This window comes from Passer montanus, unplaced genomic scaffold, assembly GCF_014805655.1.
Source record: "Passer montanus isolate IOZ18808 unplaced genomic scaffold, ASM1480565v1 scaffold62, whole genome shotgun sequence".
Lineage (NCBI taxonomy): Eukaryota > Metazoa > Chordata > Aves > Passeriformes > Passeridae > Passer > Passer montanus.
Genome location: NW_024371260.1, coordinates 239,259 through 364,113, shown reverse-complemented (window position 1 = coordinate 364,113; position 124,855 = coordinate 239,259). Strand labels below are relative to the sequence as shown.

Here is a 124,855-nt window from a genome sequence, read left to right as displayed (position 1 = left end):
AGCACCGCGGCTCCGCGCCGCGCCGGGCCCGCGCCCCGGGCGAGCAGCGGCGTGCGGGGCGGGCTGAAGGGTGTGCAGGCCGGGCCCGGGGCTCTGAGGGTTGGCATGGAGGGTCTGGCTGTGAAACTCATCAAGCACTTGAGTAGGAGAATAAATGCAAACATGGCCCGAGAGAAAGGAGACGGTGTGCAGCTGGGTTATAAAACTCTGTGGAGCCCTGTGCAGGGGAAGAGTTGGACTCGGTGATCCTTGTGAGCCCCTTCCAACTCAGACTGTTCTGGGATTCTGTGACCAGTTAGACAAAAATAAAATATTGTCTCTGCCTTGAAAATGCCAGGGACAGAAGGAGATCCTTGAGCCAAGAGCATAAAAGGACAAACTTGAATGGGGAGAGCAAAAGAGAAATGCAAGTTCACTCCTTTGAGTGCTCAAGAAACACTGAAAGCTTAAGATATTTTTAAACTGGGACATGAAATGAATGGGGGAGCCAGAGGGGAAAACAGAAGCGAGATGGAGTTGTATATAGTATATATTATTTTCTTGAGGGGCTCTTCCGAGCTGGGTTCTGTGGTTGTGTGCATGGGTGTGATGTAGGTGTGTGGAGAGTGGGCTGCTCTGTCTCACACTGCTCATTACCTACAGTCACTGGTATTCCACTGGCGCTCAGCCCACCTCACATTGCTGCCCTCCTGGCCTCAGCACTGCCCCGGCAGTTCCTGAGTGTGAGCTGCCCTGGGAGTTGCTGCAGTCCTTCCAGCGCCCCAGGCCCGCTGCAGCAGCAGGAGGGGACAGGTCTGCCTGTGTGGGGGAGCAGAGCAGCCTGCCCGTGACACCCTGTGATGTGCAGTCCCTCAGACCTGTTCTGATCTGGCAAAATCTCCATCAGCCTCTCTGTTGAGCCCTTTATGCTGGACTAGGGAGGCTGAGTTTGAGGGGAAGGCTATTGAACTAAACTGAAATAGAAATAAGTTACATGAATCAGTGCTCTTGGCCAACCAGCACAGATGTGGGTTGTGAAAGGCCAAGTTACCAAACTCACAGGAGGCAGGGCAGCTTTGCATCACCCCGGTGTTTCTGTCAGCCCCAGTGTGAGGTGCAGCATTACAGTCCACCCCTCACACCTCAGGTGAGTGCTTCCAGGGTGAGGAAACCCAAAACAATCTGTGACTGGTCCATGAGGCACCTGGGCAGTGTAAAGGGCTGGCAGTTTCTGAGAAAGAAATCTGGCCAATTGGCAAATGTGGTTTCCTAAAAACATTCAGCTTCCTTTGAGTTTGGATATTACATTTTCCCACTGCACACTTAAAACCCCCTCCATTTATTTATGTTGCTTTACCTCAAAATAAAGTTCAGTGTTTGGAAATGGGAGAGTCTTGCTTCTTACCCTCATAAATGCAGGCAGAGAACTCTCTGGGTATTAAAGGTAAAGAGGAAGTATCAGGTTCTGCCCCACTGCGTGCAGCAGTGCTGGGTCCTCAGGCCAGAACGAGTTACTTGCACTCCTTCTGGTGTCTGTCCTGCATCAGACAGGGTGATGTGTGAGGAGCCTCTGGTCTGGCTGCTGGGCAGGGCACTGGACAGGGCACTGGTCAGGAGCCTCTGGACAGGGCACTGGTCAGCAATCCCTGGGCAGGGCACTGGTCAGCAATCCCTGGTGCAGCCCTGGACAGGGCACTGGTCAGCAATCCCTGGGCAGGGCACTGGTCAGCAGTCCCTGGGCAGGGCACTGGTCAGCAATCCCTGGTCCAGCCCTGAGCAGGGCACTGGTCAGCAGTCCCTGGTCCAGCCCTGGGCAGGGCACTGGTCAGCAGTCCCTGGGCAGGGCACTGGTCAGCAATCCCTGGTGCAGCCCTGGACAGGGCACTGGTCAGCAATCCCTGGGCAGGGCACTGGTCAGCAGTCCCTGAGCAGGGCACTGGTCAGCAGTCCCTGGGCAGGGCACTGGTCAGCAGTCCCTGGTCCAGCCCTGGGCAGGGCACTGGTCAGCAGTCCCTGGTCCAGCCCTGGGCAGGGCACTGGTCAGCAATCCCTGGACAGGGCACTGGTCAGCAGCTGGACCAGGCCCCGCAGTGCTGCTCCTGCTGCCCAGCCTGGCCGTGCCTGCTGGGGACAGGTGTCCCCACCTCTTAGAAGGTGTCCAGCCCATGGCAGGGGTTGGAATGAGATGACCCTTAAGGTGCCTTGAACCCAACCTGCTCTGTGATTCTGTAACTCTGTGTCCCGTCTCCTGTGGGTCTCACACTGGTGCCATTCCTCAGCCTGAACTCTGAGGAGTGTTCAGTGCTCGCAGATTCTGGGGGCTTGGGTGGAATTTGAGAGAGTCTTGCAGCTTTGCCTGGGAAAAGGGGATGTGACTGAAGGATGTATAGTACAGTGGGTGACTTTTCAAGGGGACAGTTTTGGAATTAAACAAACCAGTGAAAATATCTTTACAAGTCTCACAGAATGTCAACACCGCTCCTCTTACACAGCATTGCAGGTTTGACACTGTTACCAGAGCCTGTAGAAAGTTGTCCCCATTGCACTCTAAACGTTTAGAGAATTTGATAAAATATTTGCTTTCTGCCCCTGGTGATGTTTGCTTATTTATTGCCAAGCTTTCAGCATGAGACCATGAGTAGTGGCACTGCCTCACTTAACATGTTTATGTTTGGGCCCCATCATGTTTCCTATTACAAATCAAGTTAATTTAGATGCTGAAAAGGGAGTGTCAGATGTCTTATGGCTTATTATCTGTTTTTCTTAGTTTAATTTTCTCATTCTCATGAATTAATATATTGCCTCAAGCAGTGTGGGGAGAGGGGAGTACTGCAGCTCAAATGAAATCATTTACGTAGATAGAATTATGTTGTAAAGGCAATAAATATTTCTACCAGAGATTTTAAAATACTTTGTTTTGTTTAGAAATCGTGTTTCTTGGGCCTTTAGCAATGTCTTTACTAAAAATAAGCAAAAGAAAAGATCCTGTCTCTCTGTTACTGGGGTTTTTTTTTAATAATAAAAGAAAGAGAAAAGCAAGATGATGGTGTAGCCTGTGAACAGGATAACCAATTTCAGATTTGTCTTGGCTATCAGTGTTTCTTCAATGCTAAACACTTTGCTCTGGGAATTTCCTGAGGATATGAATTCAGTGGTGGGTCCTTCCTTCCTCCCTCCCACCCAGAGGTTATGGCAGGTGATCTCAGAGAATCCCTGCCCACCTGTGAGGTCTGGCTGGGTCTGGTGATCATCCTTGTCTGGATGCAGATGAGGTGCAGTATATTTGAGTTTCTGGCACCCTCTTGTGGTAAATACTTATTTTATCTATATTGTTTTAGTGTATGTTGCAAATGGAAAAAATAAATGTTGAGATACTTTGAAGGTGAGGCATAAAAGTGGGGAATAGAATTGGAGTACAAAATTTCATCTCTTAATTATGTGTGGGAAGCAAGGATGGCCCTGGTACTGCTGGCAGTTTGTGAGGTTTAGGTAAGTCATGGTTATTTAGAAATCTTTAGAAGAACGGTTCAGAAAACAAAGGATGCATTACTGGATCCTGGCAATGGGAGAAGTATTTAAAGATCTATGTTGGTGTGGCCTCTCCTCTCATGCCATCTCTCAGGAGCCGTGCCAGCTCTCGCTGCTGACTCCCTGAAATCAGTTCTGCAGATTCTGTTAACTCCCTTGCTCTAAAGGGGGAATTCATACATTTTGCTGTGGCTCTGGCCTTTCTGTCTTCAGGCCCAGAGCTGGTGCTGCCCGCACAGAGCAGCACAGAGCAGCACGGACCAGCACAGAGCAGCACAGAGCAGCACGGACCAGCACAGAGCAGCACAGAGCAGCACGGACCAGCACGGACCAGCACAGAGCAGCGTGCTGCCCGCACGAGTGCTGCTCACGCTGCCGGTGGTGCTGCTGCAGGTGCCCGTCGCGGGGCAATGTGACCTCACTGTCTCTCTGCTCCACAGGCTGGCTCCTGCCCTGCGACCGAGAGCGCCGCGTCCCGGGAGCCGCTGGTAAGTGCCTCAGGGGCACCACAGAATGCCCTGCTGGTAACACACGAGCTGTTCTCTTTGCCACGTCGTTTGCAGCCTTTGTTTGGCTTTTCCGAGGAGCTGGTGCTTTGTGAAGGGTGTAAACTGCCTCGGGTGGCCTTGCTGTTCTCACCTCTGAATTCTGGTCTGTGGCCACCGGCTCCAGTGTGTCACCTGGGCCGTGGCCTGTCCGAGGATGTGCTCTTGTTCAGAGCCTCTTTAGGAAAGAGTGAAGGATGCCCTTCAAGGGCATCCTGCCCTTCACAGGATGCCCTGTGCAAGAGATTCACAGTGCTGTGCTCTTTCCAAAACCCCTCTGCTGCTCAGAGACCTCATTCAAGCTGTCTTTGTATTCAGAGGCACTCAGAGTGAGCTTAGAAATGTTTGTCAGCTGGCAGTGCATGTAATCCAATGTTTTTACTCTAGAAGCATTTTGGAAAGGGCCCTGGGATTTTTTGTGTATGAGGGTAACTCAGAGAACCCTGTTTTGTTTGCTCTTTTATGGTGATGCAGAGTGGGAAGTGAGCCACTACTGGAGCTGCAGTATATGGATTTTACAACCTTGGGTTTTTTTTCCTTCCTTCCTCTTCAGCCATCTATAAATCAGCCAAAACTGTGGCAAAATTCAGCCAATTAGCCAATGGTTTAGTCCTAAATATAAAAATCTCCAAATTTCTTCTGCTGCTTTCATTTGTTGATCATAGCTATTTGCAGGGAGAAGACTCAAGTACTCACTGGCCACATCAAAGTATTTTTACCAAGTAACTGACCTAGACAACCCAGGAGATGATTTTTTAAAAAAGAGAGATGTGAGTAAAGACTGTGAGCCAAGAAAAGTCAGTAAAATGCATCTCATGAAAAGTTTGTGAGTTCTGTTGCAGTGGCAGTCTCTCTAATGACATTCTGCCATCCCTTAATTGCATGGGCATCTGTACATGAGATTACCTGAAGCTGTTGTTGGCACCATGTGCTTTGTGGTGGGTTTGGTGGTTTGCTTTTGGAGGAGTTGGTTATCCCTGCCTTAGAAGGGTCAGGGCAGGCAGAGATCATCACAGCCTGTGCTGGTCCACAGCTTGTTCTTTCTCAAGGCAGAGTCTAACATTACCTTAGATATGATTAATTTCTTGCTGTATATGTGACTGCAGAATTGCTCAGAGGAAGTGTATAGCAGTTGTGTATCTTTCTGTTTGGGTGGATATTCTTACTACATAAAATTATTTATACACTTAAAGAACTCCAACATAAACTTTATTCTCACGATGGTGAGTCTAGCATGTGAGCTAATTAGAGCCCTCTGGACAGTGGAGGTTTCCTTCTTATTTTTTCATTAACTTTTTAAAAATAATAAACTCTTACGGCCTTTGTCACATTTGTTTAGGAGTCAGGATTGCTTCCATCTGCTCCTCTGTAGACGCCTTATTAAATGAGCAGGTCTGTGAGCCAGATGACCTGACTTCAGCATCCTGCTGTGGCTTCCCTGTGGCCAGGATCGTGCAGGCTCCCTTCCACACAGGAGGAGATCCTGGCCCATAAACCAGGCTCAGGCACTGGTGCTGTGTCATAAAAGTGTTCAGGGAAACACCAGAGAGCCCTGCACAGATCCAGCAGCTGCTCCCTGGGGGGCTGTGTGCTGGGGGTCACCCTGGACTCCACCTTTGCTGGTGAGCAGTTGAAGAGTACAGAGGAGGGAGGAAAGAGTCTCGTGACCAAATTCTGCTCTGCCCCCTCTCACCCTTTTTCACTTTATTGGTGAGTGGAAGGATTCAGTGCTTCACAGGACTGACCTGTTTGGAACACACCAGCACACGAGAATGAGAAAGCAATAGAATTAAAACACCTTGCATTGTATCAGCAAATGGTTTTACAGTCTCAAGCTGGTTTTGTATTGGATTTGTGATTCTACTGGACACTATCCTGCAAGCTGCTGAATGCAGCATCTTGCCCTGTGCACAAGGACACTGTCTTCTCCCTACCCTGTACCCCTGCCTACAGCCTGCTGCTTTCCACAGCACCCCAGGAGAAGCCAGGGTTCCGAGTTGTTTGCACAAGGACTTCAGCATTCTCTGAGACCCTGTAGCAGACCCAGTCTGACACATCCCATTGTGTCCTGCGTTTGGGTCTTCCAGGGCACCTTGAATGGTTTATGGCCCTACTGAGGCCTTCAGAACGCAGCCCTACAAACTCATGTCCAATCCAAAGTGCTCTTTGAGCCTCCAGACTGGAGATAACAGACCCAGACTTGTGCCATCAGTCCCTTGAGTTATCCAGTGTCCTTGCAAAGAGCAGGCAGGGTGGAAAGCCGTCTCCACGGGAGGTCACTGTGCCAGGGCATGGCAGTGGCAGTGGCAGTGGCAGGGAGGGTGGGGACAGCCATAATTCCTGCACCGTGAGCACGCTCATTTCCCGGCTGTCGGTCGTGGCCCATTAAAATCTGCCGTGTAGCTCCTGCTGGCAAGTGTAACCTTGTGTTCAGGGAGTGTCAGCATCTCGCTCCGCTGCTGTTTACAGCCGCGTTTGTCAGCTTCTCCTTGAGCCCGGCTTATCAGTGAGCACTGCTGCATCCCTGCTGCTGCAGCAGCCACCCTGATAAGCCTCTGGACACTTGTGGAATTGGAATAGGTTTGTCTTTTTACAGCTGCTCAAAGCAAAGTCCTGACATGTGCAAAGGATGTAGGACAGACTTTCTGTGAGGTTAAACCAGGGGAAAATGCCCTTTACGTCGGGAATCTGTTTCCTTGGTGTAATATCTCTCAGAATGTATTTAAATCATCTGTTGAGCTTGTTCTGTTTCAGCACTAGCAGAGTCTTGTAGCTTTTTAACCATCCTGTGCTGCTTTTGAGGTGTTTTCAAGAGCTTGAATGTTTTTGCTGTTGGCCCTTGCTTTCTGCCCAATCTGCTGCAGCCTCTGAAGGTTGTGCCTGGAAGAGCCTCCAAAGGAGCCTGGGCTGTAGGGAGAACCTGAGGAAGGAGAGTTGTCAGTGGGGCCTTTCAACATGCTGTTTGTTTGTTTGGGGTTTTTCCTATCACAAAACACGTTCATTCCCTAGCTGCTGCTTGGTATCTGGAAGAAGTACCAGTTGTAAATATGAAAGTACTAGTTGTAAATGTAAAACACTCGCTTGGTTGCTCACTAAGTTACAAAATCCCTGGGTCAGGATTCTTTTGCAGATTATTTGATTTTTTTCTTCTTTTCTTTTTAGCATGTTTTGTTTCTTTCTGTTTCTTGCTGCAGATAAGAGCAGTTAACACTGAAATGTGGACATTTTATTCCTTTTTTTACAGGCTGTCGAAAGGTACAAGTTAACAAGAATTAGTGCTGCCTCTATAGCAATTAGTGTAGAGTTTGTTGGAATGTGCTGGAGCCCTCTTGGCTTTTCCCCACCCTTTGTTCAATTGATTTTTCAAATATTTAAGGGTCAGGGTAATGGCCAGAGCACTTTTAACTCCCCTTTTTGTGCAAACATCACAGGGTACACTGCAGTGAGTGACAGGCAGTAGAATTATTAAATCCTTTCTGGTTTGTTGTCTCATTTTACACCTTATCTGTTCTGTTAAGCTTCCTTTCAAGTAGAGTGCAAGTACAGAAAATTTCATTTAGGTTTCTGAGAAAGGAGCTTTGCAATTGAGATTTTACTTTTAGCTCTAACTGTTGTCACTGGGAGTTGGTGGAGACTGATTCTAACAAATACTGTTGTCTTTACCATTTGAACAAAACCATGAGTGGGAATGAGGAGAGGCTACAGATTTGTGTAATAAGATTTGAGGGAGCTTGTTGGGGTTCATGTTAATTAAGAATACTCCCCATCACATTTCTGTTTTCCATTTTCCCACCCTTTGTTGTTTAAGACAAGATTTATACCTGTTTACTGTACAAATTTTCTGTCTGCCACAATGGGTTTGTTCCTGGTGGTGGCGTACACTGAATGATTCTCTAATGGTAAATCCATCCAGAGGGGATTTCCAGGCAGCCAGAGTCAGTAGGTAACTAACTTCCAGCCCCCGGGGAAACATGAGTCAGGGTGATTTACCACTGCCAGCAGCAGAGGGACAGAGCCCTCAGCTCCAGGCCCTTCCTCCTCGTGTGGGATGATGCTGCTGATGGTTTGGGGAGGCCCTGCAGCTGCTGCTGTGCCATCCCAGCGCTGGCCAGTAATTCCACCAGGCTGGGGAGGGCAGTTCCTGTGCAGATTTTGGGTTTATTGGGCCACGAGCAGGGAGTCAGGGCTGTGTGACTGCCACGCACAATAACCTTTGGTTTGCTGCAAAGAGAGCTCTGTGGTTTACTAAGCACAGCTCTCTTGTGTTTGACCTTCTGATAAGTTCAAGATTATTGGGTTTTGTCTGTTTTTCTCTCTTTCTTCTGGGTGTTCATTGACTTCCTCTGTGGCTCATGCAAAGTGCACTTGCTTAATCTGTCGATTCCTTTTACTCTGTTGATTTAGACAAATATATTAATGTGTTCCAAGCACAGAGATGCAGTTTGACTCACTGAGCATAGTTAAAGAAACACTGTCATACCAGGTTAAACTGCCCATTTGAGGTCAGTGGAAAAGTTTAAATGACATTCAGAGTGGTGGATGAGGCAGCACACCCAGGACAGGGACAGTCTTTCTCTGTCAGGGGCATGAGTTAGGAGCTCATAATCTTTTTTGTGCACTTGTGCAGAAAGGCTCTGAAAGCAATTTCTACTTGCTTTTCAGACAAACCAACATCTCTGGTCAGAAGACTTTTAAAATGGTTTTAAAATAGCTGCAATATACTAAGTTGTTCTTTATGATCACACAAAGAAAATAAAGTTCAGGGAGTTAGGTTAGAGTCTTCTATAATGTTAGGTGTGATTTGACTTCCAGAGATGGCAGGTCTCTCACTGAAGGTAAAATGGAAATTATGGTGCTTTGAGACACTGGAAAAACACACTGGCACACAGTTAGGAAATACTTAACTCTTGGTATTTTCCCCTTGAAAAAACTAAATTTTTATGTTCATGTGATGTTTTCAGGGTCTGAATGTGCTGCACCTACAAACAGTGTTTTACAGCTCGAGTCCTGCTTTGCTCAGCTGGCAGGAGGATTGGGAGCTGTGAGCCCCCCAGCTGTTGGCATGGGGGCACAGCAGAGAGGTTCCTGCCCTGGGAATGGCTGTGGATCATCCTGCAGGCAGCGTTCCTGCTCCAGATGTGGGAGCTTTGCTATGTGCAGAGCAGCTTGTAGAGGGCAGCAACTGCCCGCAGTTCTGTGTGCTTGAGGAGAGGAGGGACCAGCTGAAGAACTTCTCCAGAGTGACTGACTGCGTTCTTAGCTTCTTGAAATAACTTTATGCAGGAACTTGTTCTTTGGAGTGCCTCTTGACTCCACGGTATTAAATTCCTACTCTGAAAAATGTTGCTAGAGATTGTTGATTCCTCTCCTGCCTCTAACAGCACCGGAGAGTCGGAGTCCTTTTGGCCAGGCACTGCCTGTGCCATTGTTACTGCAACCAGAGCCAGTCTGGAGACAGCCTGGGGTCCATGTAAGGTTAGAGCTGCCTGTGTGGGGTAACTTCCCTCATTTCTTGCTTTCCTCCTTCCTTCTTGGTCTTCATCTCCTACTTTTACCTGGGAGATCATGCAATTTGAAAACATTTGCCATGTCTGTGGCATCTTTGTTGTGCCTCAGATTTGTTCATCACATTAAAAGAGGTAGCAGGGGCACAGAAGACAGAATATTCAAGAACCTGAAAGACCTTTCTCTACAGCACACAGGAGTACATTCTTCAGATTCTTCTGATGCCAGCACCTTCAGAACCAAGATTTGCCAAACTAGGAAGTTGAGAGTTGGTACAAATCTTGGATTTGGAGTCCCTGACCATCATACTTTAAAAGGAATTTTCACTGCTTTTCGTATTTCTTGTATTTCTCCATATGTCACTTACATAGCAAATCTTTCCAAACAGTCTAACAATATTTGGGTTTTTTCTTTTTGTGTTTGTTTTGTGTGCGCATTTACATAGCATCTCTCTCTGTTACATTGTACAAACTGTGTCCTCTTCCCAGCTGTCACTCTGTAACACACTTCCACAAGTGTCAGTCAGAAAAATAACAAAGAACGTACGCCTGGCTTTTTAGTAAAATGATTGTACAGCTGGAGAGAAGCAAGAGAGGGCACTCACAATAAGTGCCACTTCTTTACATGCTTCATCTTCTGGTTAGAGCAGAATTCTCCTCTGCTGTCGGTGTTGTGGTGTTTTGTCAGGCATCTGAATGGCCTGAGTGATGGTATTCCTTGGGATACAGCTCAGCAGTAGAGGACAGTTGCTGGAATGGAGATTCCAGCAATACATTGAGCATTCCCTGTGTCTTCCAGCTTGCTTCTGTTTGTTTTGTGTTAGATCCTAAGTGTTTCCTTTCCTCCTTAAGCATCTGCACCCTTCAGATGTTTGCAGACAGTTATCACATCATTTCTCCTTCCCCCCACCCCCATCCTGGTCTCTTAGCCAAGCTCTACATATTTAGCTCATTTAATCTTTCCTCATAAGTCAAGCCCATAATTGACAGCTCTGACACAGGGAGTCGCATTGGTTGCACATGCTGCCAACAGGATATAAATACTTTCTGTGCAGTGATTGAGAATTACAGAGAGGACTGAGATGAGCCTGCCCCTGGCCCCCCAACACTGCATTTCTGCAAACCCCTTTCCTGACTCAGGTTGCCACAATTCCGTAAAGATGGACTTAGTTTCCAGTCTAATGGTCAGCTGCCAAACACCCAGTAGGTCTCGAAGCAGTGGAGTCAGGTCCCTTGGGAAATGCGGGACTGGTGCCCCTGGGATTCCAGCTGAAATTCTTGGGGGTGGTGCTGACTTCCCCCAGGCTTGTGGTGCCTCGGGCTGCTGAAGGCCATTCCCCTGGGAAGGCAGAGCTGAGCTCCCTGAGGGGAATGGCTCCTTCCCTGCCGAGGGGAAGCTCAGGTGGCACCAGTCCTGCAGGCAGGGCTGGGGATGGGGTTGGGGGTCCTGCTTGGCCTTGCAGGAGCTGGAACCCAGGAGGGTTCCACTGCAGGAGGAGAAGGCTGCATGCCCATGCATGGGCACACACATCTGCTTCCAGCTAAATGTACTTGCAGGTGCTTTATGTGACCTGTCTCCTCAGGTTTGCTGCTTTCTCCTGAAGGTGATGGGTGAGCCCAGGAAAGTTGTGGAACTGGTAGATGAACTGCCTGGCTTCTGATGTGTGCTGTGTGAGGCTTCGTATGCCCAGCTTCCCCAGTGGCTGCCTCACAAACCTTGCATGTATTATTGCCAAGCATGCAGCATAAAGAGAACATTTATGAAAGGGAATATCAGAGGAAACATTATAGCAGGGACCTTATAGCCTTTCCATTATTATCGTTTAAATCTTGACGTGGTCTTTATTTGCAGTGACACTGGGACCAGTAAAAAGTGTTTTTTTCTCTTCCCTTCCCCTCCCCTTTCTCCCTCCTTTTCATTCTTTTCTTCCACATCCTGTTCTGAAGCTGTGGTGCAGAGATACAAATCGTTAAACATGCGAGTCCTCGGAGAGCCAGGTTTCAGTTTGTGTGGAATCAGCCCCTTTTGACTCAGAAGTTGGAAACCAGATGACTCACAGTGATGCATGTTTGTTGTTTTTAATAACTGTCGTTTTGCAAAATATGGTCAAAGCTTCAAATCATGACTTCTGGAGTAGGGGTGGTGTGTTTATTTTTAATTTGGGAGGCTATAAGCTGGAATGAGTTTGTTGCTGCTGCCTTCTCTTCACATCTGAAGTAGAATTAAAGCATTGAAAATGTGAAAGATTTTAGACACAATTTTTTCCTGTTACCTGAAAAAAAATTATTTTCTTAATGAATTACTTGAAAAGGCTCCAGGTGCCAAACATCTGGTGGGATTGTAGGCCCCTGGTTTATGTTTATATTTTTTAATATATACCCAAAGGGACAGGTTTCTTAAAAAGGAAGCAGTCAGATGTTTTGAATTTGTGGAGTTTTAAAAAAATAAATGCAATTCCTGCTTTATCATTTCTATTTCTAACCAAATTCTCATCTATCTCCTTTCATTTAAAGTAAGGTAGCAAGTATAGTATTTTAGTGCCAAAATTCTTTATTGGTGAAATCTTGTAGCAGTATGGAAAATATGAAAATAGCTACATATTTAATTTTCTAGAGATTTATTACTGCTTGTACAGCAGTTTGTAAACTCTTAGCTTAGTATTAAGTGCTTTATGACTTTTTTTTGTGTTTTACTTCTTAATTTGCCCAAAGAAGTATTGTAACTTATGGAAGTTCTGCAGGTTCGTTTTGCAGTCAGTTAATTTGAAGTGTGGATTTACCAGTAGAGGGGTACCAGGATAAAGATTTGACTCTAAGTGTAAAGTGGCCTTGTGACAGACTTTGTCATGGCCATGGGTTTTCCTCCAGTTCGGTTCTCAGATCCGGGTGCTGTAACCATGTCTGTCATGATTTATATGACGCTCTGTTGCAATTGCTGTTGCACAATGAAGGGCTGTGCTCCAGTCCAAGGCAGGCAGACTCTCAGCCTACCTCAGCCTGTTGCTTCTTGTTAGAGAGTGAGAAAGCAGCTACTGATTTAAAACAGAGCTTTGGGTCTGCTTTTGGGCTGAGCTGGGATATCTCTCTAGTGGTTAGAGTGCTACAAAAAGCACATTGCCTTTACTCTGAGGAACACACATCTGTGTGCTGGCTACTGCTGCCCAGCTGTGGTCTGATTCCTTATTCCTGTCAGGAAAGAAATAGCTTCTGGTCTCTATTGTTCTAAGGTAAATGTACTTGCTAGTGAAAGAGAGTGAAGCAGTGGCTGTGGAGGCTTGAGCTGCCCTCTCACTGCGAGCTGTGCCAGCAGCAGAGCAGGATTCCCACCGTGGCACGGGGAGATGCCCCTGGATCCCAGGAGGCCCCAGGAGAGTTCAGCTCTCACCCCTCGGTGCCTGACTTCCCTCTGAAGCTGCCAAGAAGGATGCCAATTTTTCCATTTAGCTGACTATTGTATAGACCTTAAAAGGGAAGGTTTTAATGCAGTTGGCTGTGATATGGACTGTTCAAGGGAAGTTATTTATTTTAACTGGCTGCTGTATGGATTATTACGAGGGCATTCTTTCAGCTGCAGCTGTATATTGACTGGTGGATGTGCTGGGCTCTATTGGTAGTAGCTGTCATATTGACTGTTACAGAAAAGATCTGTATTTAAGCCATAACACTGCACTGGGATCTCCCAGGCAGGATATTAATGCTAATTCATCTGCTCACCCCCTGCTGTGAGTGTTATTTGTTTAAATCTGTAGAATCCCACAGCGCATTTATATCCTCGCTAGAGTGAGCTCCGCTCCCTGTAATTATTTAACATTATATGCTGATATAAATTGTAACAGTTAAAGAATGGTAATGAGTAGCAAAAAAACACAAACTTAACCTTAGAAATGGCAGAGTCAGCTCTTAAAACAACAGCCAGCAACTTTCACTGTTCCCTGTCTTTTCCCAAGTCCATATGCACAATATTGTGCATACATTATGTGTGTGCGTGTGTGTTCATGCTCGCACTGGCAGCGGTGCCAGGCAGGGCTGTAATTATGCAGAATGTACTGTGAAACTTATGCACACTCTTAATTACATACAGTGCCTACGTACAGCAAGTTTTATCTCTCTGCAGCTCAGCTCCTTGATGAGCTGCTCTGATAGGTGATTGGAGTCGGGGCCACCACGTCGACAGAGGGAATGGAGCCCCTGGATTCTCCTCCCAGGGAATTGTGTCCCAGGGTTAAGCTGAAAGCCATCGGGTGTCACTGTTGCTCTGTGCAGGCTCAGCTGGCAGTGGATTTGTGTGGCAGTAAAAACTGGACTTTGGAAGTAGTATTTTTGGCTATAAACATCCAAGGCATTTACACATAATTTATAGATGAAGTGCATGTCCATACACACCATTTAAGTGTGGGTGGAGTGAGCGGAGGTGGCTCTGTTGTGTGTTAGCTGACTTTTTTCTTTGCAGTTTCTGTTGCCTGCTATAGCATTCGTGTCCCAAAATGCCACACAGGATGGGCAGCCACTGCTGAATAGCTCTGCATTCTGCTCTGGAAGTGACTGTGGTTCAGCAGTGATGGCCTGATTTCTGTATGTAATTTGCCTGTGAACATTAACCTGTGAGCAAATTTTTGGATTTATGATGTGACAACTGTGGTGTAGAAACAGAAAAATTATATTCGCTTTAGATTTCTTAAGAGCTTGGGAACTACAGGGATTAAAAGGTACTGTAGACATTTTTAAGCTGTAGTATGTGTGTCAAAACTCATTGAAAAATCAGGTTTGCATTCAAACAGTTCATCAACAACATAAAAAAAATTCACCAACTTAAAATGGAGATGACAGGGAAAAGTCATGTAAATAGCAAAGAAAATGTGTTTTAAAAAGACTTTATAGTCCGTGTCCCTTCTGATTTCAGGTAGCGAGTAGGAGCTGGAGTAAGAGGAGCTGAGCTTGTGCTTGATTTGCAGAGCAGCGTGATGGTCGGTTGGGCTGCGTTGGCAGCATGGACCTGTGCCAGACTTCACCACAATTCATACTGTGTCAGTTTAATAAATGCACTACTTAAATTATGAAATTACAAAAGAAAAAAGAGAATGCACTTATTCAGACTCTTAATACATTAAAAATAAGGCATTAAAACACTGCCTTTTTTTTTTCCCTTCCAGAATCAATAATGAACAGGAAGGGTTGTAGACATTAACAGTCATGGACATTCAAGCTCTTATACATAAATTATCTTAGAAAAATGCACATACGACTTGAATAATGTAAATACATTAATGCATTTAATAATTTAAACATTAAAGCGCATTCAGGAATTCGTGGCAGAAGCTGTTCTGAGATAAGGAACGGTCCTGGAAGTTGTGTGTCCCGAGATCGATGGCTGGCTTCTCCTTGAGAAAACTCTCTGGGGACGTCAGGCTGTGCAGCTGCAGTGACCGCCTGTCCCGAGAAATCCCAGGGCACTGCCAGCTCTGCTGCTTTCCACCTGCTCTTCTCTCCCCACCACGTGCACGAGCCCGTCTGCACAGGACATCTCCGGGTCCCCAAAAGGCCAGGGTGCACTTTGACATTTTGGTTTCTTCTGTGGAAAAAACCCAGAAACAGCTGTAGGTGAAACGGCTTCAGAGAATGAAAGTTGGTAAGACTGTCAGTTGGAGAGAGTGAGGCTTGGGGAAGTAGTGCACTCCAGGAATGCTTGGCTCTTTCTTGAAGCCCTGAAAATCAGAAGGTTGGCTCCAGAGTAATAAAAAAAGTAAAAAGTGATAAATAAAGGGATTTATTCCGTTCCTGCTCCTCTGCTCTGTGGCTTGAACCACCTTCAGCACTGCAGAAGCACCTGACAGGAACACCAAGGTCCCCTCATACAATGCATTTTCCTGAAGATTTTAAGCTCTGTTGTTTTTGCTGATGTACTTAAATTTGGAAGGCGCTGTATCCACCCCTCATGCCACTTTTCCTGGGTTCATAGCCTTGCTTTTCTTGCCTCTCCTGCGGGCAGGTGCTTTGGAGGTCATTTTCACCCTACAGCCCCACCATGGAGTGGTATAAGGTATCGTGTTCAGGCCTAGATACTGATGGGGCTAATGATGGATCTAATAAAAAAGAGCTTAGTCTGATCCCAAAGGGAGAAGAGTTGGGTTGGTTAATTAAAGGAGCCTGGCACAGAGCACCTAGTAATTATAGGTGCAAGAAGTCTGAATTTGAAGAGGATGGTGCAGCTGGAGAGGGAGGCACCCAGAGCTCTTCAGGCTGTGGGCAAGAATGCAGCAAAACCAGATCTGGAAGTCAGACCCGGGCAGAATTCCTTAGTGAATTCTTATTTATTCCATTTTTTAATGAGGACCTGAATGTCTCGTTATGTATTTATGTTTTTGCATGCACATGTGTATGTACAATTCTAGTTACACCCTATGGCTGGGAGGGTGGTTTTATTAAAGACCAGAAGATTGAGAGACAGATGTTTTAAGAGACACAGGCCTTGCCCTATAGTAGTTTGGGATAATTAATGCTGACTGCTGCATTGGTTGTATTATCAATGCTGCTGGGTTGTTATCTCCAGCATCATCCCAGGAGCCTGTATCACTGTGGGGCAGAGGGGCTGGTGCCACCAGGACCTGCTGGGAAATTGCTCCTGAGCTCTTGTGTAGGTGTAGGGTGGGGAGCAGTGCTGTGTCATCACACTGTCATCACCACTGCTGTGTCTCTTTATAGTTAAGTTCCTTAAAGCAGAATTTCTCAAACTTAGGTTAGAACTCCAAAGGGATGCAAAGGCTTCAAAGGAAGTCACAAAGTCACTCTCCAGTAAACAACTTTCTACTTGTAATTACTGTTTGGGACTCTGTTCCTCCTAGTTTGAAGAGCTAGCATTTACTTCAGTAACTCTTATTTTCCTGAAGGAACTTGATGCCATCTCAGCTGAGGAATGTGGGATGAGCCACCACAATAAATGAGTGAAAAAGGGAGTCAAGCTTGCATAAATTTTGAGAAGCAGTGCTTTAGCAAATTTTATTTTCTGGGGTTAAGTTCTGGAACTGGATCTATTAAGGAATGGATCTATTAACTTTACCTGATGAAACAATTATTTTGTCTCCAGTGGATTTCTCAATAGACCCCGTCTGGGGAAGGTAGGACTGTCTTTGCAAAATGTATCATTAGTTTTAGTGCTGAGACTAAATAATCAGTCAAGGAAGCTGCAGGTTTTCTTCTGTCCTTTCAGCTGGTGTGCTGTACAGTGATGGGTGGATTGGACTAGAAAATGAAATGTTAGTTCTAGGGATTTTAGATCAAAAGGTGAGAAGCACCAGTTTTTCCAACTATAGGATAAGATGGTGCACAGAAGAAAACTGTTCTGAGAATTTGACTTGTGTGCTCCTTGGCTGTGCTAAGTGTAAAATACACAAATGTTAACCGAAGACACCTTTTCTGAACTGTTGAAATGAGGAATGCTCATGGCCATTTTGCCCAGTTCCGGTGAGTTTGTCGCTCTGGTCACCTGTACAAAGGCAGACCCGGATACCTGGAGCAGGCAGTGCCCTGTGAAAGGGAATAAACCTCAGCCTCCCACACCTGCGAGGGCGCAGCGTCGCTGGTGGTAGGAAGGGGTGTGTCTCTTGGATGTGGGAAGCTCCTGCAGGGGATTTTTCATAATCCTGCTGAGGAAAGGACTCGAGTGATGGGATGCTCTGGATGTGGCCTGCAGGGAAAGCAGAGGAGTGGGTGGGGATCTCCCTGGGCTCTCATGGCTTAACAGCCATGTTTAGCTGGATTTAGGAGGTATAAGCATTTATGGTAAATTCTACTGCTCTATCACAGCCTGCTTTCTGCTTTACTAGCTTGGTCTCCATGGGGTATTCCATACATTATCCCATTTCACAGCCTGAACTTTTCCCCCTACTTAGAGGATTACGTGGGGCAGAGATGTAAGAAGAAAGGGAATCTTGACACTACTCCACCTTTTTATCTCTGTAACTCCATGTATATCTATCTGTCTGCTCTCACAGGGGCCAGGCCTTCTGCCTTCCAAAACCCTGCCTGGAAATTGCTGATTCAAGCAGGTAGCAATTTTAGGGCTCCTTACGAAATAAATGCCTCCTGTGTGCTCCCCTGGCACTGGGATTTCCTCTCTGATTTATCCTGCTCAGGTCTGCTAATGTCCCTTGACTAAACGGGCCGTGGTGTGATGGTGTGAAGGTCATTTTCTATATGCAATATACATTTCTGCAGTCATGGTGGGAGGGTAGGACATCTGAAGCAGCATATCCTGCTGGGAAAAGGAGGAAGAAAAGGATAGTCTGGCTCTTCTTTTCACAGCGTCTTGTGGTGGGATGAAGGTTTTGACAGCCTAATTCAGCATTTAGAGAAAGAACCAAGCAGAAAGATTCCCCCTCACCCACTCCTTGCAGCCCAGCTGTGACAAACTGACAGATAATTAACAAATCAAGACCTCCTATTAGCCTTGTCCCTGATGCATTAAAGCAGCTCCTATGTTGCATGTGTCCTTTGGCTAATGCCTCTGCTTTCTGGCTGCAGAGTGAGGTGGGTACATCCCTCCAGAAAGGCAAAGGGGCCTCCAAGATGCCATGCACAGATATTTCCAGGAGCAGAAGTTGTCTCTAAAAGGCAGCAGTGGGCAGCAGGTGGGAGAGCAGTCCCATGACTGCATGGCAGTCACTCTGGTGGTGCAGTGTGTCTGTGGAGTGTCTTTTGGGAACACAGGGCTGAAAGGGATGTATGGAATTATTATTGAATCCCCCTTGTTTTTACAGAAAATGACATGAGTTGAAGCAGCAATTGACAGGGCAGGTTTTTTCACTGGGACTGACCAAGCCTGTAAATATGATGTGCCAGGAAATGTGGTTTGTGGTAGAAACAGACCTAATGTTAAGATCTTAATATTACATTGTGAGCAGTGAACTGGTGCCTGTTCCTCTGTCCTCAAGTTGCTAGAACTGTGGCTAAGCCCCAAACAAGCAGCTTCTCTTCACTTCAGCTCCTCTTTTGGAGAAGAATGGTGAGGCGTGTCAATGTCCCTCTAGTTCAAGACATTAAATAGACACAAGCCATTGGTTCAGCTTAACACATGTTAAAGGAGAGAGAGATACCTAATTGCATCAAAGCCACTCTTAAGTTCATGTATGTGGAGCCCATCAAGCTGAAAGCATCCAGACAGCATCTGCTGTTATCAAATCACTCTTGAGTCGAGCTAATTAAAATAGAGCTTCATTTTTCTGAACCATTGTTTGGCAGGAATTTGAAACAGGTCTAACCCAATTTCTGTGTGTTTATGAGCCTTTATTATATCAAAAGTACTTTTCTGTAAATGTACAGGGCAGTGTTAAATGAATTGATCCGCACTGTATCACTGTAGATGCACTATGGGCTTCCTAATGATTTCTCTTTTAGCTTTTTCCAGATACACCCCAGAAAAGCTTGCTTTGTCCCTTATCGTGTCATCTTCCTTCTCTCTTTTCCTTTCTATCTCACTCTCAAGAAGGTAAATGTCCTTGTATTTCTTTCTTTCATATCCTCCTCCTCTACTCTATTGGGATTTTTGTATTATTAAAACATTTACACATTTGCTGCCACATGCAAATGCAGAATAATAAACCAGGACTCTTTATACTCCAGACAAGAGCAGGAGGTCTCTCACCACTGATTTTCACCCTGTTCTCATCCCTGTTGGTTAGGGGATGGAGAGGAGGGGAATCTAAATATTGCTGTGTTGGATCTATTTGATACAGGCTTTTTTTTCTTTAATTTTTTATGTTAAACATTTTATAAACATTTATATTTCACCATTCAAATTCTGGATATCATATTCCTCTTTGTAATTTGCTACAAGCACAAAAGTTAAAGAGATGTAGAAATTTCTCCCTAAAGACAAGTTGCACTCTGTGGCATATGAAAGCTAATTAATGAATATTCTCTGCAGAAAGGCAATACCACAAATATGGCCAGTCTGTTCAGAGCATTTGAGTTGGAGTGGCAGCCCAGGGAAACAGTAAAGTCAGGAAATAACTATTTTTCTGGTACCCAGTACAGCTCAAGTTGTTCATAAGATATTCTTGATTCTCACATTTATATCTGAGCAGTGGATTCATAGTACAAAGAAAGAAAGTTAAGGATTAGCATTAAGTAAAAATCCGGACAGTGATCTGTCATGAAATATCCCTGCAAAGGTGGTAAAGACTTCGGACTTTTAAGAATAGATGGAAAAATACAAAATAAAACCTATTTTTATGTATAAACTTCAAGGAAGTTTGCTCCTTTTAACGCAGTTAATTCACCTTGGAATGGAATTTTAGTGCATTTTATTTTGCATTTAATGCAGTTACTTCTGGATGTGTATATTCAGCTCCTCTGTACAGCCCAAGAGCAGTGCACAGAAATGTGTACTGGGGGCAAGTGCAACGTTCTGCCATAAGCTAGCCTGTGGGGAAGGTTCTATTAGATGTTCCCAAAATTGTGAAATATTATTGTGTCCAGTTCTGTGCTTTTAGAGAGCTCGTTACTCAGAAGTTTGCTCTTCTGTTCATTGACAGTGACTCTCTGCTGATTCCTCTTTTAATAAATTGAAGTGACTTTAATGCTGGCAGAAAGCAGCAGTCTCAGTATTCAGAGGGCACAGCAGGGATGTTGTGCTGTGTGCTTTTTCTGTAAGTCTTGTAATCAGACCTAATCTGAGGGCCCTGCTGCTGGGGGCTTGCCTGATCTATTTATTCCACTCCCATCTCCTTTTCTGAGCCCATCAAGGTGTGCAGTGGGTCCTTTTCTTTCCAGCAGCCATCTCATCAGTGTGGCCCCCTTCCCAGCCAAGGGACAGGGCCATGGCCCGGAGGGAAGAGTTTCTGGTAAAGCACAACTGTATGGGTAAATTCAGATAGCCTTACATGCAGAAATAATTCAGACAACAGCAACAAAGATCTGCTCTCATCATGGCGAGTACAGCATGAATGTCTCAGATCAAAGAACATCCTTGTAGGCTTTCCAGCATTTCCTGGATGTGCAGTTGTTGCTGTAGTTTCTACTGCAGGAAGAAGTTTGCTGTTCTAGCAAGAAATACTCTTTGTGTTTTACAACACCAACAACAAAGTCAAGCATTTGGTCTTAGGATCCAAAAGCCCAGGAAATGCATCTCTGGGGTTCCTCGTCAATTTGGGACCTAATGAAATATAGAAAATACTCAATAAAAGCACCCTTATTGCTTTAAATGTTTAAATGTGGAGTTTTTAGCCATCAGGTTAATGTTTTTGTATCTTTTTTTGATTCGATTGTGAGCACTTTTCCAGGTATCTCTGCCACTTGAGCACTAATTGGATTTCCACAGATAAACGGTGCTAGCTGCAGCCCTTACATCACAGTGTTTTTACTTCATCATCATTTTATTTGTTTTTACTGTAAAGGTTAATAAATCTTGCTGTGTTTAGAGTATGAAACAAGGCAGGCAGGCAGGCAAAGAACTGCACCGTGAAGGGGTGAAGTTTTATATGCTGCTTTCTCAAGTCAGGGTGGGAGGAGGAGCAGCTGCCCTTTGTGGTGGTTCTAATGGGCTGCTGGGTGTGTTAGTCACCCAGGGAGTGATCCATAATCCTTAAGATAAAAAGCGTTGATCTCTCCACTAGTTCTCAGACAGAGCTCTAAGGCATTTGAATTGGGTTACCATTGATTTAAGGTGGGGAGAAGACTGTAGTGTGGGTCTGCTTAAAAAGGGATATATGGGATTTATTTAGCTTATTTAATTTTTAAAAGAATATTGGAAGCCTTTCAGTGCAAGTGTGCCAAGTTCCCTATGGATTCTCAAGGAAGTTAATATATATAGTACTTGCCAGTATTTTAGGGAAGAACTTACTGAATGGCAGATTTTAGTCAAAATTTAGGTTGTAAATAAATTTCGATGAGAATTTATCAAGGTCCCAGATGTTTGCTGTCTCATTCATGTGTTCAGGAAAGCGTGTATTTTTTTAGCTTTCTCATGGTTTCCTGGGAAGGTGAGCTTGACTTCCTACCACAGCAGAGGCTTTCCAGCCACCAAGGCAGTGCAGAAGCCCTTTCTGGCCCTAGAGGGATTGAAACTAGTGCATTTCAAACACTAAATTTTGGACTTTGTGGCTTGATAGAAATCGATTGACCGGCCTGCACTTGAGCCAAAGCAGCATTAAAGACTGAACATACTTTTTTTCTGCTACGAAGATCTAGAAATGCTTTGTGGCTCCTTTGGATCAGGTGCAGACTCCTGTGAAAGCTGCATTACAGCCTCGGGTTTCCAGTCGTTCCAGTCTGTAGCAGCAGTGGCCATTCTTCCCTTGGTGTTAATTCCCTGCTGTGGACCCAGATTTCAGAGAGATTGTTGATGCTTTCTGCAGCATTTGTCAAGGAAATGGCTGCTTTCTTTTTTTTTTTTTTTCCTGAAGTGAGTAATTGTTTATTAATTTTTCAGCACATAAAGAGCATAATTATAATAGTCCCTGACATGTGCTGGCTGTGCCAAGGTTTAAGAAAAATAAAACCCAGTAGAAGTGCTGTTTTGAACTGTCTCTGATTTTTCAGGCCTTCCTGCTTTGGACTCAAATTTCTGTGTAGGAATTTGGGACAAGCACACAGGCATCAGTTTAATTCTCTGTAGAATTAATTCTCTTGGATGTTTTAACTCAGTTTAGGATGGTGGGATCTTGCTCAGGTGTTTTGAGAAGGAAGAGTAGGTGATCAGTACGGTGGAGTTTTTGGTACACACAGTTTTTTGGTACACACAGTGCTGTATAGGTAGAGCAGCATCCTGGATTTGTCCTGACACTTCTATGCTTTGTTTCTTTAAGCAGTGAATGTAACATCCATGAACAATGCTAGATTGACCCCAGGGGAAAATGAAGTGGGCCCATTGTTTGCAGAATATTTATGGTCTGGACAGCTACCATGGAAATGTTCCTGATGTTTGCCATTTCACTGTGTTTCACCCCTGTTGTAGAGGAAGCAACCTAAGAGTCGACAGGGAAGCTCAGCTGCTTTTGGGGCTGGTCATGCAAGTTGCTAGATTTGCAGGAGGAACTGTGTGATGTGAGCTCTGTTCTGCTGAGAACTGGACAAAGAGAAGGGACGCAGCTGCTTTTGAATCTATAAAATTATTCCACTTGCAGTCCCCACAGACGGGGCAGCTCTGGCCAATCAGGCTTCTTGCCCCTTTCTTCGTTTTTCCCTTAATGGGGCAATTAACAGCAGGAACAAAGTGCATGGTCTGCTCAGTCTTTATTATTATTTGTGTTGTAATAAATGTTAAGGAGGCCAGTGGCAGACCAGCACCAGGCACTGTGCAAATGCAGAGGAAAAAGACCATTCTTGTCCCAAAGAGCTCCAAGTAAAAAAATAAATTTACAAAAAAAAGGACTTTCAGTATTTGAAGTCCTTCTCCTTTTGCTGTTTCTTCCCAACTGCTGTGGTTTGCATGATTTATTGTGCACCTGTCACAACTTCCAGCTTTTTTAATGTTTTCAACATGAAACCTTTTGTGTGTTAGATTCTGATGATCCAGATAGTTTCCTCCGGTATCTCCTGTATTTATTTTGTCATTCAGATCTTCCTTGTCCTAACGTCATCACAGCCCCCTGACTTCAGCCCAAATTGTTTGGGGCTTTATTGCTGAAGGGAAACATTAATTCTCTATTCTACATTTCCTATGATTTAAAAATTCTGTGAGATGGGGTTCTTGAAATAGGAGGTTTGAGGAATAGTAACTTGCTGTTTTTTCTTGTCATGTGAGTCTTTTCAGTCTAAAACATCTTTATAGCTTCTTCTACAGATGGGTTCTACTTTTGATCCTCTTGGACTAAATCTAAGCCGTTGTATTACTGGATTTGTCCAGTCTCTTGACTGTGGAATTAGAAGGATCTGAGTAAGTGTGAGCAGTGCTCCTGTTCTGGTGCATCTCTGCTTGATTCAGCCTTCTGGAGTCTCCCATTCAATAGTGATTTTAAGTGCTGGGGCACAGTTGTTAGGTGTGACACAGACTTCTATCCTCACATCATTCTCCAGCTCCCTGTCATGTGAATGAACGTCTTGCAGTCCTTGTCTGCCCTGCAGTTAAAAGAATGAAAACGTAATAAATTACAGCTTCATTGGTTTTTACATTCTACACATGTGAAGGGAACAGGCTGAACGGGGTTTCTTTTGAAAGCTGCTGTATTTGAGCTCTGCAGTAATGGCAGGAGGGATAGAGAGAGGAGTGAGGAAGGTGAGAGTTGGAGGTGCTGCTCCCCTGGAGCCTGGATCACACATTTTATCAGTTGTGCAGCCAAGGACTGGTCCCAGTTCTGCTGTAGTGACATCCTGGACACTCGGTTGCTGCATTCCTTTGGAGAGACTGAGCTCAAGCAGCAATGCTTTTCCAGCACAGCCTCAGTGGGCTCGTGCAAGAGGGAGAAGCAAGTTGTGGGAATGGGGTACTGTCGTGGAGAGCGATAACAATTGTCTTTGCTGAGCTCTGACCGCCTGTCTGGCGTCGCTCCTGGCCCCTGGGGTCGCTCGGGTGACCTTGTCACGGCTCTCTGGTGGCAGCAGCTCTGTCACCTGTGCCGTGACGCAGCCGCACGAGGGTCCCTGGCCCAGCCTCGGGACCCCTGGCACTGGCGCTGCTGCTGCAAGCACAGCCCCAAACGCTCCTGCCAGCCGGCTGCAGGATGCCCCCGCTGCTCATCCCGCTGCAATTCCTTCTTTGGTGCTGCCGAGCGCAGCCAGCCTGCTGCAGCCTAGGCACCCGGACAAAAAGGCATTGCTAAAGTTGATTTTTCCCTCCGAAAGCGAGGTGATTTCTCTTCAATAAAAAAGTTAAAATGTTTGAACTGTAGAAAAAAGGTTCATGCTGCTCACTGGTTAAATTTATTATGGCTGCATTATCAGTTTAATACATTTAGTTTGCTCTTCTGCTCATATTTCTTATAAGATGTTTTTCCAGCATTTATCACTTCCCTGTAACAGTTTTTATTGTGTTAAGCCTGATGTTATGAAGTCTCATTTGGAGGTGTATTTCTGACATAAAAAAATACCTATCTAGCACATTTTCTCTGCAAATTAAAATAGTTATTGTATGTTTCTTTTAATGTACGTGTAAAAGTTTCTGGTTATTTTTAGATTTATGCATGTAAGTTTAGCTTGAGTATTATTCCTCTTAAAAAGACAGGAATTTTGTCAAGATGTCCACTGTGTTCTCAATCGAATTATAAAAACCTGAAGATGATAGATATTTCACTTTGAAAGGTGACTACTACACAGATGAAGTCGCTACTTTTCATAAGGGTTTTTACTCCATATATCAATGTGTTTTAAGAGAGACTTGGGTCAATAATACCATGCTTCAGAATTCCCTAAATACATATTTACACAATAGACCTTAAAATATATTAGTCTATCATGTCAGCTCCTGTACACTTCTATCCGGGATGTTTTATGTCCTTAACATATGATACAATAAAACTTTATTTTATATAGCATTTCTCATACAAATTGTATCCTAAAAGGCGTTGTGTGGGGTTAAACGAGACTTCCACAAGGTTAAAATTAAAGGCCAAGCTGAAGGGTGCAGGAGAAGGAAGGGGTTCGCATGGGATAGCTGTGTTTAATTGAACAAAGGGAACCTGAGCGGGGAACACACGGAGCTGAGCGCGTGTGAGCGCGGCTGGAGCTGCAGAGCAGGATCCCTGCGAGCGCCGAGGTTATGTGAGGAAAGGCTTATTCCGTGTGAATGAAGGAGGTGGAAAGGTCACGCCTTCAGGAGCAGCTGGAGGAAGTGTGGAGTAGCTCCTGGAACAAAGCAGTTGGAAGCAGGGGCTGTGTGGAGTCCCTCCTTTGTGGTGGGAGTAGCAGAGGTGAGGCAGAGCGCGCTGCCGGGGAGGAAGGCAGCGCCGTGCCAGCTGAGCTGCGGGCTGGGCTGGGTGGCAGCGGGGTGGCACAGCACCGGGGCTCTCAGCTGCTCCAGCGCCGCTGCTCCAGCCTGGCCCCGGCGCTCCGCAGGCACAACACACTGACAGCTCACATGCCTTTTTTAACGGCTTTTATAATTTTTTAAATTTTTTTTTTTGGTCACCCTGTTCATGTAAATTAAGTAAGGCTTTTTTGTATGTGATAATTATAGATAAATGTATTTAAAGTAGATCTGGATTTTGTAGTCCTCAGGAAAAAGAGGAAGAGCAATTTTTCCCCCCGTCCCTGTCATGTGTTCGTTTTAATGAGCAATTTTAAAAAATTGAAAATAAAAGAGGAAAATGAATAGGTGTTGAACCAGCCTGTGATATGTAAATGCCAACTAGTAATTACCTAAAACCTCAATTTTCTTTCTGTTTCATCTTGCAAAACATTTCATTTCCACTGAGTGAAAACACTTAATTTGGGGCTCTGACGGCGGCGGCGGCTGCGCCGCCAGGGGGCGCGCGGGGTCCGCGCGGCCGGAGCCGTGAGGGAGCCCCGGAGCCGTGAGGGAGCCCCGGAGCCGTGAGGGAGCCCCGGGGCCGCGGGCCCTCGCCCGCACGGGGTCGGCTTGGAAAGACCTCCGGGACCACGCAGTGCAGCCTGTCACCCAGCACTGCCCTGTCAGCTGCGCCAGCGCGCTGAGAGCCGCGTCCGGGCTTTCCCTCACCGCCTCTCTGGGCAGCCCCTTCCGATGTCGAGTCACCCTGTGAATAAATTGTTCTGGTGTCCAACCTGAATCTCTCCAGGTGCAGTTTAAGACTATGTTTTGTCATGTCGCTTGTTTTCTGGGAGAAGAGCCCAAATCCCACCTGGCTACAACCTGCTGACTGAGAGTTGTAGAGAGCAGAAAGGTTTTCCCTGAATCTCGTGAACCTCGTTTTGTCCAGGCTGAGCGAGTGGCCAGTTTCCTCACCCTTCATGGGTGCTCTGAGTTAGGTGTCACACATAGTCCAGGTTCCGAGCACCTGGGATTTCCCCTTTCTTTTTCCTTTTTTTTTCCCCTCTCCCCTTTTCCCTTGGTTTGGCTATTTTTTCTTTCCTTTTTACTTTTTTTTGGTTGGTGTTTTTTTTTTCTTTCTTTTTTTTTTGTGTGTGTGTGTTTGTTTTTTTGGTGTTTTAGGGGGGTGTTTTTTTTTTTGTTTGTTTTGGTTTTTTTTTTTTTTTTGGCTGCTATTCTGTATTCTCTTAGTTCCAGGTTCTTCATCTCAGATATGGCTCAAAGTGTGTTTCTTCCTCGCCTTTGTTCCCATGAATCTTCCTTTTCTGCCTCCCATGAATATGCTTTCCACTGTATTTTTTCCCCCCTCACTATTTTACATGAGGGCTTTGCCGTTGTTGTCACAGTATTTTTAAACTTTTCTCCATCCAACTCTGAGACCTGCCGAACTTTGTAGGTTTCTAGCTTGTGTCTCAACCGCTACAATTCCTGGGGTGGTGTACGTTCTCGTTTAAGTCTCAGTGAGGTCACAGGGCTTCGAGGCGTCCCGAGTGCCGAGTGCCCGCAGTAATTCCTGCCCGGGCCGCGAGCGCGGCTCCGCGGGGCCGGGGCCGCTGCGGGAGCGTGCCTCCTTACTGAGATATACGGCTTCATAATTAGCCCCTTGCATTTTCCCCGACTGCTGGCATCAGCGTTCTATGATGTGTTTCCCTGATTAACAGCTGCTTTGCAACTATTTCCGTGTGCCACCGATAACCATATTTGTCAAGTTAGTCCTGGCAGGGCACTGATTTCTTACTAAAACACAGCATTTCTGTTGCAAAGGGTTTTCTTGTTCACTGTTGTGCCAGGCTTTTAAGTCAGCCCTTGTTAAAACGTAAGTTGGCTTCAGCCTGATGCTTGTTAACAGGATTCTGGGTATCTCCTTTAGAGTAGGAGTGCAGAAACCTTTCACAGACAATTTAATCTTCCGAGCCTTGCAAACATACAGCCGTACACTGAGGGGGTGTTGCTGTAGGCTAATATATTGATCAGTTCCATTTGCCCTATAGCTGTGGCCTTCTGCTCTGGCTGAAATAGGTTGAGTGTTTGTTGATACTGCCATATTATTATTTTTTAATACACTGGAAAAAAATTAATTCCAACTTCTTTTACATACGTCATGTATATTGCCAGTGTTGATTGCTTCCGCACATGTAATGTAAACTGTCTGTGCATAGTTCATGGCCTGGGCCGCCTCTGCTTAATGAAAAGAAGTGTTGCTTTTAAACAGATACAGATCCACTCTGAAAGACAAAATACCATCCCTTGCAACGTATAATTCAGACCCAACCTTTACATCACAGGTCATCTCAAAGTCTCAGTCTATCAACAAATGCTGTTTAGTAATAACCTACAGAGGGTTCCCAGTATTAGGAAATCTATTGGAGCTCTTACAGGCTGCGCTCCCGGTGGCTCTTGAGTCTGTTTTCCATGTGGAACTCTCTTACCAAATCCTTTGTAACTTTCATTGGTAAAGATCTTTTACATTTCTGTTATTTTGTTTTTTATTTCTGAGTTGGTAGAGAATAGGCATTTGCCACAGTATTTTAAATTTCATTGTTTATTTTTTTAATGCAAGCAACCGACAAAGTAGCTTAGATTGCTTTATTGGAAACCCTGCATCTTTGAGCACAATAAGAAATAAGGCTGTTTTTATCCTCCACATTAACACAAAAGGGAGGGAAATTAGGAATGAAGGGCCTTGGCTGCTAAGTTAGCAGTCCAAGTGCTGTGCTTTGGCCCAGAATTTTGCCAGCCCTCTGCCCTTCCATAGCATCTGCAATAAAGTTCCTGTCTTTATTTTATATTTTCGACATTGAAGCAGAATATTTGGCCTGAATTTATGTCATTTGTCCAGTTGCAAATATAATCTATGAGCAGTGACATTGATCTTTTAATTGGAAAATCAAACTGTAGGACATAACCTGCTGCAGGATTCTACCCATCTTTTCCCAGTCAGAAGGATGACTTTGTGGAGCAGGAGAAGTGGTGGTGGGAAAGCAAGTTTATGGGATGGACTGGCTTTTCAGAAAGCAAATGCACTCTTTCTTTTGCACAAGCACCTGATCCATTAGATAAAGCCAGTCTGCTCGACGGTGCATGCTGGCAGTCTAGGAATCAACGCAGTGATACAATGCTCGTTATTTGGCAGTGTCCTAATACCATAAAAATTTGGAGAAGTGTTACAAATGCTACAGAAATAGTATGGAACAATGTTAGCAGCTGAGTCAGAGCGCTATTTGCCACATGATTTTTTTGGCTGTACATAGGACTGCAAGTCTTCTCATCTTCCTCCTCCTTTTTCTGTTGTTTAAATTATGGAGTGCAGTTGCTCTTGTTTGTGCAAGGAAAATGATCCATAGAAGGTAGGGAAATTCTCGTGTATGTTTCTTGGAAATATTGGCATTTTGACATGGCCAAAATTGCTTCGTAAGTTACTCGTGTATACGAGATTAATTATAAAAATGAAGACATTTCATCTCAGCCTATGAGAACGAATGTTCAGAGGTAAATGCAAGCACAGTATGAGAAACATGGGATTACCGGAGGGAGGAATACATGTCCAGGATTCTTTTTATGGAGTTGTTGCTTGTAATTTCATTTTGTTTTAAGATTAAAAAGCCTGTGAATAATGAAGTAATGCAGGGGAGAGATAAAATAGAAGTTTATTTTGGACTGAAATTTACTACCGAAATGTTTACATCTTTATAAGGCAAAAAATAAGCTTTAATAAAGAGTTAGAATCAATGAAATGTTCACATGGTTGTGATTGAATTAGCACAATGAAAAATACTGCTTATTTCTCACAGGTTTTGTAATACTTAAAAATTGATAATTAAATATAAGAGCTTGCAGAACTGCAAGTCTGCAGGCCGTTCGTGTCTATCTCACTAAATGTGGGAGGGAGTGTTAAGGAGTATCTGAAGACACAAACAAGTAATTATTGTTAGAAGGAGAGTGGCTTTGATATGTTCACGTGTCTGTCGGTCTGCTCATTTGGGCATCTTTCTTATTCAGCATATTATCTTAAGGTTATTAGTTTGGGTGCTTTATATTTCTGCATCCGGCACAGCAATATCAGCACAGTTTAAATCTGCGATTTGCCTGTCACCTGCATTTCAGCTGGAGACAGATCAAGTGCACATAAATGAAGCCAAAGTACACTTTATGTGGGGTAGTTTTTTCTCTGCTGTTTTGTGGTTCAAAATTACTGAATGGAACTTAAGGAAAAAATGCAGGAAAACAAGAAAATGAAAAGAATTAAAAACACCCCATTCATTTTATCCTCCCAACTTTGAAGTGTGCTGGGACTTTGTCAAATTCCCGTTAAAATAAATATGTCAATTTCATCTCTCTTCCAAATTCATTTATCATGCTTTTTTAAAAGGTGTTTTCTGCTTTACCTGATGTTTAAATTGGATTCGCTCGTTGATGCTGTTCTTTGCTGTATCCCCCATGTTTTTCTTAAATGAATTAGTAATGACAGCGTACTCCATCATACCCTCTCTACAGCCACTTTAAGGGAAGCCTGGTGATCTAAACCTTTTAACCTATTAAAGATGATTTTCCCCAATTGAATCAGACCCACCACAGGTGTAATAACTAATCATTTAAACTACACCTGCTATTATGTATTTTTAAGCCATTATGCATGTTGGATAGATGATAATTCATGTTTATTGCATTGTCCAATGGATCCGTTTTGCCTACACTAGCCTGATTAATGTATTTAAAGAAATAAGAGATGCAATTTAAAAGAAAAAAACATTGATGGAATGCACTGAGGAGTACATTGAAAGTGCCATTAAACCCATCAGAACTTTGCTCTCTGACCAGAAATGCATATTCCAAGTGTTTGATTCAAACACAAAGTGAAACTTAGTGATTTCAGGAGTGGTGCTGTATTTTCCCTTCTTTTCTGCTGTCAAAGTTTTGGAAACCTTTTTGGAACTGAATTCCAGAAGCTGTATTTTAAGATAAACTCTTAAAGACCTGAATAACAGGGGTCTAGCGTATTAGGATGGTTAATTTTAGCACTAGAGAAGGGAAGTAATCTCTTCCACTAGTTCACATGGATGTGCTGTTAGCACATTATTCCTCATGATGCCACGATTGGAGCAGATGTTTTTGTATAAAAGTGGAGGGAATCACTGGTGTAGTAACATGTAATAATGTGTATAACAATATAGGGAAGTATGTGGGAAATGGAACTACCATATGAAGAAAAAAATGGAATACCTTTCATGGGCACTAAATGGAAATGTAAACATTGAGTGCTGTTGTTGTTGTTGATGCCATTGAGTATTATCCCAGACTTGCCCTTTGCTTGTATAAGTGCTCTGTTTTAGGTGGTCTGTCACCTTAAAGAAGGATGTAGAAATCAGTTTGTAGACAAAAGTCATCTGTGGCTTTTGCTGGTGTGCAGTATAAATTTAACTACTTGCCTACCCATTTGTGTCATTCCAAGTGACTTTTTTGATTGTTGTTATGTGATCCAAAACATGTGAAGTCGCTTCTTCTCTAGTCATGAGAAGCTGAGGTTTATTTATTGCTTTCAATAAATTAGAATGATGGCAGAAAAGGCCTTAATCTCTTAGAATCTGCAGGGAGCTTTAAGTCAGATAGAAAGGAAGCATTCTTACAATAAGCCAACTGTTACAGATCACATGCATTGACTCCAGGCTGGCTTTAACTGTAGGAGCCAACTTAGGTAAGAAGATCACAATGTAAATAACAGAAACACGTAATAATCGTAAAGGAGTTTTTGTACAGGTAGAGCTGCTCCCAAAGTAATTAAACAAGAAACTTCTAGGCTAAACACCATAGTTGTGCTGCTTAGACTTAAACCACAAGCTCTGATACTTGTTGAACCATTTCTGAAAGTTGGTGGTGTCTCCAGATCATCTCTGTGATGGGTGTGTTGTCTTACCTTGCAGTCCACAGTGCCTAATATAAAATAGGGATTTGACCATGTCTAACTTGGATCTTTTCTCTCTTCTTTTTCTCCAATCCTCCTACCCTCCTCAGATTGTGACGGCAGTGAAATTTTTACAGAATCCACGGGTCCGCCAAAGTCCTCTTGCAACCAGAAGAGCATTCCTGAAGAAGAAAGGTATGAACTCTTTAGGCTGTGATCTCAGTGATAATGAGGGACCTTGAATTAATGTAAAGTCAAAATGTATTGCTGTGGAATATTAGATGTTACGGACAAAGCAATTAGTCAGTCTCAAAAGAAGATCTGAGGTTTATAAGAAATATCAGTCTCTTTTCTTCCCAACTGACTAGTGCAATATTTGCACCAGATGTGGAATTGTAGAGTACAAAAGACACATGGGAAATTTCTGGTTAACTGTTATCAGATCTTTTCTGCTATGAGGATGTTTCATAGTTGTGGACTAGCTGGTCAGTTCAAACCTTACTGACACTGGCATTAAAATGGCCAGTCGCTGGGTGAAAAGGTCAAATGTTCCCAAAGAGAGCCAGAGAGAGGCAAAGAACCTGGTAAAAGTCAACAAGGTCAGGTTAAGGTCAAGCTTGGGGTCAACCTGACTTTCAGGCTGAAATGGTAAACTACTGACTGAGTTTAGCCCTTTCCTATAGCAGGGATAGAACAGATCCTGACAAATCCTATATCATCTTAGTGAGGTGCAGCATACTTTGGTCATTGCCTACAGAGACTTTATTTTACTTTCTGACTCATAGTGGAACTATCTTTTGTTCCTATTTTATTTCTAAAGTTTTTATTCCACAACTTGCAGTGCATTCCAGGTGATGTTCACTCTATATTTTGCTACAGTCCTGGGACCATATTGCTTACCACAAGGCATAAATAACAACAGTTTTAACTTGAAGTTAATTACATGTGTGGTGGAGCACTGTAAGGTGTTGAAATGATACTGAAAATACAAATTCCAAACTTCAGAGGGGAGTGACCCACATACGCATTGAAGTCATAAGTACTTCAAGGTACATAAAATTCTAGAGCTAAAGATCTTGAGCTTTGAAAAGCAGGGAAGCCCATGAACTACGTATTTTTCTGTTTGGAGTTATGAACTGCTTATTGAGATGCCTGAGACCTGAAGTCATGAGATGGAGAGTTCAAGTATATGCACCAGTTTGCTCATCCTGAATAGCAGAGAACCTAGAAGGGAATGGCAGCCTTGTGTTTTGGCAATGATGTCATGACAAGTAGTTCACGGGCACATCATTTTGAGTGTGATCCTCTCCCTGCTTGTCCTAGTGCCAATTACGAGGACATTCCAATCATCAGGGATGTTGCTTGCCCTGCCCTGCCATCAGGATGACATTAAAATTTGGAGCCTGTTGGTCGCTGTGGACCATGAGTTTTTCCTTGAAATATGTGGACCTACAGGGAGTAATTAATCATAAAAGCTTGGGGATTTCAACTCTATCATCGAAGCAATGAAGCAAGGGAAAGCTGAGCCTAAAAGCTGTGCTGATTACCCGGGGTAACCTGATACAAAATCTATTGTTGCCGAGAGATCCTTAGCCCCCAGTATATCGTGCAATATTATAACTGCCTGATCTTCTTCTGTGCTGACAATGACCAGTTAGTCCTCATTTTCTCTCTCAACACAGCTGGGTTAGAATTTCATTTGCAGAAGGTATTTAGAGCAATTTAGAGACAAATGTCTCTGGTGTTTGCTCTGCACTTCCCCACCGCAGGCTTCGCTGAACAGTTTTTCGTATCAGGAGCTCCATCTAATCTGTTTAATTTTAATAAATCCCTGACTGGGAGAAGAGGAAGGGTGGGGAGATGGAGGCGCAGAGAAACTGTGGCCGGACTAATACTTCTTATGAATTACTTGGATAATAATTACTAAAGAGCAGAAATGGTTTGGTAGAACTGTTTGTTTGTTCCTGTGTGTTAATTAGCCCTCCTTCCCTCTGTGCTAATTGTTTTTTTTCTAAACTTAACCATAGGAGATAGGAAGGAGTAGGGTCCAGTAGCGCCTGCACCCAGCAGTCACTGGAAATGTGTCCATATGGAATGTGGCCAGTGTTCGGTGCTGGTGTGGTACCTGTGTGGTCTAGCAGATGGAGTCAGTTCTTGAAACATAGATGTGGCCTGAGTAGGTGAGGAACTACAGGGTTTGTTCTCTCTATTCCCTGATGTACAGACCCTGCCATCCCTGTGATAATGTGTATCCTCAGTTGAGGCTGTCTAGTGGAGAGCCTGCGCTGCCAGCTGAAAAACGTCCTGCAAGCCTGACTTGGCTTAAGAAATTTCACTTCTGAGACTCACAGAGTGGTTCTGCCTAGAATGACAATATTTTCTTCTTTTTCTGTAAGCATCTCCTTCTTCATAAAGGCCAATCAAATTTTATTTCCTTTTAGTACAGGAGCTGGATTTGGTTTAGTACATTTCAGTGAGATGAGAAATGAAAGTTTCTGCAGGATTATCAGCTGGACTGGGTTTGGTGAAGCAGTAGACGTAGAGGCTGAAATCAGGTGTTCCTGGTTCTGTGCAGTTCAGGTGGTGCTGAACTGCTCTCTCTGGCACATGGGGTGATAGAGTGTTGATGACAGTTGGGAGAGTGAGGGTATCCTGGATTTGTAAAAGGGCTTTCAAAAGTCAGATGAGATTTCTCTGTTGTTTTAAGCACTTTTAAACTCCCATATACAGAGGCATTAATGAGAAACATGAAGTTATTAGAATCATTTATCATTTTCTTTGAAGCTTACACTGGCATTTTGTGTAATTTATGACATTTCCTCCTTTTTATCATGAACTTCTTCAGATGAAGGGAAAAACAGCTGTTTCCCCTCAGAGTATCTGAAAGAAAAGAAAGAAAAAAAAGATGCTGTTTGTTTTTTGTCCAACTCGCTGATTCTGCTGATGACATGCCACAGAATCAGCGGCGCCTTGGGAGTAATTAGACAGCATGTGGGGCTTAAACCCTTGTGGAAATGTGTCTGTCATTTAACTGTTGTGCCTCAGATGTCCTGCACTGCTCAGTTACCCATCCGCTAACTCGTGTGGCTTGTTAATTTTGTGTGCTCTGAATCTCTTAAGTTCTGGCAAGACAGAGAAAGGGGGTGGAGATGCACTATACATGGAAGCTCTGTTTTCAGGGTGCTGGGTTTTTGGGGCAGAGAAGGGGAAAACAGTGAGGTTACAGACTTGTTGTGTCATCTTGGATGAAGAACTGTTTTCTTAGTTGCTTGTTCTCATCTGTAAAATGACTACAGTAATGCCTTTCCAGAGTGGGATTGTGGGAACTGATGAAAGCATATGAGGAGCTCAGAAATAATAGTGATGGAAGAACAGAGGTGCATTAAAGCAAGTTAATGTACAATTGTTGACTTACGTTGGGAAAATGTCCACTCAGAAGGTTTTCTGCAGTGCATCAATGTTCCAGAAAATTTTTCCAGTGTCAAGATGCCAGACTATGGTGATTTCTGAAGAGATGAAAAAATTATTTAATTCTACATGCCCTTCCCAGTCAGAGCTCAAAGGCACTTGATCCCCTGGAAACAAATGCTGTCAACCCCAGAAACTTCCAGTAGAAAACTGACTTAATTTTCTTCCTCTTTCTGTAGTCTGCATTCTTGGAAGTTGAACCTGCCTTTTCTCCTTTGTCAAAGAAACCTAAGTGGATCACCTTCAGGACCTGAGGGATGGGGGCACAGCCCACTGGTGGCGGGCTTAAAAAAAGCAAATTCTTCAGCAGATTTCAATTTAACCCTCTTTTATTACTCCTTCTTTTTTTTTAATAATTTAAGTCCATTTCATGAGGCAGTTTGCATGTCCTTGAATGGAATCTCGTTACCATGAAAGCTTTTTTAGCATTGATTTCATAACAGTCTTAATTTAATAGTGCCGTCATTACTGAGAAGCTCTGAGAGTGAGGCCCCAGCTTTCCAGGTCACTGACCTTTTAATTACAAACCTTGTTCTGATGGCCAGGTTATCGACTGGACAGCTCCCAGCTCCTGCCCCCAGCATGAAGATGAAAATAACTGCCTTTCCTCCCCCAGTTCCAGAAAAGGGAGGAAAAGAAAAGTAACCTCTTGTGTTTTCAAAATTAATTTTCTCCTTCAGCTTTACTTTGTAATTAATTCTTTAACATGTCTCAGTGAAGCTCAAACAGTTTTTGCAAAGGCTTTCCTTGAGAAGAAAATACAATGCAAGCCAATGGAGTCCAGTGCCAACCCAGCTGGAAAAACAGAGTTAGTAACCTGTGGTGTCAAAATACCTATTTAGGCCACACTGCTCTGCCTCTCCAAACCTTATTCTTTTCTAGGAAGTACCATGTTTGATACACAAATGTGGGATTAGACCCTAAGTGTTGACTGTTCAAGGAATGCTAGGTGACTTGTCCTTCTCTTCAAACTTCCTGTCAGGACACAGATTTGAGAGATGGTAAAGAAAAGGAGTACTGATAGCAGAAATTTATTGCAAGAACATGCTTAGTGTTTTAAGCATCTAGTACAAATCAACACACAGCAAGAGAAAGTTCACTAGCATAGGTAGAAGCAGGGAGGTGCTTTCTGATTATTCAAGAAGCTTGCAGCAGGTGTTCAAGTAGCATAAAGTAACTCTAACATCTTGTGTAGACTTACAGAAATTACTGTAGAGGTTGCATGGAAGTCAGCACATTCTGCATTTTCATGATGCTTTTCATTTCAGGATTTTGGAGCCCGTTGTACCCATTAACAATGGAAACTTTGCAGCTCGTTGCATGGAGCATGTTCAGTGGTGTTTATAGGGTTATCTATCATTATCAGAATCATGGTTTGATCTCGATCTCCCTGTGCTTCCCACTAAAAAGCATCCACCTCTGAGGTAGATGACAGCAGCTGTTCAACATCACTTTGTGATTTTTAGGAGAGGAAATGAAGAATACTTTATCTAACTGATCTTGCAGAGGGAGCTTTAGGGATAGAGAATGTAATTACTGAGTAAAAAATTTACTAAGATTCTTGAAAAGCACCATGGGATATTTAATTACTAAAGATGGTTGGGCCTCTGTTTATGGCTGTGCAAGACAGCTAGTGTGCCTGGTAATATTTTGCTAGGCTAAAGAAAAATACGTCCTACATCTGTCATGCAACCAGTTTGTTCTTTAGGTGCCTCCTATCCAAGCTTTGGCTCTACACAACCCTGCATAAATGGGGAAATGTGATTGTCTCCCAAAGAACTTTTTAGGGAACTCAAGAATGAAGAGTGAGAGAATGAAAGCTGTCATTGCTAACAAACTTACACCAGTTCCTATCTAAATCAGCAATAGGGGTAATCCCATCCATTTGTGGCACTCTGCTGTGTTTGCCCAGTGCTGATGGTGTTCAACATACAGATTTCCACTCCTGGGGTATCATAATGCAGAGGAATAGATGTGCTTGTGATCCAGAAATTAGTTCCACCTTTCTGTGTTTTGTATTAGTTGCCCTCTTTTTTTCTTTCTGAAAATGATTGAGAGTTACTATCCATCTGCTGAGAAGGAGATGTCTTCCTGTCCTGCCACTCTTTTGCATGGGGATCTGTCACCTGCTGTTCAGTACCAGCCTATTCATCATGCTGACTCTTTTCTCCCATCAATTCTACCACTGTTTGTGATGTCTGAACTTGTCGTGAACTGTACGGATTTTCTTGGCTTCTTTGGTGACAAGGAATGTACAGTAGTGTCAACAAAATGTGGTAAACTGCTCAGCTTTAGGACATCCTGGGAATCAGATATGGTGCTTCTTTGGAGGGCTTTGGGAAGAATATAGTTGAAGAAACCCTTCACTACCATTCCTCAAGATTTGAAAGGAAGTTTGGAAAACTAGTCTGTTTAGTCCCTATACACATGGAGAAATCAGCTCATTGCTTGTCTCTGACTCCTGTCCCAGTCGTTTATGAGAGGGCAGAAAACCACCTGACATCAGGTTAGACATAACTGCCCATGTGATGCCGTGTACAAAGGGAGCCAATCCTTTCTTGGCTGGAAAATTATTGATAAATTGGAACAGATCGGTTTGATGCTTAGGAAGTTGTGCATGCTGCAAAATGCTGTTTGTAAGCTTAATTTTAAGAAATAATTGGAATGTCATGGGTTTAATGATGTCTCTCCACTTGGCTATCTGACAGTGACTATTTAATGTGAAAGAGCCGTTAAAAATGGCTTTGCAAAATTAACTCCTATTGCTCGTTAAGTGTATTTTGAGTCATATCTGCCTTGTTTACTGACAAAGTAATGTTTCCATTCCTGGTAGTACTGAAAAAACAATATGATTACAGCAGAGTGAATTGAAGTCTACCTAGAAGATAATGCTAAAATAGACAATTATATTCCAAGGCCTGAAATCATTAGCCATAGTGATGGGCAAAAAAGACCCAGCCCCTAAGTCTGACTTGTAAGTTTAAATATTTATTTATAATGTTTTTGAGTGAAAGTAAATGCCAAGTCCAAGAGAAAGCCACTTCTGTAGTTACAATCTAAGAGCAGGCATAGGAGGTCTGAGATATGACTGCTTCCTTGGCTTTGGGTAAATTTCTTGTTTGCAGCTTGCCCATCTGTAAAATGGGGTTAATTAGCACTTTCGCCTTATTGACTCAGTAAGATTTATGTTAGCTGTGTTCATAAACTGCTCTGATATGCTTGTTTCAGAGTTCTTGGTGCTGCCGTGTGTGATTTTTGAAGGTACTTAGTAAAAGCCACACTTTCAGAGAGATTGGGAGTTTACTTCCATCAGCTGTGTATGGGAGGGGAAAGCTGCAAACTTCAGAATGTCAGAATGTCAAGGCTCAGGCAGATTGCGTGCAATCCTAATCCAGCCCTGCAGCTTTGACCTTTGAAGAAAGATTCACCTTGAGATGGTTGAAGAAATCTATGTACGTTTGTATAAAAATATTTCTGTGACAGAAAGAATTTGTTTTTCATGGTCATCCAGTCCAGGGTTTCCCCACAGTCTTCCCAGAACAATTAAATGAATTCATCTTCTGACCTGCTCTGAGAATGAGTCTGGTATTCTTCGTCTAAGGAGACAGCCTTCCCTCTTGAAGCTAAAACAAGGAGTGTAGTTAGGATAATCTGTGGTGTTCTGCTGAAATTCATTTCAGACCTAATGATACTTTCCTGCTAGGAAAGGTAAAATAAGTTCCTGTATGAGATGATTCTCTAGGATTTCTTAGACAATATTTCTGTTCTGTTTTAAATTATGTTTTGGGTCCCCTTGAACATGAAATCCTACAGTTTGCTTTTCTACTGCACACTCTTAATTTTGGTCTGGAGTGCAATCATTCTTTTCTTAACTAAGAGGTTAATTTAGTTTTTGGTTCATTCCTTTCTATTCTTTCTCCTGGAGCCTAGTGCAGGTAACTCCACTTCTCCTGGAGCAGAGCAGAGAATTCATTCTCATGAAATCTGAGGCGCTCTGAAGTAAAAGCTGTTGACTTTGTCATACCGTGCAAATGTGCATTGCTTTTAGCAAGACAATAAAGGGTAAATGGGGTGATCTCTGCTCCTGCAGAGAGGTCAGGTGGTTACATTACACAATCTTCTAGAGCATCTTGCAGCAAATACATGGGTTATATTAAAAGTTGCAATCATATCATTTTTTAAAAGTAAATTGCTGACCTTATGCAGTGGAATCAGCTTTATTGAATTTCGCCAAAAATGCGTTTATAATCCCCCCACCCCTGCATACACATGATATTCATGTCCTTGCTGCCCATGTGGAAATGTCCCTTTTTACGGTGATAAAATTAAATTTGTCTTTGTCTCTGCCTTGCCTCACCTTTTAAGATTCCATCCTTTAGAGACACCAGTGGATATCCATACCAGAGAATGAAGATGGGCAATATTCCTGCATGGCTGGCTGGCTGATTGTGAGCCAACTACCACAGAACAAATAAATAAGCATTTCACATTTAGAGGACAAATCAAGCTGAGGACAGGTATAATATGGGTATTTTTCTAGGAGTGTTGTGGCCTTAGCATAGGTAAGAATATATTTTGACTTGGAAGTACCTACACTTGGCTTCTGGATTTTTTCTAATTTCTATGCAATATGAAATGTAAAATCCACTAACAGTTGTTGTGTTACTCGTACTAGTGTGTTACATGCCCTTCCTCAATAATAACTAACCATAAAACTCTCTGGGCTTTGGCCACCTACAGCCTCCTTCCTGAATTCACTTGAGAAAAAGGTGTTATGCAGCATGCTCAAGAATTTAACACACCTATTTCCCATATTTCTATGCCACTTTGCATCTTCAAAGTACTCTACAAATAGTAGCTGACTAAGCTTGTGACACCCTTTATGAAATGGCAAGATTATAAGGTTAATTTAAAGCACTTCAGATTACATTTTTTCCTCTTCATTAGACCTTTATATTCTTGAAACAGTTTGCAAACTCCACATTTAGTGGGAAACTGAGGAATTTTAGGTGGGGACACTGAGGCAGATGTATTAAGAGCTAGATCTGAGATAATTCTGACTGCCAGCCATAGATCTATAAATACAACCATACTGTGCTATATTGTCAGTGTGATGTACTGGATAGAATTTTCAGTAAAATTACTTAAAGCATTTTCATGTTTATCCACCATTCCAACCCCAGCTGCTTTGAGGGTTGGTAGAAGAGGTTAAGATGGCTTTATTCAATAAAATTAATGCAAAGCATCTAAGTAAATGAAGGGGCAGATTGGCCTCTACAGTGTTAGCCTGGACCCCTTCTTACAGCATCCCCCAGCTCCTGTTTTTTATGTAGTGTTTAAAAGACTGCTGCTCAGAGGTACTGGGAAGAATATCAGAATATCATTACTCCTGCTCTTCAAGTAACCAGGAGAATGCAGCTGTTAAACTCAGGATATAAAATACATGTTTAAAAGATGACTCTGTATGTGTTTAAAAAAGAGAGCGAGAGAGGATTCAAGGGAACCAAAAAATAGCAGGTTCCATTACTGTAATTAAATGGCAGCATTTAACCTATCAGGCCGTTGCGTGTATGTGAGAGACGAGCAGGGAGCTGCATTTGAAATGATCTCTGTCTTCCTTGGGGGATAGAGTAGTTAAATAATTTGTTTGCGAGGTGTGAGTTTAGTGTCGGGTAAAGCAAGTGCTGGTGTGTGTGTCTCGTAACGCTGGGCTGGTGAGGATGGCATGCACTGTCAGTGGGAACACAAGCTGCTCTTGCCCACTCCTTGGGCTCTCTGCAGTCAGGGTCCTGCTCCCACCTATTTCATCATAAAAGCAGAGCTTTTTCACACCAGGCCACCTGAGACAGACAGCAGTAGCAGTAAAAGAAAACCAGGGAGGAAATGAACTTGAGTCAGTTTTGTGAGCTGTTTTCCCAGTGGTTGCTGTAATGGGTAAGTTGTTGGCACTCGGGAGTCTGGGGACTGTGGCATCCCTGGGGACCAAGGACAAACTGCTGCTCAGGGAGCTGCCCCGTAGGCAGCACAGCAAACAGTGCTGTACCTGTGCCTGGCACGGTTCCTGTGCTTTGAGACTGTGGGGTGAGAGGGATCTGCTGGGGGCAGCCTTGGCCCTTCCCTTTGGCCAGACAGTGGTGGTGGTCCACCTTTGGCATCCAGAGAGGAGACACAGTCTTACATAGTGCTCTTCCCATTTTTATTCACTCCCTTTTTATTTGTACAGTGATTCTTTTGTTTGGTGAATGTCTCCTGGCCCAGGAGCTCCAAGAGCTATCCTCATACTTTGGACAGCTTCAGCTGTTTCCCCTACTGATCCAACTTGTGTTTTATTGCAGGAACATGGCCCTAAGTGCTTTTTAACGTTCACTACAGTTTCTGTGTGAATTCTGTATAGCCACTCCCATTTTAATTCCTGGGCTGGAATTTTTGTGCCACTTTAGAAGACCACACAGTGTTAAAAATACAGATATTTCTGCATTTCCTTATTGAATATCCAACCCCAGTGACTGGATTTTGAGGGCAGCACTTGGCTAAAAGGAGACCAGAGAAATGCCCTGTATTTTAGCACCCAATCAAAGCAATGTCTGAATTTGAGTCCTCGATGAGAGTTAGAAATCTGAAACTATTTCCATAGATGATCTACCAAAAAAAAGGTATAAATATGTTATTTGAATAAATTATTTGTTGCAAATGCCTTACCTAACTCAAGTGCATATAAGGCATGTATAGATTCTCAAACCTGTCAGTCTTTGCACATGATGATTGTGCAGTCTGAAGTGTTTTAGAAAAGATACAGTGTAATATTATTTCTCTTTCACAGACGTAGAAACTGAGGCAGATGGAGGTTAAATGGCCTACACAAGGTCAATAGCAAGGCTGGGAATAGAACACAAATGTGTAGAGGCTTTTTATTATACTAATAAGGAAACTCTGGAGGTGTGTTTGGCATGGTAATCGGAACCCCAGAGAACTAGAAGCAGTTACTGTGTTCTGTGCATGTCCCGAGGGAGCAATGATGAAACTCCTTTTCTACCTTACCACTCCAGTTCTCCGTGTGTGGTCACCATAGTTTTACACCACTTAACCTCGTTATTTTTAGTATTGTTAGCATTAGTCGTCCTTTGGGCGTTTAATCCAGGCTCTTTAATTTTCTCCAGAGCCCTGGAGAGGCCCTGTGGAAGCCACAAGGGGAGAAAAAAAGGCAATAAACAAACCAAAAGATGAAAAATGATCTCTTGAAACTTCTTCTATTTTGTTGACTTGTCCCCTAATGTTTTTTTGTCTTTGTTGTTCTTTCATCATGAAGGACCCTGCTTAAATATCTAATCTTGGTTTCTTAAAAGTTAATTTACTATTGTTTCTTTCTTCCCCACCCAAGATTAACATCCTGTGTGATGACATAGATGGTTGTTGTCTAAATGGATGTGATGTAACGAACAAAATTGTGGGTGGAGAAATATTTATATACTTGTGTTAAAAATTACAAAGTAGGTTTGTCTTTTAAACAGAAGGTATTTCAACACAGTTACTGGCAGCATCAGCCTTTAATTTTACAGGTGGCTACCTTTCGAGTAACATTCAGCAAATATTTTAATGGCATGTAAAAAATTTCTCAAAAACAGAATAAGGAGGAACGAGGGTGATTTATAATCTGTAATGAATTCTTGCTGACATTGTCTTTTTATAATATTGTAGTAGCATCTCTGTATTTTTGGGGGAAGTGCAAACCAAATTTACCTGAAACATTTATACCATAATAATAAAATATGTAGCATTTAGATGTAATTTTCTTAATGCAACTTCTCTTCTTAGTGTGATGTTACCTGACTCACAGGTGTCTAACACTAATTCCACTTTATAGGAATTGAGTGAGAAGAGCCAAGATGCTCTATAAGGTTGTGAGAAAAAGGCATGTGTTCATGGCTCCTCACCCACTGTTGGTTTCTTTACATTTCCATGTGTTTTTCCATGCACACTTCCATGTATTTTTACATTTTCTTAAAATGTGCAGCTGTAGCTGCTGAGTTCTCCATGCTCCCCACAGCAGCTGCCTGACAGAGGGAGTGTCACACTGTGTGTTCAGTGCTTCATTGTGTGTTCTTCAAACACTCAGACTACATTTATAGACACTTAATATGATTTCTCCTGTGGTAAGTCTGTACAAATGTGTCTGTTTTGTTCCTTTCTAAAGTTTAAAATAAAAGAGGAAATAAATAACATTGAGGCAAGCTGCTCTTCACACTGCAGTTCATCTGCAGAGGCTGCTCTGTGACTGGTTTTGTCTCAGGTAGGAAACAGCCAGGTGCTCTTGTTAGTGTGTTTGGGGCAATCAGTAATTCCAGAGTAATGCAAGGTAACAGAAATGGTGCATCAGGACAATTTCCCCATTCTTATATATAAAACAAAGGCATCCTTCGGATATTCTGAAAAATCTGGTTAAAGGATGTCACAGAATGGCTTGAAATTGTTCTTTTACATGATTCCTTTCTTTTGAGTGCTGATTTTGGCAGAAAGAGTGGCAGGTTCTAGAACTGCAAGCCAGCCCAGTCCAGTAATCCCAGATCAGCAGTGACTGATCCAGCGTTGCACGTGAGGGCCGGGCTGTGAGATCAGGCCTGGTCCAGTGTGTGTTCACCCCCCTACCACGGACAGGCCTGGGGATTCTTCACTGCTGTAACGAAGAAGTTGAGTTACAAATGTCTGGTTGACTGCAAATCCCCCCTGGCCAGCTCCTTCTGGATCAGCACTGGAATTCTTGTGACATGCTGGTTCAAGTAGTTGGAAATGCGATTTAAAATTGGTGTTCTGAAGGTAGATCAAAACCAAACCTCCTGTACTGACAGTGTTTTACCTTACTTGAATTTAAGACCACCTCTGGCTTTCTGTTTAGAAGCTCCTAAAGATAATATCACAGATCAAAGAGTAGCCAAAGGCTAATCATTTTGCTATTATTGCTCAACAAGCTGCTTAACAAAATATATTTTGTTCACACAAAATAAATGGATCTGAAGCACAAATGTTTTCTGTCACTGCTGCTATTAAAATATGTGGTAAGCTTTATAAGCTATGGTAGTGCATGGGTTTCTTAAGGGCCATGTATCAAACTGGGCTGCTTTTGGAAATGAACATGTAGAAGAAATTAATATTCTTTCACTCTTACAGAATGTTTCATGCTGTAGTTCCCAATTTAATAGGAAATTGCATAGGCCTGATGTGTATTCTGGGCAAGTTACTTCATTTTTGAGTGCAGGGTTTTTCTTTGCAGCCTATCTTTCCTTCACAGTGCTTGTTGGACACTTTGGGTCTGGCTGCCTTCTATGGTCTGCACAGTTCCTGGCACCACACCTGCCCAGTGAATGCCTTTTGGGATCCCTGAGGAGCATTATGATACAAATAATGAGGACCAGGAACCACCACTGTGAGACTTGTTTCTCCGCAGGAATAGCAGCAGGATCAGGTCACAGGTTGGGTGTGCTGGGAACACACCCATTTAGTGTACCTATACTTGTTTTCTCTGAATGCCTGGGCTTATTTCTAGGGAGCTGTCACTTGTGGTAACGAGTCATGACAGCACTATGGTTACTGGAGTAGTGTCTCTTCCATTAGCTGGATTTTTTGCTCTCTAAGGACTTCTTTTAAACAGATGTCAGAGCCCTGGTTATGTACTATTTTTGATAAGCTACCTTGGAACTGGTATCCTGGCATAGTCTTCAAAGCCTTCAAACCCCAAGTAGATACTAATTTGAAATAATTTCAAATATGCAGAGGTTTTAGTTCTTACGTAGTGTTCTCATGGACTGGCTGAAGGTTTGTCCTGTGTTTCTGTGTGGCAGCACTGGCTTCCAGGTTAGTCACAAATGGTGTAGACATAACCTACCAGTGTCCACTCAAAGGAGGCTTCCCATCAGCTACTGTGCTCATGCTCGTGTGACAATAGAAAGGACAAGCTGAAGGCAAGAGACCTAAAAATAAAAATAGCACCATCACAGACGATAAGAGAATAAAATTGCCTTCCATTTTTAGGAGAGATTTTTATTTATGTTTCAGAAAGACTTGTTTCTTCTGTCTTTTTTGCTGACCATGGTGTTCTGAGAATGATTCTGTAATAGGCAGGTCTTCAGAAGAAGGTACCTGAGTTTGAATTTATTCTGTGTTTTTGCATATACTTGTTTGTGTAGGAATGTAAATGGACTTTGTAACAAAACTTCTGGTTCTGTAATTCAGGTTGGTGAGGACTTCTGGACCTGTCTTGCTTGATTTAGAGTCATGTTGCTATCTCCTTTTTTTCTCAATTTTGAACTGTTTGTGGAGTAGAAATTATACCTGTTGAATTATGCTGTCTGCTGCCTGAAGATTTGTTGTAGATTAATTCAAGAAAGAGGTGTTCACATCCTGTTGAGACTGTGGTAGCACTCCATCTACTGGGACTTTGGCATTGCAGAATCCCGAGCACAAGTCCAGTTTTCATCCTGCATGTTGTTCCTTGAATTCTCCTCTAGTGCCTTGACCCCTCGAATGTATAGCTTAGTTTTGGGAGCTTTTACCAAAGATATCTTTCTTTCTTTCTTTCTTTCTTTCTTTCTTTCTTTCTTTCTTTCTTTCTTTCTTTCTTTCTTTCTTTCTTTCTTTCTTTCTTTCTTTCTTTCTTTCTTTCCTCTTTCTTTCTATGGAACGGAGATAACATACTTCATCTAGGCAAGGAGCTTACTTTACATTAGAGGAGGAAGACCTGACCTCTCTTGCTGCAAGTGAAACTGTATTTTCCCTGCCTTGAAACTACCAGTGAAATGCATTTTGGACTGACTTATAATGCTGTGATTTATGCTGTGGTATGCTTTGTGATATTACAATGTCCTTTTGCCTTTGTGTTTGATTTTCTCCCCTCTGATAAATTTTACTGGGTATTTACCCAAAATGCCCATAGGAGAGTGAGGCATTCTCCCTGCTGTTTGCTGCTCAGAGAAGGAATCCCATGGTTTTTTCCCCCTCCAATTAACCTCACTGCAATTTCTTTTTTTTTTCTCCTTGTTTTGAAGTGGTATTAACATGGGAGATATTTTTAAATAGAAAACTGGAAGAAAACATGTTTCTTGTTCATATGTATACATGTTACACACAAATGTGAATGAGTGACCAGAAGCACCTTTTCCATTTTCCATTTTGAACTTCTCATATATATATATATATATAAAACTGAGAAGAAAAGTTGTAGTACTTGTTCTGTTTCTTCCATTCCAAGACATGCTAAGCAAGTCACTTGCCCTTCCTTATTCAGAGTGAAAATACTTTGATCCAGTTTTCTGAAGACAATACTCATTTCATAAGAATATTTAATCAGTAGAAAATAGAGAGGATTTAGTTTGTTTGTTTAGTATTTAACCAAGTGAATAAGGCAGATTAGGGGAAGGGGGGACACTGGACCCATAAACAAGGTGATATATAATATTTTTTTTCGTTCTCCTTTTAAATAAATACCGATCAGCTTTATGTTCAGAGACAATAGGAGCCGTTGGCTTAAATTTGCAGTTTACTGTATTTATGGCTGTAATATCAAGGTGCTGCCGTCGTAATTTCATGCCCCAATGAGAAGAGCAAGGTCGAAGCAAATGCTTCCATCGGCATCTGCTAACACACTAACTCATAAACAAGGCCCGGCTGGATCAGGTGGCACGGAATAATACAGGCTAATGAAATACAGCACAGCTTTCCATTACTGTTAGTTTTTACAGTGTCGTCATTACGTGTAATTTATGTTTAAAAAATTCAATTTTATACAAGGCTCTGGGAAATAGGGGTCTGCAGGTCACCCGACGACTTTTAACGGCTCTGAGAGTCCTTATTGCACTCTACTGTTCCAACAAAATGTTAATAATAAATAATAATAAAAAAAATCCTCTTTTACTTTTTCTCTGGTTTGCATATCTTGCTCTGTCTTTTTAATTACAAGTGGCTAAGGAGAGTTTGGGGCTCTAGATGATGTCAGGAGTTATCCCCTGTGCTGGTGCTCCCAGAGGGGGGTTACTATCTGCTTGCTTTTCTTTTGTCTGTCTATCAATCACCCGGGATCCTGTAAATGGAGTAAACACAGCTGAGGAGAGGGAGATACTTAACAACCTCTCTCCCAAACCCTCACCCTCTGACATTGCCCTCCTCTCCTCCATTACACTTCATTTTATTATAGACTCCAAAAAGCTTAGCTAGGAAGAGAAACTGCTGCTGTATTTATTTATTTATTTATTTATACTTGTTATGCCAAAATACTTTTTATTTTAACCTTTTCGGTCCTGGTTGACTCCCTGTGTAATTCCTAGCATTGTTCTGTTAGTCTGATTTTCCTTCTCTATTTTAGGGCTGTGCAGCTGAGGTTAGAGCACCCTTATCAGTTCTGATTGCTGCTTACTCACCCTGATGGGTTAAAGTGTATCATGTTTCTGAAAGATTGCACTTGCATAATTAACAGTCTCGTAGATGAATAGAGCTGTAAGAATTCAAAGCCCTTTCAGCAACTTTTCAAATTACTTTTATTTCTGCATTTCTCAGCCTGACAGTTGAGACCAGTCCATGCTCCTTTGATGTGTGGGTTCCTTTACTAAAGTTTGAGCTGGAAGTGCAGCAGCAGGATGTTTACATTCAAATGCAGTGTCCCAGTGTAAATTAAGGGGAAAAAAATCAGAGTGCTGTTTCTGAAACCTTAGGTTTTATTCAAATATTGGGTTGGGCCCAACCTTGTGAATGACCATGTGTGAAAGAAAATGGATCAGGAGACTTTGCCTTTTTGACCTTTTTGAAATACATTCAGCTAAGCACAGAGTAGGACGTAGGAGACAGATTTGATAACAGTCACCCAGCACTGCATGTAACTGACTGAACAGGTGGAATCATTAGTCTGGATCAGATCCCAGAAGGATTTTATGATGATTCTTTTAAAATGTGGCCATGTTCTTTCTGAGCAGAGTTGACTCAGTGGCTTCCAGGAACAGAAGTGTAATGTCATTTCAGGGTGCCGACCAGCACATCTTCCTTTTAGTCAGGTGATACCTGACTAAACTTCAGGTGGTCACGAAGTTTGTTGTAGCTAAACAACTTGTCCTGTCCTACTTTGTTTTGGCCTTCACAGAAAGTGTGTGGGAAAAAGCCAGCAGCTGCCACCCCCTGCCCCACACCCTCTCCTGCCTTTTGTCCCTGCTGAAGGGTGGGTGGGGGCTTGCTTCAGGGTGGTCTCTAGAGTGGTAATAAAGCTGGCCTTGGAAACCCACAAAGAAACTGATTTTTTCCCACCACCTTTCATTATTATGGCAGAATTCTTAATTCCACCTAAACAGAAATGTCTCCCCAAAACTGATGTAACCTGAAAATCTTGTGTGAATTACTGGACTGAGCAATGTAAGGAAGAATATAATGAAGAAAAATATATTTTCAGTGCATAGGATGGAAAAAGGGTTGTCAGTAATATGCCAGAGCCTGTGTCAGAAGAAGAAAAAGCATGGCTCATCTGGTTGAGTTAATGGAAGGGTTTTACATTGCTATTATTGCTGCTGTGTTTTGACAGAAAATAGGTAAAACATCTCCTGAGTTTTATTTTCACTTCTGACCTTGGGGCACTTCTCATGTGTGTATGTATCACCTCTTCCTCATCTGTGAAATAGGGATGACAGTACTGTAAGTACTCCTCTACTTCAGAGTGATCATAAGAGGAACAGTGTTTTGATGTATATGAGGTCCTTAAATAGTAAGAGATATTATAAAAGGACATAGACAGGCAAGTCTTAAAAGTTCTTGTACAAAAGAGCTCTTTGTACAACACCCGAGGTGCAGGCACCAAGAGATGCTTGTGACAACCCATTTCATTCTCTGATTTTCTGTTTCTGTGTTTGACTACAATTTCCAGAGGCTGAGTGATGCCTGCAAATTGAGTGGCAGCAGTGACAATCAAAAAAGAGGGTCAGCAAGAGCCTTTGAGTGCAAAACAATAATGGGTGCTGGATTATTCAAATCAACACCCTGAAACCTGAAAAGGAATTTTTGAAACTTTGTGAAAATTATGAGTAATTCTTTGCAGTGGCTGTGGTGCTGCAGAGGAGCGGGGCGAGGGCTGGGGGAAGGGAGCAGGTTTGCATTCTGTGGGGCTCTGAAGACAGTTTCCGTGCATGCGTCTCCTCAGCTCAGTCCTTGCTCAGTACCCTCTGCGGTTAGATTATTCCTTGCAGATAGCAATCAACTGGAAGGAAGTGTGTGTCTAATTTGCATGAGATTATTTAAAACAAAAAAAAGGTCTGCATTAGTCAGGGTGATGGTAAACAACGCAAAGAGATGCCTTTTATAATATAGCCGTGGCTCAGCTTTCAAAGCCAAATATAATTCACTTACAATTGGCAGTTTCCTTTATTGTTCCTTTTAACCTTTTGCATTCTGCATGGACTTGATCTTACTGCAGCCACAGAACAACGGAAATGTTTGTTTTCCAAAGTGTTGGAAAGTGGATTTAGAGCAATTCCACTGTTCAATCTGAGGTGATTTTCTTGAGATACCTGTTTGGGAGCTGTACTAGACACAAAGCCCCAGGTTTTGTGACACTGCTTTTGCATCCAAGGGCAGTGGTATTATTTTTGGGTTGCCAATTTCCTGCTAGATTAGAACAATGAATGAACATGGATCCTTTTTCATGTAGTGCAGTGATAGGACTGTGATAAAATAAAGCAAGATGAGATATTGCAACAGATGACACTTAGATCTGGATTCAAAATTCACATTTTTGTATGTAATTAATATATCCAAGTTGAATAATTTGGGCATGTAAAATTCATACCGTGTGCATATATAGGTGGTGAATTTGAAAAAAAAAAAATCATTCCAAAGGGAAATGTGATGAAGTTAGCTATAATTGCTGAGGAGAGCCTTAGAATATCTTATCCACTTTTGTTACTGAAATGACCAACATGAGGACAGGTATATTTCTGAGTGCAGAGGTGACTTGTCGATACTGAGTGTCCACTGTGCAGACTAACTCTGTGTACATGCTTCAGGAATCAGCTCCAGGAGTCCCTTGATCTTGAGGCCAAGATCACAATGCCTTAAAAGCATCTCGTCCAGATGAAAGAAGAGGTTTTCCAGGCAATCCCAGTCTTCTCCTCTGATAATTAAGGAGGGATGTAGTTGTGATATTCTCTTGTTCATTGCCACTAGTGCCATGGCCAGGACCACTTCAGAAGGCAGCAGAATAGTCCAGGGAAGTAGTAACAATTCTAATTTGTACTACTCAAACCAGGAATTGCAATGTGAAAGGCTTCATATCATTCTGTCATTCACATCAGCTTCTTCTTCACAGCACAACAGGGTTTAAATGGAAGCAGTGGTACTTGTCCCTGGCTGGCAAGATCAGAATAATGCTATAGGTGCATTTTATTTGCAAAAGATTTTAGCTTTTTTCTCAAACAGAATGAGGTTATGGTATGGTTGTGAAACAACTGGCATTCTTTTCTGCCCTTTTTGCAGAATGAAGTGAAGATCCTCCATTACTTCTGATATTTCTAAGTGTTAAATATTATCAGATTTGCATGGAAATAGAACAAAATGCCACATTTGCAGCCAGCAAGTAATGTTGTCTCCATCTTCATGAAATTCAGTAGTTGCTGGTGATCTGCAGTGTTGGCATCTGTTTATAGGTTCTACATTGGATAATTAGTAGCTGGTTGAAACAATTTCTTTCTGATTGGACTTTGCTTTCTAACGTGCATTAGACACTGTAAATACTGCTTTTGTGAGCAGAGCAGTACGCTGAGTTGTGTTTATCTGCCTTTTATTACTCTCACTGCAAGTCTTGTTCCATGTTGTTTTGTGTGGTTTTGGTTCCTTACTATTTGAGCCATGCCTCAAACACAAGTCACAGGGTGATTCTGTCAGACTGCAGGACCAAAGATCAGGAACTTTCCATTTCTGGCGCTGTTTCTTACACTGACAGTATTTTGCTGTTAGAGAAGTCACTGAAATTCTCTGCAATGCTCGGTGGAGTAGATGAATGGTGTCTCACAGGAACTCACAGTTTCTCACACGCTCACAGGAATAGAGAGATCTGTTAATAGTTATAAAGCCTTCTGAATACCACAAGCACTGTGTTAGTGCTTATGATATTAAATAACAGTTCTAAGACAGATTGTGTATTTATTTCTGGAAATATTGTTTGTGCTACAGATTATTCTGTCTAGACCCCCCAGTATGCAAAGTTAAAGATCCTGAAAAGATTTCTTGCAACTTAGCTCGTATGCCCAGTGGCCTGGCCATTTTTTGTATTGCATCTCTCTGTAATATTAAAAAGCTAGGTTTTTTAAAGTATTAACTTCAGGAATTTCATCTACCAGCAGTGCTTTATGGATCTCAAGCAGGGGTGATGGAAAGTATCTCCCCTTTTTTCCCCCAATGCTGTCCTGTTCATACAATTTTCCTCACTGTACTCACTCCCTTCAAGAATCATGTGAGAATCAAGTGGTCTGCCTCTTATCTTATAAATCTCTTTCCTTAAATCCATATTCTCACTTCCCTCTTTGTGAGTGTTTTTGCATGCCCTGGCTGGATGCTGAAAGGTCCCAAATCCCTTCACATGTTCCTCGTAGCAGGGGCACTGGGTTTTTATGTGCTTCTGTGCAGGACAGTAAATGCTACACAGCTGTCCAGCTCCCACTTCGTGATTGCCATCTGAGTACTAAATTCTTTTTCTAGAGGATGTTTTCTCTTGTTGGAAAAAATAATCCCGCTGTGCTTCCTTCTTCAGAGATGCTGGTCATTGTGAATCCTTTGGCTGCTTTTCTTTTCCCCCTTGTTGGCCAAATAGTTTCCATATGTTGTGGCCAATTACAGATGGTCATCCTGGCATTTCCTCGTGGCAGGAGTCACTGCAACAACACATACCATGTGTGCAGTGTTACTCCAGCTCTGTGTGAAATGAAAGCCAGGCTGCCCTGGGGCAGTCTAATCATGCACCAGTGGGCCGGGGCAATGCTCAGCTGAAAGTTGGGCTTGGCCTTGTTTTGATCTGTTTTGTTATAGTTTTATTTCCTCCTTACATTCTGTGTCCCATTCATACTAATCACAGTCAGTCCTGATTTTTTTTTCTTTTTATTTCTGCATTTGTCATAAAATAAAGCAAATTATTCCCGTCTTCGGAAACGATCTAGACTAATTAGTCGTCTAACCCAATAATTAGTTTTTTGTTTCCCTGTCTGTTTTCATGCATTATTGTTAGTTTTTTCCCCTCTTTTTTTTTTTACACCATTACAGATTAAAATGAGCCACATTTGCAGTTGATGGTATCTTTTTTTCGGGGGAAGAATGGAGAATTGCAATAGAAAGCTACTTCAAAAGCAGCAATAAACTCAAGGATAAATTAAGGAAATTGAATGAGCCACATTTGGAAGCAACGTTGAGGCTAATATTCTGTCGCTTAAGGTTAAATTGCAACAGAGAAAGAGAGAGGGAGACATTCCAGCGAATCCAAAATTGGGGAGGCATTACTGCTCAAGTCAGTGCCAAAATTCTTTGCAGCTTGAAAGGGTTCTGCCTGGCTTGAGAATTTAATTATGTGTGCATAAAGTGGGTAAAGGTGCTAAACTGATTTCATTTCCTCTGCTCCCCCAGGCCTGACAGATGAAGAAATCGACCTGGCTTTCCAGCAGTCGGGCACGAGCACGGATGAGCCGCAGTCCCCAGCTCCGTCCACGCTCCCGGTGCCAGCTCAGCCTCCCCACCCCGTGCTCTATAGTAAGTGCCACTTTGAAAAATACCTGCTTCCCCCTGCTTTCTGCTGTGGTTCCTGCAGCAGTTCACAGATCCGTGTGCTGCATGCTGGATTTCAGTTCTACTCTTTGTCAGAATCAGACACCAAATGTTATTTGGATGCACTTGGCGGTTGTTGATGCCTGTGACAAGATCATGTTACACAAGGAAAATGAGATACAAATGATCACTGTCTACAAACAAATGTCATCCATACCAGCCTGTGACACCTCTTGACCTGAAGGTGGAAAGTCAATGCAAATTAGATTCTGACACACTGTAAGGACATCAGAAAAGCACTTTGTCAACACGGGACTTGGTCTCCCCTTCTAAAACTTGGAAAACTTTTCTCTCTGATCTTAAATAATCTGCGGTGACAGCAGAAATTCTGTGTAGACTATGTGGATATGATTGTATGATTTTTGTGTACAAAATGCACTCTCAAAGAAATTGTAGAGTCCCAGCATAATCTGTGTAGACTCAAAATTTACATATATATTTGCATTTTAAAACAAACCTCGCAAAAAAGTATCTAAGCTCCAAACAATAAAAACCAAAGTACACACCATTAAAAATCCATCAAAAGAAGCTGTTCAGCTCACATGTGTGTCTGGTAGTTTGAAAATCACTTCACTTACCTGCCAAGTATAAAGAATAGGATTTTGTTGCTGCTCTTAAACAGCTCTATGGCAGATATTGACTGATGTAACACTCCACTTAGAGCTGTGTTTATTAGTTTATGGCGCAGGTTTGCTATTGCTGGAGACAATACTAGATTTACTTTTTGAGATTTTAGCTGCTCTGATTTGGCACAGTTTGAGACAAAAATCTTTTGTGATAATAGTGGGCTCAGAAGTGGAATATTTCTGGTTGTTGTATTGTGTGTGCTGGTGAACTCTAGGGCTGAATTCTGCCTCCTGGGCTAATTCCTGTCTGCTGTAGTCCACAGAAAATGCCAGGAAAGCAAAATCTGCTGTCTGGCTGTAGAAGCAGGGCCAGATCCCTCTTGGTGCTGTCCATGCTCATTCAGATAACTCCTACCACAACCTAGTACTGGAAGAGTTAACCTTCCCTTCTTTCAGTGTTCCACTAGTATGAGTAGAGCAGGGAAGAAGCACGCAGTTCAGCCTGGGAAACACCGTCATCGCTGTTAACCCTGGCAGCTTTATCACTCTTTGGTTGTTTTCCTTTTGCTATTTTGGGTTTCCTCAAAGCAGCAGCTCCCATTTTCTTCTTGCTAGGTAAGAATCTTAACTAAAATTTCAACATCAGAATGTTCCCAGTAACAGCCTGAAAGAGAATTTTGAAAGTATGATTCCATAATGCTTGGAAATCAAAGGTGACTAAAAATTCCACCAAATAAAAGCCTTCACAGGGGTTCTAATTGTAAACTAGTGCTGTAGCTTTGTGATCTGGTTGGTGCTTTTTAAATAATTTGAACCCAAAGCTTTTCCCTGTGAGGCAGTCCTTCTCAGCAGCCCCCAGAACTGGGAAAGGGCTGACAATGAATTCATTAGGTATTGTTCCTTCCCACTCTAGCCATTTGTAGTAGACCTTCGATTTAAGCCTAACCTCTAAATGGATGCATAAAAAGAATAAGCAGCTGGACATACATGGTATTCATTTCACCAAAATACTTGTTTTGATTAGTTCTCATCTGTGCCCTATTCCAGTTCTTGACTGGTGTAGTCTTGGTGGGTGTTAATGATAGATCTGTCTTTGTTGTCTTCCTATTAAGTGCTTTCCATGGTATCAGAACTGCAAAAGGAATATATGAATTTTTCTAGGCCTGATGGATGAGACTGTGCAGTGGCTCAGTGCTCCTTCAAGGTGTGTTGTTTGCTGTAGGTTATTTCATCAGTTGGATGCTAATCCTGTAATGAATCCTTCTGAATTGGTCCAAATCTGCTTCAAGACAGTTTTTTCTGTGATAGTTTACTAAGCCAGTTTATCTTTCACAGTCTCATCAGGGGCTGCTGTGTACAGAGGAAGATAGATACTACTTTTTCCCTCTATCTGTTATGCTTATCATCTCACAGAGTGTTTGTGACACTGAGCTGGAATGCTGCTAGAATAGAAGTTTGAAAGAATATCTAAATGACTAGGGAGACAGAGAGGCTGCTTAGAGTACACTGACTTGGCGATGGGAGCAACTCGTGTTGAAAAAGACTGCAGGCTATATTTGCCTTCCCCAAGGAAGACATTGAGTTTCTTGTGAAGCAACATCTGATCTGCTAGAGTTTAGGTCTTCAAGACTGTGAACTACTTTGTGTTTGATATCTTTGGTTCTTTTTTAGGTTGTTTTTTTTTTGAGTGGTTCTGACACCTCTACTCAAAACGCAGAGTGAGGAGGGTTTTGTGCTGAAAACAGAGGCTTGCGTTTTTAGAAATCCGATTTCTCTCTGCACCCTCTTCCCACAAGGTGTTGCTGCTTCATGTTTAAAAATTACATTAGAACTGTGGGTTACAAGTATGGAAGTTCAGGATGGTTCAGAACCTTCTCAGGCATTTCTTCAGCAGGAATGAAGCAACAGCCAAGCTGATGTTGCCAGTAATGCAAGTGTGAGATGCCCACTCCTGTGAGTCACAGCAATAAATCCTGGGTACCCCTTTTGAATTTGCTTCCTTGAACTCCTGCTGTTGCCACCACAGTTTGTTCTATTTCTTAAATTCATACCCCTTAAATACTTCCTTTTGTACAATTAATGTTCTAATATTTTATTGGAAGTATCTGTGATCTGTATACTTACTTCCTAATTCTTGAAGAGTTAACAAGAAAAAAGCACACTTGTAAGCCATCAGAGTAGCATAGGTTTTGTATGCTGAACCCCTTCTGGTTGAAGAGAAAGTATAAAAACTTCTTTGGGGAAGAGACAATAATTAAATTTCTAGTGTTTTAGGTCAATACCATCTCTATTACTTCTCCTCTTGTTCTGGAGGAGTAATTCCTTCTCTCCAGTTTGTACTTTTGCCAAGAGGTGTCAAAACTGCTTTAAAAAAAAGCTTAAAGAAAGCTCGAATTTGATTAATATAGAGAAACAAGACTTTGCCTGACTGATAATAAAACTGATAAATGACATTTGAATTACTTGTAGCAGTAATTTATTACATAAAATATCTTTTATTTGACATGCGATTAGTTGCTGGAAGCATCACTCAATCTGACTAGTTTAAACATGCTCTAAAATGAACCCCCAGTAAAAAAACAGGGCTGTCTGCTATTGGTGTTATGAAATGCACTAATCCAGCAGTGAGGACAAAAATCTGACTTTAAATATTTAAGTGATTAATTTGTTGTTTGTGTTTTTGTTTTCTTACCTTTCTAACCCATATAATTACAAGCAAACTCAGAGGAGTTTCTGAGCAAGGTGTGCAAAGCTGCATGCTTATCATCCAGGTATTGTCAGTGTTGTTCCCCATGATATTTACGGGCTCCATTTTTGGGGCTTTGTGCAGTTTTTACACCTGCTTAAAAATCAGCTCCAGTGACTTTTTTCTTGACATTTGGATCTTCTTTTCCCGTCCTTGTGTCTTCATTATGTAGAAGTCTGTAGAACACAGACTGTTTCCTCTTATGATTAAGCTAGAATCCAAACTCTTTTCCTTTTTTCCCCCCAACATCTTTCCATGGATTCACTACTTTCTTTTGGAAAATCACCTCTTCCAGCATCAGTTTGTACAGTTTTAAATCTGTATACTAGTGAAGCTGACCTTAAGTTGGATGCACAAGGCCTAATTAGTTGCTGTTAGGAAAGTTAATTCTTAGGTGAATGGAGAAGATCTTAAAAATAGTAAGTGTTTATTCTGGAAATGCAATTTACAGTGACTGCTGGGGAAATTAAATATACTTAGCAAAACCACAGATTTATACCTGGAGAAAATATCTGTGTCCCTTCCATTTGACTTTTGAAGGTCTCTTAGTAGAAGTGCCTAAAGTAACTGGGCTGTCAGTGCTTTTTCACTTTATCTGAATTCTATTTGTTTTACATGTAGAGAAATTGAGGATATGCAAACAGTCGGTGTGAGCATGGAGCTTAAAATGGAGAAACCCCTAAGCCTCTCTTCATGCTTTAGATTAGAGAATTGCAGAAAAAGAAAGGTTGAGTGTGGAATTGAGGCAGAGCTGTGACATTCTTTGTAACATTGTGAAGTTGCTGTGGTCAGTGCAGAGCCTTTACTGCATCCCTCACTTGCTCACTTCTTCTCTCCACCCCCTGCACCTTTTTTTTTTTTTTTTTTGTCACAAGACAGATTTCACACATCTCTAAAATGAGTAAAATGGCATTTCAGCTTCTTGTCTTTATAGACTCTCTGAACTTTAGGAAAGATCATTCTGGTCCCTTTTCATTAATAATGAAAACCAGGGGGCAATAAAATGTTCTTAGCTCAAGCATTATAGGAATGGAGGGAGAGATGAGTGAGGTGAAAGGGCAAAGCAGATGGATTCCTACAGGTGTGTCTCCTTCCTGCTCGGAGGTCAGTGGAGCTGGGAGGGAGTTTGGGACAGCCCATCAAGGACAGCCATGGGCAGGATTCACAGACCCCTGAGATAATTAACCCTGTACAACAGCAGCTCAGCCTGGAACAAATGGTGTTGTCATAGAAGGGTATTTTTAGTCAGAAGTTCAGGGGGGAGAACTGGACAACCAAGAGACTTCAGATGCCAGAAGTGACAGTGGGGGCACAGCACAGAGGGGAAGGTGGGAGAGATGGCTGGGGTTCACAGCAAGATTAGCAAGAGATCATTTTAAATCCTGACATGTACACAGCCAGTTACTGCAGCTTAGCTGACGTGTGTTAACTCATTAAGTTAAAAAGTTATGATAATTTGATCATGTGCCTAAGCTCCAAAACTGCAACTGCAGCAACCCAAAATACTCCTGGTGACACTATTCACCAGTTCTGACAGAGATGCCTTAATTTGTTCAGATTTCCAGCCAGAGGATAATTTCAGGAGCTGTGTCCTAAAATGTAGCAAGAAGCTCTGAGAGCCAGTATTTGGGAGTCAGACCCAAATACTCCAGACCCTAAGTGCTGGGATTAGGGGTAACTTTTGGAATGAAATGCCTGAAGAAGCATTCAGCAACAAGCAAAATGGCAATAGGTGAGCAAAGCAGAAAGGAGAGCAGAGGCCACCCATTTCAGCCAGTTAAGCCTCCTAAATTGAGACTTTGGAGAACATAATGCATTTATGAGACACTGTAGTCACATGTAGATGTGGAGACCACACCGGTCTCCCATCTTGTCAGTTCTGCCCACATCCTGCCATTGCACTTTAGGCAGATCATTCTGCATCCTCTTTGTTACTAAAGAAAACCGGGGGCAGTGCAAGGTTTGTTCAGTGAACTGCGAGGGAGGTGACAGGATAAGTCTGCTGGAAAGCTGCAGGTATCTTCTGATTCTGCTGAAGGAGCAGGGCATACCATATCTTTGCTTTCCTCTGTGGAGCCTCTAAGCTTCTGTGCACAATTGTGTGTTAAAGATCTCAAGCTTTTATCTATTTCTTTACCTCTCTCTCTAGATACTTAGTTGCATATTTTCTCTCTGCTCTTTATGTGTGCTTTGGTCCCTATGTGTAATTTAAGCTCGAAAGATACTGGATCCTTCCTCACTGAAATGGTCCATAATTGCTGACACAGTTTTCATAAACCTATTTATTGCCCTGATAGATTTCTCTTCTTTCTTGAAACACTCCCTTCCTTCCTTCCTTTCTCCTGCACTCTTTTGGGTCTCTTGGTTCTGTCCCCATTTTCAAAATTTATGATACTGGAGAACAATATTCAGGTAAGGAGTTAACCTTAGCTATTACCAGCCCCAGAAACAGTTACCTGGGTTCAGAGTGCCTTCTTCAAGGAAAGAGTAGGGCAAAACAGCTTGATGGACCCTCTTTAATTGCTGCAGTGGTTTTTCTCCCTGTGGCACTGCAAGGCCAGAGTCAATACCAGAGATCTGGCCAGATGTTTTAACGTCCTCAGCCAAAGGCCTGCACGCAGTGTGTTAATCGTTCCTCTTTTCTCTGATAAAATGGATGTACAAAAATGTTGTCACTTGCAGTTCTGACTGTGATTATTTCTTGATTCTAAACTTTAGGTCCCCCTGGCTCCAGATGGCGAGATTATGGGGCTTTGGCTATCATAATGGCAGGAATTGCCTTTGGATTCCACCAGCTCTACAAGGTAATAGGCCCCTTGCTACTCCCACCCAGTACTCTTGGAGAAACATGTTGTGCTGCTCGTTGTCTTGTGCTTGAGAAATGCTCATGTTGGTTCCAAGCTGGTGAAGCATCTCTGTTCTCACTGGCACTGCCATTGGTATATTTGAGAAATGTAGACACTTAACATAAAAGTCACAGTCAAAATATGGCAAGCAAACAAACCTGGGTTTTAGCTGTGGATCTCAGACTATTAGAAACCAGGTAATTTCCATTGCTTGTGCTCTTGTTGAAGCATATTCTGTTCCTAGGATGTGGCTGCAGAAGGTTCCATGGTAGCTAGAGGAGAGTTGGGACCTGTTATGTCCAGTCCACCCTCTTCAGGGGCAGAATGAGGCAGATTTCGTGGCTGTGTCCAGACTTAGGAACTGATTTTCAGTACCCTGACAAATGTAACCACAAAAGTCTTCTTCTGCAACTTCTTTTAACACTTGTTGTAGAGAGAATTTCTTTTCTCAGCCAGGTGTGTGGATAAATGATCACTGGCTCTGATAAAGGCTGAGATTTTGGGGGTGGGATTTGAGGATGTTTCAGGTAGATTAGAAATAGCACTTTGCACATCGCTGTTTCCTGAAAAAGTTTCTGTACTCCATGCAGAAATACCTGGTCCCTCTCATCATGGGAGGCAAAGAAGACAGGAAACAACTTCAGAGGATTGAGTCAAACATTTCTGAGATGAGTGGCAGTGTGACACAGACAGGTAAAGATTAATGACTCCATCAATTCACCTCTCAAAGCTTTTCTCCCTGTATCCTCCGTTCTGCCAAGACCCCCACCCTTTTCTTTCCCTCCATCTCCACTTTATGTGGTGACTTCATTTATCTGCTCTGAGAATCTGTTCACATTTGCAAATGAAGCCGCCGTCATTTCGGTTTAATTTGAAATTGCTTGTTTACTGTCGGCACGGCCTCAATTAATTATGTTTTTACGGAAAGGCTCCCAACCTCAGAATATTAATAAGGGGAATAAAATGACAGCCTTTCGGAGGGCTGTAAAGTTCATTTTTAATTTCTGCTTCTCTGATGTTTTCAGGGGCTTTTTTTTTTGGTGGTTTCTCCCCACCTTCCATCTGAAAATCCAAGGAAGGGTCAGGAGAGTCTGTAATTACTGTGCCTCTCTGACCTTAGCCACCTTCTATGTTATTGACTCTATAGGGTGTCTGTTCATTACCCGAAGCCCTAATGATGGTCTGGATTAGCTGTTACCTGTCACACCACACCAATAGAGTTTTTAATTTTATTTATTTTATCAGCTTGTTTACTCCCTAGAAGCTTTGGATGAAGTGCCAAAGTAGAAAAAGTTCTACAGCTGGAGTCCAGCAGAAGTTCTTCTGTGTTTGTTGGGGTGTAGGAATACAGGGTGTTCTCTTGAAAGAAAAGGGGAAAAGTGCAAAGTATATTCAGTTGGGATGAAAAAACTATGATTTTCAGCAGTAAGTTTATAAAGATATTGGGATTGAAGGAGCTGATAGGTTGAGAATGGAAGGATGCTAATTACACTTTTCATTGAAGTGAGAAGAAAAGCATCTTTCATTTCTCATGATACCCTAAGGTCAGCCCTGAGAGCAGCCTCTTCCCAGACTGGAGTTAGCCCCAGTGTTTGCCTGCAAGAGCCCTGAGATAGATAAATGATACAAACATTGTGTAAGTTCAGGGAGATGTACAAATCATAAACTAATATAATTAAAAGGGAGAGGTTTTAGACGGATATACTGTGGGCTATAGACATCTATACAATGGAAAGATAAACTAGAAATACTGGAGGTTAGATGCAGTGCAGGTAGATTACCCGTAGTGCAAATAAATCATATGGATTAAAGTGAGCAGGCGGGCATAGATAAATTAAATATAGTAGGAATAGAGGCATCTTCGTAGCTAGACAGCAGGAAAGGCGTGGGTGAGTGTGTATATGTGGATGTATCTCAGTTTAACTCTTCTGCTTTTTCCCTTGCAGTGACTCAGTTACAGACAACCTTAGCAGCTGTCCAGGAGCTGCTAATCCAGCAGCAACAGAAAATCCAAGAGCTCACCCAAGAACTGGCTGCTTCTAAGGTACCAGCTTCCAACTCCTCACCTTTAGAGCATTGCCACTTTTGGAGCATGCATGGCTTCTTTTGTGGGCACATGGAAAGCTCCTGTTGGGTTCACAACCCAGCCATCAGCTCTGCCATATCCCCAAACAGTTTCTCTGCATCTGACTTCTTCATGGGTGGTGTGGTCTGAGCACTGGATATGAGTGGGGTACTCACAGAAATACATCTGATTTCAGAGAGGGCTTTACTGTTTTGGATGAAGCTCGTGTGTCTGAGGCCTCAGACCTGGTCTCAGCTCTGCATCTTCTGTGCTGCATTTGGGATGAAAATATTGTGGAGTTAGTCCACTGACCAAAAGAGGCAAAGACAGCTGTGCAGAGAATTTTTTTGTGCATGTAATATGTAATTTTACACATTTGTATTTCTCCTGTACTTTGTGAATCCTGTTCAGCTAAGCATACACTTGAAAGACTGTATTTAAGTCACTTGTTCAGATCCAGGTAATGGCCAAACAGTCTTACTATTTGGGTTCTTATTTCAATGATTTTGGTCAGCTGAGTGTAACAGGTGGCCCCATTACAACCCTGTTAATGACACACAGTGACCCATTCCCCTTGACTCTTGACTTCACCTTGGCAATAAAACCATCAATTCTGACTAGTTTGTGTTGTTACATGTGTAAATAAAATAACCACTTTTAACCAAAATTGATTTTCTTTCTGGCAATGAGAATTAGTGCTTTACTCCTTGGCCCAAGCATTCTATCAGCCAGAAACTGTTGACATGTGAGGCAGGGGGAATGTGAAGCAGTGTCATGGAGGTGAAGTCTTCCTTTGCCTCACAGACTTGGATTGTCCCAGGCCAAGATTGTTCAGTTATCTTGTGGTGTTCTCTGTACAGGGAGTTTCCTGCCAACCCCTGTAGGCAGGGTTAGAGCCCTTTACCTGCAGCAGGAACAGTTGTCTTCTCCCCTTAGCAGACTTTAATCTGATGCAGATCCTTTGATGGTGTGTAACTGGTGGGCCACAGCTGACTGTGTGCTGTGCACACTGTACAGGAGGAATCCCTCAGTGGCACAGCTGTAAATGCAACCATGAAAGCCAGTTTATGGTCACAACACTCTGCTTCAATTTTCCTTGGGAACTGTGGCCTGACAGTGGCCTGGAGCCAGTCCGGAAATTGGAAAACTGTTTTCAGGTCTTAAGTGTTAAGATTAAGAACACATGTTGAGCTTTAAGAAGGAAAAAGGCCATAAGTCTTGGTGGTTTAGAGAGTCTTGAAGAAGTTTTCCTTCCCCCCTCTCTACCCCCTGCACTGAAATGGTAGCACACATTGTTATGATATCTAAACCTCATGTGTACAAAGAAAAACTTGGGCAACCCCACAAACCAAAGAATAAAAGCTGTGTTTTCTCAGCTGTAATGTAAGTTTTTATATCTGCTTTTCAAACTCCTACTGGCATGCTGTAAAAAATTAAAAAGAGGGACTTTAAGTAATTAAAAAACGTACATAAAAATTCAAGGCTTGAATTTTCTACAACTGTTTTTAAAGAGACTGGCTAAAAAGCCCCAGATGTCAGATTTTATTTCTAAATCCTAGGCATCTGGCACCATATGTGTTTTGGAAATTTGAGTCCTTTTCAGGCCAGTGAGTGGAAATCACTCCCTTGTTAATGTGCTGCTGCAGCTTTCAAGGTCTTAGAAAGCCAGAACAGTGGCTCCTGGATTCTTGCTGTCTGAGGGCTGGGAGTGTGAATCCTGAGGGAATGCATCTGTGTAAAACACAGCTACTACAGCCTGAGCCTCTCCCAGCCCCTTGGGTTTGAAGCCCAGAAGTCACTGTGAGCAGTGCTGGCTGTAGGGTTACTCTGCAGTAGCTCAAGTCTCTTAAAGAGTAAGTAGGAACAAGCAGTTCTGGCTACATGTAGTGGGAACTGCCGAGGAAAAGTTTTTAGTTATTCCAATTCTGGCTTCCTTTGGTGGGGAATTTATTACAACTATCTCTGCAGTGATACTCACCAGTATGTTTGTTCCTAATGGCTTTTAGCAGAAATTACTGTGGGGTGTGCCAGGCATGAGTGTTCTTTGGTCTCATGGCTACAGGAATTACTGGAGCAAAAGGATGGGGCAACCATAGACCATAATCTGGGCTTAGAAAACTCCATTTCTCAAGTTCCCAAAAGGGTTAAAAGAAAGAGTGCCAAAAGTGTTGTCTGCAGCATGTTATCCTCAGTTACTTACTCTAATTTCTGCCTGGTATCCTGTGGCAATTCTGATGCAATTCTGACAGCATCTGTACCAGGCTTCCATGAGTTACTTATCCCCACAAAACTGCACTCATTGCCTTGAAATATCCAAGAGATGGTGCCTAGTCCAGCTGCTTCTGGAGATAGGACCTGGTAACTCAAGCATAGATCTGATTCTTCAGATCAAGTAAGGAAAATTTTTGCAACTTTCAAGTATGTATTTATCAGCCCACCTCTAAATGCCACAGAATGCAGATAATTGCTTCTTTCTTTCATGATTTAGGAGAAATGAGCAAATGCTTTTAAAACAGTTGTTCATATACAATATTCAGATCTGTTGCCTCAGCTAAGTTCAGTCACATGAAGGAGTAAAGGACCTGATTCAGTGCAACTCCCACTGCTGTTCAGGACCCTAGTTCTAGTTCTTCTCTAGAAATCACTCAGTAGGTCAGTGCCAGATTACTTGGTTTGTCTCTCTGTGTATTGTTCTCTGTCTGATATGCTGGTGGAAGACATCCAGAGTTGGCCCAGCTGTGCCTGAATTCTCACAAATGCTGGCCCTCTGAAAAAAGAAATGTCCCTTTGAGATGCTTTAGCAATGGTTGTGCATGGGAGGCAAGACTGGAGACAAGATGAATTAGTCTCCCAAACACAAAGCAAATATTGCAGTAGTCTTGGCACCTGGGGATCTGTCCAAGTACTTAGAGGTTGTTTTGCTCAGTTCTCAGAGATTTGAATTGATGGAGCTTATGTATGTTATCCACAGGACTCGAAATTCCCACGTGGGAGCAGAGCAACATAGGAAAAAGTGACATTGGTGAACTATCTTGCAGTTCAGATATTGATCTTTATGTCTTGTTTTTCACGTTCTAGGCCACAACTTCCACCAACTGGATTCTGGAGTCACAGAATATTAATGAATTGAAATCTGAGATCTACTCTTTAAAAGGACTTCTCCTGAACCGGTATGGATGCAGTGTGTGAGCAGACTGTTGTGGGGAAGTGCTGCTTTCTGGGATTCCCTGTCATGGAGAGGAAAGGCATTTCCAACAGGAACTGCCTCTATATCCTGTTACTGCTATTTTAATAATACCATTTTGTATTCCACTATCACTTTCTGTTTGCAGGTCTCAAAATGCTTTTCAAACTGGCCTTAAATCACAGAGTCCTTAGGGAATTGATAAGATTTTTTCCTTTTTGTTTGCACTTCCCCCACAGTCAGGGTGCCTCTCACCTAGTTTGAGGAGTTGACTGCATTTGCACCTGTATTCTGTTTTGGAAAGTCAATTCTGGGTGCAGTTCAGCTGCCTTGCTAATGGTCAGGGCATAGCCAGGATGGAATGAATCGTGCCACAGCAGACACCCACAGAGGACAGGGTGAGAGCAGCTCCTGTTCCCCCTTCAGCCTCAGGGAAGGCAGTGCTTAGTGCCAGCTTTCCTCTGCTCTGCTCTTGTTTGCTCTCCTGAGGGGCATGAGGACCCCCTGGCACATGGCCTTTGCAGACCTTCATGTGACACATCTGCAAACTCCCACGTTTCACATACACAGGCAAGGATGCATGGGAGTGCTACATCAGACATGCTTTTGTGCTTTGCCCTTCATGATGGATGACTCTGAGGGCACCAGTGCTCCTCTTGCACTTATATTTGTCCTGTTTGGCACTTGGAATCTGCTGTTAGTACTGGGCATTAGCCTGCTGGTATTATATCCTTAAAATCCACCTGGAAAGGACTTGGGGCCAGCTTTCCAGCTGGTACAGGCTGGTATGACTCCATTCAAGTCAGAGGAGCTGAACCAGTTTGTGGCAGCCAGGGCCTGGCCCAAACATGTAAAGTGCATGCTGGGACTGGGAGAAAGGCTCTGGATTGCAGTGAGCCAGAATGCAACAGTGGTGTATCACAGTGAGGTGAGAGCCAGGTGGTGAAATTCCCTGGCTCAGGCACCTGGTGTGTCTGACTCCTTGCTCCAGTGGGAATTTTCTGTACCGATTAATCAGTGATTGTCTTACAAAGGGACACCCCTGTCTTTTCACAGGCAGCATTCCTGAGTGCTAGCTGGCTTTGTGAAATTGGCCAAATCAGATCATTTTAGTGCTTCAGATATTTTCCTTGTGGGATATTTTCCTTGTGCACAGGCTCGATTGCTGAGTGCTTGTAAAGCACTTTAAGAATCTCTCTGGAGAAGTGAAGTGGCCTTGGTTTTGCTCATTTATGGCAAAGAGACTTGCAGTTTCAGTCTTGCTGAAACCCCTCAGTATTTGTAACAAAAGCCCCTTTCTTTCCTTTTCTTCCCTCTTGTCCTCCCCAAGGAGGCAGTTCCCTCCCTCCCCTTCAGCTCCTAAGATCCCGTCGTGGCAGATCCCAGTGAAGCCAAGCTCGCCCTCCAACCCCGTTGTGGCCAACCACAACAGCAGCAGTGACATCTCCCCGGTCAGCAACGAGTCCACCACGTCCTCCCCCGTGAAGGAGAGCCACAGCCCCGAGGGCTCCAAGGTCAGCTGCCACCTGCTGAGCCCCGAGGAGGCCACCCAGGCCGGCATCGACGTCTCGAGCCAGGTGCGCATGGAGGTGCAGGGCGAGGAGGAGAAACGGGAAACCAAGCGGAATGATGAGGAGGAAGAGGACGATGAGGATGATGATGTCAGCCACGTGGATGAGGAGGAGTGTCTGGGTGTCCAGACTGAGGACCGGCGAGGAGGGGATGGTCAGATTAACGAGCAAGTGGAAAAGCTGCGAAGGCCTGAGGGGGCCAGCAACGAGAATGAGATTGACTAAGACACCCTGGCTGCTGCTGCTGCTGCACATCTTCCCCGGCCTGCTGCACTGTCCCCAGTGCCTCTCCCATTTTGTGGAGACAAAAGCTACCATTCCCTGCAGTGATTCCCCTTGATTGACCTTGAGCAGGGTCGTGATTGCTCGGTGAACATCACGACTGCCCTGTTTCACACAGGGCTTTGCAGTTCTGCAGTGGCTCCTTCTCCCCACCCAGCCCTTCTTCCCGTGAGCTGGGGTCACTGCTGGGCTGGCAGACCGATGGCCTTACCATGCACCACAGCTACACAATATGCCCTCTTACAGAAGCAGTTGGCCTCTTGCTGCATCCTAGAGCCCTTCTCTCCAATTTCAGAAACCAGTCTGTCCTGAGCTCCTTGATTTCACAAGCCTTTAATCCCACATAAGGCCCAAACCAGTTCTCTGTTTCCCAAAATAACTCTGTTTTATTTCTCAAACTACTTGATACTCTCTTGCAAAAAAAAAACCAAAACAACCCAACCAACCAAAAAAAACATTTTAACCTCAAATTCCTCACCAGATCTCAGTCTTGGCTCTTCTAAGCTTTATGCCAAGCCTCAATTTGCTGAAAACTACCTAGCATGTAAAAACACTAAATTTCTGTGGGGTCCAAAGAATGCTATTTCCCCTCCACGTGCTTACATCCATCAGAGTGGCCTGATGGTAGGATCCAAGTCCAGGTGTCATGGCCACAGGGAAATCCATGAGAGCAGGTGGCTTTGTTGATGATTGCTCCCCAGTAAAAGGCTTTAGAAGAAGCTGACTCCGCTCATCCCAATTATTACCCTTCCTCCTCCAAAGACAGGGAGCTCATATCAGTTTTTGACATCTATTTTATTTATAGCTGCCCTGAATGAATGAACGAATGAACAAACAAATGGGGCGAAATCAGATGCTGAAATAGTTGGTTAATTCTGAATATTTGCAATGGTTTTTAGCCTTTTTTTTCTCCCTAAATGAGAAGAAAAATTACCATAAATGGTACCTCTCCAGTGACAGGCACCTGCTTCAGCAAGGCAGTCTCTCTAGCAGAGAGAACAGCTCCAGTTCTGAGGTTTAACCACTGGCCCTTCTTGCCCAGTCCAGCCTTTTTTTCTTTTGCCCCATTGGGCTGTACACAAACCAGTGAATTTTAAACCTCTGACAGTTTGCAGCATTGTGTTTGCAGCTGGTGAAGTGGTGTCCAATGATCCTATTCACTGCATCAGAGCATCTTAGCAGAGCAATTCTTGTAACAACTGAGTCTTACTGTCCTCACCAAGCAAGTGTGCTCGTCTGTGTGATCATGTATAGATTTCAAATATAAAATATGATTGTATATAATTGTAATAAATATGAATTACCACTATTTAACACCAGGCTACTGGATTACTGTGGCTCTTATTTTGGGGAGAAATATGCATGTAGGGTGGTCAGGGGAGGGGAAAGGGATGGTTGCAGAAACCTGGTCCTCCTAAGATGTTTTCCAAAGGACATTTGTGGTTGTTTTTCTGAGTGCTCCTGGGCAGCAGCAGCAGGAGGCAGTGGTGTGAGTGCAGTGTGAGGCACTCTGCACTCAGCTCCAGGAGCGTGGTGCAGAGGCTGGCATGGAATTACCCCCGGGGCTGCGGGGCAGTTATTCTGTGCCTCTGCTCCCAGCAGGAGGCTCTGCAGGGTGTGGAATAATCTTCCCCTGCTCCTTCCACCAGCAGCAGGAGGTGCTGAAGGGAGCCTGTGAGATATCCCGTGGCCCCCCAGCCTTATCTGCAGGAGGGAATGCTGTGCTGGATCCCATGACTGGTGTAACCCTGCCATCCCAGCCCAGGAGCCACCAAAGGAGATGGTGTGCAGCAAGTAAACTGTAGCTACTACAGTTCCATCATTGTTCAACAGAAGGATTTGGCTCCCTTCTGAAAAATGAGGGATTTACTTGATTCCCAAGTATTTGGGTGTCTGGTACACAGTGACATTTTCCTGCTCGGGGGAGTGAAAGGGACCTTCATATTACTGTATTTAGACCTGCTGCTGAATGTGATGATTTCTCATGCCTTAAATGGACGAATATCTTCCCCAGGAGTGAGTGAGTGTGTGTCTCTCTCTCCCTCTCAGTCTCTCTCTCCACTGTTTAACGTTCACCAAGAACGTCACGTTTAGCTAAAACAGGACAAATTTGAAAGTGTTTAAAAAGAAAGGCTTTTCTTAAGATATGACACTTTTCATTTCTCCAAGCCGGGAATCCTTGTGAAAAGAAAACACGACAACACAGGGATGTGATGAAAAAGTATTGTCCTGCCTGTATACATTTTATATACATAGAAGGTTTTGAAAATAGAAAGTGCCTGGACAACAGCAGTTGGTGAAATGTGGAAAATATGTTGCTGAGGTATGTGCCTTGCAGAGTGACTTACAGGGTTTATACTACAAGCATCCCTGTGGTTTCCTTTTCCCCCCTTTTCCTCCATGTTGCTAGTGTTCAATTAATTTACTTCAGGATTTCTGGTGCACAGTAAAAGGCAGTTTTCTTTAACTATTCTCTTCTCTCCTTTAGTTTTTCTTTCTTACTGCCTTACCAATTCTGAAGGTTCTCTGTATAATGAGCCAGTTCTAAAGTTTTTCCTTTCTCCAACCTGATGAATCCCAGAAAACCCCATCAAGGCCATTATTGCTCAAAATATGTAACTCTGTGCCTGTTGGGGTGCTTTAGTACTGAAGAGATCCAACCCACTAGCAGAGAATTTGGAAGAAGCCAGACCTTCTAACCTGCAGGTACAGTCAAGAATCACCAGTTCTATTCCTCTGTGTTGTGTTCCTTCTCTTTCCAGCATAGCAGCAGCTCAGGAAGAGGATTTTGGTCCTTGTAGCCTGACTACTAACCTGTAATTTTTTTTCTTCTTTTTTTTTTTGCTAGAAACAAGCTTCTTAGCTCAGCTGCCCTGTGAAATGCTTACCCCACTGGCCTGTTGGCACTGGCAATGGCATCCTGTTAACTGAAAGATGACCAGGTAGAGAACCTTTTCTCTGCAGAATGAGCAGCAGCAGTTCCCTCCCACCTGGCTTATTCAAGTGCTGTTTTACTGTGTACTCTATTTTACACAGGAGTAAGAATAACACAGCAGAGAGTTGAGTTCAGTGGGTTCCTAACATGGTTTCTATAGGTCTTTAATAGCATATAAAAAACAGGTGAAGGGAGCTTCCTCTGGAGAGTGTCATATGACTACATCTCAGTGAATGCCTGTCACCCTGTGCTTTCTCCTAGAGGAAACAATATCAGACTGGTACTTCCCAGTAATTTGAGATTATAAAAATCCCTTTTCAATAGCTGCAAGAGAAATGTGGGCTGCCCAAAAGGGAGAAAGGGTTAAGAGAGATGTTTCCTGATCATCTCCCTCCACCCTTACCCTCAGATGTGCCAAATTGGTCTTAGTGCATCTTTGTCAAAAGCAGGAAGAATCTTATTTTTATTGTCTTTTGTGTGTTGGTGACATAACCAAACAAACCAAAGTGTTTGGGATCAGAAGGAAGAGGATGACTTTGCAAAGTATTTTACTTGTAAGTGTGCCTTGGATTTGACACATGATGGTAAAAAATACTGGCTGATAGGTACAGAGCTGTGACGCAGACCAGTTGCTGAGAAAGGCACCTTTGGGACCCAGACAAATTTAAGAGAGAGCAGAGAAAAGAGCTCTAACTTGCCAGAAGAACCCACGCTGCAGCAAGGAAAGGGCAGAGTGTGTCTGTGCAAGGCCTGCAGCTTGTACAGCCCCAGCCCCACGAGCTCTGTGCCCTGCAGGGAGAGCCCAGCCCTGTTCTGCCAGCTGAGGCCACTTGTCCTGAGGCTGGGCTGGGCAGGGTGGGAGAGGAGCTGCCCTGAGACACACTCTGCCCTCTCCTTGCTGCAGCTTGGCTTCTTCTGGCAAGTAAGAGCTCTTTTCTCTGCTCTCTCTTCATTTTGTCTTCGTAGACAGAAGGAAGGTTTGCCAGGAGGTCCATCCTGGTGTGTGCTGGTGAAAAGAAGTGTGGAAAAGCCCAGGTGGTGTCTGCTCCATTGCTGGCATTTGCAGAGGCTCCAGCTTTTCCTGAGCTGGGGCAGGGCTGTGCTTGGGGAAAACAGAGGCTCAGGCAGCAGGTCCAGGCTCGGGCAGCAAACCTGTTTTGTTGAAGTCAAGGTCTCCATGCTTGATTAAACCCTGCAGCAGCAGGCTGTGGAGATCTAAGTGTTTGCCAAGGGCTTTGACACAGGAAGCTTTGGAAGGTCCTTTCTGTGTGGTGGTGCTTTGTGTAAAGCACAAATGGTTTGTGCTTGGTGACCCTGCACACCAAAAACTGAGGATGAGCTTGAGCTGTAAGCTTTCCACCCTCTCACACCACTGGGTGCTGTGCAAGTGCAAAGCAAAAGCAGGGCTGGATCTCCAGGGATTGTAAACACAAATAAAGGAGTGCTGGAAGATGAAACAAGGGAAATTATTTACCTATAGGTGCAAGAGAGAGCTTCCAGCTTTGTTCACTTTCCCTTTTACTGTCTTATGCCCAGACTATGCTGCTTCCTCAGGAGTCAGCCTGGATGGGCACCTTTGGAGCTGTGTCCATGTATTATGCTCTTAGAGAGAATATTTAAAAAATGGAAATGTACTTGGGGTGAGTTTTGGGGTATCAAGGAAGATGGAGATCAGGGCCTGACTTCTCCACTTGCTGTGCAGTACAAGCTGCATGCTTTTAGATTGAGGGGCTGGCATGGTCTGTCCCAGATCAGGGAAAAAAACAATCCCATCCCCAAAAGGGAGCAAGCACTAACCTAATAAAGGCACCAGCTGGACGAAGGGAAAACCATCTCTTTGGAGAAAAAAAAAAACCAAAACCCAACCTCCTTTCTTTAGAAAAATAATATATTTCATCCAAATAAGGTAAAAATATTTGAAATGGGGCAGAAGTGAGCACTAGGCAGCATCTGTCAGGCCCTTTCTGAAAAGGGGAAGATTATTAAAACTCAATTACAATTTATTTCTGTAAAGTGTCTTTCAGGCTAAAAATCTCCCCAAATGCTTTGCAAGGACTGCTCAGGGATTACTTACAGTATGGAGCCTCCTGAAACAACACCCTGCTTTTTTAGCAAACCCCCCTTTTCTGCATCTGCTGAAGGAATTCATCCTTCAGGGTTTTATTTTGTTTCTTCTATGTTTGTGCAAATATGAGAGATGTTTTATGATACTGGCTGCAAGAAGAGCCTGAAGAGGAATAGGAGAGTGACACTGTATTTTTTATTGGTTTAGGTAAAATACTTGCTTTTCTTTGGGACTGTGTCTGCTGTGTGAGAAGGTGATTGGCTGGGTAGGGCTGATTCAGAGGATCCAGAAGTACAACTGCCTTGTTTGTTGCCTATTTTTCTTTCTCTGGCTGTCGCTTTGCCAGGCTGCTTGCCTGTGTCTGGGTCCCTTTGCTTGGCAAGGCTGTTGTGCAGCATCCTGCTCGTGCCTCCCTTTCACCTTCCCTCGTGTCTGGCTCCTCATGCTCTTTGCTTTCCAGCACTTCACAGACGCCTCCAGCCTTGTACCTCTGCTTCTAGAGCTATTTTGTGTAGTACCACCTGTCTGAAATTAATTTCTTTAACTGATTTAATTAAACCAGAGCAAATTCTGGGGTGGACATTCTTCCATCTCTTTGAGCAGATTTGCTTTACTTAAGCAGTTTCAACTTTGTGCGTGCACTAAGGACTGGGTGCTAAATGCTGCAGCTTTCCTGTATAGATGAATTATTCCTTGCTCTCTGCCCCCTGCACTGTCAACAGCAGGTTCCACCTCTGCAGGCCTGCTTGTCTGCTTTCCTGCCTGCTTTTTGGCAGTAGTATCAACACATCCATGGCAGGTTTTGGCTGTGAGGTGGAGCTTGGGACTCCTTCTTGCTTCACAGCCTCTTCTGCTTGCTGGAACAAGCCTGGTGCAGCCTCGAATTGGAAAATCCCACTGCTGCATCCCTTTCTTGCCTCCTTTCCCCCCAACTCTAAAAACTGCAGGCAGAACCTGCTGATCTGTGTGGGAAAATGGGGAAGTGTGGGGGATGCCCCTGGCAGGGGCTGTGTGGAGGGGCTGCAGCCGTGCCAGCCCTGGGGACCCTCTGCACAGAGGCTGTGGGTGGGCACAGCAGGGACACTGGGTGCCTCGGGCCACAGCTGGACCCCTGTGGGCACAGCTGGCTCTTGCCCAGATGTGGCCTGCAGGGATCCACCTGGCCACTGAGGAAGGCACTGCTTCCCTGCAGGGCTGTCTGACTGGCTCTGGCCACGGACCAAGTGTCTCAGGGTGCCCAGTTCAGCGTGTCAGCTGCAGAGCTCTGGCATTTAGGCAGAGCCTGGCCCTGTCCTGGCCTCCCAGGGAGGGTCCCTGGGGCTGTGGCAGCAGCAGGGCTCAGGGCAGGGGCTGCTGGCTGCCACTGCCCTGTGGGGAGGGAGGGAAGGGGGCAGGAACAGCTCTGTCTGCCTGGCAGATAAATCTTCAGCTGTTTACTTAAATCCTCTGTGTTTCTTCATTTGTTTGTTTAAGAGTTTTCCTGCCAAAAAAGAGCAAAAGGAAGAAGGGAAGCTGCCTCTGTTGGCCACCCTTCCTCAGCTAGGATGGGCCCGGGGCATTTCACGGGCAAGAGCAGGACTGGGGTGAGGACACCCTGCCTTGCTCTGGGGAAAATGAAGGGATTGCTTCAGGATGGACCTGGCATCTCCTGAGCAATGCCTGACCCTTGTGAGGGAAGTGTCTGAGCCCCCTTTGTGCCCCAGGGCTGGCATGCTGTCATCCCTTCCAGCACCTCCTGTACCTACAAATGCTCAGTGCCTTTTTCCTCTTTGCCCTCACCCCTTTGCTAGGAATTGTTTCTTGTAGGTAGGAATTGCAGGTTTTGTCACCTTTCAGGTCCTGGTGGAATCTGTTCAAGACAGCAGAGACCCAAAAAGTGAGGGCTGGAGCCTTTTGGATTTCCACGTGCCAGTGTCTGCCACAGAGGACTCAAGGCTATTGCAGGGATATTCTTGAGCTATCAAAGTGCAGTAGCAGCAGCAACTGCCCCATTTTTGTCTTGACACTAGAGCAAGTGACCTTGCCTGGTGTCTGCTGCTCGCCAGGGCTCACCAGCAGCAGGGCTGTGGGTGCAAGACTGTACCATCACCCCCTGCAAGGGCTTGGAACAAATGCAATAGTGAGACTTTGATTTGTCCAACTTGCAGCTTCTCCCACAGCTCAGTCATTCTTTTATGAAGTCTAGTCAGAGTCCCACTGAGAAAAGGCAGGTTCCAGCAAAGCTTTCCAGCAATGAATTGCTGTTCATGTCCCCTGTCCCCACCTGGAAACAAGGCCATTTAAATATTCCGTGTGCTCTGGGCAGAGCTCCAGTGAGAACAAACCTCTGGGCTCCGGGGCTGGATTAGGAGCATGTTCAGATAATGACATCTGAACACAGGATGGCTGGGAGCTGCAGCAGAGCAACCAGGGGGCTTTGAAAGAGAGAGGAGTCTAATCCTCTCTGCTAACAGGGAGGCAGCTGCTGCCAATGCAGCGGGCTTGGCTGCTGCTCCTGGGCTCTCTGACAGTGCCAGGGAGGCACAAGGACCCAGCTGAGCCTGGCAAGAGCCACACGGGCAGGGTGAACCACAGCAGCTTGGCATGAACCTCAGCAGGCACGGGCACTGCATGGAGCCTGTCCTGCCCAGGCATTCAGCCACCTCCTCAAGCAAGAAGACAACTTGAGCACTTCAAACTTTGGGGTTTTTTTTCCAGTTTTTATTGAGTGAAAATGTCAAACCTTGCATCAGTCATGCAAAAAAAAAAAAAATAAAAAAAAAAAAAAATAAAAAAAAAAAAAAATAAAAAAAAAAAAAAATCAAATAAATAAAACACATATATTAAATTTCTAATAGCACTAAATTCAAGTGGAAAAATATTCAGTTCTTAATAACGCAGGTGCTGAAGAGACCAGATTCAAGTAAATCAGAGCACACCATCCTGTTTAGGGTGTTTTTTTTCACTTTCTGCATTTTTGTCTCAAAACCTATATATATATCTATATATCTATATATATGTATATACATATAGATATATACACACACACATATATATGTGCATACATATTATTTTTATATTTATATATATACACATACATATTTATAAAACATTAAAAAGAGCATTGGTGGTTCAAGCATTTATTTTCCCCCCTCCCCCATGGAAAGAAAAAAAACAACAACAAAACAAAATAAAATTACACATTTAAAATTCAAAATGAGCTAGCAATGGCTTATAGTCCTAGTGTGCAATATGGATATTACAAAAGGCTAGAATCCTCCCTCATTGTCTTTTTTTTTAATTTTTGTTTTTTAAAGTTGTTTTTTTTTGCTACATTGGAAAATTTTTTTTAAAATTTTTTTTTCTTTATAAAATTCCTTCCACGCAGACTTTAATCCAGTTGAGTTTGTGGCTAGAACAAACAATCTAGTCAATAGTTTTTATTTAATTTTTTTGCTCTTCAGCAGTGAATGGTAGCAGAATCAGGAGGGTCCATCTCAAGGTTTATTATTGTTTGGTTTTTATCTTGTTTTGGACAAAACAGTTCCATTTCCTCTCTCCTCTTTCCTCTTGTTACAGAGCCAGTTGAATCTCCCTCTCTTTCTCTGGTCATTCTTTGGACAGTCCCACTGGTATGAAGCTTGGAATGACAAACCACCTGCTCTGACGGGGCTGTCGAGGCCCTTGTTCAGAAAAGCACTTGAGCTCGGCCTTAAACCTGGGCCCACCCAGACTCTTCTGCTTAAGGGTTTTGCTGAATTAAAGCCTGAACATGGCAGAATAAAAAGTCGGGTTCAACTTCCTTTTGTTGCTGTTGCAGACAGAGACAGGGCAGCAGTTACGGGGCTGGGGAGGCCGGGCTGGGGCGCTCAGCACCAGCCCTGCACAGGAGGGGACACGGGCCCGGGACAGGGCTGGCATGTCAGGGACAAGGAGGGTGCCTGGGGGAGAAAATGGTGTGCATAGATCAACGTGGGCCCTTCTGGCACACTCAGCCCCACGGGCCCAGGGACAGGCTGGGGAGCCCTGCCCGAGCCACGGCCATCTCCTGCCCTTCCTCCCCACTGCTGCTGCCCCAGTGCGGGGCAGCGGCTCAGCCCTGAGGCTGCGGAACGTGGCGGGAGAGGTGAGCCTGTCCCGGGCTGTCCCGGGCTGTCCCAGGCTGTCCCAGACTGTCCTGGGCTGTCCCGGGCTGTCCCAGGCTGTCCCATCCTGCCCCAGGCTGTCCCAGACTGTCCCGGGCTGTCCCAGAGACTGTCCCATCCTGTCCCAGAGACTGTCCCATCCTGTCCCGGGCTGTCCCAGGCTGTCCCCAGGCTGTCCCGGGCTGTCCCAGACTGTCCCAGGCTGTCCCCAGGCTGTCCTGGGCTGTCCCAGGCTGTCCCCATCCTGCCCCAGACTGTCCCGGGCTGTCCAGGGCTGTCCCAGGCTGTCCCCATCCTGTCCCAGACTGTCCCGGGCTGTCCCATCCTGCCCCAGGCTATCCCAGACTGTCCCAGGCCAGCTCCCGTGGGCAGGCACACCCGGGAAGCCTCGGGCTGCCCTGGCACCGGCTCCAGCAGGGCTCGGTCCTGCTCCACAGTCACTGACAGAGATCCTGTTGATTTTGGTGGCACAAAACAATCACATCTGCTCTGTGAGATGTGGCTTGTGTTAATCTAAGGATTCCTCCTGGAGCCCATCACCATAATATCTAAGTAGCTGAACACAGGGAAAATGTACAAGTACAGAACCTGCAGCAAATGCTAGTAAAGTAAAATCTTTTTGCCCCATCCCATTTTGAGAAATTCCAGGGCATCATTCCATCACTCTGCCCCAGGAACGTGAGCTTCATTCTATTCAAGAATGGGGTTGTGCTAGGAAACACACAGCTGAGGGTAGGGGATATACCAAACAAAACAAAAACAAACAAACAACAAAAAAAACCCCTATAAAAATAAAAGCCACACAAATAGCTGATAGAGGAAAAGAACTCCAAAGAATTAAATAAACTACAAACTAGTGATAATATTTCATTTGTTTTCATTTGTTTCATCTCTACAAAATTCAAGTTAGAGTTCGGAATCGTGCAGGTCCGGTCAGTGCTGGGAGTGTGAAGTCAGCCTCAAACCACAGCATTAAGGCCCCCCCTCCCCTGCCACCCCTACAAACATACACTACATTGAAAGAGAGAAAAAAAAAAGGGAAAAAAAAGAGAGAGAATAAAAAAAAGAAAAAAAAATTGCACACAATTAACCATATGTAAGGGCTATCCAGAAGGCAGGTGACACCTCCCCCTCCACCCCTCGGCATTGGTGGTTTCTCTTTTGTTCTATATATAGTAATAACCTTTACAGGAAAAATACTGTACAACTTTTTTTTTCCTTTCCTTTTGAAACATTAGCTGAACATTCTGTCCCCACATTTACACAGCTGAGCTGCTTGTTTATAAATCAGACCTGATCTGCACCAGTTCCTTAGGGAAATAACCAAAAAAAAAAGCAACCTAAATTTCTTCAGGCCTTTATCTGTTCCGGGTGAAAACAAATCCTGGGGATCCCTTAGAGCTGGAGTGCTCATGGAGCTGAGGAGGGAAGAGGGTGCCTGCATGGTATAAATTTTTTTTTTTTTTAGAAAAGGACAAAGCTCAGACTAATCTGGTATATTTTAAAACTGGCACCAAAATAACTATCAGAATTCATACTAGTCCTTCTGGTGCCCTGGCGTGTGTAGACAAGCCCTGTCAGGCTCAGGCAAGGATTTGGGGTCAAAGAGCTACTGTGGCACCTGCCAGAGTCCGGGACAGTGTCCTGTAGTGTGTGTTCCCAGGCCAGGCCAGGAGAAGACAGCAGGGAAGAGCCTGGAGCCAGGGGAAAGCCCAGGCTGCTGCAGAGCCCTGAGCCCTGCCTGTCAGGGGCCAGGAGCAGGCAGGTCCTGCCCAGGGTCCAGAGCAGGGCTGTCCCCCCCAGCCCAGAGCCGAGCAGGGCACCCCAGTGGGCTCAGAGCCTGCCGGAGTCACCTGAGATCCGTGTCTGTCACACGCTGGCGTGCCTGCAGCAGGGCTGGGAGCCGGGCTGGGGAGGGCACTGTCCTGGTGCCCCTGCCTGGGGCAGGGCTGCGCCTGCCCCGGGGCTGCTCCTGGGCCAGCCTGCTGCTCCCGTGCTGCACCACGGGCCAGGGGCAGCTCACAGCCTCCTGAGATGGGGATACTGAAGCACCACAAAAACGCCTCACCTCCGCAGAGAGGAAGCACCTAGGGGTTGGGATGAGATGGAACTGGATGGCAGAGTAACCCCAGTCCTCCAGTGTGACAGACCCTTTAAACTGCCTGCTGTGTTCTTCCCAGGTTACTTCAGCTAAATCCCTACAGTCAGAACAGCAGGGATGAGGAGAGGTGTCCTACAGAGAAAGTGTAGACTGAGAAAGTTTTACAATATAAATAGCATTCAAAATTATTATCATTAACAGTAAAAAGGATCTGGAAGAACAGAGGAGTGTCCCATTCCCACCCCTGCTCATTCATTAATGCATCCTCATTTATGTGACAATAAATACCCACTCCCACCCTGGCTGTCTGATGCCATTTAATGCTGGAGAAAGAAGGGGGAAGGGTGGAGAGAGAGAGAGAGAGAGAGAGAGCACACTCCTCACCCCCTCCTTCCCACTGGCAAAAGCTGAGCTACTTGTCTTTGTGACACCAATTCCTTTAATTTTATATATGTCTGTGTGTGTGTACATTATATAGAGAGACACACACACAAATATATATTTCTAAAATTCATTACCTCTTGTTCCCACCCACCCCCCTCCAAGAAGTGGAGATTATTATTATTATCGTACAACTGAAAACATGGAAAAATAAAACCCAGAAAGAAAATTGGGGGGATAGAGCCCCACCCATAAAAAAGGGTCCCCAGATGGGCACAGGCCCCACGCACCGTGCAGGGAGCAAGGAAAAGTAGTGGGTACCCTCAGGGTTCGTGTCCATAGAAAGGGTATTTTTTGCTGCATCCTGCCCCCTTGTTCTGGGATCTGTGGGATGGAGTGATGCAGCACCAGTCCTGCTGCCAACCGATCTCTTCTGGGGCCTGGGGAGGAGCAGGGCTTTCCTTCCTTCCTCTCTCTCATCTGTGGCACGGAGTTAATTTTTAATTTGCCATCCCCATCTTTGTTCTTGCCTTATGCGGGGTCCTCTTAGTAAATCTGAGTAAGAGAAAAACCAAACCACTGCCGCTGCTGTCTCTAGGATTAAGGAGAAGCTGCTGGAGCAACGGTGGAGGCTGAGGCAGCAGCGGGAGCTGGAGCAGGGGCAGGAGCTGGGGCTGGAGTGAGGGCTGGCTCGCCCTGAGGCCTGGAAGCATCGCCGTGGTCTGTGGAAGAAGCACCCTCCTCTGGTTCTCCATCTTCTTTAGTGGCCAGGCCCTCCGGGTCTGGCAGCGATTCTTCAGAATCTGTGTTCAGGTCTTCCTCCTCCTCGTCCTCCTCATCATCATCATCGTCATCCTCCTCTTCATCATCCTCCTCTTCTTCATTCATCTCCTCCTCATCGTCCTCTTCATCCTCCTGGGAAGAGTCCTCCTCGTCCTCCACGTCCCCGGAGCCCGGTGCCCCCGCGCTGCTCTCCGGCGGCGCGGCCCCGGCTCTGCTCGGGGCCGGGCCCTCGGCGGCTTCTGCCTGCTTCTTGCTGAGGTCCAGGGAGTCACTGAGGCCCACGCCAGCCGCGTTCTGCAGGAAGAACAGGGAGCTGTTGTTGTCAGTGCTGAGGTTGAGCGAGCTGTCCAGGTTGATGGAAGAGTTCTGGATATCATACTCAAGAGTGGAGTGGGCAAGGCCCTCGGGGCCGGGGGAGATGGCAGGCAGCTCCCCTCGCTCCTGCTTCTCGTGCTTGCGCTTGTGAGAGTCCATCTGAGACATGCCCACCACCGTGTGCTTGCAGCCGGGGTAGGTGCAGTGGAAGTGGGAGCATTTGAGTTTGTACTTGCAGTCGGGCACCTCGCAGTCCACGCTGGAGCTGAACTGGCAGAAGCCGGCGGCGCTGATGACGTCCTGCTTGCCGTGGTGCTTGCGGTGCGCCGTCACCTTGGTGCTGTCAGTGCAGCGGAAGCCGCAGCGCAGACAGTGGAAGTGTGTGCTATTGCCAGAGAACTGACAGTCTGGGAAGTTACAACTCAGTGAAGACTTGAAGCGTTTGAAGTCATCCAATACTAGGTTGTCAACACGGTCGTGGTGCTGGGCGTGCTTGTACATGTGGGTACGGCCACAGAACTTGTAGCCGCAGTTCTCCCGTGTGCAGTGGTAGTGGGTAACCTTGAGAGAGAACTGGCAGCTGGAGTCCTTGCAGTCCTCGTAGAGGTCATAGCGCCGAAATCCCTCCAGCATCATCCCTTCATCCAGCATCTTGCGTGAGGACGCGGTCTTGCGGCGCTTGCCAAATGGGGACATGTCCTCAATAATCCAGAAACGCTTTTTGGCCCCCGAGGCAGTTGGCATGGTGATGGTGTTCCCTGAGGAGAGAAAGCGCAGAGCGGTGTTGCTGACAGCCAGGTCTCTCCATCTCCAGCCCTCCTGGCGAGCTCTGTGTTTGCCAGGCCACAGTGCTGTGACTGCTCCCACCCGCAGCCCGTCCCTCGAGCTCTCAGTGAGCCTGGACCCCAGGGCTGTGGGCTGCCTGATGCCTGCTGGACATCCCTCCCTCCATTTCAGCATATCCTGCCCTGTCTCCCATTGCCGCCCTGGCAAACCTGATCTTGTACAAATGTGAACTGCTGCTTCTCTGGTTTGCTACTTTCACAGTTTCTCTAATCTCTAGTCCCATTTCCCTCAAATCAGACTTTAATAGGGAGGAGTGGCTTGCTCCAGTCCAAGGACTGAGGTGTGTTACTGTAGCTCAGTGGGGTGGTAAGAAGAGCTGCAGTGTGCTAAAAGCTGGTACATGTGCACTGTCTTCCCCTGTCCAGGCTCTTGTAATACACTACAATTGCCAAGGACAGGCAGGAAGTGAAGGAAGATCCCATGCCTGATTAAAACTGCAGCGGGGGGGGGGTGTGGAATTTATAGAAACAGGATGGACTTTGGCCAGGAGACTGCAACATCCCTCACTGTAATGAGCCTACATATTACAATGAGTGCACTTAGAAAGACAGATGGACAGATGTTCAATGGGGCTAATTCTCATCATCACTAGCCAGTGGACTCTGAGAGAAAATACCAGCTCTGCAACATTCCCTTGGGCCTCAAAAATTCCACGATGCCCCTAGTATAAATAAAGATCCCTCATCTATCTTCCACTTTGATTCACAGGGCCAGCAGAACTGGCTAGTGCTCTGTCCCCTAGGATCACACTGACATCAGAGACACGACCTCAATCTATTAACTTTTTTCCTTCTCCACTTGCTGTTTCCAGAATCAACCCACAATCTCCAGTATCAACATGCAGCACAGACAAGGTTGGAGGCAAGAATTTCTCACCAGGTGCAGAACTGTGAGTGTAATTGGAAATTATAGCTTGCAACTAACACATCCTTTTTTTTTTTTTTTTTTACTCTCTCCCTGCTGAAACTGCCATCTTTTAAAAGAGGCCCAGTTTGTGACACACAGGGCGTGGGGCCTGAGAACCCAGAGCAGCCTGCATCCTGGTCTGGGAGGCTGAAGGGACAGTCACTGTGTAGCACTGCCTCCTTTCTGGCAGGTATGACAGGTGACAGCCCCCCAGGGACAGCCCTTCAGGAGAAGGTGGTGACCACTGAAGGAAACCTCCCCACTCCCAATGGAGTGGTGGCAGAAACCTCCTCTCCCACAAGGTACAGTTTGTGGGATAAGCAAAGAACAAAAGGTTTTCCTGCACCATTTGTGACTGGCCCTGGTGCTCAGGCTCAGGACCCCAGCTCAGGTCACCCACGGTGAGACCAGCTGAGTGACACGGTGGAAACTGCACGCCAAGGCTGATTTAACCAGCTACCAGGGAAAGAATAACTTTCTGTCACTGGAGATTTGAAATTGGCAGGCTCCTAACTACAGAATCTGTGACCAATTTGCTCTCTGCTCCCCCCTAAACATCTGGTATTGAAAAATCCAGTTCTCCACTCCCAGCCAACTCATGTAAGTGCAGTGGTGCCTGGACAAGTCACTGCTGTCCAGATTAACTCCTTTTAATAAAATTACAGCCAAGCCATCAAGTTCTTTAGCATTAATTAATGTTCATATTGTCTGCCTTTGGATGGGAATATGGGATAATCCATCTTAAAGAAAATACTCTAGATGGGAAATAAGTAGAATTTAAATTTTACCCATTTAAAACTCTGTTATCTACCCAGCTTTTAAAATAGTTCAAACAGATGTGCTTAAAACTTTAGTTGAAAACCAATTCTGTTTTCTCATACAGGTAAAGTTTTGGAGTAAGGGCATAATGAAGGGAGATGACACGTGGTGCACTCTCCTCTTTTGCCAGCATTCAGTCCCTGCACCCTGTGAAAGATTACAAGCCTCAATGGATATGATCCCCACCAAATCTTAATGGTAAGTATTTTCCATAAGGTTATTTCTTTAACCACTAATAATGTCAGCATTCAGCAAACTACACCAAGGTAAAAACAAAAGACACTTTGAAATATTTGATTAGAGGAAGCACAGCACAAGGTTAAAAATGTTTCAGGCTGCATGCAGTTCAGTTAAAAAAGAAGCAAAGATAGAGTTTCTCATTTTGTTAATTGGCACACACTCCTCTGGACAAGGCAAGGATCCTTCTCCTGCCAAGTCCCTTGAGAAAAACCTATGAACTGGAGTTGGAAACCTGTGAAGTTGGTTCTCCAGCCATACTCCCAACCTCTGACCTTGGATTTACACATTACTGAAACTGGCAGGAAGAATGACTGGGATACTTGAAGGCTGCCAGAAGCCTCATAAGTGTGAGCTTTAAGCACAAAGATGTCCTTAATTAACTAGAAAAGAGCTAGGAGTTGGGAAAAGAAGTCAAAAATGAGACACATCCTGAAAGCCATTCCCAGATGGAATGAGAATACCCAGCCTGAGACATCTCTGATCTCAGTCACACATGGGAATCATGGCAGCCCAAAACTGAAATCTATCTGTATTTTCTGCAGCTGATTAGAGCCTTGATAAAAAATGAGTGTGAGAAACAGCTCAACCTGTCTGATGATGTCATCATGTGACTGCACTTCACTCCTCATCCTGGGAAGGCACCCCTCAACTTGTGGCTTCCTATGAAGTTTGCAAGATCAGTTGAAACACTGGAGCTGGGCACCTCATCAGACATTCACCTGTGCAGCACACTATGGCAGGCACTGGCTTGGCTGGCCTGGAAGATCTAACCAAGAAGTCCAAGTCCCATTAATGCCACGTGAGCAAAAGTTTGCTCTGTGGCCACTCTGAGGTCACCAAGACATGAAAATGCACGTTAGCTGTGGATTTTGTTAGGTTTTTCTCACACTTAGGAATTGGTGGCAATTGCTCTCAGTTACTCATCCGAATGTCTATGGATGATTTGCTGTGGTTTGTTTCCCCTGGCTGTGGTTACTGTGTCAGCAGGGAAAAGGAGCAGGCATGGACGGGCCCTGGGGGAACATTTGCCAAGGCACAGAGTGGCTTTTGCTGCTCTGCCCACCCAAAGGTGCAGAGCAAAACCATGGGCAGGGTGAGAGGGGACCGAGCTGGGCACAGGACACGGAGAGAAAGCAAAGAAGTGTTACCTGCTGCATCCTGCACTAAGGGAACGTCACTTTTTACTGGAGGTGGAGTGGCAATGATGGGCGAGAACCCAGCGGTGCTGGCGGCAGGCATGACAATGCCTCTGCTGGCTCCCAGGGTGGCACTGAGCAGGGAGTACGAGAGACAAGATGGAGAGAAGAGGTAGGGGAGGCTGGGGAGGGGAGACCTAAGCAGGGCTTGTGAGAAAGATGGAGGCAGAGATGGTGGTGGAGGTTGTGGTGCAGTGTGGGTTGCATCATCGGCAGCAGCGGTAGCAGTAGAAGGAACCAGGCAGCCTGGAGAATGTGGAGAGAAAAAATAGCAGAAAAAAAAGGAAAAAAAAAGAAAAGAAAATAAAACAAACCAAAACCAACAAAACAAGAAACAAAAGAACTGAAATGAGAACCCAAGAGCAGAAGCAATATGATGAAAATGGAAAATACATTCACAAATGTATGAAACAGAACTGCAACAGAGAAGAAACAGAAGGTGAGGAATTGACAGCACCAGGAAGAGGAGAGTTGTCTCTGCAGGAAGTAAGGGGGCTTTATGGTATGGGGGAAGAGACACAGGCTTTCAGGCAGGAATTCTGGATTCATTTGGTCATTCTGGTCCTTGTTCATCTCTAGGGCTGCTGCCTGCTTCAGCTGTAAGGGTTCTCTGGCACTTGGGGCAGGTGAGCTGCTCCCTGCCTGCAGAGAAGTGGGGGGCATTTCCTAGCACTTGGGCCACTACTGGCACAGAAGAGTGTGCCAGGACCCACTGCCCCAGCAGAACCCTCTGGAGGTGCCATGATGTCTTGGGGCCAGTGCCAAGACCCAGCAGTGTGACTGCTCTGATGGCCTTTAACTGGGGGGGAGAGAAAATAGGAAAATGTGTATGGAATTAAAGCAAACTGAGGCAGCCTGTGCAGAATATCCCACTAAACCCTGGGGAGGTACAGCTGAGAGATCCCTGGTCATCACTTCATGATGGCAGAACTCCTACCAGGCATCTGACTCCTGATGAGCTGACTGTAATGCAGGGCAGGGGGAGCTGGCTCTGATGATCCTGGCAAACAGGGCAGGAACTCACCTCCCAAAAGAGGGCATGGAGGGGGTCTGCTCCGTGCAACTGCACGAAGTGGAACAAGAGTTTTTGGGTGAGGAAGGGACCTCAGTGAGCTGCTTTTAGATGTTGCTTTCTGAAGATGTGACAGGTTCTATCCCCTGTGTATGTCAATCTGCTGTTGTGCTTCACCAGTACAATAAAGTGCCTGACTTTGGATGCTGCTTGAGGAAATACAAAGAGGTACCAGAGAAAATCCCAAGTACAGAAGGGGCCCACAGCTCTTTTTTACTGTTTTTTTTCCTAAAGTCAACTATTCAAATATACCCAACTCCAAGACCCAGGATAAAAACCTCTCTTCATGGGAGGAAAAAGGTATGCTGCTAAGTTCCTGGATGCTTGAGGTGTATATTTTGCTGGACCTCTTCTCTCAGGTGCTGGAGAGAGCTGGGTTAGTGTGAGGCACTACTGAAGTTGGCACAGTGTGTATTTTAAGGTGCAACTGTCCCTTGGCCTGTTTTTCTGAGTTTCTCTGCCAGGAGAGCAGGCAGCTGGTGATCCGTTTCACACACACCCCTCTCCTTACCTGCTGATGTACTTTCATTGCCCACTGGAGTGCTGGAGCAGCTGCGGTCCATGTTGGAAGATTCAGAGGAGATGCCCCCCGGGCTGCAGCCAGTGTAATCCATGTACTCCTCTGTTTCAGTGTCCATCATGCTTGGGGGTCCCTGAAAGGAAGCTGGGGTTCCTGACGAGGCTGGGCTGGGTGCCATGCTGCCAACCTGGGGGAGATTTTCATTTCTTGGAGTGTGGCCAATAACCTGCAGCAGGAAAACACGACGGGGACTTTCACACCAAAAGCAAGATACCAGGACCAAAACCATCTGTCTGCACGTTTATGTCCCTCTGCCACAGCCCCTGAGGGACAGCTGGCACGTGCTTGTGAGTGGAACCATTGCACTGGGGCTGGGAGCATGACTGCTCCTGCACCAGGAGCTCAGAGCATGAAACCTGGCACATGCATCCTGGTATGTGGATTGTGCTGCACTGGGAGCTGGGAGTGTTAATCTTGGCACCAGCATCCTGATGCTTCCCAAAGAGGAGGTGTTAATGTTGGCATTGCCCCCTCACCCTGTGGGTCCTGCTGCAGTCACATGCTGGAACCATGCCTGAGTTCAGTGCTGAGCCCCTGAAAGGTGGAGGTTAAACACAGCATTTTCTGCCCAGTGTGCACTAGAATTCTTAGGGTTAGACTCAGCATCTGCTACAAGAGTTGTGAAGACAAATTTATTTGTTAAGTCTTCCTAAGTGTGATTCTTGTACCTCAACTTTTTACAAGAGACCAAAGCTGCCACAACAGCAATACCAGTTCCTTAGCATCTGTGACTTCTTTAGATGCAACAGGAAATATCTTTAACCAGCACATTCAATTCTTCCACATCCTAAGCATGTTAATTTTAATAAGCCAATTGTATATATTGAAAGAGCTGGGAGAGAGTGAAATAATTTTAGTGTCCTTCTCAATGTTTTTCTACAAAATTTACAAAGAAAAGCTGTTTGCACTAAGCAATGCTTTGCAATCAATGCTTCATCATCTTTACTCATCTTGTGTAAGTTCAGCCAGGTAAAGCTACCCTGGGTGTACTCCCACTGCCCAGCAGCATCCCCCAGAGCAGACACACATCCCTCAGAGGCTGGGTACAAGTGCCTTGGCCCTGCATCAGCTCTGCAGCCCAGGGGGCCGACACTGTCTGTGGATCTACAGCTTCCACAAAAGGAGTTACCTGAGTAGGAACACGATCAAAGTTCTTCCCCAGCATCCTTCTCATGTGCTTCCTGGCATGGGATGTCATTTGGTGCTTGAGCAGGAAGGAGAACTGGCAGCCCTCTCGGATGCAGTGGAAGTGGCTGTTCACCTGGTTGTATTTGCAACCTGCAGACACAAAACCCACACTTACGTTGCACATGAAGGTTCCCACAGGGAGCAGGACCAGAGGGAAGATGATCAGACAGAACATTTTCAGTGGTCTTGGTTTATTCAGAACAGTCTTCAATAAAAAAAACAAACTCACAATCTACTGCCTGCTGAGCAACTGCAAGAGAGGATTACAGTGTACAGAGATCTCAGACCTCAGCCCAGTCCATTCCTCTTTGTGCCATTATAAAGGCAGGAACATTGCCATTACATCTGGTAGTGCCTAATGCTCTTCAGTCTTAGCTAGTGCCTTTTCTTTTACAACAAGAAAAAAAACAGGACATTCAGCTGTATCACAGAAGCTACAATCAAAACACACGCTCATAATTAGATTAGAAATGAAAAGTTCTTTTTTTCCCCCCTCTAACTGTGTTCTCAGAAAAGCAGTCTCATATCATCTCCAGCTCTGGACAGTGTGTGTGCTCTGGTCAGACAGGAATGAGCCAGGAACTGTTTACTGCCACTCCAAAACTGTTGTCTAAGAGGGGCAGCCACTGAACAAGCAGCAATTGCTATGGGCTCTGGCATACAGCACTTCACAGGTCCTGCTCCTCGTGGCCACAGCCACGCGTGCCAGGCGTGCACAAACCATTAAGGGACAATCCCAAATCCCAAGGGACAATCCCACACTGCTCTGCCTACTGTGGCTGTTTTCCTGCAGTGGGAAGGAACAGCACCCAGAGGTGTCATTCTGAACCTTGGTTGGTTCCAGCCTTTGCTCCAACCAGGAGTGATAGGGAAGATTGGGTCTGTGACACTGCCAAACCACAGTGAGAAGGTTTAAGTGAATCCCAGGCAGTTCAGGACAGACTTGTCTTTAGGAACTCCCATTCAGAGTCCTGGATTTCAGCTCCAGGTACCTCCACAGGAATCCATTCTGGTTTTTGTTGTTGTGCATTTGTTTTACCAGCTTTACACTGGAGGCACTTGGTTTTAATAACTGCTGCAGTGCTGCTGGTTGTTCTGGCAAGTGAGGCAGCCCCAGCCTGAGCCTGTGCCACACTCACATGTTCCCTCAGCCCTGCTCTGGGGGGCTGCCCTCAGAACACTGTGTGCCCTGCTGCTCACAGGGGCTGGGGAGGATGGGTTTGGAGAGAGGAGAGTAGCTTATTACATGTTCTTGTCCATCTCTCTCTGATTATGTGCCATTTGACTTTCAATATGCTGCACTAGCACTGGTTAAGAAAAAAAAAATTCTCCTAAGAGCACCCTTAAATTTCACCCAACACAAGCAGTAGGTCCAAAATACGACAAAGTAAAGAAAACAAACACACACACACACACACACACAAGGCTTTGAAAATTAGATAAAAAGAAGAAAAATGAGGACGCTTTATGTCCAGACAAATTCATATATACAATTCTGCATAGTACAGTTTCTATTCATTTACCTTGGGTCTATTTGTGAAAACATGCTTCAACCAGACAGACCAGGAACTGCTTTATGTTTTGTTGCCTTTCTTGTTTAGTGATTTAATGACCAAATACCTCTTAAGCATAACTTGCAGGTTCTAACTTATGGCATTCTTGGCCTGGACATGGGACACACCACATGAGAAACGGAGCAAAACTCACCTAGTCTGCCACATTCCTCCCGCTTGGTAAAATACTTGAAGCCATTGGCTGCCCTCCTCTCTGCCTTCTCATGCTTCTTCACGTGCCAGGGCAGCTTGGTGGTGATGTTAGTCACGAAGTAGCAGCCAGGACGCAGACAGTGGTAATGCCCTCGCATCCGGAATTCACAGTGCTGCAGGGAGCACACAGGCATGTGCTTCAGGCAGGTCTAGAACAAATGCACCCCCAACTGCCTGCTCTAATGCTGTCCCTTCTGATGTGTCAGAGGGGCCTGCACTGATGCTCCAGATCCCATTTTATCTTCCACAACCTGCCATGCACCTTGTCCCCTCTCGAGTCTTTTTACATTGCTCTGTGTGCTCTGTAATGCACTATTCTACACTGAGCTATCCCAAAGCTTCCTCATGGCTTTCCCTGGATTCACCACAGATTTTTATTCTATGTCATCTTGTCTCTCAGATTATTCTCATTCCCTTGTCCACTTCACCCAAGTCAAAAATACACAAATGCATCATGACTTCCCATTTGATAAGAACCAAATGTTTTTCCAGACCACATAATTATGACTTCCATGGTTCTGTAGTAATGCCAAGAAAGCCACACACAGCCTCACTTCCTGCTGGAGAGTCAGTCTAGCTGATCCTTCATCTCCCTCTCCCCAGTCCTGCCAGAACACTGCTCTGGAATGGCTCTTACCTGGTTTGGACAAAGACACTGCAGGGAGTAGTAAGCAAACTGGTCTCGCACATTCACCAGATTATTGTTGGGGTTGATGTGGTCCAGGCAGTGGGATTCTGCTTTGCCAGAGGTTTTGCACACATACTTGCAGTTCCCAAAGAGACAGTGGAAATGGAATTTGTTGGCGTACTTGCAGTCTGTTGCCAAGCAGGGATCACTGGAATACATCCAAAACCCAATCATCACCTTCACTCATTTCACACATTTGTTTCTTTGCCAAGATTTAATTCAAGGGGAGCCCAGCTGAAGCCTCTGTTCCAAACATGGCCCACAGATTTCCCATAGCCACCTTCCTCTTCAGGGAAATTGAGGCTGGCAGCATTACTACAATTCCACCCAACTACTGCACTTTCTTGGTTAGGATTATTAGAACACAGCAATGCACAGTGGGTTCTGTAGTTTTGAGGGCCACTTTTCCAATTTAAAGTTCAAAGGAAACACAACTCTTGAGCGTGGCCACTGCAGGATGCCAGGGCTTCCCCTGATCTGACAAAGACAGCACTGCCCCTCTCATCAGCTAATGGGTTTGGTACCTTCCACCCCCCACTCAGTGCATGAATTTCTGGCCCAATAACCCTTCACTGTCAAACACACTGCAAGGATACCTGCATTTCTGCACAGCTCTTGCAAGGGATAAAACAGGGATCAGTGATAGATAGATCACCAAGTTTATTTATCTGCAAAACTCATGCCTAAAAGTGTTCTCAGATGCACTCAAAAACCTTAAAGTACTTTCTGGACTTCATAGAAGTAATTTTCCATGAAGTCAAGCCCAGAGTACTTTCTAGACAGGTTTCTCAGTGGGTGAACAGCAGAGTGGTATTGCAGCTCTGAGGAAAGGTTGGCTGGGGAGGATAGAGGGAGGCAAATGGTAGCTAAAACTTACTTCTCCTGGAACTGAAGAAATCCAGGTTTGACCTGAGGCTTGGCATTCTCCAAGGAAGTCGTTGCCAAGGGTGAAGCTGCCAGGTTAGGCACTGATGCTGGGATCTGAGGCATCTGGGGTATGGTTGAAGCCAGCTGCTTCCAAGCAAGTAGTGTGGGAGCAGAGGGCATAGCAGCTGGATTTGGAGTGGGCACGTCAAGGGCAGGAGCACTGGCCATGGTGGCAGAAGCAGCAGATGGTGACGAAGGGGCCAGTGAAGCCTTATTCTCAGTAGCAGTTGAGAAGGGAGACTCAGAGTTGCTTTTCACAGTTCCACCTTCAGTTCGGAAGTGAAAACTGCAAAACAAGATACTTAGTCAGACATAAATTCTTGACCATTTCATGTAATTTGATTAAACACCAACAAGAATGTGGCAGGAGCCTGTAAACGAATTGGTGTGGATTAATCCTAAAAGGGGCTCTGCAGACTTTGGGTAAGATTTAGGGCCATCCTAAATCATCTCTGAAGAGAAGGGAAATCGTTAGGATGGGTGGAGACAGGTGCCAAAGCATGTTAAAATTAGAGAAACCCCAGAATCAGTGCAGTCACTGAGATCAGCTGTGGGGCAGCTTCCCAGGGCTGCTGGGAGAAGCCAGACATCCCCTGCAGTGAACCACAGGGAAGCATCCAACAGGAGAGACCAACCATGCCAGCAGATCTGTCTTAAAATTTGCAACATCTCCTTCCCTACAACCCCTTCAGACTCAGGCAAGTGAATGGCCACTGAAGGCCTTGCTCATTCTTTACTTGCACATTCCACTGCCTTTAAAAGGAACCTGGGGTGGTCCTGGACTGCAGTGTGCCCTGCAGAGCTTCCCCTGCTCTCCCACTCACTTGGCGTGCTTGATGGCTCCATCCAGGGTGCTGAACAGGGCTCCACATTCCTCCACCACACAGTGGAAATGCACCTTATGGAGGAAGTCACACTGGGCATCACAGAAATCCTTGGTGCCAAACCTGGCCAAAACAGACAAGCAGACATCTCAGGGAAGGCCCCAGGAGAGAAGTGGAGTTGGAAAAGACATTATTTCTGTATTTTTCAACTCTACTAGCATTCCCACAAACAACAGTAATTCTGGACCCAGAATCCACCCTTGGACATGAGGTTATCTCTCAGATGGGAAAGGTGAAGCATCATCTAACAGCAATTACAGCCTGGACTGCACAAACACTGCACAGCAGCTTCCTGATGTACAGAACAACAACCCTGCCATGCAAACCCCAGAGCAAAACCCACCACGTTCTCCAAGAGATGTCTTGTGTTATCTGGGAGCAATGGCCAAGAGGGCAAAACCAGCTCAGCATGGTGTCACTGCTCAGCCACTGCTGAGACTCTCTGGACTTAATAAGTGCAGCACAAATACGTGTGATTTCAGGAAACTCCAGAATCACAGGGAATCAAGAAAACAAGTAAGAAACACTGGCAGGAAGGATCTGAAACTTAACAAGGGAATCTTGCATAATTAAGGTACAACAAACTACAGTTGCTCTGATGAGCAGGAAAGCAAGAAACAAACAGCAGCCTGTATGGTCCCAGGAGGGACCTCTCACCAATGGGAGGGTAAAGGAAAGAGAAAAAACTGGTACTGGAGAAGGAAGGTCTGTGGATATACAACATGTGCTGTCAGTTATGGCTTGCAGGGAGAAGAGGAAGGAAAGTAATTGTGGGGTGAGAGAAGAAAGCACGTTATTGCAAACTAAAGGGGCTGTTTCATCAGAGACAAGAAGTGCTCAACCTAGAAAGAAGGCCTCCCACAAAAAGGGAGGTGATGAATCAAAAATGGCTGCATTATAAAATTTGCTTTGTATGAGAAAACTGAAGACAAAGCAGAGAATTTGGGATGTGGTGAAGATCTTCTAGAAGAGCAGATAAAGGGACTCAAACGGAAAATATAGAAATGCACAAATCAGTCAGGCTGGATGATGTATGTCCTGAAGTGCAATGGAAATTAACTCCCAAACTGATTACATTACCATTTGCTGGTTTTTAAGCCATAGAGAAATGGGAGGTACTACATAAGTGGAAAAAAATGAAGAAATTAAACAGTCAAGGTACTGGTTCTTTGAGGGAAAAAAGAAAAGACAAGTCATCTTTGGCAATTATCATACCTCTGGCCTTAACTTCTCCTTCCAGTAAAGTAATGGAACAAATATTAAGAGGGAGGAGAAAATCATTAAACATCTAGAGGATAAAGGAACCATGAGCAATAAACAGCATCAGGATTATAAAGAATAAATCTTGCCAGACAAATTTAATTGCTTTTTTTGATAGAATTACAAAATTAGTGGATGAAGGGATGCAATATATTTGGATTTTAGTAAAGCATTTGATTCAGTCTTGCATATGCTTAGAATTAATTCCAATTGGCCTGGATGTAATGCCACCTCATGGCTTGAAACTGGCTGAGGGACCATAAACAAAGGCTGATGACAACCAGCACCACACTGAGCTGGGAGGAGGAGGCATTGTGTGAGTGCTGAGAGGAGGACTTGGGCTAGTCTGAGTTTATTTAACATCTTAATTAGTAATCTAGGAGTAAACAGTGTGTTTATGAAATTCACAAAGATACTAAACTGGGAGGAGGTGGCAATACCAGTGCAAGAGGAGAAAAAGAGCACAGAGAGGTTTGGCAAGACAAGGGGGAACGTTCAGAACAGGAGAATCATGTTTGGAAACACAAAACAAACACACCTGGGCGTGGGGGACTCCCTAAACAACTTTAAAAGCAATTCTGTGTCACAGAGGATGATAACCATGGTTCTATACATTATTCTGTGTAGATACAAACACATTCTGAGCTGCCTGTTTGGGGGCAGGAAGCTTGTTCTGTGGGGAGGGTGGCAAATCTGCACCATCCAGGGAACCACAGGAAAGCAACAGGACCTGCAGGCACAAGGGACTAATCCAGAGTCAGACTGAAGGAGGTAAGTGAGCCTGGTTAAATGGAATGCTGAAAGTTTGGGACTGTCTGAAGGGGCTGAACTCCAGCTGCAGAGAGGAATGATCTGCTGTGGTTCAAGGGGATATAAACAGAGCTGCAACAAAGCTACAAGAAGTGGAACTCAGGCAGCATACATGGAAAAGGTTGTGACATTGAAACCTACAAGGTGGTAGAACAATGCTCCCAGAGACAAGAGAATAGCCACACTGCCTGGCACTACCACAACCAGAGCAGACCAAATGGAAATGCACTGCAGGGAAGGATCTCACACCAGCCAGGGGCTGGACTAGAAGATTTTCTAGTGTTCCCCATTAAAGCCTTTGATTTCCAAAGTGTGCACTGGCATTTGTAGGTGACTCTCTGTGTCAGAGCACAAACCTCTGTGTCTGCCTGGGTGTATCTGTGTGCCCTCAAAGCACGTGTCTGTCTGGGCATGTATGTGCATGTGTCTGTATGTGGGTGAGCTTTGTAACTGCTCCATTTTCTTTTTGAGTCTCCTTTCCTGCAACAAAAAGAGCAGAAATCACCCCAGCTGCCATACCCTTTTCCTTATTCCCATGCCTCAACATCCCCAGAACTTGTTTACTTCCAGCTGGAATGCCCCAGGGAGCATGGCAAGGCACAATGGCCTGTGTGAAGCCATGGTCTCACTCAGTCCAGTGCTAAGAGCACAGCTACACTGGGTCCCCTGGGCTTGCAGGGTCATAAGGAGGAGCCTAAGGTAAAGTCCAGGATAACAGAACTAGATGAAGATTTGTGCTTGTATCTAGTTCTCAAGACCCCTTTGCAAAATAATTCTGTGTGGGCAGGTATTTCTTAGCAGACATTAACATCTGGTGCAGGCAGGTATGATATGACCAAGGGCTAAGTGTGCTCCAGGTGATCAGTGTCTGACAGAATGAGGCCTTTACATTCAACAGAACTCTGTGCTCAGTGAGCCAGGCACTTTGCAAAGGAAGCACTCTCCCCTCTCCCCAGCTCCAGGCTCTCCTTACCGGCGCAGGTACATCTTCCATGGCTCAGAGAGCTTCTCCTGGACAAGTGCCTTCACTGCCTTGCCCAAGTACTGGCTTGGCTCCCCAGCCCCAGCCTGGCTGCCTTCGCCTTCTGTCTTAATGTTCAGCAGGTTGCCAAGGCTGGCACTGCTCTTGGACATCTGGAACAAGAACACAGACACTGCATCAAGCCCAGCACACAGCCACAGCCACCCTCAGCACTGTCCCACAGACAGCAGTGTCTCCAAAGATTAAAAGAGAAGACAAAAAGTCTGTGCAGGCTGCTCCAGCTGCATCAGCAAAAGTCAGTAACACCTCACTCTTCTGCATCTTCCACCCAACCATCATGAAGCACTCAGGTGTCCACTGAATATTTATGCAAGGATCTTGCTGGAGTAATTAAGCATCATGTCTATTTTATCCACGAGGAAACTGAGGTGAAGAGAGACATCCCCTATCTGACAATGGAAAAGGCATGTGGGCTTCAACAGTAACAGCCCCGTGTAGCTCCCAGAAATTGCTGGTGGCAGAACTGGTGAACTCTAGATTGTTCAGTCACCTGATCCCAGCCACAAGGATGTCTCCTCTGAAGTGTCTACCAGGTACGTGTGAGGGGTAGAAGGATGAAAATCTCATTCGACTGAGGAAAAATTCTCTCTCGAGTTCCTGGAAAATTCTTACTAACTTCAGTAATAAAATCGTGTCACTTCTCTGTTCTAAATGGACACATCCTCCACGAAGCAGGACTTGGTCTGACAATCTGCATTGTGTGAAAGGCTTCAAATAGAATCTACACAGAGCAGGTTTAGAGGTCCAGGTGTAAAATGTGCAGGATAGAAAAATGAAGTTACTCAAGCCTGTCTACAGGGAAAGTTTTCTTTCAGAATAAATGCATGATTTCCCAGACTCTGTCTTTCTCCGTTGCATTCTCAATTACCTCCAGTAACAAGTGAATTTCACAGCCTGAATAAAATGCAGGATTGGGCCCAATGCTTGCACTGGAAACTCCACCCACTTGAGGGTCTCGAAGCCCTTTATAAATATCAGTTAATTAAGCCTGACAACCCCCTAAATAAACTGCAATAGGCTTCAGGAATCCTGGCTATTCGAGGCTCTCTTAATGCCCCCTGAAGGTAAAGCCCCTGCTGCTGTGTGGAGACTGCAACTCTTTATGGCTGGAGTCAGAAATTCAGGTCGTGTGTTTCCACTGGTAATTCCATTTCTGTAAAGTTTTTTTCCTGCTCTTTTTCCTAGAAAAACAATGAAGGATTCCCCCATGAACAGAAATTGTGTGCAGCAGGAGGAAGAAGCAAGTGTGATGTGTTCCTGAGCAAACTAAGCTTGACTCTGCAATCTTTAGTCTTGGAATTGGTTCCATCAATCACACACACAGTGGGTTCTACTCTTTGCTGGTTTATCTCATTGGTTAATCCCAGTCCTTTAAGTTGACTTTTAGTTTGCACCTGTGCTACAGTTGCTTGGAACAACTTTAAGAACCTTATGTCAGACTGCACACAAAGAAATGCTTTTTTTTAAACATACACTTATATCAGATATTATCCTGGAGATTTTCAAGTGAAGTCTCCACTGAAAGAGAATTTCCCTGATCTGGGACCTTCAGAATGACTCATGACCCCACAGAGCAGAGCTACTAAACACATTTGTTCACTAAAGAAAGACCTGCATACTTGGAAGCACTAAAGGGACAATACAAAGAAACAAATAAGAAATTAAGTTTAAAAGGGAAAATCAAAACCCCAGTGTAACAGAAAGCCAATGGAGGAGAAAAGTGACATAAGGATAAATGCAGAAATTAAACAACACAGAGAAAAAAAGTGATAAGAAAGAAAGGAGGTGGGAGATTACCAGGCAAAGTCACTTTGCCCTCTCTTGAGGGTTATATGGCCTTGATGCATGTAACACCCAGAGCCAAGGGGATGGCAATGGTTATGCCTATAAAACCTATCACATAGCAGAATATTAAAGCATGGCTCAAAGGGTGCCCTGATCTCTAGAGCAGTTGTATACAGCTGCAAAATTAATCTTGGTACAGTAGAATTTATCATGTGAAAGAGAAATATACATTTGAGATGATGTATAATTTAACAAAAAAGTAAGGAAAAAGAAACTGTGCATCATCTAAAATAAATATTCTAGGACACAGTAAAGGGGACTCTGTTAGACACCATTACTCACACCAGAAAAATGGAAATTGATTATTTTGGTTTAAAACTTCTAATTTTTTCTTCTCTTTCATAAAAATAGATTATTCTCTCCCTCTCCAAATGAAGCAAAATGTATTTAAGTAAGCAAAAAAAATTAATAACTGTAAAAGGGAAGTGAGAGAGAAGTTGCCAGGTTCTGAAAACAAAAACAAACAAACAAACCAACCCAAACAAAAAAACAACCCCCCCCCAGAAAAGAAAAGAAAAGAAAAGAAAAGAAAAGAAAAGAAAAGAAAAGAAAAGAAAAGAAAAGAAAAGAAAAGAAAAGAGCTTTTGGAGCCCTCCTCTGTCTAGAAAGGATGGGGAAAAAAAAGGTGTCAGAGGCGGCAATATATTTCTTCAGCCAGTTCATTAAATTAATTCGTAAGCAGTGGCTCTGAAATTATACCCGATGAAAAATGGTCTCAAAATTTAAATGGTACAAACTCATCTTATTAGAGGCAAAACATTAAAAAACAAACGCATCTCTTCCCCCCCTTCCCCGCTATCGCAGCTTTAATTTCTCTTGGTGGGGGGAATGAAAGGCGTTTGATGGATGGCTCTTACCTTATTCATAAGCGAGGATAAAAGAGATGAATTTGCTGAGACTGTGTGGCCATTTGATTCATTACTGAAACACACAAACCAACAGGGTTTAGTTAAGATGTGCACAGGGACTGTGAGCGCTGAGATTAATCCTTCTCCCTTCAGGCTGCCTCACTCCTCACCTACTACATCCAGGGGAAAAGAATGATGCCAACCCTCCCCTGGGCAGGCCAAACTCGCCTACTTGTGACAGCCAAGAGGGACAGAAAGAGGGTCTCAGGTCTGCAGAATTTACATCTTTCAACTACGAAATGGCCCGGACCTCTTCCCCCGGTGTCCACTCCATCACACTTCATTTGTTAACTCATGACCTCCCTCAGGTCATGAGAAATATCACAAAAATACCACAAAAGCAGGGGGGATGTTGACAAAGGTTCGTGCTGCCAGGAGCAGGGATCCCCTGGGCAGTAAGGAAGGCAAGGCACAATCTGCCCGGAAAGGCAGCCTCAGGATCTCTGCAGCTGACTCCAATGCTGGACTCCCAAAGGGAGGCTTGCTTAAGTAAGGTATGGACAAGAATGGATACAAAGGTCAAAGTGGAGCTCACTTATCCCCAGGATCAGTTCCTCTGCTGTTTCCACTCAGCACAATCCCCAAACACCCCTGTTCTCAGCAGAGATGCTGGGCAGGTGGGACACATGCTTTGAGATAGGTGCATTCACACCTGCACAACCATATGTCAGACCCAGAGCAGAGTGAGCCTGACACCCAGCTGATCTGTGTGCCCAGAATCTCTGGCATGTGCTTCCCTTAGCCCTGATTCAACAGATTACAGCAGTGCTAAGAGTGTGCTGAGGTGTGGCAGTGGAGCAGTTTCAGTCAGCAACTGACAGGAGGACTAAGTGAAAACAGCTTTGCCAGTGGCTCCATTTTCAGAAGGGAGCAGAAGAAGTGAAGCTCTTGTTGAAGAGTCAGCAGGTGCCTGTGAGCCCAAAACACCACCTGGAGAATGGGGAGCAGAGTGAGCCTGCCTGCCTCAGTTTTGGGGTGTTCAACTCCACCACTGTGAAGCTACCTTCACCAGCATGCTGTGTCCCCTTGAATGACAGGTACAGAAACTTCCCAAAGCCTGATGCTGGGATGTGTTGAGTGTTCCTGCCTGCCCACTTCTCTCACCCATGGTCCTTGACGCTCAGGTCCAAGCTGTGCTCCTGCAAGGGGTCCTGACTGGTGGCAGATGTCGGTCCCACGGCCTCCACAGGTTCCTGCTTCACCTGGACTGGATTGAACCGTCCGGGAGGCGCTGGCTGTCCATTACCTGCTCAAGAAACACAGTGAAATTAAGTGCAAAAAGCAAATTAAAAACATAGGTCTAAAATGAGGTTACAACAGCAAATAAGTAAGTTAAATCATTGGCACCAGTGCCTAAGTGGAAAAAGCAAAGAAAAAGTGTTGGGGGGAGGGAAGTACTGGGATTGCTGGTCAGCGTTTATTGCCAAGTTGACATGATGGGTTCTGACGTCCACTCCAGCGTGGAAATTCTTCAAGTGATAATTATTGCAAAATTATGTCAAAGTTGTCCAGGCTACGGGCCCTTTAAAGGAGAAGGGCGGAAGGAGCGTGGGGGAGACCTGATTCTCTGCACAAACTGTCACAACTAATTTGCGGGGCTGCCTCTTAAGCGTTTATTAAAGACTCTGTTAATGCTGAGGCAATGTGGCAGCTTTCGACTGCTAGTCAAGCCCCCTTGCTCGTCCCCAGCCCCGGCGTTGCCGTAGCGACAGCGCCGGCCCGCACCGCGCCTGCCCAGCAGGAGCATCTGCCCCGCCGGGACGAGCCAAGGTGACAGCGGCGGCCCCGCCACCGCCCTGCCCGCGGCCCCGACACGGGCACGCTGCTTTTTGGGCAGGAGCTGCAGCGCCGGGCCCCGCAAGAGGAATTCAAATTGAAGGAGGAGAGGAAAAGAGGAGGGGGTAGGGACGAAAGAGAGCAAATTGAAGCAAAAAAAAATTAAGGGAAATGGCAAAGAAAAAAGGAGGGAAAAAAAGTTGCTGACAGAAACATGTCTGCAGAGCTTTCTTCCACAATCCCCAAGTGACTAAAATATTAATTTACCCTCCGGCAGTACAGCTGACGGCGAGCTGCTTCTCAGACAGCAAGTGGCATTTTATTAAAAAATAAAGGAAAATAGTTCCCTCAATGACCTTTCTCTGCTTTAGGAAACAATTTTTCAAACAATAATTTTAAAAGTATGTGAAGGTTCCCCTCCCTCTTTAATCAGATCACTTCCTTCTACTCCCCCGCTGCTCCTGGGCTGCCGGGGCCATCAGCAGCGCTGCCAGGGCAGGGCTGGGCTCAGCCCAGGGCTGCGGGTGCTGCCAGGCTCAGCCTGCCCTGCCCGTGCCCTCCTGCGAGCCCACCTGCACCTGGCATGCTGGAATGAGCTGTCACCTGGCAGCAGGAGGAGTGCTGGGCTGCTCCAGGGGCTGCCCCTTCCCATCTTCCATCGCTCAGGCAGCGTGGCAAGAACTGAGCAGAAAGGAGGTCCCGTTTGTGGATTGTACCAATCCCCAAACCCACAGCTGGGACTACAAAGCTGAAGCACAGAACAGCCCCCTGATCAGGAAAACAACTGGCCATGGGCTACAGGACCATCAACACCTACAGTCTCAGTAGAGCCTGCAAGTACTGGCTAAGGTATTTTTTTCTTCATTTCTATTTTCAATAGAGTGACTCTCTCTTTTTAGCCCATAGTCAACTACACATGGCAACACTCTTCAGATCTGGTAAGAGTCTGCTCCCTTCATGGACAGAAATGTTTCTTTCCTGTCTTCTGGCCATGTGGGCATAGCCAGACTCCACAGGAAACCTTGCCAAGACTGCCTTCCTCAAGGGTTAATTAGACCCAACCAAATTCATTCTCCCATTTATTTTCTTTTTCTACCCCCTTCCCAACTGCAGTCCCATGGACAAATGGATGGCTTCTCATTCACTCTCCTCCAAATTACCAGGCACTGCTCTGCCTCCCTTGACTATCACCACTGATGAGGTAACTCACCTGCTTCAAGTGCCACAGAGGGCTTGAGTGCAGCTGCTGCCAGCCTGGCCATCATGGGAGAGATTAATCCCTTGCTAGCAGAGATCCTTTCCATTATAGAGGCTGCTGGAGCAGGAGAAGAAGTAGCCACTGGCTCACCAGATCCTGAAACTGCCTGGGATGAGGAATCTGTAGGAGCAGATGATGCTGGATTGGTGCCAGAAGAACCAGCAGTCATCAGATTAGCCGAGCTGGCAGGAAGTGGCGTGGAGACCCGACTGGGGATGATGGGGAAGAAGGATCCAGCTGTTCCAGGAAGTGCTGAGTTGGAGAGTGCCAGGGCCAAGGGTATATTGCTAGGAAGAGCCTGGGAGAGCAGGCCAGAGATCTTAGTGGCTGGTGTCATGCTGTTGGCAGACTTGGCGGCCTGTGAGGAAGCAAGCTCAGCTGCAGAGGAGGGCGCAGCTGGGACGATGAGAGAGACGGAAGACTGCTGGCTGGTCGGGGAGGCACTCAGGCTGGAGTTCTTGGAGCTCATGGCCGAGAAGTCAATGAGGTCATCGTTACTGGACTCCTCTTGCTCGTTATCCTTGGGGCCCAGGAGTGAGGCAGGCAGGCCCAGCACTCCCGAGCTCCGGATGTGCCGGCGCTCATGTTTGCGTTTATGGGAAGTCATCTGGCTGGTGGAGGTGAAGGTGAAACCACAGCCTGCCCTTATGCAGTGGAAGTGGTTGGTGGCCTTGCTGTAGACACAGCCCTCATACTTGCACTCCTCGTACTTGTAGAACTTCTTGAAGCCATCCTTGGCATAGGCGTCATCTTTGATGTGGTAGCTCTTGTGCTTCTCAATGTCACACTTGTTCTTGAAGGTGAATGTACACCCAGGCCTCCTGCAAGGGCATCGAGGAGAGTCTGGTTGGCTGTGATGGCAGAGCTGCTGTCTCCCGCCTCCCTCTAGGACAAGGGCTGGGGCTGTAATGAGACAACTGCCCCATCTAGAGAGGGGCTGAGGAGCTGTCTCTGGGTTAACCTGGGACACCCAGGCCAGCAGATTTGCTGCCATGTGGGAGAGCTGGGAAGCTCACTCCACTCTGTGGAACTGCCACAGGAACATGGGAATACAGGCACCCTCCACTAAAAGTTCCAACAAAACAGCAGGTAAAATGGACTAAGGTACAAACTATGCTTTCCTACTCTTCCTGAAAACCTAAGAAATCAAGAGAAGAGCAGTTGTGTACAGAAGGCTACGTCTGGCCCCAAAAGGGATGAGCTGGCTGGAGAGAACCCTACCATGGGAGTGCCATTAGCAGTATTAATTGCTACAATTAGTACTGCAATTGCACTCTGAAGAGCACTGTGGTCTCTTTCCCAAATTATTCTAGGCTCTGTTTTCTAGTGGGTATCCTCTCCTCAGATCACACTCCTGCCTTCAGAGTGGTCTGTGGCACAATCCTGGAATTCACATCTACTCTGGTAGAGTTCTCCCAGAAGCAATACTGAGCAGGTCACAGAAGGGCAAATCAAGTCCCTGTGCATTCTCCTGAAATTATGACCTGGCAGAAGGAGGCAAACAGACCACAGAGCTCAGAGGCAGGCCTCCTCCCCTTCCCTGCTCTCTCACCTGCAATGGAAGTGAGTGGTTTTCTGCCCGTAGAACTGGCACTCCACAGTGCCACAGTCCTCCGTGGCGCGGAACCGCTGGAACCCGTCGTTGATGAGCTGCGTGTTCTTCTTGTGAAAGTTCTCGTGGGTCATCACATCAGAGGTGCTTGTATAGACCTTGTTACAACCCACCTACCCCGGGCCCAAAGAGGAGTCATCAGCACAGTGGTTTAACAGCCTGACATTATTACCAGCAGCGATAAATACATGAGTAGCAAACGTACATTTAATAGTTCCATTTGTGTGCTTCTCCTAGGGGTATTAAGTCATCACTTTAATTCCCAATCTAAAGACTGATAGAGCATAGAGCAGTTGTGGAAAAAAAAAAACAAATACAAACCAACTCTCTGGGCATGAACCAGTAAGAAAAAAAAAGGGAGGACTGACGGGATAAAATACCAGCTCCAGATAATCATGCCTGCTTGGGGAAGCAGTTAGTAGGGCTCCTGCTCTTAAAGAGAACAGAACACTAACAGATGCTGTTGATTTTTGTTATCTTGGAGTGACACGGGACCAAGTAGGATTTCATCTATTTGGGGAATACAAAATTGAGTGGGAATAAGTTATTTACTTCTCCAGTCCTTCTGGGAGGTAAGGCACGCTGGTGCAACATGAGGCCAAGCAGTCTTTCCAGCTTGTAATAAACGGTTTCATTCTAGCAAATCTTAAACCCCATGTTCAGCTGATTTTAGCAAACTGGTGACTTTTTTTCCCTGTCACTGTTCAAGACTCCCACTTCAATAATTTTAAACTTGTGCAGTGAATGGGAATGCTGTGATGAGGACGGAATGCTGAAAACCTGCTTTCCTCTGGGTAAAGCGGGGCAACTTTGCCATATTGAGTAAAAACCCACTGGAATCTGAAAACGTCCTCAGCCCTGCTGAGGGAGGATTTTTTTCCTTTTCTTCTAGCACAACATGTGCCAATGCCTGCACCATCTCAGAAATGAAGAGAAGGAAAACACCACCCCTTAGTTCAGCCCAGGTTGATTCAAACAGGCAATAACAAAACCCATGACAAATACCCGGAGAAAAAAATAAAAAGGATCTCCAGCTATTTCCAATATAAAAGAGCCTCTCTCTCTCCACACTGACACCTTGAAAAAAGACAGGCCCTGCATGGCATTAAAAAAAAGAATTAAACAAAAGCGTCCTTAGGAATAATTTGCAATGCAGCTCTTGGTGCGAAAGCCTAAAAAAATGTCAGTTTATATAAACAACTAACTGAATTTTATCCACACCAATTATGGACATAAAGAAAAAAACCCCATGTGATGGATGGCACAAATTCTGCCATTTAAGCAGTATTTTCTTTAATTGGGAGTTTATATTCTGACACCTTTCCTGTAAGGCACTGCTTACATGGGCATGACTTTACTGGAAGACAGTGGGCACAGGGTGGAATTAGCCATATATAGCTGTGTAAGCGAGGGTCTTTATTTGAACTTGGAGAGGCTTAACGCTGTGAAACACTCCTTGTACGCTAAAATAAAAAATCGAGCAAATCCCACCCTGCCCAACTGAAGAAACTAAATAGTCAATATTATGGAAGTGGTAACAGAAAATGTCCTCAAGAGAAAGACACATGAAATTCCCAATTTATCAAATGCTGCAAGCACATGCTTCAACCAGTCCCTATTCAGGACAGAACTTGAGTGCATGCCTAACATTTAAGTATGTGCTTAAGCCCCATTGACTTCAGAAAGCTTCAAGTTAAACATATGCTGAAGTCTATCCTAGAAAAGCATTTAAGCATGTGATTAAGGCCTTGTGACTTTAACTGGGGTCTTAAACTGCTGGGACAGGTCAGGAAGTGAGCCCTGACTTTTCAGACCAGAAAATCTGTCACCAAGGGTTGGCTGATCACTCTGCTTGTAACTGCACATTTTCAGGGCAATGGTTTAGGCCACAATTCTACTAAAATGAGTACACGTCAAACCACTGAACCCAAGGAATGATCAGGGTAACACCCAAACAATGTGGTGTGTTCTTCTCTAGAACAGTGAAGGCATCACAGTGACACCTGTGCAGCAGCTCCAGCTCTGGCTACACTGCTGCTGAAGCTTGGCTGGCCCTTAAACATGGCTCTCAGCCTACACCACACGAGTGCCACTGGCAAAGGACATGGAGAACCTGGGGTGTTAAGTGCAGATATGTGACTTTAAGGTTTAAATATTTTAGAAATGGATTATGGAGGAAATTGCTAAAGGGTGCTAAAAGGCAGATGTGCCACAAAAAAGTCTGGTTTCAAGGGAGGGACAGATCAGGTTTGAGTAGAGACAGTGCAGTGGCATTAAAGAAGTCCCTGAGTCTCAGAGAATGGGACTTGCTTCAATAAGTCCAAGACTTTGAGAAAACCTTGAGACCTGCTTTGCCTCACTGCATGGACAAGGCTTCTAAAAACCGAGAACGGGGCTCCCCTTTGCCATTCCCAATGCTCGGCACAAGTGAGGACAGGGCACAGACTTGTCAACGAGGCTCCTGAACCAGAAGTGAGCAAGACAGGCTCTGCATGCCCCCCTCTGCCTCAGGACAGCCCCATGCTCTCTGACAGGGTGGCCAGGACTCGGGAATGCTCTCAGACCCCTGAGGAGTGGCTCCTGCGGGGCTCCTGCGCGGCTCCTGCGTTCCATGCATGCACTGGCACACTCAGCTGCGTGCAGTGGCACACTGGCCTGCATGCACTGGCACACTCAGCTGCCTGCAGTGGCACACTCACCTGCATGCAGTGGTAGTGGGTGCTCTTCCCGTTGAGGTGGCAGCCGTGGTAGTACACGCTGCAGTCGTCCAGGGGGCTGAAGCGCATGAAGCCGTGCTGCAGGGAGTTATCGCGTTTCTTGTGCATGTTGTAATGCCGAATCACATCCTGTTTACTGGTGAATCTCTGCAGAGGTACAGACACAGACAGTGAGACACGCATGATGCCGGTGGGTGAGGAATCCTGGGGGCAGGGTGGGTGTCTTTTGTTGTTGTTAATAAACTTATGGGGCCGGGAGTTGAAAGCTTGGCAGTAATCACCCCAAGAGAATCAGATTAAAGAGGAGTTTGTGTGCATGTATCTTCTTGGTAAAGGGAAAGTAAATACACAAGTTCTAGAGTAAACATGACACTGGGGTGATGCCCAGAATCTGCTCCCTGCAGCTTTAAGATTGCAGGTCTTCTAACATAATTTTAGCTGCTACTATCTCAAGAAGTGCTATAGTTAGAAAGCAAACCAGTGAACTGAACAGCCTACAAGCAACTAAGCCAAGCTTCCAAGTCACTCACTGTAGTGGTTAGCAAGACACTGGCTGCCACATTCATGTTGGACTAGAAATAGGGAAAAACCCTTTGCTCTTTTATACTGTCTTCCCACTCTAAGTCTCTTGCATCCCCTAGAAGGTAGGATAGTTTTACCAGGAAAACAGGGATAGTTTTACCAGGAAAACTTTCTTCAAGTCACAGAAAAGATGCTTTTCTACAGAAAAATAGAGCTAAATCTGTATGAGCAGAATATCCTTTTCAATCTCTACCTGCTTGGAGCAAGGAAGGGGTACCCCATTGTCAGTGCAGGCTAAGTGCCTTTAAAATGAAGCTTTTTATTTCTATTTCCCACAGACATCAATATTTACCACTGAAGGTGAGAAAGTAAATCTGATTTTTTTAAAAGAAATCAATATCCATTTATTTTGAGCAGTAATTGAAAAGGCCTGTATTCTAATGTTTAACAACTTTTCTAGTCTGCCTCATAGGAAACAAATGATTATCACTTCCACTCTTTCCTCCTATAATATCAATCCTGATCAATCTCATTGGTATTGGCACAGGAATATATGGATATAGATTTCAACAGAAATCCCTTGGAGGCTGGAGCCATGATTTCCCAGGGCATACATACAGGATTGCTATTGCCAATCATTGTTAATTTGTGCCCACTTATTACAAAGCGTTACTTATTCTAAAATATATCTCAGCCACAAAATAATTTGCATTTTAAAAAGCAGCCTAAATCCTTATTCCCTGCGAGACCAGACAGCTCCTTTGCAAGCAGCTTCCAGACTCCTTAGGAAATAATCATGAGGCCAATCATAATAATAGGTTTTTTCTGTTTTTCCATCCTTTGTGTTTCTCTCTTTCTGGTGCAGGGATATCTGTGTCACAGTTGGGATAGACTCATCTTGATTACTCGATGCTGGGCTGGAAGGACCAGTAAGTGCATCCCGGAGAGAAACTCTCCTTTGATCAATAGAAAGCCACAGCCAAGCCCAGAAGCTCCAGATCTGCTTCCTCTGCTGTGGTCAGGCTCATCCCCATGAGACCCAAAGGTCTCCTAGGGCAGGGCTGAAGCTGTGTCTGCTGCACGGCAGAGGCAAACTCTGGGATTCCTGCTCACGCATCAGCCTGACCACAGAAATGCCAGTGTCAAACTCGGGACCTGGGATAAGGGTAAACAAACACAGCACGTGACCTGCTGGCTTGACGTGCATACCCTGGCAATTCTCCCAGCAATTACAGCATCACTCCTACCCCCGCGCCTTCCCCACAAATCCCACACCGCTGCTGGTCTTACTGGGTGTTTTGTTGCAGATACTGCTGCTACAAAGTCACTCGGGCAGCAGGAGGGAAAGAGACAGACTGACAGATCAGCATTCCCTAGTTTCAGGCACAGTTTGTCACACAGCACAATTTATGCTCCTGGTGTTTCACTGATATAAACGTGGAGTAGTTCCCACTGACTTGAGCTGATCTATATTCAGCTCCTCATTGTAGCGGTCTGAGTTTGGTTAAACGGTATTAGATTGAGTTAAACGGGAGTAAAATAAAGTTCTGTTCAATTCAGAACATATCCTGCCCTCTTTCAGAGCAGCACAGTGTAAAGGCACGTTCATGTGAGAGGCAAGCACAGGAGGGAGGACACGCGCCCCAGACGTTCTGCTGCTCTACCTGGTAGTTGCACTCGGGGTCCAGGCAGTGGTAATGCTCTCGGTACTGGTAGGCGCAGTGGATGTGGCCACAGTGCTGACTGCCAGAGAACCTGCAGACGGGAGAGAGGGAGACACAATGAACCACTGTCCTGGCAGCAGTGCCTGTAAGCAAGGCACAAATAAACCAAGTCCTGTTCCTGCTTTTATCTCACATGTTTATGGCATTAAACCCCACCTCCCTTATCCCCTCCAAGGATGGTGACCCTTGCGCCTTCCCCTGCTTATTTGTCACTATTTAAAGGTGCTTCTTGAGCCGGATCACTCAGGTCCTGTACATCCCTAATCTGTCTTTCCCCTCGAAATTCATCTCCGTTATCTAAGTTGTTTACTTGGGGAAGCATATGGAAGGAGGGTTCCTAGAACTAAACCACACAATTCTAGAACAGAGTTTAGATAACACACCAGCAAGTTTCAGAAACCTCCCATGACAGAAGGAGACAAATAAATGTTGGGCAAATATGGATTCTAAATTTTAAGTATAAGCTCACCTAGTAGGATATCAGAAAAGCTGCATACAGCAAAGTTGAAAACTCCTGACATACAGGGTGGCAAAAAAGACCAGAAAGACAGAAATGCCATGTAATACCTACATACAGTCAGTATACAGAATTTATTGACTGACAGACACACCAGGAATTGGCACAAGGGGATGATCCAGTAATGGGGTAATCAGTGCAATGAACTCCCTTGTGTATATTCTAGAGGACCCTAGAAGAGCTTGAAAGGGAAAAGCAGTGGAGAGAAGGGGACTCAGAGGGGAAACATTCAAAGATAAAGTACCATCTGCTCAAAGGTTCCTCAAAGGTTCCTCACGTCACTTAAGTGCTAAACACAGCAGGAGTGCATATGATAAAGGGCATGGGAAAGAAATGAGGAAGGGCAACAGATAAAAAAGGAAAATGAGAGGAGTGAGGGTGTCCTGGGGCAAATGAGGAATGGGGCAGAAGCAGGGAAAATTACAGATCATAGTAAGGTGAGGTAACACAATGCTACGGGATAGAAAAAGTCTAGATGAAAAGCAATACTAAATAAGCCATTTCTGAAGCACAGTAAGGAAGAGGAGGTCAACTGTGGAGACAGCAGGGCCTCTAGGAGATGGAAAGGGGACTTAATTGACAGAAAAGATAGACATTGCTAAAAAATTAAATGACTTCTTTGCCTCAGCATTCACAAAGGGAAACAGGGACAGATGCCAGGAGCAGACATGCCTTTCCCTGGGGAAGGAGAAGAAATACTGCAGGAAATCAGGATCACGTCAGAACAGGTGATTGAGAAACTGGAACAAACCTCAGCAGCAGAGAAGAAACAAACCACAATGCAAACAGCAGGGCTGGCTGCACAAACAAAGGTGTGGAACTGAGAGCAGAGGAAGAGATTCCTGCTCAATGCCTGGGCAACTGCTAGGCTTGTCCAGGGCAGCTGCCAGAGCCACCACGGCACTGACCAGGGACATGTGGCTCCACAGCACAGTAACCAACTGGTCCTGCCAGTCCAGGGCTTTATGTCAGCAGCACCAACAGCAGCTCTTCAAGGAAAGAAAGTGCCCTGTGGGAAGCTTCCTCTCTATTCCACTGATGTGATGGGGAAAAAAGAGCAAAGGGCTGTGCAGGGCTGGAGACCTGTGTGGTACAGGCCAGGCAGAGAGAAGAGAATGATACAGACCTTGCTGACAAAAAAAAATTATTATCAAAAATGAGGATGCAAAGTGACCAGAGATACCAGCTGGAGTAAAAGAAGGGCCAGACAGCAAGATCTGACTCCAGGAGAGGAGTTATTTGAAGAACCCTAGCAGGAATAACACATGGGCTCAGTTTTAAAAACAACAGCTAAACAAGCACTGCAGCACTTCCAACTCCTACCCTCCTTACCATGTGCCACGGAAAGGTGCGTGTGGTGTCTGCAGCACAGGAAGGGAGAAACAAGTGTTCCACCAAGCCGTGTGCTGGGGGAAGGAGGGAAGTGGCAAACCCAGCACAAAGGGGAAATTCTGCTCCTTCAGTGTGCAAGGTTGGGCTCCTAAAGGGTTATATTATCCTGTGTTTCTTCTGACACTTGAAACAGTTCAAAGCTATTAATTTTTAAAGCGCAGCATCTGTTTAGGTTTTTCATAACAGGAAAGCTTACACACCACACACTTACACACATACACACAAGCACATTTATATGCACACACTCTACAGTACATCCACACCCCCAGAACTTACTCAAACATACCCAGTTTCCATGCACATGAACAGACACAAACACACACACCTGCAACAAGAAACTCACAGACCAGCTCATCACACTGAAATACAAATCCAAACTCCTAAGTTGTCAATACAGACACATAGATGCAATTGCACAAGAACAACCCACTCCCTCTTCCTTTACATTAATCGGTTCACCTTTTTTTTTCTTTGGCCAGAATGTCTTGATCTGGCAAGAGTTGATAAATAAATAATAATAAAAATAATAAATAAAGAAGTCAGCATGCTTAGAGAGTGTTTACAGACTCATTACTCTGTAACGATGATGTGAAAGAAGAAAAAAAAAACCCACCCCAATTACAAGGGGGGAGGAAACCCACACAGAAATAAATATTTAAGCAAGTGCTGCCAGAAGCACCATCTGCTGAGGCACTAATAATAATAATAATAATTTTTTCTGTGGTCTTTTTTTTTTTTAATTATAAATATACAGGGAGGAGGAGGGGGAAAAACAACCCAACCCAAACTAGCTAAGTAAGAGGTTTTGTTTTGCTGTGTGAGAGAATGGATTATCCCTGGGCAGCTTTTGGCAGTGGCTTTGGCAAACTCATTAAGCTAATTATGCAGTACAGACATAAGAGTGCTGTGTCTCTTCTCCCCCCACCCCTTGATTTTAAGGCTTTAAACTGTTTTTTTCTATGTGTGTAAATTGAAGGGAAGTGGCTGTGCTGGCAGCGGGTGGCTTGCGGAGCCTTTTAAGCAGGATGTGGTGTCCCTGAGGTAGCTGACAATCCTCTCTCAGCTACCTGCCTGACCCAGGGAAAGGGGCTTGCACAACTCCAAAAGCAGTGGATGTGTCTGAAGTGTTTACAGTTCTCTACTTGAGAGGGGAATGGGGGACAGAAAGGTGCCACCTCCTCTCCCACTGCAATTCCTACAATTCCTGCAATCTCAGAAATAAAAAGATGCTGCTGATCCTGCCCCATGCAAAGAGTGGTTTAAATCCCTGCTTTCCTTCCTATATTCTATATACTGTACTGTCCCCCGAGGCAGTGAATTCCCACATGCACTTGAGGCATTGCTGCTTGAGGAGCTGCCTGTGGTAGCACAACTGAGCACAACTGTCCTCTCTTCCCATGGGGTTTTCTGCCCCCTTCTCCAACATCTGGGATTTGGGCAAAAGGGAGGAGATTATGTCACTTGTCGTTCCACTCTTGAGCTAGGAGAGTGCTGTTCCCACTCTTTTTCCCTGCCAAAATGTTCCCTTTACTTCCCTAGCAGCTGACTGTCTCCCACATGGAGACTCTCTGTGGCTCTGGTAAGGTGGGAAAGCACAGTACACACTCCCTTCCCCTTTCATTAATAAGTGCCCAAGTGCTGGGAGCATACCCTCCAGTTTTTTCCCTGGAGAGAAGGGTGTGCTTGCTTTCCTCGTGTCTGTCTGGATACAAGGGGCTTGTGTTGGGAGCCTTCTCACATTCCTGAGGGAGAATTCAACTGGCTGGGGGCAAAGCCTGATGGACCCTTTATGCCATGAGCTCTAAACCAGGCAGGTGTTTTGCAATCATCTTCTCTGTCCCTCTGGCTCTTGGGGCATTACTCACTTTGTCCCACCACAACAGCCTTGGGCTTCCTCTCAGCATCACTGTCCTGACCTAAGCATGCCCACAGCTGTGATAAGGTGCCCTACTCTGCACCTGATTCAGTGAGGGTTTCTCAGATAAATGAGCTGCAAAAATTTTCTAGGATAAACATCCCATGTTAATGCCAAGAGCTTCCTACACTCAAGTCACTTGTGAATCTCTCTAGCCTAGATTCTCAGAGCTGAGATGCTCTCTGCTTGCCTCCTGCAGACATGGCAGGGGAAAAAGGCAGTGGACAGAAAGAACAACAGCCAAGAGGCAGAACTCCCATTTAAATCCTGGGCTTCTTCAGTGAAACAGTTTTCCACTATTTGTCACAAGGTCTAGCAGCTCCAGGGAGCTAAGAATGCTCTTGGCGTGACTGCACACCTCTCAGAGCTACTGCTCTCCCTAGCAGGGGGACAGAGCAAGTACAGATGCCATGGGAAATGGAAGTGCCAATGTCTGGTTTAAACACTTGATCCACACAAGACCTCATCTCTCCCACCACCACTCCATCTTCTTACTCCCAGCCCTCTCCCCAGCAAAGTTAAAAGTTTTGCCTACCTGGCAATATACTTCTGGTAAATATTTACATCTTCGCTGACGGCTGGTTTGTCAGTGGGTAATCCATTCCTAATGGGAGACACACAGGGCAGAGCTGGTTAGCAGGAACAGGGCACAGCTTAAACTCCTTGTTTCTCTCACACACCGCTGACAGATCAGGAGAGAGGGCCCAGAGAAGGGTACCAGCAAAGACACCCATAAGTTTAAATTCCCTCCCCCTTTGCCCTTCAAATCCTTCTTTTCCCAGGGAAACATACAGGCTGTCTAGCACCCTTCCTGCATGTTCCCTCTTTGCAGGACTCGGAGCAGTTTGTTGCAGAAACTAAGAAGACCAACCACAAAAATTTTTCTGTTTCTACAGAAAAATGCCTATGCAAAAAGTGATGGCCACATGCAAACACTTCTCTGAGGCACCTGGCAGCGCTGCCCTTGTGTGCATGGGAGCTTTGCCCCTGGCTCACCTGCAGGAGAAGAGTCTCTCTGCCAGCCATGTTGTGAGCTATTGCCATTTCCCTGCATCCAGCAGCCGTGCTGCTCTGTGACCAGCACTGGAACAGTGGCTCCAGCCCCTGGATGGGGCTTGAAATGCCTCTTTGTTTCACAGACACCCCAAACTCTAACAGACAAATTATGTATTTTAATCAATGAGAAAAACACCCCATAAGTGTCACATAAGCCTGGATTATTTTACTTCGTTAGGAAGCAGATAAAAATAACATCCTTAGTGAGTTCAGGGAGAGGGAAAATGAGATGCAGGGCCAGACTCCAGCCTACCCAAGAGATAGGGCCACCCCAGTGCACCTCCAGACAGGCTGCACACCATCTTCTTTGTGTGCTTTGCCTGTCCCCAACCTCCACTCTGCCTCCTTGCAGCTCTGCACCCTGGTTTAAACAAGGACACTTTCGCACAGAGTTCACGTGAAGGTAGACGAGTTCAGGGCAGGTTAATGGCATTGGATCTAAGAGAGTTTAAACCCATGGCAAGGCTGTATGTGCAGATGTGTGAGAGTAAAGGGTAATTCCTGCCAGGCTACTGAACCCAGTGGGGAGTGGGAATGGGAAGCCACGGCCCAGATATCACAGTCAGCACTTCCTTCACCAGCACAGTTAATGGGCTGCTGCCTTTTATCATGGAAGCCTCTATCTAGTGAGCAGCCTGAAGGAGAAGGGACCAGAGCCCATTCTGTACTGCAGTGTGTGATTGGGACACTGGAAGTGCCAGGTTGAAGGCCATGGTCACCTCCATTCCAGCTGCAGCCCCATCATGATGTCCTGGTTGAGGAAGTCCTGTGGCCAGAGGAAGGCTCACCATGGTGCTGGCAAACCTACATCTGGCAAGAGGCAGGAACAAGCAAGAGAAAGGAAAACAAACTGGGATCCCATGCAACACCACAGCAGATAAGAAGCTTGCTTATCTTGCTTGTGCCCTTAGGCACAGCTCTAGGATGGCGACTGAGCCCCAGGCAGCTGAGTGTTCTCAAGACACTGCAGGCACAGAGTCTCTGACCAAGTCACCCGTCACAACAGGACGCTGAGTCTACAGGAATATTTACATCACTGTTTTTGAGTAATAGGAGTCCCTGCCTGTCATCTGTAGCACATTACAGGTTCATCCTGAGCAGGACCCTGAGCAGACCCCGAGCATCCTGAGCAGATGCAGATGTTAATAATCCTCTGTCCTTTCCCATACAACTTTACTATGGAGCTCCCCATCTGCCTGCAGGCAGTTGATGAAACAACCATTTCACACGGAAGACAGGTATCATTACATGGCTCTGCCTTCCATGTGGGGAATCAGGGAAGGTGGGTGAGAAACAAGTAAACCCAAACCATGACAAGAAAGCGGAGAAGTCTCTCCCTTCCTCCCTGCTGCAGCCTGACGTACAAATGTATCTCTTCTACAGCTCCCACCTCTGGAAAGCACATTAAAAAGTAATCCAAGGTTTGGCAAGGCCTTCAGATACCTCCATTCAGTCAATGGCATCACTGCAGAGACTGCTGGCAACGTATGTGCAGGAGGTTATTAGTGGTAATTGGGCTAATGAGTTTGCCCAGTCTGAGGGGTAATTGAATCACCTCTATTTCTGTAAGCAAATTGAGAAGACACAGGCCTGGCCCCACAGAAGTAGGTATATGCCTAACTCCTATGGAAATTGATGGGAATTAGGCACCAAAATGTCTTCTGAGTTCTGGGACAAACAAGAAGCCCCATCTTGCTAACAGTAAAGTCAGCAGAGTCATGCCTTTGAGTTAAATGGAAACAAGAATCACACATCCAGATGCCTGGGAAACCACAGGGAGAAGAAAATAAAGCAGTTCCAACCTTGACCTTAAGAGTGCTGACAGCACCATGTTCCCTCCTCTTTCATTTTAACATATGAACTCAGGAGCATTTGGACTCCAGATTCATGGCTGTGACTGCTGATGGCAGGTCACAGCCTTAGCGCAGACCAGATAAATACAGATGTAAGGCATAAAAGAGGAGCAGGCACTTTGACAGAGAGCAAAGAGAACCATCCCATGAACAATGCAGTATTTAACAGTGCAAGATCCCCCACAAGTACTTAGATAAGAAAAGTGGGAGTACACTTACTTTACTGTAGAGACTGTTCCAGTTGTGATGGAGTCTGTCTTGGAGAAAGTTGATTTCAGGTACTCAGGAGTGTTGAATGGCAATGAGATGGACTGCTCTGGCCCGGCCACAGGAGTGCTGCTGGGGGTACTGGTGAGGGAGGCAGGGGCCAGGCTGGGGACTGGAGCTTTTACTGGAGTGAGCTTCTGAATGTTCCTCACATCATACTTGGAAGGCCGGCCTACCTTGCCTGTCTTGAAGGCGATGGCTCCTCCCATATCTGGGCTTCCTTCCCCAGGCTTGAAAAGGTGCAAGTACTTGACATTTTCTAGGTCATACTTGGAGGCCTTCTTGTAAGTGTTGCCATTTTGTGGCCTGATGCTCTCACCCGTCTTCAGCTTTTGAATGAAGAAGTCATATTTGGAGGCCCGTGACATCAGGCCCTGCATCTGGGAACTGCTGGGAGAGGGCAGTGGCAGGATAGTGGCTTTGGTCTCCGTCAGCATGGAGGCGTCCGGACCCGGCACGCGCATGGGCTGTGCCAGCACCGAGGACGGCTCTTTGCCCAGCTTGGAGCCCAGCTCCTCAGATTTGGCCAGGTGCAGGGGCCACGAGAGCTGCTCTCCAGCTTTCAGCTTGCGGATGTACTCCTCGTACTTGGAGAAGCGGGCGCGTTTGCTCATGGCGTCTTCGCCGGGCAGGGAGGCAGCGGCCGCCGCGGCCTCTGAGGTAGCAGCGTTCAGCTTGTCGAAGCTGATCTTGCGGGCCAGCTCATCCCGCATGTTCTGGTCGTCGTAGCCGAACATGCCCAGGAACTCGTTCATGGTGGTGGCGGCGTAATCCCGCAGTGATGAAGCTTCCCCTGCAGCGAAACCAGAGGAGAGACTCACACAAGGCACTGATTTTTCTTCTCCTCCCATACCAGCATGAGTAGTGGGGGGAGGAAGGGGAGAGGGGAACATGATCTACTGACGTTTGGCTCACTTGTTAGGTTTTATGACTCTTAAATTAATTTGTTTAAAAAAAAAAGTAATTAATACTGGGGTAAAATAAAAAGAGTTCATCAATGCCAGGAAAATCAATTTCCTAAATGTTCTAGCCGATGGCTTTTCAGTACATTAAACAAAGTTTCATAAATGTCTCTGCACTCTTGCCTTGGCCTAATATGAAGAAAAAGTAATTTTACTGGAAGTGAGACCAATGCCAATATGCCGAGGTTTGTACAGATCTGTCCTTGTGTATATTTGTGTATGGAAGGAGGTGCACAGAGGATAGATGGCAGCATGTGTAAGGGGGAAAACCCATGTGAAAATGCTGAGTGTGTTGGTGAAGAGCAAGCAGGGCTGAGAGCAGGCAGGACAGCATGGTGTGAAATGGATAAGGGAAACGGGCAAGGCAATGTATGGGGTGGAGCAGGAGGAGGGCAGAATAGAACAGTGCAGAGAGGAGGAAAGCAGCAGAGGTGCAGATGAGTCAAAGCAGGGGAAGAGCAGCAAAGGCTGTGTGCACAAGAAACCTGGCAATAATGAGGAGTGCGGGAAGGAGAGGAGAAGAGAAGGCAAGACAAAGACAGATCAGTTCCCCATCACTGTTGCAGTCCTTCCATTCCCTTCCTTTTCAATTTTGTAAGGATTCACTCAGCTTGCTCTCTTCCTTCTCAATCCCTGTAAATGGACAGCTGTACTTGACATGTGGAAAAGGGCCACAGTCCAGTGAATGCTACAGAAACCTACAGGCAGCCTCTCAAGCAGCCAGGAACAGCTTCCAGTAACACCAGGAAAGGGGAAGTCCACACAGGTGAAAGAACAGCCTTCTCTCCATCAGGATTTAGACTGAGGAGAGAAAGCTGTTGTCCTGATATGGGCTCCAGGGAGGGAGAGAAAGCCAGTGCTCCGGAGCATGGGTTGGGGAAGGGGCAGGAAGGGGTTAGTCTCATGGAGCCTGATTACAGGGGAGGAAGAATGAGCAAAAGCTGTCCTTCGTTGGGTCTCTCCCTCCCTTCTTCCCTCCCCTACTCCCTCAGGCATCTTTGCAGCCCACCACGAAGAGAAGAACACACATCTGGAGGTCACCCACTATCAGTGTAAAGGAGGAAATAAAGACTGCTCCGATGCGCCGGCCTGGCCTCGTTTAGGCTTCAGTCTGACACGGCGCTCCTCCTCCTCTCCCTCTTGCTTTCTCCTGCAGAGTAAAAATTTACTGTGTGCTGGAGTCCTTCAAACCTCCCTCATCATCTTTACTCAACACTTGCTCAGGCTCTAATGGGCAAGCACATTCCTTCCCAGGCAGCCAGCACAGGGAGGTACAGTGGCAGCAGAAGGGAAGGGCATGGGGTCCCACCCAAAACAAAGCAACACTGCCTTGAAACACAATGGAAAAGGAAGGCATCAAGACGCTGCCACAGACCAGGTCAGTAGATCCAAAGGATCCCTAAGATGGGGGGAGTCTGACAGCCAGTGATGCCCACTTGCACTGGCAGGCACATACACGAGAGCGTTTCCGCGCACGCAAGAGCCTGTCAATGAGCACAGTCGAAGTTCAATAGCCATCAGCTCCCACAAATCAGTTTTCACAGGACTCTATGGAGGAAAAGACTGCCTGTGACGGGCACTAAATGGGCAAGACCATGAAGGTCACATTCCTGCTCCAGGATCGCCTGGAATAGCTGTTTTACTGCAGCAGAAGTGCTGCTACTCTGGTTCCCTGTGTACGTGGTTCTAGGGAAGGCGATGTGAAGAACACGCCCAGAGCCTGCAAGGCAGGGGACAAAGCCACACCTGCTGGGATCTGGCTTAGCCCAACATGACCTTCCAGTTCCAGGCACTTAAGCCCAGCATTCTGCATGGGATTTGGGATGCCTGACTCCAGAACAAACACCCTGTTAGTCACAGAATGGGTGGCAATGCCCCTGAGGTGTCAGGCTCAGGGCATAGCACAACCTCATGGGTTGGTATTAATCTTCCAGGATGTTAAATGCAGAACCATTCCTCACTGGGTCCAGCAACAAGACTTGCCTGAAGGACAACTTTATCTTTCTCACACAGCACATTAAAAAATTTCATTCTGCTTTAAAGCAGTTCTCCTCTTCACCTCTTTTTTTTCTTTTCCCACTTCCATTTCAGCGTAACCCTATGACCCAACAAAAGAGAATGAACCCATGAAATCCCTACTGGGTCTAACAATTTCCTGTTTCTCTTCAATTTGCTTTCCCTGTTCTGCTTTTCCTTTCTTTTTGGACCAGTAAAACAACCCACAGCTTTGCTCATAATGCCCTGATTTCCAGCATTGCACAGCAAAAATCTAGCCAGCCTGTGTCAAGCTGCAAGGGAAAAAAGAATTCCACACTGAGGATCTGATACAAAATGAAACTATTAAACGACATTTTTGCTAGCTTTAGTCACTTCCCTGAAAACCAGTGCGCCACATCTTTGGTACCATGTGGCTATACCTCAACTGGTGTAAACAGTTAGATGCAAAATCCAAGCCTATGGGAAAGGGAAAGGGGGGTGGGGGGCAAAACTTCCTTTGAGCTTTGTGAAGTCTGAGTTCAGCTTTCACTGTCATAGATATAATCTCCAAACACACCTTGAACTGTGCTTTTCCTTTGCTCAGATTTGGTTCCCGATGGTCACAACACCCTCCCTGCTTTGTTGGTGTTGCTCAGTCTCTCCTCACCCACATTTCTCACATGCTCTGGCCAGTTCCCACCGCTCACTGCCAGGAACTGCAGCTCTACTCATCCAGCACGAGCCCAACAAGACAAACACATCCCCTGAAGTTAAGAAAACCTGCCTTTAATTGCTCAGGCACCTAACATGAAGGACAGAGGCTCCTCCAGTGGAGGCACCCTGTTACAGAAGGGAGCAGGCCCACCAGAAGGATCGTATGAGATTCAGCCACCTCACTTCAAATACACTTTCAGACAACGGTGAAGAGGAATTGATATTACCTGACAGAAAACCCTCCTCATTTCCACAAACAGACAAAAAACGAAGCAGGAGAACAGTTGGGGAACACTCCCTGTGAGGAGTCCTGGAAGCCACAGGAAGCATTATCCCTGTGCTTTCCTCCCCCTTCCCTGCACTGCATTTTCCTCTCCTTTCCTGTGATAATAAAGGGCTCCCTCTCCCCTTGTCGCTGCTCTCCATTTGTGGGCATTGCCAAAGAGCAGAGATCTGTGTGTCTCAGAGCAGCTATCATATCACAAAGGATCCGAAGCTAGCAAAAAAGGCGCTAAAAATAGCCTGCAGCAGCACACTATATATGGAAGGAAAAGCAAAACAGCCCAAATGGAGTGCAAGGTCTGGATACTGGGGGATGGGATATCCCAGCCAGGGCTTTGTCCTTTATTCTGCTTGGGAGAAATACGTAGACCTGGGGGATACAAGATGATGAGCAAGAAACTGGCACTTGGCATGTATGCTCTCCTAAGTGAAGTCTCCCCAGGAAACTAGGAAGAGAAAACTCTCCTGGTTGAAAACAGGGCCAATGAATATTCCAAGTGACTTAGCCAAGAAGCTAAGAAAAGAAAGGCAGATCCAAAAGCTTGTACAGGGGGAAGCTCCTACTCCGACTGCTTTAGCCCACTATGTAACAGACAAAGTGAAGAACATGTGTGGGAAAATCTGCCTGGGTATGTGTGCGTCAGTGAGCGACTGTGGAAAGGGATCTGTGTCAGAGACTGCACCGAGAAATCTCACTGCTATATATAAATGTGCACAGAGGAGCATGGGCCGGTCAGTGGGCAAGAGAGGGTGCCTGAATGAATGAACAAACATCTGCACATCCAGATCAGCTTCTGACACCCATCTCCTGACAGACACCAGCTTTGTGACTCCTCAGTGTGCTTCCCAGGTGGACCAGGGAGGAGGCACACAGGGCCAGACTGAGCACCGACTCCCGAGTCCTGTTTTTCCCAGGGGAGCTGGAAAAGAAACTCCATCCTGTTGCAAAGCATGAGGCTTGAACAGCACTGACCGACTCCCTGTGAACTTCTGCCTGATGCACAACAAGCCTTCCTGTCAGCCTGAAGGACACAAAGGTGGCCAGGATTGGCAACAGACCACGAGAGGCACTGGTGGAAGACATGGGCACCAGCTGAACCCCCAAAAGTGGACAATGTGTGCACACACCAGGACTCTGGGAAGCTGGAACCCTTCTCATCCCCATATAATTAGGATCACTTTTCCCACTGACCAAGAAAGCCTGTTAGATGTAGGATTTGGTTTTCTGTGTGGCTCCTGCTTTCCACACAAGTTTCCAGCTGAGGCAAGTATGGGCTCAGTTTTAAACACTGCTCAGCACTGTCAGCCCTGTACCCTCTATTCTCATAGGGAGCAAGTGGTGCTCAGGATCTTCAAATCAAGGCTTCTGTGATGACTCCCCCAAAGCCACTTTGACTGGGAGGGCAGAGCTGTAAGGAATACAGCTCTCCTTTAATCTGACTCCTGTGACCCCACAACTCTCACAAAAAAATTCCTCCTTTTTGACAGAGGAAATTCCAAATCTCACTGGAATAGGTTTAGCTCACACTCAGTAATGTCAGGTGTTGAGAGGACTTGGTGATGAACAGCTGAAAATTCATTTCCTGAATACTGACAGAAAAAGTAAAGGAAAATAACTTTGTCCTTTCCAAGGCAAAGGATGTTTCTTGTGCTTTCAGGGAAATGTTGCAAATGACATTTATAACAAGGTTCTTGAAACAGACGCTCAAGACACAGTAGCACGTCTGTTTGCAAGTCAAATCCCATGTGATTCTGTATGTAAACTGGACGCCTCATGTGCCATTACCTGCCTTAGACATAAATGAGGCTTCAGCTACCCCTCCTTCCCAAACAGTTACCCATTTTTGCATAATCCTTCGACAATACAGCCCTGCAGAGGTATTTTGCTTAAATCTCTCCCCCCACTGAGAAACCTCAGCCTCTTTTCATTTTCTCTAGTTTAGGAACATTTTTTTTTTACATTTACGTTCCCCTCCTTTTAGTTTTCATAGCAAATAAAAGCTGCAAATGGTGAGGTGGGGTGGAGTGGTGTGAATTAAAACAAACTAAACCAGAGTCCAGGCACAATCACCTTGTGTCTGGGAACGACAAGGGCTTTCCTATCAAAGGAAACTGAAGGTCACACTTTCCCTCATTGATCTTGCAATGTTTGTTAATTACTCTGTCACTGATGTGGCGAAGGATAATTAAACAGCTCTGTTTATATCTTATATGCATAATTATGTGCGCTGCCACTGAACTCGTGAAGACTAGAGAATGTGCCTCTCCAGAAGGGGAACGGACAGACGGAGATGAGTTTCAGCTGCATTATTAACAGGAGGAGGAAAACATGCGCACACACAAAAGGAGGAAAGTTTGATGGATTCACAAAGTGCTGAGATCAGGGGAGGGGTGCGTGCAGGTGGAGCAGATTAGGGGAAGATCTTTCAATTACAGATCGAGCCCAGCTGAGTGACAAATGGGGAGGGAGCTGCTCTGCCCTAACGGAGAGAATTCAATTCACCCAAAGCTTTTATCAAGGCTTAGCACTCATACACCCCCTCAAATCAATCTGGGGGAAACCTGGGTATCAGAAAGGGAGCAAGAAAGTCATCTGATGCTTTCCCCAACATCTCTTGTTGAACTCAGCTTTTGAATGAACCACAAAAATGAAGCAGAAGCAATGTGAAAATAAGAAACACACAGCCAGAGGAAAAACACACGAGATTGTGGGGGAAACTTTGGTTTGGGAGCGGCATTTTCACCAGCTCCATCCTGAGCTCAGGGCGGGCAAAGCTCGAGGACTGGGCCCCTTGTGAGGGGAGGCAACACCACGACACGAGCATCACCTCAGCCCCTCCGCCCGGCCGAGCAGCGAGAGGGGCTCTCTAGGGACCGTCCCAGCTTCGCCCTGGCTCCGTTCAGCCTCCCGCAGGCTCCCCCCGATCCGGTCCAGTCCCTGCAGGAACACCTCGGCGGCCATTCCTTCCAGAACCTTCATCCCGGCCACTGCTCCCGTCCCGCCCAGCCCGGTCCCGCCGAGGAGCGGGGCTGCCCGTCCCCGGGGGCTGCCCGTCCGTCCATCCCCGGGCCCTCTGTTCACCCGGGGCCCCGCGGGTCGGGGCTCGGCATCGGGCCTCGGCAGCTCTGGAAGAGGCAGCCCTGCCAGAGTTCCTGACCCTCTCCCAGCTCGTCCTCGGCCTTCCGCGGCCAGTAATTACTGATCAAGGTGCCATGTGTGGTCATGAGGGTGGTTAGACAGCTCAGCCAGCCCCGTGTGTGGACACCCTGCAGGATGCACCTGGGATTTGTCACAAGACAAATCTCTGCTTCTCTTTGCTTTCATGGGAATACAAGAGCAGGAAACCAGCACCCACCACAGCTATGGCCATCTGAGTGGTGTGAAGGAGTCTGGAGGGTGAGCTTTGCCCTACCCAGGGATTTGTGGTCTGGAAAGAACTATCCAGCTACGTCTACCCTCACAGCACCCTTCTTGGGAAGGGGAGGCTGAGCCAGAGGCAAACTCCGTATGGTCCCAAGAGCAAAATGACAGCTCTCATCCTTCCCCTTGGCTGCCAGGTGCTGCAGGACCTGCCATGGACACAGAAAATGAAACTCTGAAGCTGCCCTGTGTCAGGAAATGGAGGGGACAGAGGGCTTACCTGAGGTGGTTCCTGCCCCCAGCTTGGAGCCTGGTTCGCTGGAGGACCGGTAGGCATCATCCTTTGCTGGCCCATCTGAATCCCTGTCATCCAAGAAGTTGCCATCCTGTGAGCCCCTCAGAGCGTCTGCCTCGTCCCCGTTATCTTCCTCGTCGCTGCAGCCCTTGGGCTGCACCATGTAAACCCCTTCAGGGGGCACCTCTGTGCTCTCGGTGCCCTTACACTCCTTGCCCTCTGCTCGCCCCAGCAAGGGCTCCTCATTGTACTCCCCGTTCACCCACTTCTCGATCACCTCCCTCCTTTTGTCCTCCTCGATCTTCTGCACGCAGCTGAGTCCATCTGAAAACTCTGTCCCCAGCTCTTTGGTCCCAGGCTGGGGCAGGTCCTTGTTGCTGCTCTCCTGCTGTGGCCCCTTGTCGGCACGTGCCTGCTCAGCTCCCCCGTGGTCGAAGACGACTTGGCGGCTCAGCTTGGCACAGATGGCATTTAGCTTCAGGCCGCCTTTGCGCTTGGCAGCCATCGCGGGTTTTCCTGAGGCTGCGTCAGTGCATATAGTTCTTTCAGCTAGGAAGAGAGAGGAGAGAGAAGCAAGGAAGGGCATTAGTGGGATCAGACAACTTGAACCCAAACAGCTAAAGGATGGTGCCAACCCACTGGGCTTTCAGGCATGGCCAGATTCATCCTTGGAAAGGTGGAGCTACTATGTGCTTCCTAAGCTCTGAGTGGAAGCCCAACCAGAAGAGCTCGGTGAGAAGCATCCTCTGAATCTGCTGGGACCAAAATATGCCACTGGCCACAAGAAAGAGGCACTTATTTGTGCTGGGACAGAACTGGGCTTGAAAGACCCCAAACATCCCAGGCAGGTGAGCGTGGCACCAACCTTTGCTCCTGGCTGAGGCAGGATACGAGTTTGTTAAAAGCCCGGATTGCCCTCTTCTTCAGACTGCAGCACCACCTGCTTTAGGTCCCTAGCTCTATCCCAGATGTAGTGAGTGCCACAAAACCACACTAGCCACTGACCGCACCCAAGCATCTCTAGCAAGGACAACAGCTTCCCTAGCCTAACCCTATGGACAGTGAGGAATTCACCTAAAAGAGTTTGTGCATAGTCTCAGAGAAGAGAACCAGTATGCACCTAAAAGAACCAGTATGGAGGACAGGAGCACTGGCAAAGTGTGTGTGCTGGAGCACCACTGGTGTATCACAGTAGTATGGAGAAAATTGCTGTGGGCTGGTACTGGCTGATCAGGCCCCTTTGCCTGCTCACTCTCGCACACAGGAAATTCTGCTCTCATACTTCCCAGCACAATCAGCTAATTAGTGTGAGTTTGTTATTTTAATGTAGTTTATTCATATGTGACAGCTAGTAAAGGAGGGGTGAGAGAAGGTGGGGGGAGAGAGGAAGAAGGTAAGGTCTTAACTTCAAGGTCATGAAGAATCTTGAACTAAATGGTCTCTATCAGAGTCACTTGCATAATTATTGCACCAACAATTAACAAGGTTCAATCCCAAGTAAAAGCAAAATAATTATTCTAAAGCAGATGCATTGTCTCATTTCTCTCTTTATTTTGATACCTCTGAGAGATGCCCAGACTAAGCAGGGTTAAAGCACGGAAGGCTGCAATGGGCACACAGCCTGGCTCTTCCCCCAGAGCACAGCCAAGGCAGACCCTGTCCTGCATTCCACGGCTCAGGAAGAGCACTCAATAAAACACTTGCTGGTCACACATGCCACCAGAGTTACTGTGGGGATATGGTTGGAGGTGGAGGTCCCTCCAAAATAGGGTCTTGGATTTTACATTGTGCTGAAAGAGGAGCCAGTCACACGTAGAGCGAACAGAACATGTCTCCAGACCTCAGATGATGAGGACGGGTTCCTCTGCTGCACAGGACTCCCTCGTGGCAGCTCAGCTCACACCTCCCTGTCACCAGCACAGAGGTGCTGCTCCACAGAAGCACAGTGAGATTAATCAGACCCCCTACAATGCACCCAGAAGCCACTGTGACAGCCCCTAATCCCGTAACATGACAGCCCAATACAAACAGACTGAAACTTTAGACCTGCTGTCCAACAGCCAGAGAGTGGCTGCTTAGCGTAAACTCCTGACAGCTTCAGACACGCTTCCCTGTCAAGGACTGCAAGAAAAATAACCCCCCGACAAATATATCAGCCCCCCACACAAAGGGAGGCAAAATGTACTCCTCCACTTTCCAAACGCACCCCCCGGCACTAACACCTACGTGCAATCATGCTTTCAGAAGGGAAAGCACACGATGCTCCCAAACACGTACCTCCCCATCTAGAAATTACAGCTGTTCAAAGAGCTGTGTGTATGCGCTGGCACACTCCGTAAACACAGTCCTACATGTACAGGTTAAGAAGTCCCATCTCCCCAAAATACATTCCTGTGCCTTCCCCCACGCATTCCTTTTTTCACACATTCCCCAACACAAGCCTGCAGCCCTCGCACATACACATGGGCACAGGCAGATGCCCATAAAGCTGCAAGTCTTTATTTGCTGGCACCTTCCCTTCCAATTCGTTCCCACTATTTAGGGCACAAAGTGAAGGCTGATCCTATGTCCAACTGGTACCACAGAGGGAATCTCAGGAGGCTGCTGTGAGCTCCAAGTGGAGCCTGGCCAGGACACCTACAGCTCATGCCTGTGGGCTCAGGCCAAGGCCAGGAGAACTCCGCTGGCTGCAGGTGGCTGGGACGGAGCCTCCATGCGGTGCCTGCCCGGGGCCAGGGCACTGGGTCAGCGTGGAATCACCAGCCTCTGTCCCAAACACTGCCTGGTGATTCCCTGTCCGTGTTCTCACGATAGCCAGCCCTACTTAACTGGTGAGATCAGCACCTCTCGCAGCTGGAGATAACTGGGAGGCAGACGTTCGGCAGCCCAAATCCTCACTGCCCTACCCCTTTCTGCCAGGAAGGCAGATCCCATTATTCTGGTCTGGAGGTGAGCAGCCAAGTGTGTGCACCAGCTGGCAAATGAATATATAAATATTTATTCAAAGGAAAAGAGGAACAGACGTTCCTGAGGCTGCACTTGCCGCGTATGCAGCAATTCCAGGGAGCCTGCAACTTGTCTTCCATTCCTGCTCTGCCTCCTTCCATCTCACACACCCTGGCTTTGCCCCTCCACCTCTCCAGCTTCTGCCCCCCAGCTCCTCCCCTGGCATCTTTCCTTTCCCTTCTTTTATTTGGGATTTCCTCTCTTTAACATTTTGAGAATCTTTTCCTAAAGTTTAAGCTAAAAATAAAGCAAGTTCTGAAAACATGCCACTTCCCTGATCTATAGAATTAACCCTCCCAGAGACCTTCCTGGAATGGGATTTGCTCTGAAATACCAGGGCTCTATATCTCACCTATTCCAATACAGGTGGAAATCAGAACTTCCAGCTTCTCCTGCCAACCTTGCAACCACCTCTCTCCAAGTCTGGACACATTTTATCTTTTCATTCCCTTACTTCCTTGTCTATGGAATGGAAGGGACATTCCTGTTTCCTTCTTTTAGGCTGTCAAGTGCACGAGCAGAAGGGAAATCCTTCTTACAGAGAAATGCTGAACATGAGCCTCAGGTTGGAGGGGACCAGAGCACCTGTGTTTCATTCTCTCAGGCAGAGGGAGAGAAGCTGAGCTGCTGGATGAGGGATCTCTGTATCTGCCCAAGGTCGGGACTGCCAGATCCCAGAAGCCAGGCAGAGGCACCCTGCCCCCAGGCCGAGCTCCCCACCCCAAATCACTGTTTAAAGATTCCAGGCTAAGTAAACATCCCCCTTCATTTTCTTCGTCTAAATAGAAATGTTTTGATTTCACATCAATCTAAGGAAGCCATTTATAACCTGATCCTGTCACACGGACTTTTCATCTCTGCCCGGGACAAACTCTCCCACAAGCTCTATTTACACTGAGCACTTCCTCTGAAAACAATGCCACCGGGAGTTTACTCCTCTTTCCCCCTCTCCACACCCTTCGAGGAGACACAGGCTCTTCCCCCCTCTGTACCCATCGCCGTGGCATCTTGATGGCAATCCTCGCTTTGAAGGAAAGGTAGATCTTGCTGCAACCAGGGCTGGCAGAGAGGTGCACATAGCTCACCTGGCCATTTCGCTGCCCTGTCAGCCCAGGCTGCTGCCCCTGCTTCAGCCCCTGCCCTGGGTGCCCATGTGCTGCCAGCACCCCACGTGCAGACCCTGGCTCCCTCCCTCCCTGCAGCAGCACCGGCTCACCCACCGCCTCCACAGCGCTGCGAGCTGGGCACGGCTCAGGCTGCCTCCCCCGAGGGAGAAAACGGGCTGTGGGGGACACACGGCGTGCAGAACAGAAGGATCTGCAGCCTGCACAGAAACGGGCCATCCCAGCCAAGGGGCAAACTGCTACACAGATAAGTCCAGCTTTGCAGGGAGAGGAGGAGAGAGCCCAAGCCTGGCTTTAGCGTGGGGTTAATGAAAACACACCCTGGCAGAGGGGAGGAAGGATCCCAGCTGGTAAAAAGGGTGTATGGGAGCTGGGTGAACCAGCTGGCATGGGTGGAGGGTAACAGCAGGAGCTTACTGCTGTGGGAAGAGCCAGGGTGCAGGGCAGACCCCTGCCGCTGGGGCAGGAGGGCCTGTTCTGGGGGGAGAGGGTGCTGGCTGGGGAGGGACAGCGTTGTCACTTCAGAAGGCTGGGTACGTCGAACAGATGGAGCTTTCATATTCCTATTGAAGAGTTTTAAGCCCAGCTGAGCAGCTCCGTTCAGGAGGGAGGTCCCACTGCCAGCTTTCCAGGAGCTGCAAGCTCTCATTCGATTAATTATTAACAGCATTATTTGGGGCGGGGAGGGGGAAGAAAGGAGGGCTGACATGCATGCACAGTCCTTTTCTTTTTTAACCACTGTGGTGCAAACCTGACTCGAGAGACTCCAGTCTGCCCAGCAGTCCCAAACAGGGAGGGCAGCACGGCTCGCTGGGGTGGGTGGTGAGGATGCTGCACACTGGAGCCTCTTCACACTTGAGCTGCAGTCCCTAAAATGGAGCCAAAGCTTCACAGCAGA

At 45.5% G+C, this 124,855-nt stretch overlaps 2 protein-coding genes across 16 annotated transcripts in view; one reads left to right on the top strand and one right to left on the bottom strand.

Moving 5' to 3' along the window:
• Positions 1–3,432: 3,432 nt before the first annotated feature.
• PEX14 (peroxisomal biogenesis factor 14) lies at positions 3,433–67,265 on the top strand. Its single transcript, XM_039727550.1, has 9 exons — positions 3,433–3,441; positions 3,948–3,995; positions 31,503–31,587; positions 52,489–52,611; positions 58,717–58,802; positions 59,435–59,537; positions 60,791–60,888; positions 63,988–64,079; positions 65,424–67,265. The coding sequence occupies exons 1-9, from the start codon at positions 3,433–3,435 to the stop codon at positions 65,887–65,889; spliced, it is 1,110 nt and encodes a 369-aa protein (XP_039583484.1). The 3' UTR covers positions 65,890–67,265.
• An 8,052-nt stretch (positions 67,266–75,317) lies between these two features.
• The window catches only part of CASZ1 (castor zinc finger 1), a 190,033-nt gene continuing 140,495 nt past the window's right edge, over positions 75,318–124,855 (bottom strand). For 14 of the 15 annotated variants that reach the window (XM_039727526.1, XM_039727524.1, XM_039727537.1 and 11 more), the window contains 18 exons: positions 119,813–120,376; positions 112,189–113,029; positions 109,596–109,664; positions 105,177–105,267; positions 102,973–103,137; positions 100,214–100,386; positions 98,614–99,482; positions 96,732–96,873; positions 95,577–95,640; positions 92,806–92,966; positions 89,703–89,825; positions 88,829–89,164; positions 87,901–88,099; positions 87,205–87,376; positions 85,439–85,587; positions 84,241–84,475; positions 82,610–82,903; positions 75,318–79,408 (listed from right to left, as the gene is read on the bottom strand). In XM_039727526.1, the coding sequence (XP_039583460.1) occupies positions 78,153–79,408; positions 82,610–82,903; positions 84,241–84,475; positions 85,439–85,587; positions 87,205–87,376; positions 87,901–88,099; positions 88,829–89,164; positions 89,703–89,825; positions 92,806–92,966; positions 95,577–95,640; positions 96,732–96,873; positions 98,614–99,482; positions 100,214–100,386; positions 102,973–103,137; positions 105,177–105,267; positions 109,596–109,664; positions 112,189–113,029; positions 119,813–120,376 (5,903 nt within the window). In that variant the 3' untranslated portion in view covers positions 75,318–78,152. The remainder of the gene's footprint in view (positions 79,409–82,609; positions 82,904–84,240; positions 84,476–85,438; positions 85,588–87,204; positions 87,377–87,900; positions 88,100–88,828; positions 89,165–89,702; positions 89,826–92,805; positions 92,967–95,576; positions 95,641–96,731; positions 96,874–98,613; positions 99,483–100,213; positions 100,387–102,972; positions 103,138–105,176; positions 105,268–109,595; positions 109,665–112,188; positions 113,030–119,812; positions 120,377–124,855) is intronic. The other variant, XM_039727539.1, reaches the window with a different exon arrangement.

Excerpts from the sequence above, each read along its gene's own strand:
- PEX14 (XM_039727550.1), top strand. Across the intron at positions 58,803-59,434 it reads GATTCCACCAGCTCTACAAG|AAATACCTGGTCCCTCTCAT; the intron begins GTAATAGGCCCC and ends TACTCCATGCAG. Across the intron at positions 60,889-63,987 it reads AAGAACTGGCTGCTTCTAAG|GCCACAACTTCCACCAACTG; the intron begins GTACCAGCTTCC and ends TTCACGTTCTAG.